Below are 143601 nucleotides of genomic sequence, written 5' to 3' on the forward strand. Positions count from 1 at the left end.
AAAGTGAGAAGAGCAGAAATGTAGAGACAAGCAAAAAAAAAAAAAAAAAAAAAAAAACCCAACAAAAAAACCCCAGACAAATAAAAACATGAATGATGGAGTAAGTGACGAGGAAAAGGCAGGAAGTCCTTTTATGGGCGTCCTGCAGATGTGGAGTGTTTTAACGTTTTCGTTTCCTATGCCTACTTTGGTGTTGTGCTACTGTTGTTTGTCTGGCCGCCATGATGCCAGGTACGGGACAGCAAACCAGCTCGTGGAGGGGTCAGTTAAGGATTACAATCCGACCGCGCCCACTTGAGGTCAAAGGTCAACGCCTCCCTCTTGGGTTCACTGATGAATGAAGCGCTGTATTGAGTAAAACAGCGGTTGAGAATAACCCTGTTTGAAATCTCATTTCTCCTCCTCTTCCAAAGCTAAGGAACCTTGGAGCACAGCCCTGCCAGCCTGGGGGTGGGGATTTTAAGGTGACACACCACCCCCTGCCAAGGGGGGGGAAGGATCTGAGGGATGGTCCAACAGCCACAACGGGGGCGACTATAAGGGGGGCACAGGCAGAGAGACACTCTCTGGCCAAAAAAGGAAGCGAGCCAGCTCTTTCTTCTTTTTTTTTTTTTTTCCTGGTCGGTAACGACTCCAGCGAGAGACAAACTCACCATGTCCGTCACCTTGATCTGGCTCCGCCTCCTCCACCACCACTTTTCCTCGTTTGGCCACACCGACTTGCTGCCCCAAACAGGAAACGGGAGGAGCACTTTCAGCCCCCTTTTTTTCTGCCTCGTACCTCACCGTTCCTCACTCCTTCCTCTGTCCTTCCTCCCTCCTCTTTGGTTAGTTCGTCCCTCTATCCTTCCATCGCTGGGTTTTAGTTTTTTTTATTACCTTTTTCAGCCCTCGGGGAGGCGTGAGTTTTGTTTTGTTTTGTTTCGACAGAGAAGGCGGGGTGGAGGAGACGACGACGTGAGTGACCGATTGAAACGAAAAACAGACTCCAGGCATGGATCCACGTGGGATCTGCCATCAATCAACCTCACTTCCTTCTCCGAGACACTCCTCTTCCTCTCAGAGTGGAATCCTATTGGATTTGCTGCCACACACTCTTTCTACAGACCACACCCACTATGTATTTAACAGTTTAATATCGTGCAAAACTGGCTAGCCATGACTATTTTTGTTTTATATTCATGGTGTTATTGGTTTAATTTATCCTTGATTTGTTTGCACAATCGGGGTGCTGGTCTTCTAAATGTATTTTTGCTCGGTTTTATTTTAGGAGAATTTTAAGACGTTTTAAGTATCGCAGCAGGGCGTAATGTTTGCGTGTGAGCGTAAAACTATATTTGTGCGTACGGACGTGTGTGTGTGTGTGTGTGTGTGTCTGCAATTTAGTACCGGATGTGTGCGTGTCTGCGCGTGTGTGTGTGTGAGTGTGCGAGATAGTGTGTGTATCTAAAAAGAGGGGGTCTTTCTCTCTTATCAGTATGCACCTTTTACAGATTGTATCTATTTATTTATTTATTTTTCCCAGAAGAGAAAAAAAAAAAAAAAGTGTGAGCGAGCGTGTGCGTTCGAGTGGTTACTTACGTATTCTAAAAAGCTGATTTTAAGCCTAGACAGTAAATTAAGGTAGCATTACAAGTATGGTGTCGAGCGTGTGTGTGTGAGTGTGTGTGTGTGTGCTAATGGGCCTCCTTTACACAGGGTTACCATGGACAGGCATGCTTCCAAAGCTTTGTGTTTTCTTTAGCTCCGTTTTTTTTTTGTTTTTACTTTTTAGCCGAGCTGCGGAGTCAGGAGCCACTCAGTCTTTGAAAACTCGTCATTGCATAACTTTCCTTTCCCATTTTTAGACGTGGTTAGGCCTACGGTCTCCGGTGAGGCCAAGAGTGAAGGGTGCAGTTAACAGTGACGGGGAGTACTTCTTTGCCGGGCCAGAAGGCGCGAAGCCTGATGGCCAGCGCCGCTCTCCTTTTATCCCCCGCGGTGGATCGTGAACCGGTAGAAGCACTTAAAACTCATACTGCCACAGCGACGCCTCGTGACTGAACGGAGGTGACCGCCGGGCTGCAACACACTCATACCGCGTCATGTCATCCTCTGATCGACTCCAAATAAACTATTAGGGCTGGTGTACAGATGCTGCAGGACCTCTGAATCACGTCTCACTGTCTGAGGTTCACATCACAGAACATCTTGATTTATTAGCACTGTTAGAGATGAACTCATTTCCTGGCTGTGATATGATTTACTGGTTGGATTTGTTGCTGGTAAAATTATAATGCAAGCATGACGTTTACTGGTCGTTGATAAGATCTGATGTGTGTTTTGATTTTATTTGATATGACTTGCAAATCTGTTCGCTTGGAGGGAATTGCATCCTTGATGATCTCCTGTACGTTTCATTTTTCTTTTTCTTCTAACGGCTTATAGGTAGCAGCATGACTTTGATTGATTGATCTATTTTTAGTTGTTTTTAATTTCCGTGGTTTTAATTTGAGTTCACTTGAGATAAGGTACTGCCATAGTCAGGTATAGTGTTGAAGCCTCGGTACGTTACACGGGGCACAGGTCTCACTTTGTTTTACGTCTTTAAAAACATTCCTCACCCGTCATTATTCATGCCAACGTCCACATTTATTGATATATGATTATGTCCACAACTTACGTTTTTTTTCAGTTCAGCTCTCTTAGTATGTTCACACTTTGTCAGATCTTGTCGGACTAAAATAAGCTAATAACCGAGCTGGTTTAAAAGCAGGTCAAATAAACTTTGGATTGAAATCTGGATGCAGAGAAAGTGATCCGAACACGACAGGCTTCGGAATTTGCAGTCATTTTCACTCCTTTATATTTGCCACAATATTTAATGGATATAACATATTATTCTTGTTGAACATCATCAGTCCAACGTCTGGTCCCATTTTACAGGATTCCTGTGTGAACGCAAAGGAAAACCAAATCTAAAATGCGACCAACTTTTTCGTTCCGAAGCTCTGACTTCTGGACCAGAACTGCAAAAGTGAAAAGTTGCGCAATCACACTTTTTCTATGTCGTCAAAAGAGCAGAAAAACATCATGAAACAAGATTAGTCGTATTAATAAGATTGGGCAATAGTTGACAAACGTGTGAAACGCCATTAAAAGTTTTCCTTAAGTCATCCAGTCTCAGAAGTTTCCACATCAGTCCATGGCCATCAGTTTTCTTTTTCCATTTCCTATCAAAGACCAACTGCTGAGCTCTTATTCCTCCATGTGAAGCAGAGCAGGTTGATGGCAGAGAAGAGTTTGCATGAACACACTGCCAGACGCCGCATCCCGTGCCAGTAACAGACTGCTGTCGTTATTATGCAAATCTAAATGTGAACGTTGAAATATGTTTTAGTGGCAGTGCTATTGTTGTTTCGTAGTTTTGCTCATACCGAAGGCTCTGGAGGAGACCGCGTTAAGCAAAGTAATGCAACACAAGGACCCGGATGGTTACGTAACCATTTATTTAACTTTTCAAACAGAGACTGTTCCTAATTGAAACCATTTGGTGGCGTTCGCTCGACCGATTGCTTTGGGGCTGGTGGCTCACGTCATTTTCTGCTTCTTTTTTTTTTTTTTTGTGGAAAAAGATTTGGGCGGAGTTAGAGGTGTTAAAGTCCATCAAATGTTCGAATCTCAAAGTTGGCACAGTTTCCCTTTGTTGGATCATCTGAAGTTTTTATTTATGCTGGCTTACATAATAGACCTGGCATCAATGTAACCTGTAAACAGGTGTGAAAAGTTTAGTTCTTAATCTCTAAAGTGGAGCATTTCTGCACTTTATCCACCAATTAATCAGCAGCTATGAGCATTAAAGGACTGAAAAAAAAACACCCAATTCATTTTCAATCCTTTATATTTACACCTATAATGAATTATTATTTACTATAGATGAACTTCAGAGTACTACAGAGTAATCCTGCACATCGGAAGGCAGCACAATTTGACTTATGAAGCCCATTTCATTACATGTGACCTCTTCACATTAAATTATGTGTAGAATACACTTTGGTTTTCACATGTTGAGAGGTTGAGAGATTCAGAGACCTGTGGTGCCCTCGTGTGGACTGGAGCAGCCTTGCAGTTTGTTTGTTTTTTAATTTCATTTTAATTTTAAGTCAAACATTGGTTAGCATGAGCTATAAAGTGTTGTCTCACAGTCGAGCGGTATGAGTGGGTGTAAATTCTGCAACCCACAAGATATGCAAAAACAATGCAATAATTCTGACTGTATACAAGGATCCTGAAGTAAATATGCTTGTGAAAAGTACGCAAATCTATGGATCATGAAGATGTATTATTTTCTGTTTGTTTCTTTTTTTTTCTTTCTTTTTTTGTAAACTCAGTGATTTTCATGCCAGAAAAACCTAACATACTTGAAATCAGGTACATTTCAGTGCAGTATAATACAGATGTGTTTATTTATCTTCGTCGTGCCAGGATTGTCGATCAGAACATTGAGTCAGTGACTTGAAAATGTAAAAAAAAAAAAAAACGGGGGGGTGGGGGTGGGACTCATTTGTTTTTGACGATTCTGCAGAAAATCCTCCAGGCTTCATCTCCCCGGCTCAATACTTTCTGACTGCCTCCCGCCATCTTGTTTATCTCCGGTTCTTTACTATTCAAATGGGTCGAGCTGTGTCGGTGCATGAGGTTCACATGTTGACATTTGAGTGTTCCTCTTGTTTCAAGCTAAATATCATATCACATTACAGCAGAGTAGCTTTTTTCTATTTAGTGTACATACAACGGTTAAAGTATTTCTCTAGATTGACCTCTAGGCTATTGGATAGCAGTCGAACGGTACCAGGAAGATGATTTTGCATATCTTGTGTCTTTGGGGCTCTTAGTTTGACTTCCTGGTTCTGACGAGAACAGGAATGGGATTTTCGAAGTGTTTTAGTGAAATATGCATTTTCGTTGCCATAGTTACTCGTCACTTTGCCTTTGGCTCCTCCGTCTGCGGAGGTGATTGACCAGTGGGAATGAACGTGACGGTGAAAAGGACCAAAACACAGCTGGACTGAAACATCCCGACACAAGCAGGAGTAACACAGCACACAACTATTAGTTCTTTTTGTTTTTAATGAGGCAGGAACATTTTAATCTGTCTCAAATGACTTATTAGCCATTTTAAACAAACCATGTGTTTGTGTTCAATCTGTGGGGTGGCCCGTTAAAACAAACACAAACAATTGAATTGTTATTTTTAATTAATGCAGAATGAAAGGGATGAGAGTGACATTTTACTGACTGCAGGACTGATTTCAGTCTTTAATGATACGATCTTATACTGAAATGACACTTATTGAATGAACCACATGTGAATTTTTGACCTTTTGAGCTCAAACTTTGGGCACGTTTGCGTCTGAGCGATCCATTATATTCATAAAGGGGCAAAAGTGATAAATAAGGTGTCGCGTAAAAGTAAGAAATGATTTTTGAATCTGTGAATTCTGCAAATAGAAACCGAAGCGAGGAAATGGTGAAATCACATATTTGTTTTTGTCGTAAAACAACAAAATATGTCTGATTAGATTCACTGATTCTTCACAACTCGCCTCTAATAATTAAAAATGATCAACAAATGAAAAACTTGAGCATTGTAATAACATAAAATAAAGAGTATTAGACTATGAATTAGGCTATTTTGTACTGATAATTTAAGAATATAAAAGATATAAGTTGACGTAAGTTTTGGTGCCCGGTGGATCGAAAATAGACAATAGTGAGAGCAGTGCTAAGAAAACAAAGGGATTTGCAGTTTATTGCACTTATAGTTTATATTCTAATATCACTATTTGACCTGAAACGTCACTTCCAGGACTCTGGTTCTCGGTTTCGGCTCCTCTACTGTTACATCAACCGTCTTCATGTCCTCCATCAATACATCCCCCAGATCTCCTCCACCTCCAGCAAACTTTGTACAAAACTATTCTCCCTCGTGACAAACCATGCCACTTGATCTTCCACCTCTTCTGTCCATCCTGCTCACTTCCAAAGAAAATCCTCATGAATGTAAACGTTCACTCTCGCGGCCGACGTGGTAAAAATGCTCCCGGTATTACTTCTCCTGTGTGGTTGAAGTTGCTGTTAATTTGTGCCACCGGGGTGATTCCTACAATTAGCAGGTTAAGCACAGGTGTGACTACACAGTTATTTTGAGTTTCAGCGTGCTTGATGAACCAGCATGCATCTAAACCACAGTTATGAGTGCAACTTGCAGCTCCGTTATAATCACTGTATTACTGATTTCAAGGTATAAATGATCAAACGCAACCATGTTGAATTAAATTAGAGGCTTCCAATTAGTTGTTTTTTTTTTACATTAAATTAGCTGCTTCCGGCCCAGTCACACCTGCATTTTCCCCATCACCTCGTCACCCTTTTGTGTTTGTTCACTGCCACTTTATCAGGCTGCAGCTGTGTGTGTGTGTGTGTGTGTGTGTGTGTGTGTGTGTGTGTGTGTGTGTGTGTGTGTGTGTGTGTGTGTGTGTGTGTGTGTGTGTGTGTGTGTGTGTCCCCATCCCTGTATCTCCACCCCACAGCAAGTCAAACAAAAACCACACCCTCCGCCACAAAGAGCTCCAGCGACAGCAGAGATTTAGAGAACGAAGGCTTTTATTTATTTATTTCATCCCCCCCCCCCCCCCCCCCCCCCCCCCCCCCAATAGACGGATGACAATCTATTCAGCTGATGACAATAGAAAGACTCGGCTGTTTGGCAGCGAGTAAGAATGTTAGTCGAAGAAGGTTTTTATTCCACCATGTTTGGACTTCAGAGCCGCCTGAGTTCACACACGGTGAATTATATATCCAAGTAATGTTTCATGTGCATGGGCTTTCTCTCTCTAGGGACATAAAGTATTGGTCCTATGTGAATGATGGTATCTTTGTCTCACCACTAGCCAATGATTGTATACTTTTATATACCATATATAGTAAGTTATATATGAATATATAATATTTAATCAGCAGAATGTTAGAGAAATTAACGGGCAGGATTAAGGAACAGGACTCTGACTATATCGGCCTACTGACTGGAGGTCAGTATGAATTTATTGAACAGATTCGCCACTTTATTGACTATTTTTTTTAACCAGAATCAACAGACAGGGAATAATGCAATTACTGAAGCAGAAAGATATATATATATATATGATATGTTGAGTTATAGAGTGTTTTCCAGGACTTTGCAGGCATGATTTAAACGTCTCTGCACCGTTTGGTGACAAACGAGTGATTAAAATCACAAATGTGCAAAGAAATATGGCCACAAAATCAGGACCAGGTGGAAAAATCGACTATTTAGAAGTGACTTTGGAGCTAAAATGAGAAGAGCTACTTCACCGTTTCCGTGTATCTCAAGTCCAGCGGAGACTAGTGCAAATCGAGGCATCACCAGTGCTGCAGCTTTAAACGAAATACGTCGCTTCGGATGATTTCTACACTTTGATCCCCGCGTGTCAGCAGTCTTTTGTCGTTTTTTTGTTTTTTTTAGGGTTTGTGTCTGAAACTTTTCAAGCAGCCCGCCAGAGTCTGCTTCTCCTCCTACTGTAGCACTGAGAGACGCTTCTCTCTCCAACAAGTAGTCCGACATCAGCAGAACACACACAGTATGCTAAAGACAGAACCAAAAACTCCACCGATCAAGGACTAAAGCTCTCTGCTTCGAGCCATGGGAATCGTGTAGCTTATATTTCTTTTCTCTTCTGAGCAAGATCTTTGGAAGACTTGAACCACATCTTTTGCAGAAAAGTTTCATCCATCGGCGTTGTTTAGAAAGAACAAAAGGGCGTAAAGGGAATGACAATTTCAGCCGCTTTTACTCTGAAAGCTCCAGATTGACATGCAGCATGACCCTCCGAGGATTCCTTGTTTATGCAGCAACAGCATTTTTCTTTTTAATTTAGCTCAAAAATAAGTTGTTTTTTTTAAAGACAAGTACAACCTCCATAATTTCCATGATGTATTTAAAGCGAGGAGCCGCAAAGGCAGATCTGATTATTAAAGAGAAGTGAGTGAGATTTAAGCTGCTCGGTGTTAAAAGAAAATAGTCTTTTACACTCACATGCCTCATTTGAAAAGTGTTTCTATCCCAAACTAAACACAGATGTGTGTCGCCACTCTGGAGAGGGCAAAGGCCTCCGGGAGTGCGTTATATTTTCTTGTAAAAGTGATCCTGACACACACACACACACACACACACACACACACACACACACACACACACACACACACACACACACACACACACACACACACACACACAAATATTTTAAGATGACTATTTTGAATATAGATTTTAATTTATTTTCTAGCTCAAATGATCCTGTTGTTGTAGAGTTCTAATTAAATCCTAATGAACACGTCGCCTCGCTTTTACTGGAGAAACGAGGATTGTTCTTTCAAGATCGAAAACTGATGAAAGCGGACAGAAAGGTGGGAATATATGAATAAATACACAGTTTATATTGCGAGTATCTTCTATTTTAGATATTAAATAATATAACTATTTATGGATTATAGCATATGGAGGGATGCTTTGGAGAAAGATGGAAGAGTTTTGAGAGTTTTCGTTCCCTTTATTGGTTTTTACCATCAACTAGAGGTTTTCATTAGGTTTTCCAAATAATCCCTGATAAGCATCCTTTGTGTAAAGATTAATGCTTTTCTGGCTTTTACAACGATTGTGACTTTAAGGAGGACTTCCAAAGTGCACCTTTGAGGGGAAAAGTGATGCATTTCATTCAGATTCTTGTAGAAAACGAGGAGTTTGAGGGATTTACGTTGCCCACCGACTTTAGACGGATAAGATTTCCCATTTGATCAAATTAACTATATAACGTGCGATTAATCTGACCGGAGGTGTTTGAAAGCGAGACACGGAAAAAAGCAAATTATTTTTTCATAATTTTGAATGCAAATTCACCCCAGTGGCTTGAAAACTAGTTTAGCTCCATGCAAAGACACGATCACGCGTCTGATTTTATTTGCGAGTCCCCACCGTGATGCATGCAAAACCGTCACCGATCAGTCTTGTTAAGAGTTTGATTGGTTCGAGACATCGGTGATGAGAATTGTTGGGAGGGGGGGGGGAGAGTGACCCCTGATAGATAAGATTTGCTTGCCCTGTAGGTTTATAGAGAACATAGAATACTTATATTTAACTCAATCATTGTGTAGCAGCACCTTCATGTGAATATTTGGGACGACTGTTTTGCTCCGGAAGCGTTTTCTGGAGGGCGAGTGCGAAGAGTCTCTGCTTCTCCTACCCTCATTTCACACATTAGAGCTGTTCATCGCTGGATACGATCGTCTCCTGAATGTCAGATAAAGTGATGCTCCTGCTTTATGTCTGAACCCCCCCCCCCCCTCCGAGAGTTAGTATTTGCCGTTACCTGGTAAAAAATTCCAGGTCGTCTTCAGTCACAACCCACGCACAGCGTTTAAAGGGCCTCGGACAGGACTGAGCTGTTTGTTTTTCTTTGGGAGAGGGGTGTTTACTCAGAGACCAATTTGTTGTGATATTAGTAGTGATGCTACGGTGACATGTAGTATTTTAATAACGGCACTATTTATGGTTAAAAAACAAAACAAATCAAGGAACTAGAGTGTGATCTTGTGCTTGCGGTAGCTTCGGAGGCAGGCGGCCACTTCTTAACTGAGTTCTTCAACATAAGCCCCTCCCCCCTTCACCACCTGTAGGAGGGATCGCATTGGTCCTGAGGTTGCTAGGTAACACTGGCCCAACATCATTTGTCTCCTTTTCGAGAAGACCGCGAGTTCTCACAGTCGACGCATCCTTTTCTTCTTCTCCTGCTTCTTTTTTCTAAAGGAGAGTTCTTGACGTTTGTTTTTTTTGTTTTCTTCTTCTTCTCCTTTTGATTTGTTTTGTTTCATTCATTTCATTTTAGATTTTAGAAAGGGAAAGAATACAAATGAAATAAATCAGAATATTAATTCAATCACTTTTTCTACTCCTATTTTCAATAAAAAGTGAAATGAAAAACCAAACAAAAAGTTGATTTGTATATAAGTAATGTACAGTTTGTATCTGTAACTTGTCAGTCTGTCATTGGTGACAGAGTCTGTCTTGCTTATAACGCACGCTACCAGTAAATAAAAAAGGAAAAAGTATATTTAGACTGTATGGTCCCTTGAAAGCAAGTTTTAAATTAATATCTGATGTATATTCCTGTAACATTGCATTTTTATCTGAGGAATGATGTTATTAAAAAATTGCAAATAAATTGCATTTCCTAAATTTCTGTTTCCCCACAAGTCTTTGTTCTTCACACACAGAAGCTGCGATTAAAAACTAGTAAAAGTAACTGATTTTATATCCTGAAGGCCATTTGGTGACTTTAAAATGTATGAAGTGGTACAGAAGATGGTTTCCTCACTCGGGTTCTGTGTAAAGATGATAAACGCCGCTCGTGTGCAGATGAGATATTTAAAAAAAAAATTGATACTCAGGACATCAAATTTGTGTTTTAAAACTCTTTTACATGTTTTTAAACTTCCATATCCACTCCATATGTAATTGACTCGATACCAACTTCACATCTCCAAGGGTTTTATTAATTTATTAATACAACTGTAGTAACTGCAGGTTTTTAAGGATCAGTACGCAGTATCGAGGGTGATCTGCAGGCAGAACTGGAATCTTTGCATTTGTGTGTGATCACAATAATTAACTCAACACTGCCTCTTTTTAGGGCGTTTTGCGGCCACCATAGGTTCTCACCATATGCAGTTGAATCCGAAATAATAATAACAAAAAAAAAAGAGTTTGGTTTTATGTTCATAAGGTGAAATAAGCCTTTCCAGATTCCATCATTTGGACACTTCCATGGCCACCTTAGGTTCTCTCCTCCCACCACATACTGGTCCTCTTAAAACAAACGCAGAGATATATAACAGCTAAAAACACATTAAACAATGTCACGTTCAAGCCTTGTAGTTCTTTTCAAATCATCTTGCTCCTCCCTGGGTGTGTAACTTAAACCTACCATTTGAAAACTAATACCAAGTCTATACTTCCAGAATTGAATTCTGAATACCTGATGCATTTTGCCTGTTCGGCTGGTGAAGTAGCTCCAATCGCTGTGAGAAGGAAAGAGATTTTATTCCTGCCTGTCCCCGACTGAGATTGATATTCCTAAACCATAATGTTTCAGCTTGGTCCCAAGTCGTCACACCAAGAGTTCTCCTTACACAACAAAAACGGTCGAGGTAACACCTCCGACGCCATCATGCAGTGTCCGGTTTGTGGGTCACCATGTGTCTTTTGAGGTTCCCTTGCTGGGAGAATTCCCGGTCGCAGTGCGGACACTTGAAGGGCTTCACCCCGTTGTGGCTCAGCGTGTGCCTCTTCAGACAGTTCAGCGTGAGGAAGCGCTTCGGGCACTCCGTGCAGAGGTACGGCCGCTCGCCCGTGTGCGAGCGCGTGTGCACGTTGAGGTGGCTCTTGCTGGAGAAGCCCTTCCCGCAGTGGATGCAAGTGTACGGCATCTCGCCGGTGTGAGTCCGCGTGTGCAGCACCAGCTCGCCCGAGGACAGGAAGGACTTCCCGCAGGTGGTGCACAGGTAGTTCCTCTCGCCTCTGTGCATCTGCATGTGTCGGGTGATGCCCGCCTTGCTGAAGTTCTTCCCGCAGATGTTGCACAGGTTGCTGGGGCCCTCGTGCAGCCGCTCGTGCTGCTTGAGGGAGTAGCTGCACAGGAAGCCCTTGTTGCACTGGCGGCAGATGAATATCCGGCCTTTCTTGTGGAGCCTCTGGTGCTGGTAGTACCCCGACTGGCTCGTGAAGCCCTTCTCGCACTGGCTGCAGCGGTACCGGAAGGTGTGGAGCTTCATGTGCGTCTTCAGCTGATTCGGATGTTCAAAGATTTTTTCGCACATGGTGCACTTGGTTTCCTCCTCCGTGAAGTTTTTGCTCACCGGCCGTGTGCTCAGGAAGCGTTTGTCCTCCGCGCTGGGCTCTTTCCGCCGCCGCCGCCTCTTGTTTTCCAGGTTGTCCTTCAGCTTGGCGTCCCACTTTTTTTCGGCGGCATCCTTCAGTTTGCGTTTTCTCTGCTTCTCCATGTCGCTCTCCGCTTTCTTTTCCGCGTCCATGTCCTGCCTGCCCTCCTGAGTCTTTCTCCTGGCCTGCTTGACAGATTTCTTCTTGTGGATGGGAGCAGCGATGCGGTGCTCCGCCTGGATGTGCTCCTGGACTTTCCTCTTGGTGCGGTGCGTGAATGAACACTGAGGGCAGAGGAACAATCGAGACAGTGGACCTGAAAGCAACACAGCGAATCAGCAAGATCTAAACTCAAGCTTTACAAATGTTTTACCTCTGATGCTGTGACCGACCTGATTTCTTTTGTGGCAGCCAGTCTTCTTCGGTGGCCTCCAAGCTTTGCCTGGAGTCTTCCTCTGAATCCTCCAGTACCAGTGACTCCTCCTCATTGCCGTAATCATCGTCGTCGTCGCTGTAGTGCTCGGCAAATCTCTCCACTGCTGTCTGAGTTGGCAGAGCCAGTGTGGACAGAATGATGTCCTCCTTACTGCTGGACCACGCTGCAAGAGACAGAAGAGAAGATCTTGAATATTTCAGATTTAGAGACACTTATTGGCACATCTGGAAAACCATTTCTCTCTCTGAAAGTCGTCACCTGAGCTGAGCGTCCCCAACTGTCTGTGGTGAATCAGCAGAGACTTCATGGCGAACGGTTCAGACAGGTGGTGTTTGAACTCCTCCGATTCCGACGATTCATTGAGCCAAGCTGTGGTCTGAGACAGACGCCCACCACAGAGCAGGTCAGCGAGTGAGAATGCCCCCCCCCCAAAAAAAAATAAAAAGCAAACCAACTTCCAATTTAAAAGCAAAACAAAATGATACAGTTTGACTGAACGTTTCTGCAGAATATCAGTATATTAGTTCATTGCTGTCTAATACATCAGAGCACAGACGTGACACCTGTTGCAGGTTGGGAATCGGCAGCAGCTGCTCCAGTCTGGAGATGAACAAGGACACGAGCTGCTCGATCCTTTTGTTATAGGCCGTGCCGTAGTTTGCCGGGAAAATCTCCTGGAGACAGAACAACAGTATCAGGTGTTAAATATCATTTTAAAATCACTCTGACTAAACCATTCATTCAATCTTACAAATGTTGACCTGAAGTTTCATTCATTTACAGTTTGATAGGCAGACTCACTTGGAAGAAGAACTCTTTTTCAAAGGGAACGTTCAGGATGTTCTGAACCAGGCTGGCAAAGTTGCTGTAAGAAGTCTTTAAAATATCAGCGCCGACCTGTCAAAAAAGGAGAACGCGTTATGTTAAAAATGGTTGCCTTAAGCTTTATATAAAATCATAGTCAAATCCTGTAATATTATAAATGTCTGAGCGGACCCACCATCTGCTCACTGGAGCTCAGTTCAGCACTGAACGTGTGGATTTTATCGAGGTGGCACTGAATGATCGGCAGGTTAGCGACGGCGTCACCGCGACAGAGCTCCAGGACCAACTGTGACCGGGAAAAAGGAGGCAAGTTAAAACATTTAAAAAAAAAAAAAGAGACTTCAACATGTGAGTAATGACAGCAAACACTCCGTACAGCTTAAACTCAGGGCAAAGTTCAAACACTTAGGTCAGATTCTCTGATATCAAAGTATGATCCTCTTGCAATTTTATTGATTTTCTTCTCATAAACATGAAATGATAAAAATTCCAAAACCACAAACCAATTTTCAAACAAAAAGCACTTACACAAACAAAGTGTTGTCTGGAAACATTTTAAACTGCAATACGAGTATTATCTAACTTCTTGCAATTTCTATGTGATAATATAATATGAAAGTGAACCAAATAAGATTCAACAACCAAAGTGTAAAATTTATTTAAAAGTGAGAAACTGCCTTCAAAGAGAGTCTTTTTTTGTATTTATACTGCTGAATGTATTGAACTGGGGCCACAAGCTGGTGTAGTTGTGAGTGATCTCGCCTCACATGAATGTCGTGGGTTCAAATACTGTCTTTCTGGATGGATGGATGGATGGATGGATGGATGGATGGATGGATGGATGGATGGCTTCACCTGTACATTTGAACACAGGCATCTATAGTCTCACCCAAGTGAAGTGTGTGTGTATTCTCCAGACATTTCTTGAAAAACAGAGGGAGACCATCATGATTTGATAAACAGAGGGGGGGTCCTCACCCTGGCTCTCAGGCCCAGCACCAGCTGAGCCTTCTGGCTGGGACTCAGCAGCTCCGGGACCATCTCAGTAGCCAGGCTAATGAAGTCCAGCAGCTTGTCGTACTGCATCACGCTGCGCTGCTGCACCACCCGCCACATGAAGGCGGACATCAGCCGCACCGGAGGCACCAGGAGGTGCAGGGAGGCCGGAGGCAGAGAGGAGCCTGCGAACCAGACATTGACTCCATCACACAACCCGAGAGGAGTAGTCCTCCTCCTCCATAACTCCTGCTACTAGCGTTAGCTTCGTGTTTTAGACTGTTTATGGAGCTTTAAAGCGGGTAGAAACGATGCCTGCCATAATTATTAAACCACCAGAAGAATAACGCCACAAACCTTTGCTCTTCCAAGCCATTTTTGTTTTAAAATGTCCAGAAATTGAAGAAAGTTCCACTTGTGTGTTTCCTCCTGGACCCGGGAATCAAAGCACTTCCGGTTGACCCGGATGTTGTTAAAAGCAAAACTGTCAGTTTTCATCCTCCTGGTTCATTAATCTCTCTTTTACTGATGCCCCACGTTGAAAATATTTTGACCCAACTACAATCAGATCATGACAAATCGTCGAGAATTGTCGAATTAATTAATTATATAGAGAGCAAACTCATTATTTCATATCCCAAACTCCAAAATTGTGATAAAAATGGTGATAAAACACCCTGTGGTTATCTTTCAAGTATCCTTTGCAACATTTTTCTAATAGATAGATAGATAGATACCCCACACATTTGTGAGCAAAGATTCTCTTTCCATCACCATTAGATTTATATTGAAAGATTTTCATAATCAATTATTGCCATTTATTGACATAATTTGTTAATTCACTAAAACAAATTGTTGACTAACGTTGTATTTTCTGTGTCACACAATTATTATAATCTAATATTACAAACACTGTTTTAGCCTAATAAAGAAACATGAGTCTGATATGACTGTACTGTTTGGATTAGAAAATGAAAATAAAACTATGGAATACTCAATAAATTTTACATTCTAAATCTCTCAGATTGGTTCAAAATATTTATGCAGTCAAACTATGTTCGATATTTGAACATTTTAACTTCACGTGATAATGTCCAAGTTTATGTTATTTAATTTTATTATTTTTTACTTTAATTTCTTTATCTGTATACATGGAGTATTCTGTTGTGATGTATGACAGTCCTATTGGGATTGAAATATTAAAGTTGTGGTATTTTTCCATTCATTTATTTATTTGAAGTATTTTGGCTTGTTCTGAACAGAAGTCTTTTTCCATGCTCAATCTGAGTCAGCTGGGTTGAATTGAATGTTGATCTACTGTATGTAGAAAGTGTCCTATGTTTGTTGTGTATTTTGTACATTTTCAAATTAAAAAGAAAAAGAAAAAGAAATAAATAAACTGGCAGGACATTAAATACACCAAATCATGTGGTTAAAACTTGGATTGCCCGAGTAAAAGTATATGGAATGTTTAGTAACGAGGAAAAAGACCAGAACCTATTGTTTGCGTTGTACCATTATACAATTTTTAAAAACACCAAAACACACAAATGTGCATGTTTTGAAGTGGCCCTCAATGCCAGCTTGACTTTGAGACCCCTGATCGAGGAAAAATACACAGTCCTTTCAGCGCATCGTGCAATAAAATGCACCAACAGGGGTCCAGAGTGGCTGATGGTCCTGCGCTCCAGGTCGGATCATATGACCACCGGTTCCACCCAGTTTGCTCTCCGCACGCAGGTGGCAGCAGCCCCGGCGGATCTCCCTCCACATTTCCACGGCATGTCTCAGCCCTCAAACACCGTCACCGTCCTCAGTCCGTCATCATGCTGACGAGTTTCACATCCGACAGGAGGAAAGACGTTTTGGAGTCTCGCTGCTCGTTCGTGCGCAAACTTGGATAAGGCGCCGTCGCACTTGTCGCCATGGGAAGAAGACGCAGTGGCGCACCTGGATCTGACTACTCGTTTGTCAGTCCAGTTGTGAAATACCTGCTCTTTTTGTTTAACTTCATGTTCTGGGTGAGTGATCGTGCACATCTAAAGCTAATCAACCATTTATAAGAATTCTTTATTTTAATTCTCCTGTGCGCAAATGGGTTGTTTTTCCTATTTTACACCAAATGGTCAATTTCCCTTCACTTCGCTCGAGCATGCGAGTTACACTATTACTATGTCTGTTTATTTGCTCTGCAGGCCCTGCTTTGTTTGGTTTAGTTTCTCTTTAACTTTACAGAAACCGTTTCCTGTAAAAGAAAGAGGAAGTTCAGAGGCATACAGCCTGTAAATCTCAGTTACTAAAAAGTGCTCACACTAAAGTTGTATTTCACTTAACAATCCAGGAATCTTATTGCTTTGAAATGTTGTGAAATGCATAAATGTGTACAAATAAAATGGAAAAGAAAGTTTTCAAATTTCTAAACTTGCCAAGGAACACAAACTTTCTTTGACTTGTGATGATAAACATGCACAAAAGATTTCTCCCTTATTTCTACCATTTCTTTCTTTTTTCTTTTTCTGTGTGTGTACACCAACAGGCACACTGTGGTGATATTTGATTCCCCCCCCCCCCAAAAAAAAGGTTAATAATTGGCCAGCTTCAGCTTTTAAGTAACAAATTCACTTTGAAGTAACAGAAAAAAAGCTCAGCAGCAGTTGGTAAATCAAAGTTCATATCAGTGGGTTACGTGGTCAGGTGACCGCGGGTTGAAACATAAGTGGATTTCTTACAATTCTTACAGCATATTTCTCAAGCTGATCTGTTGTCGCAGATTAACTGTACTGAGAGCTGAAAGCCACACGAGGATACTTCCTGTGTCTTATTTTTTTGTGGCGGCTGAAAGCAAATACCACAGAGTTTCAGGTGTGCTTCTTTGCACAGTGGTGTTTTCATTCAGCATGTACGTGTGCATTTTCCGCCTTTCAGACAAACCTGATATGTGGGCCGAGCTGAAGCCTGACATGTCGCCATGTCTGGACAGGACATGGCTGCGTAAAAACTTGAAGCTGCTCATTGAGGAATGTGTTGTTGTCTTTTTCTGTTGCCTCTGGGTATGATGTGCTCTGTGCAAAGATCACTACAAGTCTGTGATTTGCTTCTTGTAAATACCTACAATGACGGAATCGGCGACACGTCGCCCCCGCAAGAATGTCACGTTTTTATTCGTTGACTTGCAGACTCGTGCTCACGCACAGTTTGCTTCAGGTGTCACGTCTGATTTTAGTCTTTTTTGCTCCTGAAGAGAGGGAGACAAATCAAGCCGTGCCCTCCCATCCCATAAAGGTGCAGTGTCTGTGTTGTAACTGGATCCACTTCACTGTGGGTGGGGAAAGGATCTCAGGCCTCTCTATTATCCTATTGAGACCAGGAGAGGAGTGCTGAGTGAAAGGGTCTTTTTTTTGTGCTTTCCTTTAGAGAAGGGTACAGATTGCTGTCAAATCTGCTCATCTACCTTGAAGCTGAATGGTGCAACTCTGCACTTTTGATGCACGACACACTCACACATTGCATTTTTTTGGGGGTGTGGGGTTCTGGCATAGCACCCTTATCTATGACTCATGTATACATCCTGCACATCTTTCTCATCAACCTGACTAAGTGTTTGGTAAATGGTGCCACTCCCCGGGACAAGTACGAACATAGTGGGGAAGGTGCTTCTCCCACTCTGGTGTGCATGACTCGCGCATCATGTCCAGTTTTTTAAAAATATTCAGCAGTATATTCTCTGCAGGTAATCTCACTGGTGATGGTGGCCATTGGTGTGTATGCCCGAATGATGAAACATGCAGGTAAATAATCCTTCATTCATAAATCCAGTCTCTCTTATGAACTGTTTTTGTTTGATACAAGTAAAAAATTATAATTTGAATGAACTAGTCATGTCACCTCAAAGATAATCTTGAGATGAGTCGCTGTTTGTGAGTTAGGGTTAGACTTGCCTAGCCGATTTAGTCTTGCAATACCAATTTGCACCACAAGACGGTACTTTGGGACGCAGACGGAAGAATAATGAACACAGCGGTTGAAGGTTACTACACTGAGGTTTAGCCTACGTTAGAAACAGAAAAAACTAAAAAAAACAATTCCATTATTCTTTAATTATTCTCTGTTTCCATCGGCCTTTGAATCTCATCTCACCTCCTCTCTGCTTCAGAAGCAGCACTGGCGTGTCTGTCAGTGGATCCCGCCATCATGCTGCTGGTTGTCGGGGTCCTCATGTTCATCATCACCTTCTGTGGCTGTGTGGGCTCCCTCCGGGAAAACATCTGTCTCCTGCAGACCGTAAGTGAGCGCTGCTCTCACACGGCATCACACATTGGATTTAAATAATCAGTAGAAAATAAAAGTGTTTTTTGGGTTTTTTTTTAAAAAAAGCAAGCGCTTTGAAAATTGTCACGAGAGTGCTTGAGGCTACTCTTTTGTCGGAACAGACTAATTGAAGACAATATTTCTTCCTTCAGTTCTGCGTCTGCCTCACAGTCATTTTCTTGCTGCAGCTGGTTGCTGGCATCCTCGGCTTTGTCTTTTCCGATAAGGTAACCTGACATTTTGGTCAATATTCAGAATGAATGTGTTCATCAGTCTAATTTAAAAGGCAGTAGTACCAATGAGTATGAATTATTATTTTTTTTAATTCTGTTTGTTATATGTTGTCATCTATGAAAGCGATAAGCAGCATAATATCAAATTTACCATGATGTTCATAAGATTAGTTTCTCCATTGTTTGGGTAAATTTAGCTGTGTTCTTATACTATTGACACGCCATGAACATCCCTCCCTGCGGTGCTTCTTCTGTAACTGGATCCATACCGAATTCGCTTTGATTTTAAAATGAAACTCGAGATGTTTCTCCTTTTTTATGGATTGTGTCTTAACTACTCCTTCAAGGCGCGTGATAAAGTGACTGAGATCATCAATGATGCCATCATTCACTACCGGGACGACCTCGATCTGCAAAACCTGATTGACTTTGGCCAGAGAGAGGTGAGGATGACCTGTCTGTGTCATATATCTACTGCCGTTACTCTTCCGGTTTCAACACTTTTGCAGCTCCCCGATGTCTTTCTAATATTTGCTTTTCGTCTAGTTCGGCTGCTGTGGCGGCGTGACGTACACGGACTGGTCCCAGAATATGTACTTCAACTGCGTCGATGACAATCCCAGCAACGAGCGCTGCTCCGTCCCCTTTTCCTGTTGCATCATATCCAAAGAAAAGGTCGACTTATGTCCAGATTCCGCCGATTACATCTTATTTTATGCTTCTGTTGTTTATTTACATTCACGTGCGCAATTACTACAGGAGGTGATCAACACCATGTGTGGCCAAGGGATGCAGGTAATGGGGTTCAATGAAGCTGGAACCTTCATACACACCAACGGCTGCATCGACAAACTGGTCAACTGGATCCACAGCAACCTGTTCTTACTGGGAGGGATCGCTCTGGGTCTGGCCATACCACAGGTGGGACACAAAAACGTACTTCAGTTGATGAATTCAAACGACTGTCACCCACACGGAGGCCTTCTGTTCTCCTCTCCTGTGCAGCTGGTGGGTATCCTTCTGTCCCAGATCCTCATAAACCAGATCAAGGACCAGATCGAGCTGCAGAACTACAACGAGAGGCACCACTCCGACCCGTGGAGCTGATGGAGGCGAGGAGAGGAGAAACGACCACAGGGTGGAGATAAATCAATGACACGGCGCTCGGCACATCACTGGATCCGTGACCCTTTGGTGACTTAAAGCAGAACGTAAATGTTTGAACTGGACGTGAACAGAGAAGATGTATTTTTATATCCTGGAACTGGAGAAAAACATAAATTCTACACAGAAAACAGAGCGAGGACTCTGCTGCCACCTACAGGATATACACTATTGGTGCATTTACCTTTTCATTTTTCAACACATTCATTTTGAAGGATCTTTTTTAGGCTCAAGCTCATTTTGTCTTTTAATGAATAAATGCAGAGATTATTAAATTAGATATTTGTTTATCGAAGACACCGAAAGGGGAAAATGGTGCTTTTTTTTCCCCTTTCTGTACAAAAAGCATGCACAGAAAAGGGATCGCAATACTGAACACAAGTTTATATGCCGGCACTTTGAAATCACATTTTTTCTTACATCTTTACAATTTTTATTTTTTTTTGTACATCTTACCCTCAGAAATTCCTTCGTCTGTTACATAGTTCAATAAACTTTTAAAAAAAAATTATATTTTTTTAAATGAAGTGTGATTAATTTGAGTTAAAGTTACAAATAAATGTTTACACTGCTGGCCGTGTTGGACCACTTGGGTGTTCGGCCAAGACCTCACACTGTCCGTGATGTCATGAGCTACGGGACTCTGCGCGGTGTACGTCGCAATGCGCTGCCATTACCAATAAATGTTTGCCAGACCACAGCCGGCTGTGCACACAGTTCACGTTTTCTACATGCGGCGGTGGCTGACAGAATTTAAATGCCTCCGTGCGTCGTTTGAGCGCATCCTGCTCGCACTTTGAATGTCTTGTTTTTCCCGTCTGCGACAGCTCTTTTCAAATTGAATTTCGTGAATTGACACTGGGCAGACGGAGGCCAACCTTCTCTGTGGCGAATAGAAGAGGCGATTAATGCAACGTGGAAAATGTAAATTAGACGGGATGCAATTTGAAAACCTGCAAAGGCAAGTTTTATGTGGTTAGAAGTGGCAGTGATTCAAACCATATATCTTTTACATTTCTTCATGCAGGACAGTGGAATCAGTACCAGCTGACTATGGTCACACTCACATTTGCACCGAGAAGCAAGTTTACAGTCACAGATTCACCTCAAAAGCATGTTTTTGAGCTGTGGGATTAACCAGATTACTCACGGGAAACCAATGCGTGCACAGGCCCAACCCGGACTTGAACCGGGGACCTTCTTGCCATGAGTTGACTGCTAACCACTACACCGCTGTGTGGCCTTGGCAGTGATGGTTTTTGCTAAAATATGAATTTATCATATTCGCATATTATTTAATGTGTTTTTTTTTTTTTTTTTTATGTTTTACACACAATCCCAACCTTTGTGGATTATGAGATTGCGTTGTTCATCTTTCTTTTTCTTTTATTATTGATGTATATTCACGCAGGACCATTTCAACTTTTATCTCTTGGCAGAAAATCAAACTTTTCCTTGGGATTTGGCTTCAGGATAAACACATTTGTGAGTTCTTAAATTCAACTGACATGATTTTCACATTACCCGAAGGACCTTCCGTGGCTCAGAGTCGACAGTAACTATGAAGCAGCTCCTCATCTCCACCCACAAATGAGAGCCCGAGTTATTGGGACATCCTCGGCCTGAAACCTGATGCCTGTATAATCTTCAGGAGTAGAAACAGACCTGCATGTGCAACGGGGCCTTTTGACGCAAGTCCCCAATCTAAACATGATATTTCTGTTAGTTTTACAGCTGCAGTAGCAGAATCAACTCTTTTATCACAGTCTTGATTGCATGAAGGAGTGAAAGCACTTTGTGGCAGGGTTTTATATGTCCATTATGAAAACAAAACAAAACAAAACCAAAAAAATAAGGCGTTTAAGCGGCTGTGCCTGGCTCTGCAGGAGTCTCCTGTTGTGATTGGATGTGTGTGTACATGAGTGCGTTTGAGTGAGTGTGTGTTGGCCCGGTGCTCCAGCACTCTGTGTGTGGTCCAGGGTTTTTCAGCCTCTGACTCACTCGGGCAGCCATGTTGCTGTGGGTTTTAAGGAGGCCCAGACCCCCCCCCCCCCCCCCCCCCCCCCACACACACACACACACACACACACACACACACACGGAGGACAAAGCTGAGTTAACCCAGATTCACTCCCAGAAACAAAGCATCATCGTCCGCATAAATACCACAAGTGCACTTTTCAATTACTCCACTACCAACAACCCCGGCGGAGTTTTCAACATGTTTCTAACCAAAGTATTGACAATTTCTGCGTTTTAAAGTAATGACAGTTGGACGAGCAGCGCCAGTCGTGACTATAATATCTTTCCTGTACGTCGATGCTTTTCTTTTTTCTTTTAGCAGCCACCTTAAACAGAACAGAGGAAGCTGCAGCCATTCTCAGCTTCCCAAAGGAAAGTAATCTAATGCAGTATTGAGGTACATGCACATGATATACATCTTTTAATGCCAAAATGATGTGTAAAAACCATTATTGTGACTCTTCACAAAAAACTGCATTAGCAAGTATCAGTACACATGTGGAGGGTCTGGATGTAATACAAATACTTCCCAAAAAGCGACTGGCAATGTTTCCCTGCATTTCGGGAAGGCTAAAAACACAATAAAACAACATTTTAAATCCGTTTGTGGTTTATAAGAATGTTTTCATGGACTCAGAGGGAAAAAAACAGCTATTGAATGTCTCTTTCACTAATCAGGACTACAATAACAAGAGTATGTAAATGTACATGGCGATTGTTTTTAAACAATCAGAACGTGTTCGTATGTGCTTCTCAACTTTTAAGTGGATGGATCATCAGTTGAAAGAGATTTTAAAGTGTGATTACATTAAATATGTGGAGACGTGTCAAATAGTGATGTTCTAAACATTAACTGATTTATTTGCACTTTGAAGCACCACATTTATGAGTAAATATGTGTAAAAAAAAAAATGAAGAAAGCATCTAAAACTACAGTAATTCAACAATGTTTGATCAGATAAAAACTGCTTAAAGTATTTTTAACTATCAAATTTAATAGTAATTCATGGTTTTACTTCTACATGTGGCAGATTTGATGGTACATTCACTATCTTTTGGTTTGTACTTTGGTCACCGTGTGCATTTGAATAAAAATAAAAAAAAGTGTGAATCTGTAGGAATATCAGTTGTATTTTGGTTGTTGTCAGGGGGTATTTCATTGTGACGTTAACTACGTTAACAAAATTATGCATCATGTATTTGTTATTTACCCACACCTCGTGTATATTTTGATCAGAACAGATTTCTACTCATCTTTTATTATATATCATATTTATTCGCGTATGTTAATTCTGCACTTAATTACAGATGATAAAACAACTAAAAGTAGTTTCAGTGCATACATATAATCTATATATAGATATATAAGGATGCAAACATTTAATCTGTGCTCATGTTAAATTGTAGTGTTTGACCATCGAGGTGGATGATTCAGCACAAACCATAAAACAAACCCCCTCAAATGAAAGTGAACGTGTCAGATGGTGAGCTGTGTTATTTTTATTTATTTTATTTATTTATTTAATGAGGGGGGGGGGGTCTTTCCTTGAGATGGGGAAACTTGGAGAAGGCCAGCCATAAGGCACATTCTTCCACTTGCAGATGGGGGATGGGTCGGGAGGTTTTTGTTGCCTTGGCTCTCCTCCACCATGTGCATACCAGAGACAAAACAACAGAACCACGGAGCTGCAAATCACAAACAACCCAACGAAAAAGACGCACAAAGCAGCGATCGCAGCCTCCGGTCGCTCCATAACGCAGAGATACAGTCATCTTATTTTTCTGCCAGCTTAAAAAAAAAAAAAAAGAGAGAAAAAAAGAGGGGGGCTTGCAGGGAAGAAGGGGTGGTGCATGTGAGCTGGAGATCCTATTACAGAGCTCCAGACTTTTTTCATGGCAAGTTTTTTTGTTTTTTTTTTGGAAGTGGGGGGAGGGCGAATCCATCTGCAACGTTTCTCTCGCTTTTGCGCTTTTCGCACCGGAGCGACGCGCATGAAAACTTTATATGTTGTTGTTTTTTTTTTCTTTTCTTCTCCACTCGAACGAGTCGTTTCTTTGTGTGTGTGTGTGTGTGTGTGTGTGTGTGAGTGTGTTCGGATGATGAAGGAGTCCGGGGCGATCCGGCAGGGATCGGACGAGGAGAAGGAGAAGAAGAAGAAGAGCGAAAAGTTTCGGACTGAGAGGAAACTTTAAAGCGCCTCGCAACTTTGTATTTTTTATTTATTTTTTTATTCCCCTTCATCATGAAAACTTATTTAAAAGAGGAAAACTTCCCCTGCTGCTTTCAGATGAAGCTGCTCTACTAAAGCACAAGGATTACAGGCAGATCCCTGGAGTTTTTTCTTTTTTTTCGGGAGTTGAATCTCTCCCCCCCCCCCCCCCCCCCCCCCCCCCCCTCAAAATGTCTTCCCAGGGTCGCAGGAGCCCCATTGTTGGACTGTACAGGATGCTGTGCGTCTGGGCTGCCTGGCTCCGCGGCTCCGAGGCAGTGCTGCTCCCAAACGGGACTATATTCGAGGATCACTGCAAGAAAACCTCGACTTGCGAGGCTCTGAAGTACAACACATGCCTGGGGTCGCCTCTGCCGTACACACACACTTCCCTGATCCTGGCCGAGGACTCGAGCACCCAGGAGGAGGCTTTCGAGAAGCTGACCATGTGGTCTGGTAAGATTTCATGAAGAAAACAAATAAATAAATATATATTTTAGATATAAATATATATATATATATGATGATCAGAAAAAAAGATGGAGGTCACTGGGGGCCCCGACAAGACATGAAAACAAACCCCTCATTTTTATTTTATTTTATATATAAATACAGTTTTATCTCACTCACCTCAAAGATAAAGTTTAAAGCCACTACACAGATTTTTTTTTTTTTTTTAGGTTTTAGTGTGTTTAACCTTTTAATTGAATTGAATAACTCCACAGGAAGTGAAAGGCCAAAAGTCATTAAATTGTAAAATAAAGGGGGATAATTCAGGAAACAATCGAAGACCTGCTGATAAAAAGGGTTTTTAGATCTCCTACAAGAGGATTCTCACACTCAACTAATAATGACTTTCAAGACACTGCTTTCTGCATCACTCGTGCTTTTTCTGGGATGTTTTGAATATTTACATGAATCCTGTGCAACATACAGAACAAGGCAATTAATTACTTTGAGAGAAAGAAATAACTATATTGTTGTTCTCAAATAACAGATGAAAAATTGTTGTGAAATCAAAGTTAATTAAAAGATTGTTTAAAACTACAATCATACATGTCCACCGATCCCCTATTATATCTGTGCTCTCTATTTTACTTCTTTAACTAATCAGATCATTTGGTGCCTACGCTGCCAATTGTTTGGCACTTGCCAGAAGTTAGAATCTTATGTTAAGACATGAAAGATGATTGGGCTCATTTTAAAAGTCATTTATTATTCTTAGTCCTTGACTTTACAGTCTATTCCTAAGTCTAGATATAAAAATATTATTTCACATTTTCTTATCAAGTGCAATTTACTTACTAATTTTCATAATAGTCTTATATTAGGGCTACCATTTCTTTTTTTTTGCAGTGTATGCCGGATCCATTTGTGAATAGTTCATGAATATTGATAATACTCCGGGTATGTTTGTCCCCACAGTGGTTATTATCATGGACTGGCAGTCTGTCCACTGTGTCCCGGGTCTGCTGGGATCAATTCCAGTGAGCCTGAGTTGGATGGATAGATAATGTCAAGATATTTTATTCAACCATCAGACAAAATCTAATTTTGGTAATATGCTCTGGAATCACCTGGGCAGGTTCGCCAATATTACCAATTACTGTAGTTGTCTGTCCTCGATGTGACATCCAGTCCGGCGGGTGCCAGTCTTTCATGGACAGGGACTCTGGATGTGTTTGATCTCCGTGTTGTTCTGCCCCAGGTTTGAGAAATGCCCCCCGCTGTTGGTCGGTCATCCAGCCTCTGCTCTGCGCCGTCTACATGCCCAAATGTGAGAACGGGCGAGTGGAGCTGCCGAGCCAGAGCTTGTGTCTGGCGACGCGGCAGCCGTGCAGCATCGTGGATCGGGAGCGCGGGTGGCCCAACTTCCTCAAATGTGACCAGTTCCCCGTCGGCTGCTCGGTATGCTTTGCCTCTACGTAATGTTGCAATGCATTCCTGAACAGGAAAGCATCTTTTTCTCACGCCTGATACCAAAAATGAAATGCTTTCTGGTCCTGCTTGAGGAAGCGTTCACTTTTCATCCCCGTGCGTCTCCTGCGTGCAGAATGAAGTCCAGAAGCTGAAGTTCAACACTTCAGGGCAATGTGAAGCTCCGCTGGTGAAGACGGACATCCAGTCCAGCTGGTACAAGGACGTGGAGGGCTGCGGCATTCAGTGTGACAACCCGCTGTTCACTGAGGAGGAGCACGACGACATGCACACCTACATCGCTTACTTTGGCACCATCACCCTCCTCTGCACCTTCTTCACCCTGGTGAGACCTTATAGCCTGGTTTTCAGCAGCAATATAAAAATCCACAACAGCATAAAATAGATTTAACTATTGTCTTTATTTTAAAAAAAAAATTTTTTTAGGCCACATTTCTTGCAGACTGGAAAAACTCCAACCGCTACCCGGCCGTCATCCTCTTCTACATCAACGCCTGCTTCTTCGTGGGCAGCATTGGCTGGCTGGCCCAGTTCCTGGACGGGGCGCGCGAAGAGATCGTATGCAAGAGCGACAACACCATGAGACTCGGCGAGCCCTCGTAAGTCGTAACGAGTCACAGTGAATCACATTCAGTTTGATTCTGATCAAGCAGGAGTTGAATTTTCGCTTATTGCCAAATATTTGGTATTGAAACGAAGCAGGAAATAGATGCGGTGAATTGAATTCACTTATAGTGTATTTTCACAGCTTTGGCAGGCTTTAAGCACTTTACACTGGCGGTCACACCCACCGTCATCCACTAATGAAGACGGAGTTGACACGCATGGTGCCGATGCTCCTTTGGGAGCAGTTTGAGGTTTATGGTTTTGGCTTATGGTGCTTCAGCACCTGGGAAAGCAGTCAACTTGAGTTCTGGTGGGACGACCGCTTTAAACCATGACGGCCTCTTCTGTTGCCTCCGTCCCCTGCAGGTCTTCGGAAACCCTCTCCTGTGTCACCATCTTCATCATCGTCTACTACTCCCTCATGTCGGGAGTGATCTGGTTCGTCATGCTCACCTACGCGTGGCACACGTCCTTCAAAGCGCTGGGCACCACCCACCAGCCGCTGTCTGGTCGGACCTCCTACTTCCACATGGTCACCTGGTCCATCCCATTCGTCCTCACTGTGGCCATCCTGGCCATCGCCGAGGTGCGCACAAGGCCGTTTTCTCCTAAGCTTGAAAATAGTATTTGCACTCATTTTCGTCCGCTGCTCCGCAGGTGGACGGAGACTCGGTGAGCGGGATCTGTTTTGTGGGCTATAAGAACTACAGGTATCGAGCCGGCTTTGTGCTGGCGCCGATTGGAGTCGTGCTCGTTGTTGGAGGCTACTTTCTAATCCGGGGTGAGTTGACATCGGATGTCAGTTTATGGTACAACGTTTTACGCAACGTTTTTGAGTGAAAACGGGAAACTTGCGTTGCGTTTTTGAAAACAGTGGATGTTTTTGAAAACGCCCTGACTCCGTCTCTGTAAACAGGGAAAAACGCAGCTTTCTGAGAACACTGTTACTCCGCATGCGCACCATGGCTGTAGTAGATGGTTCTTCTTAACATGTGAGAGTAGAGGGACAATAACAACCATGGCTGCCTCCAGCGTGTCCATATTCTCCTGACACTTGTTGTAGTTTTACAGTTGAGACTCACCCGAAATAGCAGTGCAACTTGGTCGTCTGTCCATTCGAATGTCCGTGTACTCATTGTTAATGTTTTTAGATTATTCTCCACACACAAGTATGTGTGGTTTTAATACAAAAACAAACAGCGGCACCTACTAGTGGCCAATCATGAAAACTAGATAGTTTTTTCTTGCGAACGGACACTGTTTTCAAAACATCGTGTGAGTGCGTTCCTCTTCCTTTTCCAGGTGTCATGACGTTGTTTTCCATCAAGAGCAACCATCCTGGGCTGTTAAGTGAAAAAGCAGCCAGTAAAATCAATGAGACGATGCTGAGACTCGGTAAGTTATTCATCAGTTTTAATAAATAATCAAATTAATTAACTGTCACAGATGACACATTCATTCACATGGTATTGCCTATATATAATTTACGGTATTTCTATTGTCGCTATTGAAAAAGTCCTGTGGGTATTTAAATACAGTTTAGATTTAATTTAAATGTAAAAACAAAAAGTATAATAAAATCCACTTTCACAAGTTAAGGCAATAAAAACAATCATTATACAGTTACCTATAGGACAGTTAAAGTGTACATGCAATGTGCGGCAGGTTTTAATTACTTCTCGTACGAAAACCTGAAGTATAAATAGTTGAAGAAGTTTCTTAAGTACTGTAATGAAGTAAATGTCCTTGACTTGAAAACATGGATTTAGGAATGTAAACACTTCTGATGGTACTATATGATACGCCCACTCGAGGGAAATTCCTGTTTACAGTGTAATGCCTGCGGCGTTCATAATCCCGGATTCATATGCATTCTTTTTGATAGTTCCAGTTCTGAACACTGTACATGTCTGATATCTCACATATATACTGTTACTCTTGTTGTCAGGTATTTTTGGATTCCTCGCCTTCGGCTTCGTTTTAATCACCTTTGGCTGCCATTTTTATGACTTCTTCAACCAGGCGGAATGGGAGAGGAGCTTCAGAGAATATGTGCTGTGAGTCTCACATTCTAATCATATCACACACACACACACACACACACACACACACACACACACACACACACACACACACACACACACTTTCTTATTTACACCTGCTCCCGCCGTAACACTCGAGTCACAGCCACCTCCTCAGGTCTGCGTGCGATCACACTGAGAAATCCACAAACTGATGCTGCCGAGAAGCCAAACCGCCGTTTTGACCGCTCAGCGCAGCAGTGAATGCAGCCCTATTTCCCCCCGTGGTGTTGACACACGGGCCGCACTGGAATTAATTCGCCCTCAAAAATGTAAACCGCCCTCTCCCACCCCGACGTGTAAAAGACCCTCTTATTTCCAGCTCTGGAATGTACTTCACTCACACGGCTGGAAGGTGTAGGAGACGCGTACGGCTCTGGGCAGGCGACCGCCCGGTCTTCTCATTCGTCCCAACATGTTGTTTTTTTTTTCCCACAGGTGCGAAGCCAACGTGACGATTGCCTCCCAGACCAACAAGCCGATCCCCGAATGCAACATTAAGAACCGCCCCAGCCTGATGGTGGAGAAGATCAACTTGTTCTCCATGTTCGGGACGGGCATCGCCATGAGCACCTGGGTGTGGACCAAAGCCACCATCCTCATCTGGAAACGAACCTGGTGCAAGTAAGTGAAGAGCGCGGCGTGAAGTGTGCAACTTTGGTTTTCTGCGACTGCACCCTGGATTATTTGGATGATTAGTCCGTTGAATTTTAAGAAAATAAAGGTCCTTTTCATTCTCTGAACTTTTAATATATACAAATGATGTTTTATTCTGTTAAAGTAGTTAAAGAAATAATGTTAAAATTGTAAAACAGACTGAAATTGCATTCATTTCAGAATATATGGTATTTTTGTGTGATGGTGTACCTTTTTCAAGTCCAACAGTTTATTCTGATATTTATAAAAACTTGCACTATAATGACTTGGGAGAGTTTTGTAGTTTGACAGCGCATATGATGAAAGATTTTGTTATATATTAAAAGATTTATCCACATTCTGAAGCAAGTAACGAGATAAGTGGTTAAAGTTAAGTCGTGAAAATAACAACACTGTTTGTGTGTTTGTCAGACTTTTACAGTAAAAGTTGTCATGGATTCTCAAATCTTCAGGAAGTTACAAACCGACAATAAAAACATTCAATCATGTATTCAGTGGAAGTTATTCACTAGTTTGGAGCAAATATTGGTACTTGCCTGATAAAGGGTTAAATGATATGACTCTGAAGGACAAATCTCTTTTCTGTTCATGCTGACGTCCATTAAAAAAACAAAAAGCTGAACGTCTTTAAAGGCCCCATGAAATAAAAAATACCTTTCACAAGTTTTTAACTGTTTTTAACTTTATCTGGTTGGTTCTTTTTTTGTTGATTTGTTGAGTTAATCTTTGGTTTTTGTGAGTATAAACAAGGGCTTACTCGCTCGAACAGAAAAAAAACACCCTGATTATTCTTTTGAAAATTGTTGTTTGCAGTTTAGCCTTTAGGATTTTCCATACTGACACAAAGAACACATTAACTGTGATCCCACCGGGAGCAGGGTGTGTCTGTCCAACCACCAGTATCTCTCACTTTCGACGCTCATGCTCAGTTGAATTTCTACATTTATGTCACAAAAGTACATCTACCTGCAGCGAGCCTCCGGCTTTTGTTGCCATATGAAGTGTGTTTCCCTCGGTTTCCAGGATTATTGGCCGCAGTGACAATGAGCCCAAGAGGATAAAGAAGAGCAAGATGATTGCGAAGGCGTTCGCAATGAGGAAGGAGCTCCACAAGGACCCGGAGAAGGAGCTGTCCTTCAGCATGCACACTGTCTCCCACGATGGACCCGTGGGTGAGTGATTCAGTAAAGTTAATAAACATCGGTGAGGTCATTACTTCTCAAAACTCGTGTTTCTGTGAGGGTTTCTTTTTTCATACCAGCCACGAAAAAGGTATGACGGATGTATGTTACCTCCATCTAGTGGTAAACAGCTAAAATTACAAGGAAATTGAAAATATGTCAAATAAAATTAAATCTAGTATCTCAAAATAGCCACAATTCATTTGTGAAATAATAATAATCATACATAAATATTGTACAATACAGAGAAGTCTGAACTCAATACTCTGTCATGCACATTTCAAAGACCCTTTGTCTCGTGCAATTTGGGAGCTTGTAATCAGGGCCTTACAGCCTCCTTTAATCGAATCAGTTTAGTTTTTTTTACACGGCAGAGACTACATGTTTAGAAATAACAGTGTCTCTGGTCTGTGTTTATGAACTGAATGACTTGTGTAAACTGTGAGGCTTCTGTGGCTGCCCTGCTTTTCCAGGGTGGAGCCATCCGGGGCACTCTGGAGTAACCATTAAAAGTATGCCAGATTTGAAGTTGTCCTTAGCTGCCTCTAAACAGAGAGCGTTGTGGTTTGTCTTTTATAGCCGGAATAAATTTTGACCTGAATGAGCCATCCAACGACATGTCGTCGGCTTGGGCGCAGCACGTGACCAAGATGGTTGCCAGACGTGGAGCCATCCTGCCTCAGGACATTTCTGTCACCCCGACTGGGACACCAGGTGAGATTCTGGACGTCAAGACGTTGGATTTGCTGCGACACGTCATGTGATTTATAGAACAGGTGAATTCAAACCCAATGTTTGTAATGGTCTCTTGTCACAGTGCCACCTCCGGAGGAGCGGAACAGGATGTGGATGGTGGAGGCCGAGATTTCACCAGAGATGATAAAAAGGAAAAAGAAGAAGAAGAAGAGGAAGAAGGAGGCACGTCCAGCTGAGGAGGTGGTGCTGGACCACCAGGCTTATCGCCAGCGTGAGTTTGGCCGCAGCTCGGTGCCCCGGCTCCCCAAGCTGCCCTGCCACCCGAGCCTGGTGGCCAACCTGCGGGAGCAGCAGCAGAAGATGGAGGAGGACGTTCTCCCGGGGTCTTACCCCGACCTCGAGGCCTCACGGCGACTGTCCTATGAGGAGAGGTGTCCCTATCTGCAGTGCCAGAGCGGCAGGAACGGCTACGGCCGCGGCCTGCTGTCCAACCCCCTGACCTTCAGCGACTGTCCAGAGGATCTGGGCCTCGGGCCGCGCTGCCCCCCGCCATCCTCCACCTGGCAGTCCAGGAGATACCCCGGAGAGACGGATCTGGCTGATGGGCTGTCAGACAGGATGGCCCACGTGGCTCGAGTGCCGGCGGGCCGCAGGGCCGGCTACGGACCCATCCACTCTCGGACCAACTTAATGGAGGCGGAGCTTATGGATGCCGACTCCGACTTTTAACGTGGAAGCTTAGAGTAGTAAATCAATGCTTGGTGGTACACAAAGTAAGCTCGAGAAAAAAGAAAAAAAAAGTGCTGGAAACTTTCACAGATTCTTACTAAAGAGCACCGATTGATGGTTTGAGATTGAGCCAGCTGGTCAGTTCGATTTTTTGATTTTTTTATTTTTTTTTTTTAAAGTTAAACAGGAAGAAAAAAAAAAAAAGTGTTGTGAATAAGTTCAGAAGAAGATATTTTTTTATACTTTATTTGTGTCCAGTGAAATTCTAAAGGCAACTCCAGGATGGTTCAAGGAATAAGGCAGCTAAACTGGACATGGCTTGAAACAACACGCGGATTATTTTGAAAACCCATCCTGCATGAAGCTGCTAGTTTCAGTCCTATTAATGCCGTTTAAAGAGGAGCTGGTGTTTCTAACTCGTTATCAGAAAGATTGCAAATTCAGGCTGTTCTAATAAAAGCTATTTTGATCTAATATCGAAATCCCCACAAATCCTCTCCAAGGCCTCAAACGTAAACTCACAGGCTGCAGATTACTGTACAGGTGTACTTTTGTTTTTTTTGTTGTTGTTTTTTTAAAGCTACTGGCTTCTTGCAAATACTTTTTAACCCAAATCTTTATTTGTTTTATATTTTATATTGCTTTCTCTTTCTACTATTATATAGTCACTCAATACTTGTGTTAATATACAGCTAACTGTAGGCACTAAACATTACCTCCCTCACTTTAATAATACTAACGTCACAGAAATGACCTCTCAACGAAATGCACTGAGGTTTAAGAGACAATAGATAATATCTGTCACGTGGGGTTTTTACGTTGAATTTATTATTTGAACTTATTATTTTCGTTGCCTTGAATTGACTTTTTTCACTCGTAAACTAAACTCACTGAAGTTATTTAGTTGTGCTCATTTCCATCCTCAATAACATAGTTTTAATAATAAATTTAACACTTATTGCAGTTATGCTGCATGGGACTGCAAAGGATATGCCAGCTTTCCCCCGGTGACTTGTAAATATCAACTTTTTCCATGTATATTCTTTTTAAATTGTTTTTTTTTTTTACAGCTATATTTGTACTTTTAGTTAATCTGTTGTATATAGTCAGTCTGAACTGAGCTTAATATGTGTGTGCTTCCACACATTTTTCAGCTTTTGTCTGGGGAAAAAAAAAAACATTATTTCTAGAGTCTGTCTAAATGTATACTCTGTACATAGGCTGTTCATAGATTTGTGCAAATTTGTAAATCGCTTAGTTGTTTTTTTTTCTGCTGAGATGCTGAATAAAAAAGGGAAGAGTTCATTTTGTTAAGATCTGCCACCGTAGACACAATTTCACCTTGTGTCTGGTTAGTTTACCCTCAGTTTGGATAAATCATCTTCATGTATACGGATCCTTTGAATCACACTGCTGTGAAATCAACAATGTGGAGAATTTGGCCACAGAAACACAACATATGGGATGTCCTATATAAAGTCTGGATCTTTCGAGATTGTGAAGACATGAAATGAAGATTACATTTTAAACTTTTTATGACTTGAAAACTAACCATTTTCTCTTTCGTAAGTCAAAAGACTTAAAAGATTTACTGTCTCATAAAAATGTAAATATATATAAATATATATTTACTGCCACTTTTATTGCCATTTTCTGTGCAGCTGTACCTCCTTTGTTTTTATATGTAAATAAAAAAATAATCCCACAGCTCCGTGTGAGTGTTGTATTCCAATAAATTGCCTTTAGAGATATTAATACAGGCTGCATGGTGGAACAGCCGTGAGTGTGCTTTCCTCACAATGTGTACCTGAACAGGCCAACAGTCTATTATGCTCACTCACATTCAAGCCTACAGTCACCAAATACCCACAGAGAAAACCTACAAACTCCAGATTTATCATTTTAGATATATAAAAAAAAGCAATTTCGTGTTAATCTATTTACAATTTTATGGGATTTTGCACAAGACCATAATACATGTTCCTTATCTATATGAACATGATCAGACGATAAGTATATATAAAACCTTAAAAACTTGATAACATGTGGAAAACGTTTGCTCCATAGCAGAAATTATCCAAAATAAGATTAGTATGTTTCCACTCACAAAAATTTGATTTCCAATGCCAAAATCCAAGATCTGTAAGCTGAATAAATTCTAACTTGTGTGATTGCGTAACAACATATTTGGATTGAAAATCAGACAAAAAGTCATTAAAATGACTTTTTTCCTGCAGTGACACTGTTAACCCGATAGGGGCGCTATAACTTATCCTTTAAGATTTTAAGAAAGATTTTAAATGCATTTAAGATCTAATGAAACAACAAAAGAGGAAACAATTCAACTTGAGATAAAGGGAGGGTTAAATGAGTGACGTGTCCAGCTTTGCCCTCCCTCCTGCATGGTGCCTTCCTCTTCATCCTCCTCCTCCTCCTCCTCCTCCTCCTCCTCTGCAGCAGCCACTCAGTGCAGAGCGCAATATGTTAAAAGAGACAGCCACAAGTCGTCAGACGGCTGTAAGAGCAACACTTTGGAGGGGAAATGTCTCACTGGAGGACCACCACGACGCCAGGGGGTGCGGAGAACTTGAGGAGAAGATCTGCAGGTGATTCACCAGGTGAGTTTGACCTGTTTTACCCTCTAATGACGCTTCACGTGCCTTTTTAAAAAAACTCCGTGAAACGTGCATTTAAATTTCTACTCGTTTGTTTGCCCATGCTCATTAAAGTCACCTGTGCTGTTAAGAGGTTTGTCACATGAAAGCAGGTTGAGGGATCTTTAGTTTTTTTGTTTTTTTTCTCCAATTTAAGACCAATTAAACCAGAAACATAATTCCAAACCTTATCTCATGGTTTATCCATCATTCCAGCACTTTTTTTTTTCATTTTCCCCACTACATAGTTTTTTCTTTCTACTTAATCACATTGTCTATGGGAGATTATTTACACGGTTTTGCAGGAAAAAATAATTCATTGTGGCTTTGCAATGTGAGCTCACGCCAATCCTCGTAACTTCTGAGGGGTGTTTCCCACATTAACATTCATAATTTTCTGTCCTGCTCAAACATATTTTTGAGTGAATAATGTCATTCCACTTGCTTCCACAATCCACTAAATGAACCCTTGAAGAATCATTTTTTATTGGTCCTTCAAATCCAACAAAAACATGCATTTAAGGTTAATTTATTGACTCTTGACTCCCAAAAGGCCTGTTAGTGAGTGTAGTTGTCTCTTTAATTAACAGATAAAAAAAAAAAACTTACCTGCTGGAAGATTTCCGAGAAGCCATCATGTTTTTATTTTCCTTGATGTACATCTATATCAAAGCACCGTACAGTTGGCACAGTTTTCTGATCTATATGTCGCAATGCGTTGATAATGTGATCGGTCGTGGCAGTTAGCAGCATGGGGGTGAGCGGGTCACGCTGCATGACTCTCATGAGGTTTCTGTTAGTCACACGCATTTCCACGGCGGGGTCTTTGTCATGGGTGTCACCTTTTCAGTTGTGTTCCGGGCCTATAATCATTGCTCTCGCTCTCGCTCGCTCATCTTTTCTCATCCAGACGTCTTGGTCGATCCTGAGCAGCACCACTGCTTCCAGCATCGGCCCTCGCACGCCGACAGGCTCTGTGTTGGACCCCACCATCCCGAGCTGGGCGGCGTGGAGACGTCCTCCGTCGAGGCTTCGTCGAACCACTTCTGGCACTACTCGCCCAAATGTTTCCTCACTGTACACAAAGGTGCTTGAGACACTTGGACCATCGCTGATGAGTGTTTTGGTAAAGAGTCTGTGGACACTGGGAGACGTTGAGGAGACGTTCTCACTGGGTTTGACTTTCACAGGCCATGCAGCCTCGGGGAATCAGCTGCGTTACGGAGACGAGGGCTGGCATGACGGCACGTCGAAGACGACGATCAGAGCTGATAATGAGGTGGAGGCACACAGGGAAGCCAACAACTATAAGGTACGCCATGACGGAAACCCTCGAACATCAGCGAAATGACTTAAATTACACTGCAGATATTTGGTTCTCTATTGGTGGCTTTGTTGAGTAGTGTACTTTTTACTTTTTTTTTTTTAATTGTCACATTTTATTCATTTATTTTGCAGTTTGGTTTCAGGAAATGGAAGGGGAATGTGACGGAGAAGCCCATTGAAGACCGATCAGACATCGTCAAAGAGCTTTACTCTGATCTTGACGTGGTTAAACCTCTAGAAGGTTATTTTTATGATTGTTGCCACACACACACACACACACACACACACACACACACACACACACACACACACACACACACACACACACACACGTAACCTATATGTCTGATTTTGTCTTTTTTTTTTTTTTTTTTTTTCCAGGCTCAGTGTTCACTGTTGGAAACTTAACCTATTTGATTTTATTTGGATGGTGGATATCGTTATTCTACATCCTTGTTTGCCCTCTAATGTTTCTAACGATCCTCGGCGCCCCTTATGGTATGTACACGGTAAAACAAAACAAAAAAAGACTTGTCATGGTCTATTCATGCTTTGTTGAGTTGATCATTTATTTGTTTCTTTCAGGTAAAGTTTGTTTTTGGTTGGCATGGTACTTTATTTGGCCTTTCGGAAAGTCAATAAAGAAGGTAATATGATCACTCTTTCATGGAAGTCATATATTCTGTTTACCATTTTAATATTTATGAGAAGTAATCAGTGAAACGCCCTATTTTTATTTTTTTAATATAAAGAATATCGGCAAATCTAAACACTTAACCAGCATACAATTTGTCATCTCTTGCATAGCAGGCAGCATAATTTAAATGTAATCTAAAAGAGAGGGATTAACTTCTCGTCCGAGCTCACCAAAAATACAGTTGGCATTCCCCAAGGGTCCGTCCTGGGCCCACTTCTATTTAACGTTTACCTGCTTCCACTGGCTCGGATTCTGATTTAAATACAAAAAAAATCATTATCGGAGCTCTGCAGATGATGCAGAAATGTTCCGTTTTTAAAACCGGACAGAAAATATTATAATCCAATGTTCATGGATATGACGCATTAAGACAATAACAGACTTTTTTATATTACCTGAAGAACATGGCAAGAATTAAAGGGATTCAAACAGGATTTAGACAAACCTTAGTGAGCTACAAGTAAACCAACTTTGCCAGAGTCTTGAAGAATAAACTGCATGTTTGCTACCCCAGTTCCCAGGTCTTTGCACAGGCTTAAAAAGTTCTGCATGATATGGTTGACAACAGTCAAGACCTTTTAAGGTTGTCTGGATCAAACTTCTTTTCCCAGAGTCAAAAACCAAATGTGCAGAAACTGCTTTTTATTAAACATTTATGCACAAAATATCTAAGTGCTACGAGAAACCTACAGAATTAGTTCTTCATTCAGCATTATTGATTTATTGGATAGTACCACTTTGAATCCCTCGTCAGTGAACTGTGTTTTACAAATTAAAAAAAAAAAACTAACTCAATGCTGTTTATTTTCAGGCAAGTGATCTTGATACTAGATCCACACTGAAGCATCCGAGGTGTGAGGTCATTCAAGAAGAGGGCAGCAATGAGGACCTAATGAGGGACAAAGACTCTGCTCCCCTTATGGTCTCTTCCCCGTTACCGGTAGAGATCCCCGTCCCTGACCTGCAGACCGGAAAAACCTCGGATTACTGGGTAGGAGAGACCTGACGCAGCTTCCGCATCGGTTTGGAAAGTTCCGTGGTGCATTTGGCTTTTCTAATTCCTCTTCCGTCTCTGCAGTGTCGCGTCAGTACGTACGTTTGGTTGCTGCTGGGCTACCCTCTTCTGGCTGTGGCCCACTGTCTGGCCTGTCTGCTGTCCTTCCTGCTGGTCTTCACTATCCCAGTGTCCAAGATGAACGCTCGCATGCTGACGACGGTCCTCCTCATGGCGCCGGAGGAGGTTCAGATCAACAGGCTGGAAAAGGTACGCGCTCATTTTCTGTGGCGCTTTGCAATTGGGAGCGCTCAACAGATTTAATCACAGAAACCAGATGCTAATTGTCACGTCACATTATTTTGTTTGTATCTTCCGATGCCATTTATAGATATCGACTTGTTATATTGTGGATTGTAAGCTTCCCTCACGTGACTTTCATATTAAAACGTACATATATAGGTTTTGTTTTTTTTACCTTGTATGTCCTCTTTTGCAGAATGTTGGATGTGAGAGCAAAGTCATCTTGTGCTGTTATCGCGCTTTCAATGTGTATTACTACAAATACACTGTCCAGGGAATCAACATTTTTGCTCTCAGTATCCTTGTTGTGCTTGTTGCAGGTGAAGTAAGGTTTTCATAATAAATGCTCAATGGCGCTTCGATGTCGTCCAGACACAATTGCAGGAATTCTCCTTAAGTCTTTGCTCTCCGCAGACCTGCTTCCTCTAGTTGTGATCACTTTGATCATTGGCTACATGGACCATGAGCACATTTACTGTAGTGCAGAGACCAAGTTTGCCACCGCCATCACTTCCATCATCCCCCTGTCCTACTATATTGGCATGGGAATAGCAAGGTAAGGCTCTTTTTGAACTCCAGGAGCACATTTTGTTGTTTTCAAGGTTACTTGACTGTTTGGTTTGTTTTTTTTTCCTCCCTGCAGCATTTCTGCACAGAGTAACTTTGCAGTGGGAGCGGTGGTGAATGCGACTTTTGGCTCAATCACAGAGATGACCTTCTATATCACAGCTCTGCTGCGGGGGCACCGCGCCGCCACTAAGTGTTATGAAGAGATTGTCAAAGCTGCTCTCACCGGGACTTTGCTTGGCTGTATTCTCTTCATACCTGTGAGTGACTTTAAGTTCTCCAAAAGGATTTTTTTTTTTTGTATATTTCAGATTTTTTTTTTGTTTTGTTTTTATATGTAAATGTCTGTGACCAAACTCGTGCTCTGGCCACACAGGGCATCTGTATGATCATCGGAGGCATCAAGCACAGGGAGCAGCGATTCAACAGCCGCTCGGCAGGAGTGAGCTCAGCTTTGCTCTTCATCTCCATCGGAGGTCAGCATGCAGTCGGAGGGACAGTTTTTAAGCAAAATGTCCACCACAAGTAAAACAACTTCTAAACCTCTCCCGCTTGCTTCATTTTTGACCCCAGGTGTGTTTGCACCAACACTCTTCTCGAAAACCTTCGGCAATCTAGTTTGTGAGAGCTGCACAAATATTCCAGGCAATGGGAGTGTACCGTTCGTCTGCAAGGACTGTCACTATGACACGGTGGGCAACTTGTTACCTTCCCTATAGCGACCAGCGTCTCGAGACAAAGTTTTAACAAATCACATTACTTTGTCATTTTGGGTGGATTCAATAATCATTCTTTCTATTCTCAACAGAGTCAAACTGACCCACATTTGATTCTGACTCATACCGAGTAAGTGTGCCTTTTTTATTTTATTAAATTCTTTTTTAAATGATGTAGTCTCAGAGGATCTCGGTAGTGGTTTTCACTAAATATTTATCACGAAAACTGCTTTCCAGGCCACTTGTGTACACCATTTCTGTCTTGCTGCCCGCTGCCTACCTGATCGGCCTGATCTTCACACTGAAGACTCACTCCCACATCTATGATATCCATATCAGCGATGGCCATGGCGGCCATGCACATGGTCAGTATGCACAGGAGGGTACCGGCAGCTACAACAGCACTGGTGAGGCCTCCACTGGCTGCCTACGGGCCAACACCTGTATTAATGCCAGCATTATTGCTACCAGCCATGTCGCAGCAGGTGTGTGGTGTGCACGCTCTTTAATCTTTTTTTTTTTTTTTTTTTGTGTGTGTGTTTGTTACTGCATGCGCATGTCACTCAGACCGGTGTTTTCTGTGCAGAGAGGTCAAGTTATGTGTGCATGCCTAAACTCTTGTGCGAGCGAAGAAGAAAGTTTGACCTACATGGTTTGCAAGTAGATCGGATATGCTTTGGCACGTCAGGAATGTGTTGTAACGCTGTACAAGGAGAATAAAATGCCATTATAGGCTTTCCTGCAAAAGACGATGGATTTTTAAAAATCTTCAAATATTTATGCATTGTTGCATTATGTTAAATGAATGTGCTTTGTCGCAACAAGGTTAAACGGCATTGGCCATGATGTCACTATGCAGAAGAAGAAATGAGTTTCCATCAATCCTGAACGTTATTATAATGTAAATACCAATGTAACAATGTACAAAGTTTAAGTTATACCCCAAAAACCTCTATTGACATTTAAGGTTTCTCAGCAGAAGAGTGTAATTTGCATAAAATATTTATTCTTTAGGTTTTAATTTAAATTTCAGCAGCAGTGCTTCAGATGTAGTATGCTGCTATTCAGACTTGACGCTATCTGGTATTCCAAAATGTGCTCAAACTGCGAAATCGGTTTTGAATCTTCAACTCGGACGTTATTCCTGAGCTCATGGGCTTATCTGTCGTGAGCAGGTCACCATGTTGTCCACTGGTCCCGGTGGCGGGCTCTTGGCGTGCTGATCATAGCCACGGTGCTGATGGCGTGCTGTGCTGATCTCAGCACCGAGAATATCGAGCCCTTTCTGACCCACTCCTTCATCTCCCAGGTATTTAGAATAAATGAATGCCTTTTTTTTTTTTTTTTTTTTTGAGGACTTTATAAACAAAACATTTGATTTAATGACTTGCTGTCACCACTCTTGCAGCCAAATTTGTGCATTTATCTGGAGTTTGTTTGTCTGCCTCTTTGTGCTTTGTTGTTCAGATCAGTGTCCTCTTGTTTTTGCAGTACTTCATCGGTGTGACAGTGTTGGCCATGGTGCCAGAAATTCCCGAGATTGTCAATGGGATCCAGTTTGCCCTGCAAAACAACATCAGTCTGAGGTTCGTGTGTGCTAATGTAATATTGAGTTACAGTGAAAGTAGTTATTTGGAAAATGGCACGTTATATTACGACCATTTATAAATGATCAATTCTGATACAAGTCTGATTAAATAATCGTGTCTTTAACAATTTAACATCTGTTTGCAGCCTTGAAGTGGGCAGCTGCATCGCTGTGCAGGTCTGCATGATTCAGATTCCACTGCTGAATCTCTTCAATGCTTTTTATGTAAGTAAATGAAATATTTTGTGTCATTTCAGGCAATTTTGAAGTACAAGTTTTTAAAAAAAATATTTAAAATTCTTGCAGGATGTTGGATTTGTGTTGGTATTCAGTGACATTCACCTTTGGGCCAGCATCTTTAGTGTCATTCTGGTCAACTATATTTTCATGGATGGAAAATGTGACTACTTTCAGGGTAGGTTTTATTTTTTTCTTCCTCCATGTAATCCCTTTCCCAACATCAGAAATAATTTTAAAATGTTTTGCGTGATAATTAATACTCTTGCTTTTGTGCAGGGACGGCTCTGGTGGTGGTCTACCTCATCCTTTTGGCCCTTTACTTCTTTGCTCCTTCGCCACGCTCTTGTTAATCTGCAGGCTGAAAATGCAACGAACACACACTAATCCTTCATCTTTAAAAATATGGGCCAGAAAAAAAAAAGAAGAAGAAAATACTGAATGTTTTGTCATAAATGTGTAACTTTGAGATTTGTTGTAATATTTATTGTTTTTGTAACTTTGTAAAATGTTTATCAGGTCTAATAAATGAAATAATTCTAATACCCCAGCCATCTTCTATACTGCTTTATCCAACCTTTGGTCACAAGGCCTGGAGCTGATTTGGTTCACTATGAACAGGTTACACACTGATGTGTAATGGTGTTTTCACACACATGCAGGAAACCCGAGTCACCAATTGACCAGGAATGCACGTCAATGGACCGTACAAGGAAATTTGAGTAACAGGGGAACATGCAAACTTTCAAGAAAGATCCAAAGACTTGCAACTTGTTTCAGTGAAAACATGATTTAACTGCGAGACTAACATTGCGGCATGTTAAACAAGTTTTTATGTTTTTTTTTTTTTCATCTGCTGCTTCCATCAGTTTGTGTTCATAAACAAGTGTGCTTCAGTGAATGAGCTCTTCTGCACTATTAGTTTGGCTCATTTTGACCGACTTGGCAAAATGAGTGGAAATCTTTGTAATGTTGTAAAAATACAAAACTGGTAATGGGGCAAGGTAAATATCTTAATCTGATTCGCATTGACTGGAGCAATGAAAGCAATTCATGCAAAGGGGTGTGAAAGTCAACTTAGGATTTTAGTTCTGCGTTAAAGTTTAGTCGAGCGAAGAAAGTGGGGGAAGGTAAAATAATTTGAGTTTTATTGACAGAAAACAAGACATACAAGCTTTCAGTAGTACATTTGCAAGGTGAAAAGATTCAAAGTAAAAGATTTATTAAACAGATGGTGTCATCATGCACTGGGAGTTTGGATGCAGATACTGTAAATAATTGTAAACTGTTAATATTCATGCGCCACCGTGCATCATCTCATTCGCACTGGAAATCTTACAAGTCATGCTCACATTTTGAACATGCAACATTTGGCATCAAGTAAAGAAATGTTATCATCCTGCAAGTGAATGGAGATTGAATGCAGTGTTGCGGTTGTATGTAAAGATCTTAGTCGCGTGTTGGTGAAATGTCAGACGCATTCGCTAAAAAGGCACTGCAGTATTGGATGTTTGCAAAAAGCCTGCGGTCGTGGTGATGCAACGCCATGGTTACTTCAATAAAGAGGGAGTAAGAGCCTAAATAGAGTTAAGTCTTTATTTAAATAACAGCATTTTAAATAAAATTTAAACAGCACCCAGTTCACAGTGATGTGTAGCATGGATTGTTTTACAAATGAACGCAACAGGCAAACACTGAAAATAAATGATCTTGTAGATACCCATCTTTACTCTACCATTTCAGTAGATGTTCAGAACGTACGAGGGGGGAAATACAATAGTCCGGACACCAGCAAAACCAGCACTTAGCCTTTCATTACATGCAAATTAAGAGCACACAGTGTTTCTTTATGTTTGATCACAAATAGTATTTAAATGTTTACCATGTTCGGGTTTTCCGTTCCTAAGCAGCTAGCATTAATTATTAAATATAAAAATAATTTGCAAAGATTAATAAACCATATACAATGAACATATCTGCTTTTACTCGTGTCAAACTAATGTAAGCTCACAGCTTGACAGTAAAAGCAGGCATGAAAATCAGTGGTATCTTAGTCCATGCAACTTTCAAAATGTGTTGGGTTTTTTTTGATTGAAAAATTAAAATACATCTGATAAACATTTAAAATTGTGAAATACAAGTGAGAATGAAAATTATACATGACTATTAAATTGGCTATAATGCACAAAAACCACTGTCTGCATCCATCTGGGACTGAAACCAATAATGTGCTCACTTCTGCTTGTAGAATTAAATGTTTTTTTTAAAAAGTAAATGCCTCAAATTATGCAAGACAAAATGTGCAAATGGCAATATCAGTTTAGAAGAGTCCTTTAGCTTGACACAAAGGCATCATGTAAGGAACAATGGCGGCATGGGGGGGGGGGGGGGGTTCGAGTAAAATCCTTGCAACATATTTTCTTTCATCACTGTAACTACAAAAAAATTAGAACAAAACCAACGCAGAAAGGCATCCCATAGTTTTTGGTTTTAAGGCGGGGCTACTTTATGCAGGGGAAAGTGTGTGTATGTTTGGGAAGGTGGGGCAGGGGGGGGGGTATTATCCCCAGACTTGCTGCAAATCAAATCCTGTGCTCTGTCAGACTTCATCTCCCTGCCGTTCAAGCCTGGAAACTTCCATTGTTGCTATTTCAAGCGTTCAATCAGTTCCTGCGTGAGCCCCAGGTTGAGCAGCTGCATGGTGGGGAGTGAAGTCAGGTGTGGAAAGGCCTTGAGGAGCTTTTCCCAGCATAGCTCCAACAGGCTGGGCACAGCCAGCCAGACCTTGAACAGAGAGCCAGTTCTCTTGTTCTCGTGGATGTTCACCACACCGCCGTGAATGTACATGCAGCCAGCCTGCGGGCGAAGTGAAACCAGGAGTAAAGGCTTTGTACACAGTCTAGATACATGAACTTCCGTCATGTGGTGGTATATAATTATTGTGAAATCAAAAAGCTCGTCGCCACAGAAGTTATGGTAATCTAGTCTATACGTCGGCATCAGAGCCGAGAGAAAATATCTGGAAATAGAGTACAAACCGGGGTGACGGCAGCGCAATGAAAGTAGGCTGGCTCGGGCATCTGTGCTGGTAGTCTACTCCACTGGAAAGTGTGCAGGTTTATCTTCCAAAGATCCGCTAATATTACTTCCCCATTGTAGCCTCCGCAGATAAATACATCTGCAACAGATGAAAAAGAACATTACGTTAGTAGCGTGAGCTTTCAAAGAGAGCGTCAACTTTAGGGTGGCTGCAGCAGGGACAATGCATGGGACAGTGGGATGCCTTTTCCTAGTATAATTTGTTTGAAATGAAATCATTCTTATATATATGGGCTCATATTATGGATTTAATTCATTAAAATAAAAAGACAAAATAATGACAGTTTTAGACTATATATTAAGACTTACCAGGTACAATATATAAAATCTAAAGCATAATGAGTTATTGTTTTGATTTTATATGCATCCCAATGGCAGAAGACTGTTATATCTTATGATGAAAACTACCTTGGGAAGTGCAGCAATAAACCCAAAATTATGGAGGGGGGAGGGTTCATTCTCCCACACTTTCAACAACTACTACAGATGTTATTAGGAGAGTTTATGACTGCAATGTTCATCTAATTGCTGGGCGAAACTAAGCTAAAAAAAAAAAACACTTTCATGCAGCTGTAACAGTTCTCACCATTGCGTATTTGTACACAGCTATGGCATCTTCTAGGAGCAGGATACCCTGTAAAAATACATTTTAAAATATCAATATTGAGAATGACACTGGCTTCTAGTAGATCATGAGAGGCAGTATACTGACCAATTTTATCATGAGGTTTGGTTGAAATCTCCTCCCAGGAGTTGGTCTCCAGATTGTAAGCGTGTATCTACAACAGAAGCATGATAGAAAAGGTTTTCGGGATTATAAAAGTACACAAATAGAAATCTTCAATGTACAGCTATTGACATATAGAGATTAGACACAGAATTGTACTTTAAATGTGACTATGGGCTTAACTACGGTGACTACTTTAGTGAAAATTAAAAATTTTCCTTCATCAAAATGTGGTGATAGATTATATGTTAACTGTTCAGATAATCTGCTCTTCAGGCTGTAGTACCTTATCAAGAGGATATGACGTCCAGGAAGTTCCTCCTCCCAGAATATAGATTCTCTGTCCATCGTGCGCTATTTCATGTCTGTATCTGTGCCAAACACATGAAAGTAAGCCACGTCAAGCAGACTCAAAACAGTAGAAATGATGAACTGCATCTTCAAGGCATGGATGAGGGACGCAGTACCGTTCCTCAGGCAGATCATCAGGAGGGTTGTTGGGTTTAAGGTGGATCCACTCCCTGGTCGTCAGGTCCAGCCTGTGCAGGTCTGTGCTGTAGATGTACCCCGTCGTCCCTCCAAACACGTACAGAAAGCCATTTATAATGACCATAGCCTGCAGTAGGGAAGAGTGGAAGGCTCCATTTACACTGAAGTGGTTCAATAAAGTAGCTACCTTTTCAGAATCCCAAAAAGAATGCAGGGATTTATTTCTTTGGATACCTGTCCGTAGATTCTGTTGGGCTTCTTTCCTCGACAGTTGAGCAGCGACCACCGCTTGTACTTCACGTTACATACGTGAACATCGTTACCGTTGTTTTCGCCAAAAGGGATCCCAGTGCCGCCAAACACCAGGAGGTTGTTCCCATGTAAAACAGCTGAAGCGAGGGTAAATTTAAGTACAATTTCTGCGGAAAATACAAATACTGCGGAGAATCAAAAGCAGCATGTCACCTGACATAGACGCCAGCTCTGTGGGCATGAAACCCTCCGTTCGAATCTGCTGCCAGCAGCCTGTAGCAAAGTGGTACCTCCAAAGCTCCCTGAACAGTGGGTAGTCTTCATTCTCCGACCCACCCGACTCGTCGTAGTCAGGGTTATACCCTCCGAACACATAGAGGTTAGTGTTGTCAGCGACACAACGATGTCCACTGCGGGCGGGGGGATTGCGATGACCTTGGAAGAAAGGAAAATCACACTTACTCGAGGTTTCTTAAAAGAATACCCTCTAAAGCAGACCGGGGGATCGTGACCCGAGGGCCGCTTTCCTTCTTTGGGTGTAAATGAAGACCCTGTGAGGGGTCAATGAGAAATCATGAATGGAATTAATATTAGTGGACATGACACATTAACTGCTATATATTCTATATATACTGTTATTGAGCAGAGTGGGATATATCTATTCTACAGCAGCCGTAGTGTTTTTAATGTGGTACCCTGGGGACACTTATTTTCCCACTTCTCTTCAAGAGATGTAACTTCTCTATGGAAACATTCCAACATCTTTCCACGTGCAATCTCTTTTCCTAGTATTCTTCCAAATGCACTGTGCGAGGAAAAACTGGGACGACAGCATGCAAACACAAAGACAAACGAATGCCATTCTTGCTATAATGTAATTGCACCGTGGATTTTAACCCCTTTAGTTGGTGACTCATTCGATTTACTCTGATTTTATGGGCTGTAGAATTTATTTTAAAACTGTGCAATGACTGAGGAGTCTTGCCTATTTTCCAAAGATTACGTCAACATTCAATACGACAAATTATTCAAATGTGTGAAATTATGAGGAATCTTGTCTGTGATTGCAGAAATCCTGAAGACCACTGTTCATAGGTGCAACGCTCTTCTCTTCAGCTTTAAGTAGTTGTTGAATTTTCTCTGGATCATAAACAGCGAAGGAATTATGATTATGAGAACTATGCACGACAAATCATGTTAGCTGTAACACGACAGGACTAAAAGGGTTAAGAAGAATTACACCGTTTTCTTGGAGATTTCAGTACTTTTAACACATCTTCATTGTCTATTCACTCAGTGACAAGCATGACTTAGACGTAAATATCCACAAAACATCTAGTATTTTAATTGCTCGGTTCTGGAGGAATTGGACCACAGCACATCTAAATAATAATACGGTCTGCTATGATGATCTTAAGTTATATTGGTCATATTTCTTTTTAGTTGCATGTCAACATTAGCCAGGGTGACTGGACAAACCAGTTCATCTCCGACCGACAAAAAAAACACAAAAAAACAAACATGGATGTGACCAGATTATTTCACACATACATATTATTTCAGACAGTAAAGAGCTTACAAAACCCTGAACCCTATTAATAGAAATGATCTTGTAATGTAATAAATATGACAACTGTTCGTGCTCAATCATAGTATTTATTTTGATGCGTCCCAAATTTTAGCTCACATGAAAACATGCTATTTTCAGCTCAGGGATATCTTAAAAACAGTGCGATGCCAGACACAGATTAGAAGACGGGCTAAAAAAGCATAATGATCATGTACTGTAGTGTTTTGTAACGAGTGGCATCGGAAATAGTAACGAAATGAAACATCAGAGCGTCTAAATGGAAAATCGCTCGCCTGAAAGTGATGCCAGCACATAATGCGACATTTCAGTCACTGGAATATACAGCCGACTTTGTGTGTGTGGAGCAGCTGAGGTATGTAAATAAATATCCAGAAAAGAGCGACGACGTTAAAACACACATCCTGGTTTAGCACGTCTTGCTAATGTTGTGGACCGACCTGCTAACGTCAGCGCGTGCGGCGGGCGGCCTGTCAGTCTCTCGAATCTGTTCAGCTGGTCGGGACTGCGAGCCGCCACGGCGTCTGACATCGTCTCCCCTTAACAATCCGGTGCCGGAGAACGTCACATCAGATTAAAAACAGACATTTGCTAAAGTGCAGATTAGTCATTTCACGTTTCAGTCACTTTTTTTTTTTAACTCCCCCCCACCACCAACCGAGAGACACTTAACCAATCAGCGGGCGTGTTATTAGGGTGCGGTGACGTCATGTTGGGCGGGGCTACGCGGGTCGATTGATCTCCACAACAACGTGGACGACGCGGCCCCACGCGGCGGGGTCATTGACCTGTTACTAGCTAACTTTAATCTGTCAAAATCAGTAAGTATATACTTCAAATTATTTAGTAAACAAATAAGCACAAATATTGAGGTTTTTTTGGGAAGTCAGAAATGTTCAATATACAATCTGTAGAAAAACACAAATCAAACTCTACTGTGTCACTAGATAATCAAAATAAATGCCATCTGCTTTAAAAAAGTACCAGGTTTATTTATAATAGAATTAAATATCGTATTTTACACGTATTTAATCAAACTCGTTGGTATGAAGTAATCAATGTAGAGGCATAGTGTTAACTTAGAATTAGTCCACATAAATGGCACAAGTTTTGTTCTTTATAGAATAGAGTAGAATACAGAGCCCTTATTTATCATTATACAATGTACAATGAAATTGGAGAGCTGCTCCTCTTACAGAGGAGCAAAATGTGATAAACCATTATAACACAGTACAACAAACTATTGTGTGCAATATAACAAAAAAGTTCATTATAGCAATAGGTTCACAAATATTTCACAGTAGATGTTTGATTATTTTTTTGTTGGTGATTTGCAGAATGTTTGTGAATCACCGAATGTGTGAATTTAGGGCCACCAGGGCTGCCATGAGGTAGCTACCTATGGTGGTAGTCTCTGACGCTGCCTCAGTCTTTCCCATCTTTGTTATATCGAGACACAGCTCCTGCCACTCTCAAACAGGAAACCTCATGTGACTACCATATTTTAAGGACAGTATAACATCACGCCCCGTGTTTAATGATTAACAAAATAGCTCTTGGTGACTTCAATTTTAATGCATGCATTGTCAAAGAGAGAAACAAAGAGACAAAGCCACAATGAATACTATTATGTTTGACATATTACGTTTCAGTGATTTAATTGACCTCTGTAACACAATTGTTTTTCATTAACTAATAAAAGGGGGAATTCTGTCAGCACACATCAAAACTAAATTTATCTACAATACTGTATGTTGTTCAACATATATTTCAAAACACTAGTATTCATTAAAAACGTATCATGATTACGTTCTTAAATGAAGCAATGAAATAAATTAGTAATTATAATATTGCTATCAGTAGTGCCGATCATTTCTTTTTTTTTTTGATAAACTATTTGATAAAGAATGGTTGCCTGCAGTGGTTTCATAAAACGGAACTATAGTTTCGGGTTTTATTTTCCGGTTGCACCTCAGAGCCGATCATGGCGACTCTCGGCGGCAGTCGTGGGGATCGTCTCGGCAACTCCAATCTGCACAAATCTCTCGCGTCTCCGGAGAAAGTCCGCGAGCTTCTCAATGAAGGGGTGTCTTCGAAAGACGCTGCTTCTAACAGGTGCAAATTCCGAGCGATTGCGCTCTATTTGTGTGATTTAGCGGACAGAAACACAAGTTGACGGGAGCTAGTTTGCGTTAGCCGCTTAGCCTCGCAGCTCCACTGAAGAGGCGCACATTGCATATTTCACTTCTCGAGCTACACAGACATGATCTGCACATACTCACCATTTTAATTCAACTGCGCTGATTAGTGATCCCCTTCACTGCAGTTTTTACTGTCGCTGGTGTGTTTCTATTGTAGACATTTGCAGATAAGGGGGGTGGGGACTGAAACTTTGACGATAACGTCCCTTTCTTCAAGTTTGCTGCTCAGTTTATTAATATTCTGAAAAGCCGGGCTAAATAGTATTCCAGTGTTTTGATGGTATAAACGGATATTTGTAAAAGCTCCATATTGAAATAAATATCTGTTTGCTATACATGGACATTGGAAAAAGCATCTCAGTGGTGTGCTGTAAAATCTGCATGGCTGTTTATACATTCCTTTACTGGCTTATGCAACGAAGGTTTGGTAAGCAGCATACGAAAAACATTGGGACCTTTCCGGTTCAACTCCAACTTGTTTCATTTTCTTTGTTGTAACATGAAGTGGCCTGATAATGCACCATTGAATTAAATATGTTATTACTGATGTTATTATTGTTTATGACTTATCTAATCTCGATGTATTCAAAAAGTTTGTGAATCTACAAAAACCTCAGCAGCCTCACACATATACTAATACTGTAGTGTCCTTACTGTTTTTTACTGGAGCGGCCCCCAAAGTGCATTTCACTGTTAGAAACATTCACCTATTCACACACCGAAGGAGCGCTCGGTCCATCCATTGGGAAGGGTTTTGGGTTCAGTGTTTTGGTCAAGAGCACTTTGACATGTGAACAGGGGAGATGGGGAATTGAACCTGCAACCTTCTAATTGAGAGATGACCACTCTATCTACCGAGCCCGTTGATTTTGTCAGTATTTGTTATTTGTTCATTCACAAGTCTACAAGTCTCTATCTTGTGATAATAGCATTGTGTGTGTTTATTATTAGTGTGTTGTCATTTGACTGATGACTTGGTTTGAAATCACATTGGAGAAGGTAAGTGTTGGATTGTAAGGAAGTAGTCCTAGTATGCTGAGATACTGTTCAATCCTCGCTCTCCAGAGGTGTGGCGAGCCTACTTTGACCAAACGCCAGTGACAAAAAGTCAGCTTGTAAAAATCCGAACCTAGGAATTATAAGTAATTACATCCTTGATTATACATGAGGCAATTGTTGTGTCTTGATATGTTTAGGTTTTATAAGGAAATCAGCTGAGGACTCGGGAGTAAATATCAACAGCAGAAAATAATTTAGACATACACAATTCTATTTTAGCCATACAATTTTCAGTCAGATTATTTGCATCTAGTTTGCCTGCATCACGTTTTCATGTGCCGTTTTGTCAGTTTCTGAAAATAATTTATGGCAATTGGCTGCAAAACAAAGAAGTGACGTACGAGCGACAAGTTGCATCTTTTTGTCTGTCAACTATGCTAGTTTCTGATTTATTTTTCCTTTAATGTGATTTCAGTGCACACGGTGCTTCGACAGATCCGCTAACACCTTCAGAGGCGACGAACAAAGAAGCTTTTTTCTCAAGAGTGGAGTCATACTCGATATCCTTTTTTTTACATTTTGATACAGTATGAACTGTGTAGGATTTTTATGAAATTATAGAAAACTGTTTAATTAGTAAATATGCTTGACATGCACAAAACTGTACCTCCATTGTGTCAACTGTGTCTTCCTTAGCGTAGCACTGTTTGAAATGGGCAGGCAAGCCACGTGTCTTGTCCCCTCTGATATGTGCCAGATATGGCTGGATCAACGTCGGCTCCGACATGCTGAAGTGCTCCAGCTGCCAGGCCTTCCTCTGTGCGTCACTTCAACCCACGTTAGACTTTGAAAAATGTAAGCAAAACTTGAAGCAACTCGAGAAGACAGTGTCAGAGTCAGGGCACACGCCGTTTCTAGCAAGGTTTGGCTGACGTCGCCAGCCTGCCAAAAAGCAAAGGTCAAACGATTCTCTTCTTTTAAATAGATGAAACCCGCATTGCAGAGATATCGAGGCAGCTTCAGACACAGCATGAGAAGTTTTGCCCTTGGCCTGACTTCCCGTGTCCAGGTAGGAGCAGCATTTTGCTTTGCATTTTGCCATGTCATTTCTGGTAACCAGCCGGTCATCATTGTGAATGGTCTCTTTATTTCAGAGAGGTTCTGGCTGGTTCCAGCAAGTGAACCATCAACACTACTTGCTGCCTTTTTGGAACGCTTCCAGAGCGCCTGTCTCCTTGCACAGCAGCTGCCGGCCATGAAACCAGAGCAGCTGAAATCTATGGTGAAATAGCAAATTAGTTTTTGTCTTTAAGCCAGTCTTGAAGTCCAAACAATCATGAATGAGATAGATGGATTTGTTGTAAAGTGATGTAAACATCTTGCCTTTGTTGTTCTTGTTTACCCGCAGACTTTGACAGAGGATGTTATCAGTGTTGTACTACAGCTGATTGAGGAAGAACAAAAAAGAAAGGGAGGTTCTCCGTCTTCAGAACCTTTGGATGTCCAGGTGGCTGCCTGTATTGTTTCTCTCTGTGGCTGGGCAGCGAGGTGAGACAAAAAATTTAAACCCCTGAATCACACAAATATGTTTATGTTAATATGATTTGAATGCTTTAAGATAAATCAAAAGACTTGGCAGTTTTAGCTGGTTTAAAAATAATAATAGTGGCACATTTCACAAGGACAGAATACCATTTAGAAAGGTGAACTATAGAGGCAAAACACACATTCCTGGGACCACAGGGGAGTGACGGTGTGCTAAAAGTCCATCAAAACTCACGACCAAATTATTAATATTAGTATTTTTTTAATATTGTTTTACATGCAGAGTGCGGGGATATGTGTCCATTGTTCCACTGCTCTGAAAAGATCTGTGACCCAGGCTGAGAGGAGAGGCGATCTAAAATCGTTAAACAAAAATGATGTCCTCTTTTCTTCTTGTTTCTTCTTTTCTTTTTTCCTTTAGCCCGGCACTGCATGCAATGCACCTCCCCATCCTTACCTGCTCTTTCTGCATGCGCAAAGTGGGCTTGTGGAATTTCCACCAGATGGAGGGTATGTGTGGCGATGGCGACGCCTCACCAAACCCTGTTGGCGCTCCTGTTCAGCCGACAGGTCCCACCACGGCAGCCAACCACGAGGGTCAGGCAGACCACTCCACATCTCCCTCGCCCACTCCTGCTCCGACTACTCCATGTCGCATGAAGCTCCGGAGCCAGGACTCCACACGCTCCGACCAGGCAAGCGTTCAGGAGGTCCATCTGCTGAATAAGCACATTTTGCTTTCATATGCTGCTTTACTTCATGGCTTTTGTTTTATGTTGCAGGGTGAGGGCACCTCCTCCCCGGTGGCCTTGCGGGCCCGAAGCAGAGATTCACCCAGCCCCAGTGAGGACCTGCCAAGCCCTTTGGCCCGAGGAAAGAGACCTGCTACTCGCAGCAGAGGACAGGGGGACGGTGATGGTGCTGTGAGCACTCCGAAACGCATGTGCCTCTCATCTCTTGGTGGGCCTGTAAGAACAAATATTCTGGATTATAAATACCTGTTAGTGTAATAGTGGCTCAGGACTCCATTGCGTCACGTTTCTTAAAAAAATCACACTGCCTCATTCAGATGAAGTTTTTATAATGGCACGCCAAACCACTGTTTTTAACGTACATCTCTTCTGTTATTCCAGGATGGACCCATTCACAAGAATGCTTTTGACCCTCTTGCCCAGCACAGGGACTGGTGCCCTTGGGTCTCAGTAGGGAAGGAGAATGTTGATCCAGGGGTTGTAGTCCCCTTTTTGGATGGAGGCGCCGCTTTGGATCAGCAGGGCTGGAAAGCAGCACTCGACCTCCTCATGCCCGCTAAGAAGAACTCCACTACAAGCAGTCCAGCACAGGCAAGTCCAAATAGCAGATCGCCCTAAACTTCAGAGATGTGAACTAGAAACCCATTTCAACTCTAGTTTTCAATTAAAATAAACAATACTTCTCCTTTTCTTCCCCCTGCAGAGCCCTCGTGACAAGTCTAAAAGGGTGTTTGCCATTTTCCGCCAGTGGCAGATTTCCTCGTCTCCATCCCAGTAGACTGTTGGCGACATTTATTTGGCGGACTGACATGCCTCTCTTTTTCTTGTGGTACAGAATCCATCTTACCAGTAATGGGAGTGTCATATCATTTCAATGTATGCCATCCCTGTTAAAGGCGTGTTTACGGTCAACGTGTTTCTAAGGGGAAATGAAGTTCATTGTGTCTGTCGGCCGATGAATGAGTGTCTTCTCTGTGAACAATGAAAAATGTGAAGGATGCCTGTGGCTTTGTAAACTGTCTGAGGGCCTACAGTTTCCCCTCTGTCACATGTAACCATGAGTAGCTATCGAAAGATATCATGCATCTCAGTATATAAACAAGGCATGAACTCTGGACCTCACAAGTCGTCTGCATTGGTCGACACTAAAACCAGCGCAATGATCTGGATTGCTGATGAGATAAGATGAGGAATCGTGAGACGGGGCCAACTGGCTCTACACTGGAAAGACTATGTTTACCTTCACTGTATGATGAGTCACATGCAGGACTGGTAAATATTAACCTCAAGATTAGCAACAAAAAAAACCCTAAAAACTGAGGAAGCTCTTTTGTGTGTTCGTTCCATTTTGCTTATAAAACAAGGTGGAAGATTTTGTTTTTATTGCTGAAGTACTGAGTGTTAACAAGGAGGTGGAATTTTGTGCCACAAATTTCAAAGCAGTTTTCAATTCGTTTCAGGATGCCTGAACATCTTTTGCCTTCTTGTGACATCTCGTTACTAATGCAGTCTTTTATTACCCTGCATGTGCTTCTATTTTCAGTCAATCTTCCTGAAACGCTGAATAAAATACTCTTAGAAATGTTTGTCACTTTTGCATGTATTTCATGGGATTCTCATAAAAAATAATACTTTCAAATTGTAAGATCGTGCGCACAAAGACACCGCTTTTTTATGTGGTTATGACCCTTGCAGATACAGAAAATGTACTCATGGAGTTTTTTGAAGGCTGTCCAGGCATTGACGGCTTTTTATGAATACTTGGTTGATTCCTACTCTGCCATCTGTAAAGGTTTTGACTCCTCAGTAGCATAGATTCAAAAAGTATGGAAGCAGTCCTCAGAGTTCAGTTCATTAAAACATTTTTATCCAAATTAGGGTTGCGGTAGTCTGAAGCTACTATTGTCTAGTTTAAGCAATACACCCTAGACAAGTCATCTATCACAGGTCAAACACTTATTAATACCTTTGGGCAATTTTAAAATCACAAATTAACATGACATTTTTAGGAAGCCAGATAACCAGGAGTTAACCCATACAGACACAAAAAAAAAACTGCAAACTACATAGAAAGGTAGCCCAGACTCAAACCAAGAATATTCTCGCTGTGAGGCAAGAGTGTTTTCATTTCAATATCATCAAATGTTACACTGTTAATATACTTCTGATATGGAAAAGCTGGGTTTGATTAAAGGACACGTGGACAGCCCCTGTGAAGTGTAAGCACACCAGTTTTATACAGCTGGATATGAATCAGGAGAAAACGAGGTTGCAATACATAACATTAATTATTTGATATAAATACATAACATTTACAATGTAGCAGATGTGATTTCTTCAATTACTTCTTAATAAACAGATTATACATACATACATTCATACAAGCAAAACTGAAATTTTTCTTTTTTTCCCCATTTTCTTGTCAAAAATTATTCCATTAATAATACAAAATGTGTAATGTGAACAGTTTTTTCTGTTTTGGAAGTATAATAAAGCAGCGATGTCAAACATAAGGCCCGTTGGCCAAAACTGCCCCTTAAGAGGCTCCAATTCGGCCCACCAAGCAAATGTAACCCGAGCTAAGATATCGGCGATGCTGCCATGAAAGATCAATCAAATTAGCCTCATAGCCACGCTGTCTGGGTGAGTTTGTAAAAACCTGCATAATGCAACAGTTTCAATAGAAGTTATTTTGAACATCTCACTGTATTTTACACCAGAAGGTTTTAATAAAATTAAATCAAATTTAAATAAAAAAAATTCTTCCCCACACCACAACAAAGACAAACTCTAAATTTAAAGGTTAACATGGCACTAATGGCCACATGGTGAAGTGGCCATTAGTGCTCTTGCTTCACAGCAAGAAGATCATGGGTTCAATTATACAAACTCGTGGATGGAATTTGCATGTTCTCGTGTGTGTGTGTGTGTGTGTGTGTGTGTGTGTGTGTGTGTGTGTGTGTGTGTGTGTGTGTGTGTGTGTGTGTGTGTGTGTGTGTGTGTGTGTGTGTGTGTTTTACCTGTCATGGACTGGAAACCTGGCCACGTGTATCCAGCACCCCAGAACATGGATGAATGTATTATGGCAATATTTTACTGGTCGAGCCCACTCAGTATGTTATTTGGTTGTTTGTGACCCTGAATAAAAATGAGTTTGACACCCCTGATATAAAGAAACTCATGTTCTTTTCTTTTTTTTGATTTTCTGACTTGAGAATGTGGACAAAGTTAAGAAAATAAAGATGTTAGTGATAAAACTAGAAAATTCCACAGGAAATTATGTAACTGATATTTTTTTTGCAATTTATTTTTTTTTTGCAATTTATTTTATCGTTGACCAAAGTCAAGGCAGGCACAAGATTTTACTTTTTTTTTTAGAACTTTATTGCACAAATACGGAAAATCCAAATAGGGCAAACATCAAACACAACAAAATCAAACAACTTTAACAGACAGTGTTCACAAATAATACATTCAATTAATCTTACGCTATATGACAGGTACTTGTAACGTTTGTAACTATAACAAATACAAATGGAAATGACATATTAACGGAATTGTATATAATGAAAGAATATATATACAAAGGGGACCAGGGAAGCAGAGGTTCTCATTATTCTTTTCTGAATAGTTCTTTAAACATGTCGAGAGTTTCATAGCTTTTTTTGTGTTTATGTTACTGAGTATTTGAATGTGTTTTTTTAATTAAATATAGAATTTAACAAAAATTTGGTTTATCTGCATTTGTGAATGTGAAGTTTTATCGTAGTAGTTTTATATAATTCTCAATTTTAGTCCATAGGGTACAAGGCAGGCCCAAGAGAACTACAGAAACGTGCCGCTCGGTGACGTCGGACGCACGCATGTGACGTCACCCGCGGAGGGATCGTTGTCAGCAGCGAGCAAGCAGCAGACCTAACGTTAGCTCAGACACTCCGGAGGACAGAGGCACATCCAACTGGGAAGACGTTTCTGCACGCCAATGTTAACTTTCGGATAGTACCGCTTTTTCCCCCCCACCCGCTAGACTGTCTAGCGTTTCTGGGACTGGCTTTCGGCGTTCCTACTGGTGTTCTGCAGGTGGACAAATAGCCAAAAAAAAAAAAAAAAAATGTCGTCTCCAAGTCCGGGTAAAAGGCGAATGGATACCGATGTGGTGAAACTGTATCCTTTTCTGAACATAAACAACAGTCTCAGTCGCTGTCTCGTCAGCTATGTCCTGATCTGTTGGGAAGGGGAGGCTTGTGGGGCGATCTGACCCGAGCAAACTCGACTGCCTGGGTTTGTGTTGGTGACCTAAAGCAGGGAGAGCGACGCAGCTTTCGCCGTGAATGACTGCTGTTTTGTGTAAACAACATTTTGCTAGCAAAGCCAAGTGTTAGCTATTTCTGTCCTGCGAGCCTCCTTCCTTCCAGTCGCTTATCGGGACAGCTGTATTAGCTAATCAGATCGGCCACGGCTCCTTTCTGCGTTTTTCACGACACTATATTGTTTAACGTTAGCTGTCATACTTGTTATTGATATATATTTTTAAGGGGAGGAAAAAAAAAAGAAAGAAAAAAAAAAAAAAAGCACCGAGCAGACGCTATTCTCCTTTACCAGGACTGTCTCTCATCTTGTTGCACCACCAACAGACCGAGCAGCCGTGTTTGAAATAGGAAAGAAAGGAAAACACCTTTGTGACTGTTTTCTTTCTTTGTCCAGCTCGGTTTTTTTTTTTTTGTTTTTGTTTTTTTCGTTCATGGGAGTCGAATGAAACTCGCTCGCCACACGTTGACACGGGAGGCTTGTTTACATAACGTTTAAAAATGCTGCTGTCTTTTGTTCTGCTCATAAAACGTTGGCGTTGCTGCTGCGTGTGTAGAAATCTGCTCAGCTTCGCCTCGTAGCGACACTTAAATGGTTTATTTAAATGTGTGTGTGTGTGTGTGTGTTTGTGGTGTTGTTGTGTTCTGCATCTGCCAGTTGAAATGTTGCCTTCCAACGTCTCTGAGCTGGGCAAGCTAGTCTTGGTTAATTTCAACATCAAAATGGCCACCTGATCAGTGTGTCTCACTGTACTTCACTGTGTGCAGACAAATGTACATGTTTGGCCAGCTTGTGCCATTTTTGACTTGTTTTGTAAAATGTTAGGGCTTTTTGTTGTTGTTGTTGAGGTTGTCAGCAGCTGTCATGTGCTTGTTTTCGCAGTGGAAAAGCTTGAACTTTTCAGCACCATCCAGTGTGTTCTGTTGTCCAAGTAGTAGTCACCATGTTTACTTTTGTAATGCTGATTCATTTGTTGAGTTAAGCTCAGGCTGTAACACAGAGAGCTGTTTAAAAAAAAAAAAAAAAAGAAAGACCAAAAGTGAGGCATAACAACACATTTCCACTTGTTAAATGTTCTGGAAAAACTGTATGAGCGTTTTTTGTTGTGTACCTTGTGTTTTTGTCCCAGCACAGTGCAAGCCAGCTTAATGATTGGGTGGCCTGTTACTAGCCGGAAACCACAAGAGGGAGGGACTTAAAACAGCTGATGGGATGGCAGTAAAGCTTAGTCAAATATGGGTTTAGTGGTGGGCCGGTCAAAATTAAACTAAAAACAAGGAGAAGTCGTTCCGACAGGTTTGACATAGATGAGAACAAAGTAGAAGTTTGAAAGTGTAGGCTTTGTTGCTTGATTCTTCCTCTTACACAGCTGACTCACCCAGCTACGTAACATCACACACAGAGGTGAATATTACCAGTCTCTTTGTCTGTAGCTGTGACTCCAAAAGTTATTTTTCTAGCCACATTTTATAGTTCTTTGGCGGAATGCCAATGGCATTTTTTTTCTCCACATTTGACAGATGAATACGGTGCTTGTTTAAGCAGGTTTGTGCTTCCCCTTCTTGACTTCTCACATGTATGGGCTGCGGCAGCTGTGTCAGAGTGGCGAAATAGATGGAACAAGAGTTTGTGAGGATTGCAGTGCACACACACACCCTGACAGCCCCCCCCCCCCCCCCTCATTCTCGAGCGACTTGACTGACAAGCAAGAGCAGGTTTGTTGTGTGCCACCTGCTCGGTCCTTCACAATGATCTGTATGTGTGTGTTAGGCCATACCAAGCAAAATCAATGGTCATCAACTTAAGAAACAGTCCTGTGTGTTGAAATACAGTTGGGTTACATAGATCATGGGTCTACTACTGACCGGGCACTTTTGTGCATGTGTGTGTCAAGAGGTCACACAGCCAGTAGCGGAAATCTTATTCTATGCTCCCGGTCCATTCCTTTTTTTTTTTTTTTTAAACCACTGTAAGCAAAACCTGAAACTCACACCGGCCGTCACGCAGGAGCAGCTCCTGAGTGGCCTCATGCATTAGTTTACTGCGGCTGCCTGAGAGCTGAGAATCTGGAGCGGAGGCCGTGGGGGAATTTGTGAAAATGAATGTCATAATGACCTCAACATGTAGTGTAGTATCATTGGATTTAAGCTTTTTCTTAAGCCAGATACATGGTAGACTCTGCTTCACACTGACATGTCGGTAACAACAATTCTTTGGAGTTCAGTGACGTGTTTGGTTTTACTAACTTTGAGCCGTATTTTCTGCCTTGTGTGGTTTCATGTTTATTGACCTGGCCTGTCCAGAACACGCAACCACTTTATTACAAAGTTGTAGCCTCAAGTGGCAACAGACACTATTTATTGTCCTTGTCTTGACAGTCTGAATTCCTTCACCATAACAGAGCCTCAATTCCTGTGACCTGCCTAACTTTTGGTAATTTGGTCTTCTGCGCCGCTGTTGGGACATGTTGTTTTCATATTGGTACATGGTGTTCTTGGAAAGGGATCTTTACACAGCGTGTCATTTCAAAGGGCTTTACATCCAGTTTGTTGTGTCGGGTTGACTGCGCATACTGTGTAGGAAGCCGTGCGATTATTTGCGTGTATTCATCTTCGCTCTACTCGCCTTACATATGCTTTTCAACCAGTATCCTGCTGAAATTTGAGCGTAGGTAAATTACAAAGCGCTGAGCCTTTTGTGAGTGCCTACACAAGCTGTTGTGTCTGGCTTGTGAATGTAATGGAATTGCAGCAGAAAAGAAAATCTCTATTTTTGTTTGAAATGTCTAAAAGTTTATTTACGAATGAGTTCAAGAAGAATCTAAATATTAAGAGTTGAAATATGAACAGGGATTAAAAAAACATTCAGGATTGAAATGAGATATAGATTTGTTAAGTGCGAGGCATGACATTCACCTTAAGGCATTTAGTTAGTGCAACACAAGCTTGAGCTAGTTAGGGGTTCCAGTTTAGCAGGATGTTGCTGGTGGTGTTTTCTCCCTTAGATAATTTAGTTTAGATGTGTTAAATACGGAGGTATTAGTTTGGTCTTTAACCTTTTTCCACCCATTGAGATAAAACCATGTTTTCATTCGAGGGTGTTATAACCCTTTTTGTGAAGCTTCTCCTTCGTCCATATTAATGTTTTTGTTTATCACGGCATGATCCTGAGGACGTGAGCTGTACATTTGTCCCCATTTGAATCTCATTTATCAGAGGGGACTTCAGGACATGATGACAATTTAAATCTCTGCTGTAATTTTCGTTTGCTTCTTGAAAGTCGGACGGTGAGTCAATAATCCTATATTTTATTATCGACACTATTGTCAGTTGTTGGGAGTGGTTTGAGGAGTGGTTACTCTGTACCTGTATGTGTCACGATACCTAACATCAACGTATTTTGAGCTTTACCCTCAAATGACCTCAGTAAGTAGGTAGATGTATCTTATGTATAGCATTTTGGCTTTAGTGTTTCCTCTTCAGGAGTCCTCTAGCATCTTAAACTTGGTCTTTTTGTAATCCTGATTTATTAACCCGCCACAGTCGCAGGCTCGTTAGGGCAAGGTTCACCTCCTCTTTTCTTTTTTGAACTGTCGTCCCCACCACATCCATCTGGAATACCAAATCCTGAGCTTTAGCTGCTCCTCGCTTAGCGTTTTGCCCCCATTGTGCCCTTTTGACATGACATCCGGACAGCATCAGCAGTGGGGTCTTTTGTGTCCCCGTTTACAGGAGCCCCTGTGACCTCCACCTCCCCGCTGCTGTGTCAGACCATGTCACGGGCAGCTAATCTGCACTCGGCGCTATTATGGGAGGGATGAACAAACTAGACCATTACTGTAGGGAAGGAACCAGCAATTTTCTGCCCTTTCCTGACCAAACGACTGATTCGATGAACATTGGATAATGACTCCATGACGAGAGCTAGGGGACGTCTGCTTTGCTGACGTAATTGCATAAATTGATAACATGCTTTGTCAATTTTGAACCAAAGAAGGTTACAAATAAATCAATGTAAATAAACTAAAAAACAAAAAGCACATTTTTCAGATTTATTAATTTGTTTGACAGAATCAGAGGTAAATCCCCATTCTGTGTCAATCACAGTTGTATCTTCCTTTGTGTGTTTGGGTATTTACCTGACTGTTCAGTGCTACTGTTTAATTATCAATGTTAATTGTTATAAGGACCTCACTTGTCCTCTTAAGGGAAGAACAATGCATGGACAGGCTGAAAATATTGCACGACAATTGAATTCCTATTCTTCTGTGGAGGTTCATGTGTTGAACTGTGACTGGACATATCTTGGACCATCTTCCTGCTGATTCTGACAAGACTACATGTTCCAAAAGTAGGGAACATTTTTTGGCACCGGGACTCTTAGATCTTTTGTCCTTCTGACTGAGAGTCGTCTGTTCACTCCCAATCTCAAGGATCTCTTGTTGTCTGGTCTGAAAGCACGGCTGTGTGACGGGTTCGACTTCCCTTTGTCTGCATTCGGTGTGCGTTTGCCTGTGTCTGTGGCAGGTATGTTAAGAAATAAATCTTCATTGAATTACCTTTGAGCCAGCACAGAGCTGCTTGGTCAATTGTGGACAAGGCTCCTTCTTGTCCCCCCCCCCCCCCCCATCCTGATTGACAGTCCTGTTTTTGGGGTCCGGGAGCAAGGCATCCTTGACAGTAGGAGATTTGAGGCCCTCACTGTTAATCCCACAGTGCAAACATTGAAGCTTCCTGCACGCATGGCTGAGCTCCCTTAGAAAAACAGATGGACTGAAGTTCCTTTCTTTGTTTTGCATGAATTTTTTTTTTTTCTTTCTGGCACCAGGGAGCTCAGCCTGCCTCTGCCACTCACGTGCACAAGTGCTTTAATGTGGAAAATCGAAGGAATGACCATGAGGTGGAGAGGCGTTTGGTCATATGGGACAGTGACACTGAGTCTGTTTGCCAAACAACCTGATGCTTTGTTTGCATTGAAACTGTCCATGTGTAAAGTAAAAAAAAAAAAAAAAAAAAAAGGGGACTTATCAAAAAAAGTGCAACCCTTCCTATCCACACCCTTAGCTCGGTTTTTATCAGCTAATCTGCTGCTGTGCATTTCTTGTCTGTGAATAGTTGATAAAAGTAGATGTGCTTTTCCTCCATCTCCCCCCATGTCAGGTTAGTGGCCTCCCCAACAAGTCTGTTGACATTTTGGTTTGTGGGTTGGTTTGTTTGTTAGTTTTTTTGTTGTTGTTTTTTGGTCTCTACAAATGACAGCAAATCTAGTCATCTGTCAGATTTGCTCATTAGACGGTTGTTTCAGATTCAGGCCGCTGTCTCTCCTGCGCTGGCACAGTTTTCTGTTCATTAATGATCTTATCGTTTGTACGTACACGCACGCGGACCCAGTCGCATGCGCATACACATCGGGACCTCTGTGCTTCTGCTGTAAATAGACTGTTGATTTAGTGAAAAGGCTGAGAGGAGGAGCAGCTGAAGGATTCGCATTTGATTGCAGTGGGTGGGCTCTCATCCCTCACCAGCGAAGACAAAGAACTTAGCTCGTTCAGTTCTGCGCCCTGTCAGCTCTCACGCTGGGAGGTAGCCATCAATATATCGAGGCGCACATGGAAAAGAGACCAAATCTGCATCACAAAACGATTAATATTTTGAGTTCTAAGCAGGAGTTTTCATCTCATGCATTTTTATGGTATATTTTATAAAAGAAGACATTTTTATTATTATTCCTTAGCTTTAGAAAAGATCATCCATCGAGTAGAAATGCTATACAGCTGATAAAAATGTGCACAGATTATGCATTTTACACTGTTTAAAAAATAAAAAGAAAAAAGATTGATATTCATCTTTTTAATTAACTCCCACAGTTAGTGACAATCAGGAGCCTTTTCTAACATGTTAAACGTGAACAAAGCAGAAACGAAAACCAAGTTATTCAGGTCATTTACTTCCTATCCACCTTCCATTGAGTGCAGCACTTCAGAGCTACCAGACGTTTACACGTGGATTCCAGTGAGTTGGGCCTGTGGGGCCATATGTCTATTGATATGTAAAACCCCGCTGCAAGATTTCTTTTTTGCACAGACCGCACACGCTGGCCCTGCATCAGTATGCAGACGCCTAACGTGTCAGAAGGAGCTGGGTGCTTCAAGAACAGACGGTTTAAACCCGGCCGGCTTCCACAACGCTGCACTCGAGATGATAGTCAACATTTTAATCATCTCGTGGTTTTGCACTCTTGTAACGGGAACTACTTCTCACAAGACCCACAACATGTCGGCATTAAACACTTATTGCTTTGTTGCGCAATGAAAAGTGGGAAAATAAGAAGATATGACTTATGCAGGAGTTTCATCTGCTTAAGTTGTATTCACTAGTTCAGTTTGTAAGTAAATGCAACAACAAAAACATGCTGTAACCTGTAATGTGGTTTCACCAAAGCTTACCACTCGTAAACCTACAATAATCTCTGTAATCAGTGTCTTATGATGGAACTTGCATCAGGATGTGATCCAGTCTAGTTTATTTTAATCTTGGAGATAAAATACTAAAATCAACGATACTTGCTGTCATATCACTGTGACTAAAAATATATTGCGCTAACTGTATTCAGAGGATATTGCAGTTGCTTGCTTATCTTGGGGTTCATTCTCATTTTCATTCCCATTTAGCTCACCAGATTATCTGACCACGGTGGCATGGTTTGAAGATGGTTTCAAGGGGGTTTTGATGAGAGAAATGGTTTAGCCAGGCTCTAAATTGACATTAAAATTAGCTGAGTCTTTCTTAAGGGGCAATAAAGGAAAGGGGACTTCGTGAGAGTGTGAGAATCATCGATTGAAGGAGTGGGTCAGCGAGGTTGTGCTGGTGATGACTGCAGGGAAGAGCGATGTTTGTTTGGTGTGGAGCTGATTAAATCACACTTGCCGCAGCAACACTCTGCCTATCACTGGCCGTGCCTGCTGTGGCAGGATGGTTGCTGTGCTACACTAGCTGCCTCTGTTTTCAGGCAGCAGAGCAGAGTGGAGTGGAGGTCACACAGTAATCCCGCTTGGCTCGGTGCAGCGCACTAATACATACAAAGTTGAATGCACAAACAGCCACGTTTAAGCACAGGATTGGACTTTAGAAGGAGCATTGCACATGTATAGATAAAGGTGGAGGCTCCAAGAGATTTCACCCAGGCTAACCTTCTTAAACTCAGATTCTCCCTTAAACATGGGTAATTGTTTTCGTATTCCAACTTCTGAAAGTAATGAATCTGATCATTTTTCATTTCTGCTGGCGGGTTATATTTGCATACGTTGGAGGAAGTCGTACACCCAGAGGATAACTGCTGCTATATTTCCTGCCTTTCATCTGCAAGGCCTTTGATTGTACATTGTCGTTATGATTTGCGTGCAAGAGAGACGGAAAGCGAGAATGAAGTTGCTCGGTACAACACAAATATGTGCTCGTCAATATGTTGCTCTCCGTTTAAGTTATGGTCTTGCATGTTCACCTTATCTGAGCTTGTGTGAATCGTGTCTAGCAGGAGTGTCACACTCATTTTTAGTTCAGGGGCGCGTCCAGTTTGATCTGGAGTGAGATCGAAAAAGATGGATTAATAAATCCTGATGTTAATCATTATTACAGTCATGAGTAACATTGAACCTAAACAAGTTGAATTTTTAAGAAAAATACCTTCAATTTGGTCATCAGGCCATTTTTGAAAATATCTCGGTTTCAATTTTCATTTGGATTTATTTTACAGTCAACATAGATGGCTGTTAAATCCCTCTCTATATCTGAGCTCTTATAGTATCCGCCACAGCGTTTATTTTCAGACTCATGTTGACAAAAACCTCTCAACTCTCAGGGCATCACTCGCAGTACAACAGTTTGGCGTCACTGATCTCTTGGATTTTGTCTTTTTTTTAGTCTACATTTTGACAGAACCATAAACATTCAGAACTCGTTGAAAGAAAGTAAGAACGTTCACATTAAGCAAATTTCAGTGATGCTTGAAAATACAGGCACGTGTCCAAATCGATGTTTGTTTTTACAAATTCACCGTCGCAACACGGCTTTGATGCCAATGCTACTTTGTTTGCAGCAAGTTTGAAAACTTTGAAATCTGCTTTCTTAGCTTGGTTTTATATGTAATGTCTACCACTCTCTCTCGTTCTTCCTAAAAAGTTAGTTTTCGTCTCTGAATGAACCCTCTGGCAGGTTGTATGTGTGACACCCCTGCTTTAACGCAACATTAGCCTGAGATTTCCTGGGAAGTCTCACTTTATGGCCATTTGAAAATGAAAAACCTCCTGCAAAGGTTGATATGTTCAATTAACTTTATATCTAGATTGACTATCATCTACTCTGACATAAACTCTCGCGGAGTCGTCGGATTCAGAAACTCAGATCAGCCTTCAGTGTTGATCAGCTCTCCCCGGGTTGAGCTTTCTTTGCATCACCTTTCCACACTGCCTTCCTTTCGGCGTCAGGCTTTCATGTCTTCTCAGCCACTCTCATGCTGTTTTGTTCCCTTTTTAAACCTTTTGCAACGTTGGCTGTCCTTATCCCCTCTTTTTTTATGTTTGACTTTCCTGCTGGCTTTTGGGGCGGGGGGGGGGGGGGGGGGGGGGGGGGGGGGGCTTACAGGATATTGCTGCCTTTTTCTCCGACTTCTCGGTCCTCCTTTCTAAAAGCACTTTTTCGACAGTCTCTTTCACTAGAAACTTCCTGTTATTCACGATCCCCGTGCTCCTCCAGCGCCTTAAAAGGATTACTTGAAGCTGGAGGTGTCAGCAGGTGGTCAGATGTAAAAGGTCTAAACTATTATAGTTCATAGTACCGGTCGTAAAAATGTCCAATATTTCTAGTTATGTTTAGGACTTTCGTTATGATTACTTGAAAGGGAAAATAAAGAAAATAGGTCGTATTGTTGGATTTTGAAGTGTGTATCACTACCACGAGTTAAAGTGGGCTTTTCCTGTCTCCTTTGCATCATGAAAGGAAAAGTGCTTTGAAACTACACGTTGTTGGTTCTGGCAAAAGACCCAGAGAGAACAGTTTGATTTGATGCCACGGTGTTTGTGATTCTCCATCGGACTTGTTTTCATACTTTGGAAAAGGTGGGCCCTGAACGTGATATATTTGTTTCTGGGTCAGACGGGGACGAGTGCGCCAGAAGGAAAACAAGAAATGTCTGGACCACGAGTGTAAATGCTATTTACTTTGCATATTTATACACTGAAGCGCCAAAATGTACTCCACGAAGTAGAAAAGGCGGGTCAAAGTCACGTTGACCTTCGTCCAGGAGCATGCTTTAACAGGATAATTGGCAGTGTGAGGAGAGCTCTTCGAGGACCTTTTCTTCCTCTGCAGTGTGAGTGAGTCAAGTCACTCTGTTCTCGTAGGGGAGAATCTGGCACAGGAGATGGTTTTTGCTTTTCCAGTTCAGGCCTTTCTCTGGCTTGTCTGAAGATGCACGTGTTTTTTCTTCTGAATTGATTGGGTTCTCTTTATCAGATTATATGTGTGGAAAAGGATATTGACCGGGTGCTGTCCACAGATTATGACTTATCTATACTAATCCAAGGTGGGGGGATGGACAGATACATTGCACCAGGAATACAGAGCCTTGATTAAAACTGTTGATTTTAATTAGTTTTATTTTCTTTCTTTTTTTATTGATTTACCTACTGTAGCTAATTTTTTTTTAAACTACTCGTTCTCCATCCTGCATCTATATTATATAGTAGCCTTGTGTGGTGATACTCCAGATACAAGAACTGTTGTGGGAAGGCTCCCTTTTGAGTGTGATTCTTTGTTGACAGTGACGCGTAGTTAATTATTGGGTGGAAGGATTGAGCTTTTGGAACTAATCATGAAACAAAGGGCCGGTGATTTAAGAGCTGTGTCATGATGACGTGGGCCAGGGCTCGAGCCGCATCAAAGACTTCAGAGTTTTAGGATCGGCCTTTTCTTGTGACACAACTTAAGGTACGACGAGCAATTATTTAAATTGAGGTCACAGTTGTTGTTCCCTCCAGTACCCAAGGGTGTGAGCTTGGCTTTTTGCCTGGTTTGCTATGAGATAATTTTTAAAATCCATAATTTCAAGTCGGTGTGAGAGAATCTATCAGGCTGCTACTTTCTACTGGGTTCCCAGTGAATCATTACAACTTGCATTGTGGACTTAATTCATTTTTATGGCTGTTGACCTTTGTGCTGATTCGAACCGGGGCTCTCCACACTCGAGGTCAACACTTTCAAGCACAATCATATATTTAATGCAAATACAACCAAACGAATGATAATAATTATGGATAAAAATATTAAAAGAATGTAGTCAATATAGTTGTAATATTCTTTAAAAAAAAAAAAAATTATAAGATTATTTCTGGAACATGTTTACCAAAACAATGAGAATTTCAGTGATTGTATTTCTAATATGTATCTCTCCCTGTGCTGGTTTGGAGTAGTAACTGGAGTCCACATAAATTTACTCGCGTGATTGTTCTTGTATGTCTGTAACTTGTTCCCATCATTATCATAAATTGTGTCCCAGTGTGTCAGAAGTCACTCAGTGCAACACGAGCTGCTCGCTCTCCTCCTCTCACATGATCTCAGGGAGCTTCTGTGAACAGTTATCCATCATTAAGGCCCGGGCCGTTTCCTTTTTAACTTGTCATGTCAACGCAGTGTAAAATGAATTGACAGTGCTGTCGCCCGATCTAGATCTTCACAGATGTGTCGACGTCATTTGTGAAGGTTTTAGTGTAAAATTCTTTCTTTGAGGACAATTTCACTCAATACAAGTGGGTGAGGCCAGTTTCAATTAGTACGCCGCATAATCTCTGATGATTTAACCCCATTAGTAGGTTTTCTCCCTTTATGCCTCACCGCTGTCTTCCATAACGAAACGCACACAATCCATACCATCCCCCTCCGCGGCATACCCTCTCTCGTGTAGTCGTACACACATTTACTCACACACCAGTGGTTTTGCTGTTGGTTACGTGCATAGATGTCCTTACACAAAGGGCAGGACTCGGTGAGCAGCAGAATGCGTGTGGCCTGTAGTGGGAGGAGGATCTGTTGGTGGGTGAGTGCGCGCCACATGAGCGTCGTCCTCCTGATGTCAGCGGTTATTCGCTTAGCGTTGGACTTTGCTTGAAACGAGTCACACAACGGGTCCTCGAGTCCCGACGCGAGCGAGAACAGAGAGGTTCCTCTTCTGTCTGACAATGACACATTTCCTTGCTGAAGCCAGGGATTCAGTCTGCTCTTAGCAGACTCAACCAGAGCCTAAAATAACCACCAGTTTGATTTAACCCTTTAGGGTCAGTGCCACTCGCTAATGGGATACACACTCAATCAGGATTGACAAGCCAGCTGCTACTGTGAAGCGTGGAAAAGTGATTTTTGTCCACTCTGCTGCAGCCTCGGTCTCTCCTGCATTCCCCTGTTTTACCTTTTAACACATATTTACTTGATTATTTAGTCTCTCTTCTGTTTTCAGTTTTATTTCCTCTACCGCTTCACTGTGCGTCGACAAAGAGGAAATCCTTTCTCTGATGTAGGCGTTAAGCAAGCAAGTTTGTAACCAGAAGTTTGTTGGTTCAAATCTTACTGCTCACCTCTGTGGGTCCCTGAGCAAGGCTTAGAGTAACCACTAACTACTCACATTGCATCAGGATGTCTCAATTATATTATTTATTTCAATGAATACTCAGTAGGGTTGAATATTTATCAAATCTTCATACGCCATGCTTATTTACCTGGATGTGGTTAGATTCAATTGCAGCACACAGTCATAAATAAAACAGAAATGTTGCTCCCGCATTGGAATTTGTCTGCAGTATTGGCGACAACATAGTCTTGAAGAATCAGAGGGAGATCTTCGGTGTTGGCTGAACGCTCCTCATCCCGTGTGGGTGTTCATTATGTAGAAGGACAGTGTCACACAAATCTATCAGACTAGGGGTCAGAGCCGAATCTGAGCGTAATTCTCCTGCATTGATTTGTTTCCATTATGTGTCAGAAACTATAATCCCTCTCTTTAGTCTTCTTAAACGTGGTGATTCAAAAAAAAAAATAATCAAATTTATGTGTAGCAGGAAGGGAGACGGTCAAGACTCTTTATTGTGTCCTAGTCTTTCTTACAGCATGTGATGACGATGTGTTGTACAGGAAACAACAACTGTCGATGTCGATTTGGAAAGTCAGATTTTAATTGACCCTGAATTTAGAAAAGTGAGTCCCTCAAGCCTGCATTTGTTTGTTTGTTTGTGTGTGTGTGGGAAGCTATCCTCCTTAACAGCCTCGCAGCATCGAGAGCAAGCATGAAGTCACCATCCTCAGTGGACTCAATGAATTTGTAGTGAAGTTTTTCGGCCCACAAGGAAGTAAGTGTCTCACTTTTCCTCGATATTTAAGATGATAAAATGAATGTGTGTTTAGACTTGAAACTCATTCTGTTTCCAACATTTGTTGTATTTTTTATTTTTTTGCTACTCCACTGCTGTCCTGTTACGTTTACCTTCTCTGGCCAAACACTCAGTACATCTTGAGCTGAATGTGTAATCACAGTTGCTGTTAAAAACTCCAAACAGAGCATGAGGCAGACAGTGTGACGTCGTCTCAAGGAACATCAGTCATTCTCTTGTTAGGAGCATAAAGAGTGGTTCACCACTGCGGGCCAGGAAAGTAAAACGGATTGAAACCAGACCTGAGGTCACTAAGTGTGGAAGAGAGAGGAGCGGGGCTTTAGGGGAATGAGGAGGAGGAGGAGGAGGAGGAAGAAGAGGAGGAGAGTGGCCTCATAAGCAGGAAATACTTCTTTCGTACGCTGCTCGCATCTGTCAAACTAAAACCGCTGCATCAGTTGAGAGGGGAAGTGTGTGTGTTTGACCCCGTTTGTGATGTCATGAACCTAAAACTAATAACGTGTGTGTGCGCGTGCGGGCGGGCGCCGTTCATCCAGTCATCTCTGTGCTGTTCAGATTCAGATCAGCACATGAGGGTCCTGTTACACACAGCTATTCTGGGAGAGCACCCGCACACTCGCAGAAACTCAGCCTCTTCCTCTTTGATGTCGGTGTATTATCTGGGCTTATTTGGAGGCGAAGAATCTTCCTGGGCTGAAACACATTAGTGCATAACACGGCGCAGAGAGGAGAAGTTTGCGGCTTGGTAAAGTTTTTTTGGGGGGGGTGGAATGTGATGAAAAACTCTGGTGATCCACGGCGTTCCCCTCACTGTGTGTTTTGTCCTCTTCCCGTGTACAGCGCCATACGAGGGAGGCGTGTGGAAAGTGCGAGTAGATCTTCCTGATAAATACCCTTTCAAATCGCCATCAATAGGTAGGACGTCTCTTCACACGCACAATCAAAAGTCGGTGTTTCAGTGTTTTACTTTCTTTCACTCTTCCCCCGTTTCTACGTCACTTTTCCAGGATTCATGAACAAGATTTTTCATCCGAACATTGATGAAGCGTAAGTGCAGCATAATTACTATCTTTGTTGTTTGATAACAGTCATATGAAGAATTGTTTATTGAAGCTCATAGTGCATTGATTTAAAAAAAGATATATATATATATCAATTTTCCTTTTGTTCTATTATGTATACTCTATATACTCTTTGCTTCTTTGAGTCCATTAAGAAGATTTTCAACCTAAAACAATATTAGAATAAGTCTTTTTCCATTGAATGCAGTATGTCCACTTTATCAATTTTCTCTGTAAAAACTCTTTTTAGGCAACGATAACATGCTCCATAGATTGACGCAGTTAGAATATTTCACCTTGGCTTGCAAAGTAATCGATACGCCAATTTCTAGATATATGTCTTCACCCTAAGTGCGACAATCCAGTGTCTGTACAGCCATAAGAGCCATTTGGTCAGAAAGTCGTACATTACGAGGGGAAAATGACTCAGTGTGAAGTTTTGTGTTAACTATGGGCAGGTCTGTTCATACGGAAACATTTCAAGAAAAAATGAAGAACAAATAAATCATGTGTAAGGATCATTATGAATAAATCTATTGTTAAATCATATACATAACAATCTATGCTCCCGCACAATTCCTCGTCATATTTAACAAATTAAAGGTTTAGTAAGTCTAATTGGAATGATGCCACTTTGGTACATGAGCAGGATGTAGTGAGTCTTCCAGTTTTTCAGACTTTCTTTTAAAGTTTGTTTCTCGGTTGATTCTCCAGTTTCTGTCGCCTTTATTATTTAATCTACCTTTTTCGTTCATGCTGGGCTGTAGACTAACCCTTTACACCGCTGGACTCGAACTAGCAGCCTTCAGACCTTCAGCAAATCGAATGACATTTTGACAGTTTGTCCTTCTGTTAGATTTTATTCTTGAAAGTGTCACATGACAATATTAGCGTACCTCTAAAGTCTCATGCTGATGAGATTATTTGGAGAGTGACAACCGCACCTGTTGTTGAACCTTTTAAATCTCCTCATTTTGGTCTTTTCTTTCCTTCTTGGTTTCGCAGGTCAGGGACGGTGTGCTTAGATGTCATCAACCAGACATGGACAGCCCTTTATGGTGAGTGGATACACATTAGTCTAAATTACGCCCCCCCCCCCCCCCCTCTCAGTGGTTGTGTGATTATGTGTGAAGAGCTTGACGAAGTGCCATCAGCAGCAGGAGAGAGAAAGAAAAAGAAAAAAAAAGAGCGGCTGGCTGCTTGTTAGTGTGGGCACACCAGACAGTGGGGCGCTGTTGGCGCTTAATCTACTCACTGAGGGGAAAAAGTGAACACTAACGAGGTGATAACCTCACCCAGCAAGGTCGGACAACGTTCACCTTCGACGGGAAGGATTTGCCGTCTGGCAGCTGTGAGAAACATGCATGCATACCGAGCATGGCGGCGTTTGTGCTTTCTCACCGCGTCTCCGCTTCTCCCCGCGTCCCCGTGTCCTTCTGCCGGTTTACTTTCCCTATTAGTTCCTCATTAGAGGGCTAAAATAGTTCTGTAAATGACTATACAGTGATATACCCAGCAGATGTTTCATCCGCATGCTATTTATTTTGACTGGCTGTCCCACTGAGAATGTCAAAGCTGTAAATGACAACAAAAAACAAAAACAACTAGGATTTTAAAAGTCTGGATGTGTTTTGTTCAATCATACCGGCTTTCTCTGGGAATCCCACGCTGTGTTATTTTGCTCGCGTCTGTGTGCAATCCCGCTTGTTTTTGGGTTCCACTGTGTTTTGATAGTGACAGTCGGTAAACATGGAATAGAACAAACCAATTCCCCCTTCATTGTGCGGAGATGATGCAAAAGCAACTGATTTAATCTCCTGATCATCATAATCCTGCACAATAGAAGGAAGTGACTAGATTAGTGGAAGCAACAGCGACACCCAGGAGGAGTGAACGGTACTGCAGGCTGATGAGCAGTCTCGGCTTGTGAGCAGGAAGAGCTGAATAGATGAGTGAAGCAATGAAGAGTTTACATTTCAGCACCTCCATAAACTAAAGTCACTTCTCAGGCCGAGACGGCTCTTGATGCTGCTGGCCGCTCTGGTAAAATATCATACGCTCATGTTGTTTTTAACCCCACATCCAGTGTGACGGAGTTTAATTTCCCCTAAATGAACAGAAAAGTGTTTAAAATCCAAATCTTTCATTATTGCTTCAATTCTGTCTTTGACCAGGTTTAGGAGAGTGATGATTGGTAGTGTGTTAACTAGTATACACACCCTGTAGGTGGTCATATGTGATGGTGACACATCAGGTTTATATCAGAGGAGTTGGAGCCTCACATGAATCTTTTGGGATAATGATTGTGTTTGTGTTCGAGCAACTCTTGAAAAATATTTCCCCTTCCTGGAATCAGATTAATTTTTGACTTTGAGAAGAACTTTGAGGTTTAAAACACAGGGTGTTTACTTACCTTCGACTGGGGGAACGACCAGCTGTATGACCGAAGGTTACTCAGCCCGCTCTTTATTATTCTCCTACTTTGAGTACTGAACCCACAAGCCAACTGTACTTTTTCCACGTCACCTAATTATCCGAGCTGTCAAGTGATGATGGCTTGTTTTCCCTTCCTCCTCCTCAGACCTGACCAACATCTTTGAGTCGTTCCTGCCCCAACTGCTGGCCTACCCAAACCCCATCGACCCCCTGAATGGAGACGCAGCAGCCATGTACCTCCACCGGCCAGAGGAGTACAAGCAGAAAATAAAAGGTGCGGCGTTCTTGGAGAGCATGCTGGGATTCGATCGGGCCGCCGCCGCCGGGAGAAGATGTTTCTCGTGGCTGTTTTCCCCTCGCCTCTTTCTTACAGTCTCTCGTTTTGTCTTTCCGTCCCTTCCAGAGTACATCCAGAAATATGCAACAGAGGAGGCTCTGAAGGAGCAGGAGGAGGGAGCCGGCGACTCTTCGTCCGAAAGCTCCATGTCCGACTTCTCAGAAGACGAGGCCCAAGACATGGAGTTGTAGTAATAGGAGGAGCTCCCCCCGCCCCACACCCTCCTTTAACCCCCACAGAGACTATATTTGATTTCCTAACCATGAGAAAGCAGACTTATAATATTCATATTTAAACAAGTTGATTTTTTTATTATTATTATTATTATTACTACTAAACAAGGATTTTTATGGATATCTAGCCTTTGGTGTGTTTGACAGACACCCCTCCCCTCCCCCGCCCCCCCCGTTCTGTAGCCGTTCCTCCCCACACAGGTTGCGTTCGCAATCCCCCGGCTGTCGTCCGCGCATTTGTTCAGTGCGTCATTTGAAAAGAAAATTCTCCTCTGTGCACACCTTGACTCCTCTGCTCCGCTCTCACTTCATAAACCACAACCTTTTCCTCGTGACCCCAATGACCTTTCTTTTCTTTCTCCCGTCGGTCGCACCCACTGTGGAGCCGCTCGCCACGCCGCCACGCTCGTCACAGCAGTCTCTTTAACACACACACACACACACACACACACACACACACACACACACACACACACACACACACACACACACACACACACACACACACACACACACACACACACACGCAGACACACACACACACAGATGTCAACCTGGGATTTTGTCCAGAAACACATATTATTAAGTTTGGATACTGTGTTTGGCTGTTACGTTACGTTTTGTTACTCTTGTTGATCTTTGTGTGCATTGCCCAAAACAAACAAACAAAAACAGACTTCAGTGCATCCCGGTACGGGAGGACTGCAACAAGGTGTTTGACTTTGGGATTTCTGCACAAGCCGAACGCACACAGGCAGCGAATAGAGAAGCGTCTCCGGCGTTTTTTTTTTTTTTTTTTAAATAAATTTAAAGGAGTCGTCGTGGTCGGACTCACTTGTCATTGTGGGAACTGAAAATAGACCCTGTAACCATCCGACCGTGTGAATTTCGCAATTCAAAGTCTGGAGCAGGAGACGTTCTCATGCCTCCGTGTTACAATCTCATTCTGCTGGTTAAAAGCAACTTTTACAGAAACTAATATCTAATCTCAGTCCGCTGGGGTCTGTGGAGGGTAATCTGGGAGGTGGTCGTCGTATCAGTGCTCCTCACATTCCACTGTTACTCGGATGTTTCACCAGTGCATGACGCCCCCCCCCCCCCCCCCCCCACCCCCCGACTGTATCGTCTGAACTCCCACCGTTTTCAATCTTCTCTCCCTGGGTCGTTTAGTTTGAATATTATTAAGAGAACACTCGGCATACAGTATACAGGCGGGTGAAGATGTACGTCCATGTTGTGTGGGAAGCTTTTGAGTTCTGATTATTTTTTCTCGACCCCCCCGCAACACACACACACACACCTGTCACAGTTTTTATTATTTTCTGTGTACAGCATCTACCTTGTACAGTGATGAGACGCCTCTCTTACAGCCTCGCCCGGAGCGCCGGCCCGTCGTACTACCTAGAAAACGTTGAAATGTATTCCCTTTGTAGAGCGCAGTAAAGAGAGTTGCTGGGTCGCTCGGTGGCAGATTGCGGAGGGCCCCAGGGCGGGAGGTTCGATTCTGAATCGCACTCGGGAGGTCACCCCTGGCCTGCACTCCCTCCTCTGTGCCTCATTAAACAAACGAGAATTCCACCAAAACCACATTACCAAAAAAATAGTAATAATAATAATAACTCAGTGCTCTTCCTCTCAACTTCCTGCAGGGTTGAGGAGGCGACAGTAAGATTTGGCCTCGACAATGTTACCTTGGAGCTGTCGGTCATTTCTGGCTCAGGTTTAAGAGATTTTTATTATTTTTTTGACCCAGAAGCCGAGGCAGGTTTTTTTTTTTTTTTATTTGTTTCTGACATATCAAGCAGAGTTAGTTTTTACTGGGTGGCTGCTTCGATAAAACATAATGTTAAATGGCTGTATTACACATAGATTTATGTAGTTTGGTACCTGGTAACACATTCAGTGCTCATCTGATTTTTCAAATTTTTTATTTTTTATTTAAGTCCGTTATTTGGTTCCATGTGAGAAACGCCTGCTTTGTCCTCTTCCTTCACATTCAGAGTTGTACAGACGAGTGCGAGTGATGTGGAGCGAGGCTGATGTTTGACCTGTAGTGACCCTGCCAGTTCCAACTGTACAGAAGTGGAAAAGTGTGATTCAGACATTTTCTTTTTCAAGAGATTGGATTTTCTCTCTCTCTCGAGCATGATTAGTGACAGTTCTGTGCACATGAATATCGCCACGATTCATTGATTTGTTTTTACTTCTTCCTGGTATTTACAGACTCTCTTTTTTTTTTTTTTTTTAAGCGACGGGGACGATGGTGTCTCACTCGCAGTCGGGGTTTGAATGTTCGAGCGGGAGAGCTTTCAGCACGATGCAGAGCTGACCTCTGCCACGGTCTAAATGTTGGAGACACAATAAGGGTGTGAATGTCTTACATGTAACAGGACAACGTTTCCCCGTTCTCACAATTGGCTCTTATTTTACCCCCCCCCCCATATCTTGTTATGGCTCAGCTGAGTCGTCACACTGATGGCAACTTGATCTTAAGTTTTCCCTTTCTGCTATTTTTTATTTTTTTTTTCCTGCTTTACATTTGTGCAGTATTGCACCCGAGTGCCGAGAATAAACCGAAATCGCACATTCAGATGCAGTCGTGCAACAGGGGACTAATTCTAATGTTCTGTCTTCTTTCCCCTCCTCCGAACAGACTGAATCTTGTTTTGGGTTTTCTAACTTATTTGGATCTGCTGAGCAATAAATTGATGACATAATCAATTTGTGTTGGTCTGGTTAACCAGCTGATCTCCAGTAGCCCCGCCCCCCACTCCATTTTATTTTTTAACTCCCCATAATTGCTCCGCTCAGTGTTAAAGTACATGACGGCTGTCTTTTTTTTTTTTTTTTTTTTTTAAATAGTTTGGGTTGTTTTTAACTGAAGGACTAAAAATTGCCCTAAAAAACAGTGAAAGATCAAACTTCCCACGACAACTTGAATTCTAAATTATTTCTGATTGGAGGGAGAGAGAAAAAGATTTTTTTTATTATTTTTTTTTTTTTATTTCCTTTTGACTTTTTCCCCTCCACTGGTTCTGCATCAGCTCCTCTGAGTCGCACCATTTGATTAAAGAGGACTGATGGGAGCGTCACGGTAGAGAGCCCTACGAGTAGAAAACGCACACTTCCTCCGTCGCCTTGCCAGACTGAACAAGGATGAAGAGCCTGAGGCGACACAAGTCTATCATTAATCTGTAGACGAGGTGTCCGAGGCCCGTTCTCTGCATTCCCAGCACAGCTGCAGAGAGCCAGCACCGCGATCCTGTAAAATCAACCCCCCCCACCCACCCCCCCACCCCTCCATCCCGTGTGTCGACTGTGTCTCTTCGGGCAGTTTGCATGCTTCTGGTGTGGAGTCGAGGCTGGCTTGGCGCACACCTCCCATCCCGTCTTGTGCTTGTGTGGATTTGTGCCCCGCGCTGGTCGACTCACGGCCGTCGAGGGGATTTAGCAGCTGCACACGGCATAGAAACTTTGCATTAAAAATAAAATGGAAAAAAAAAAAAACCAACAAAAAAAAAAAAAAACTGTATTTGGTACCTAGTGTGTGAAAACTTGAGGGTTTAAAAAGTCAAAAAGGTTTTTTGTTTGTTTCTTTAAAAAAGAAAAAGAAAAAAAAAGTCCATTCTGGGTCTTATTTTTATCACCTTCGTTGCCCTCCTCTTGTTTTGTTTTATTTTTTGTTTTTTTTTTCTTTGCATTGTGAAGTGGGCATGCTTGTCAAAAGACAAATGCTCTCTATTAATAGGCTTATAACCTCATAAATAGTTGTGTATAAAATAAACTGTTATAACTTCTTTTTTTAATAAAACATTCAATGTGTATAGATTGGTTTTGTTTGAGACTGATTTTTGGCGATGTGTTATTACTTGCATGTTCTTCCACGCGCGTATTGATTCTTTGAGATGTTGCCTACAAATGACAGTATGAATAGATATTCATGTTTAGGTTTTCCTCAAACTGGGGGTACGCTCCAGTTTCTGTGGCTGCAACTTGAATAAAGTAGATGTACACTTTAACAGTAAAAATAATACAAAGAAACTTAACATAGAAATGAATATATACTCTCATAAACATAGAAAAGGCGTCTCAAAGCAATTCAGTTACTTTTATTCACCTCATGTACTCTTCAAGGTGCCAGCGTTTAACAGTGCCAGGGCACTTCAGCATCCAATCCACTAGGTGGCAGTGTAGCTCAACATTTCTCCATCTGAAATCTTCACTTCTCAGAACTCCTCAGAAGGCACGAGCCAGTATTCTTGCTCCATTTTAACGCCACAGTCTTTCATTCTGAAATTATAAAATCATATAAATAATCACAGCTTTCTCCTGAAACATGGAATAGGAATTTTTGAAAATGGTTATTTAGAGTAATTGTGTGTCTCATTTAATAGATTTAGAAGAATCTAAATGAACAAAATACATCCCAAGAATGTATGTGTGTAATGCAGTTAGTATAAAAGATGGATTTGCGTGAGTACATTTCTCAGTTTTTCATTAAAACCGCCGCCGTGCTCAAGGATGTCAGTCCTGCTTCTGGGAGCTTCAAGAAACTTCCCACTTTCTCCATTGGGAAACTCCCAGTTTGACAATGTCCTGTTGTATTTTTCCCAGTAGTAACTGGGACTTTCCAAGTTTCAAAGAATGGGCGTTACGCTGGGTATGCATTATACGCAGCTTTCATTATGAAAGGAGCACACAAAGTTATACACATTACATTTTTTGTTAAATTAAATGGTATAATAAAAATCTGTTTTGCATATTAGATGGAAGAATTTATTTAGCTATAGTCTTGATTTATGTCAGTTTTTATACTAAAACAATATCACCCTTGAGGTATTATGAAGTAAACATAGTGACTGTGATCGAATTCCATCGCTAATAATTCTGCATATACTTCCGTAAATTAGTAACCAGAGATTTAAACTTAACATATTTGTTGCATGTTGCTTGGATCAGAGGAAACCATGTCCAGAATCTGCGTCGTGAAATGGATTTCATTTTGGGGGCTTGACCTTGACCTGAGGGAAGCCGCCACATGCCAGGCTGCAGTTCCATCATACGACCAGATGAGGGAGCCCTCCCCCACCCACCACCCCCCCTTAAGGTTCCCTGTCCCGAGCTGAAATCCCACCCCCCCCCACCCCCCGAATAATCACAGCAGGAGAAAATAAATGCTGTGACATAAGGCTGTTTAATCCTCTCTCCTCTGAAAAATGTATTCTGTCACGCAGCAATCTGCTCCCTCTTCCTGTTTGTGCAGCGGCGGAGCAACAAACTACTCTCACTGTTTCACTTTATATTCAAAGTCATGATCACTATGTTCATGAGGTACCCCATATATATATATATATATATATATATATATATATGTATTTCAGTGTACAGTAATTCCAGTATTTTCATATTCAATTTGTATTGTTTGTATTTTATTCAGGGAGAAATGCACATTCTTTCAGCAATAAGACAATTCAAAGTGTTTTCCATCAACAAAAGCAGAATTATAACAAGAAGAATGAACAACGAGATCATTATTTAGGAAAATAAACATAAAAATAAATGAAATAGTAACTCTAGCGACCTGTTTTACTGCAAGTTCAAGTAATGTAAAAGATAAATGCGTGAAAAAAAGAAATATTAGAAGGTAAAAGCAATAAAACCAAGTTATCAGCATTGTTTTTAAGGAGTTATTGCAGGTTTTTCTTTTTTCTTTTAGCTTGTTCTTTACTTTGTTTGCTCTACTGTGTTGCAGAAATGTCGTCAAAACAAATTCCTCATTTTGTGTCAACTATACTTGGCAATAAACCCGATTCTATATACTTACTCTGTGAGAAAGCAGCTTCTTCTTTGGTTCTGACAGGAAATCGAAAGGCCCGATTCAGACGAACTGAGGAGTCTGGATTGGTTCAAATCCTTCTAAATGTTGTTGAATAGTAGTAATAATTCAACACAAGAACGTGCAGAGACCTGAGAAATGGACTGACGAGAGACTAAAGATTTAATTTGTGAATAGTTGAGCAACGTGACCTTTTACAAAGACGAGAAATGGGAGGATATAAACTTGGAAGGATTAGCTATACTCTTCTTTGAGTAAAGTCAACATCTGAAACAAAAGATCCTTCGATTTCAACTCAACTGTGTGTTACGTTCGACTTTCCACTCATATGTCTCCCCTTCTACTTTTTCCGAAGAAGAGCCAAGATGACTGCGAGCGAATTCGGAATCTGTGGAGGGAAACCAGAGGAAAGTTCACGAAACCACGAGGAGAACATGCAAACTCTGCACAGGAAGTGAGAAAGGCAGATTCTCACGGTGAGACTAATCACCATTTGACCTCTGAAGGATCCACATTGTACTGCAGACTTTATGTGAGAGATTAAAACGAAAGGAAATGCAGATGAATCCAATTTAAAGTGTAAATATTGGGCGGTTTTCCTCCTCCTTCCACTTCTCCAGCATCAAATGCAGAGGAAAGAAGGGAGGGAGGAGGGCGGAGGGCGGAGAGCGGAGGGCGGAGGGAGGAGGGAGGAGGGCGGAGGGCGGAGGGCGGAGGGAGGAGGGAGGAGGGCGGAGGGCGAGGCTATCCGTCTCTCCAGTCCTGACCTCCAGGAGTTCAGCAACCCGAGATCCTCAATGAAATATTTAAAGCTTCAGTTTTATCCGCAGTGCGTTGGTCAAGACAAACTGCGGGCCTCCATGACGTAATGCTGGAGCCACGCTGCTGCTCTCCGATTGGCTGCTTCCTGGACGGGGGTGGTCAGGTGTCCTGGGCCTCTGTGGCCTTTTAAGGCATTACGATGCCCCGAGGCTCCACATCAGCCTGCCGGGCTGTCTGCGGCGAGTTCTGATCAATCACTGTTGGCTGCTTGTGCTTTCTATAGGAAGGCTCCCAGCAGAGAGTCTGCCCGGCGTGGTTATTCTTTAACGGTTCTATTTATCCGAGTTTATTGTGAAAAGATTTGCAGATTGAACAGTTTCTCTTTTGAAAAAGCAGATTTGTAGGGGTTTTTTTTTTGGAAACCTGTCGTCCTTTCTCTTATTCTCCTCTCTTTATGTCAAATAATGAGCCGTCAACTTGACATGTATATCCAGGGTGAACCACCACCACTATCATCATCATCTTCATCATCATCATCAGCAGCCTGGGTGTTGGGTTTCTCGGGCCTGACTCGGGTGGCAGGCGGTGATCTCTCGGGTTTCAGGCTCCGTTTCAGTGGCACAGTGGGGTGGGTGGGAGGTGGTGGTGGGGGTGGGGGTGCATGAAGGGATGGTGGCAACAGAGCAACTCGTGAGCAGTACTATGATCCCCGTCTCTTCACTGATTCGCCCCCACCTCAACCCACCGAATGCCACTTTTCACCAACTATGACAAAGGAAAACTATAGAGAGTTCAGTTTTTCTTCACCTAGAATAATTGTTTCAAACACAAAGCAACCCAATAAAAACAAGAACATCAAGTTGGTTTATTATTGGCCCCATTTCAGTATTTTAGTTGGTGATGATGATGATGGAGTAAGGAATTGATCATTTTCCCGTCCTGCTTGAGTTCAATGATATCAAAATGTTTTTTTTTTCTAATAAGAAAACCACATTTGTCCAAGCAGGCAGCTCAGTTATCTTTAGTTACTTCAACCTAATGTGACGTCTCTTGATTATGTTTAAATACTCGTATTTCTCCTTTTCCAGATTTATTTTTTACTGCGTATTTAACAATTTAATGGATTTTAGAATCAAGACGTTCAAATTCAGAGCAGATTTTCTACTAAAGCACCTGCTCTTTCTGTTCATGCCTTTGAGGGACCTTTTTTCTAATTAATAATATTTTTTTAAAATCTAAAATATCACAAATTTGTAATCTTGACCGAGGTGTAGAAGATAGAAAATATATTTTTGAGGGTAGATTGCATAGAGCATATTCAAGCCTAGATATTTACACTTATCAATTTCATTGTCAGTGGAAAAAAAAAAGATAATATACCATGTGATAAAATGTGAATGCTTTGCTTTTCTTTATTGAAAAATTCAGCAAATAGCATCTGTACATTTTGAAATACAAATACCAGATGTGGTTTTTTTTAATGTAGCCTAACGCCTATATTATATATGTTATTAAAAAAAATATCATCGTTAGTTTGCACATTCATAGTGTCGCACATGTTAGGAATACTAGAGAAAAACAAATCCTGTGTCAACATTTTGCTCGTTGCCAGGTTGAAGGTTATAAAGGCTGTGCAGTCACATTCAGATATCAAGGGGCAAATAGTTTCCAACATTACATCATCATCATCATCATCATCATCATCATCATCCTCATCATCATCGATTTTGTGAACGTGAAATCGCAACATGATTATATTAACGCCAGAATAATGAAAAGCCACGTCTCCAGTGTGAAATATGCGTAAAAATGTATTGAAAAGGTGGAATGCAAATAAGATAATATGTGTGACTTTATTTCTTAATTAAGAAAAAATAATATGTGATGGGTTGATTTTTACTTAGAACACCGGTCCTTCAAAATGTCTGTCCGCTGCCATGACGGTGATCCATGTCGTTATTTGACTGAATCCAGCCGCATTATTATTTCATTCAGCGTCTGCACTGGATCCCTGCGCGGCGCAGACGCACGGCATCCATCTGATCCCTGCGCTGGCACCTGCTTCAGCCGGCTCCTCCGAGCCACCGGCACACACACACACACACACACACACACACACACACACACACACACACACACACACACACACACACACACACACACACACACACACACACACACACACACACACACACACACACAGAAAATAAAAGCCAAATGACCATTTTAAAAATTCATCGGCTGATACTCATCTCCTATGCACGCTCGCCTCTCCTCACGCAGATGATCCGCGGCTCCCGTTTCAGCATTTCCAGGTGGAAACCACGTCAAGGCTTTTGGAGGCTGCGACTCTCCAAACACTGAGCGGCAACAAGGACTCACCGAGGATCGATTTCACTGTCGCTATTCACCCTGAAAGGGCTGAAACCGAACCCAGCAGCATCATCTCTAAATATTAGACGAGTTTGGTGCACCTTAGTTATCTGCCTAATTATCAACAGCAGGTAAATGGACTCTGGCTGGCCATTGGAGAGGAGTGTGGGTCGCGCTCACCCTCATATATTAGGCATCCATAAGTGACCTGGGACAGAGCTCGGCCTCTTACGCACCAGGCCTCCTTCTGGCGGTGCGTAGAAAGCTGGGAGGAGGACGAGGAGCAACACCGAGGCCCGTTGGAGGCCCAGAGCAGCAGGGACACCAGGCCTCCACCAGGTTGTATGTTTTTGACTTAAAGGGTTTGTTTCGAGAAAAGTAAATGTGACCACTCTGATGTTCCACTACGGGCATTCTCTCTCTCTCTCTCTCTCTCTCTCTCTCTCTCTCTCTCTCTCTCTCTCTCTCTCTCTCTCTCTCTCTCTCTCTCTCTCTCTCTCTCTCTCTCTCTCTCTCTCTCTCTCTCTCCTGCAGACTGGAAATGTTACGCAATCTGCGCGCATGCAGCAGCCAGTGCAGGCTTTAAAATGCAGTGTTTGATAATCATTAGCCATCTGGACTCGGTCATTTGATCTTGCAGAGCATCTCGGCCCAAGAACTGCAGCATCAGCCGACTAAAACTAATCCCACGATGGGGGGCTGGGAAGATGGGCCATACCCTCTTATATGGGCTGCATGTCCGGATTAATATCGGCAAAATACATCGCAAGCCATGTTGCACTGGCCATTAATGAGCCATCTAATCTAGTGTTTACCCCAGCAGTTGTAAAACAATAGTTGGTTTAATAAAAACCCTCAAAAACAAAGGGGTAGATTAGAAAGAAAAAGACAAAACACGGTGTTTTTTTTGGTCTTCTTGTGTGTTCAAATAGGCATTGTGGCCTACAGGCCTTTTGCTTTCAAACTTGTATGGTCAGTTTTTTATAGTCATATAATTTAAAATTATTAAGAAATAAATTCTGTATTCCCCATGAATACAACAAAATGTGAGACAATAAATTGCAGAATTAGATTTTAAAAATCCACTAAACTTGATTTAAAAAAAATATATTATATAGAAATAGTCTAAAAATCTAAAAACCCACGAAATATTGTCTTTAATAGATAGATAATAGATAAAATAGCAAATGATGTCTTTAACCAAATAATCTGCAGACTGTAAAAAGTTGTATTTTATGCTCCATAAGGAGGGGAAGGTTTTCTCGGGTTGGGTCAGTCAGAAGAGGGGGTTGGTCCAAATTATTTGTCAGAAAATCGTTTAATCCTGAGAGACAAAACCAATCCTCATCCGCTCAGACTGCTGCAGACTCCGCGTTAAAACGCACCACTTTAAAGGTCCGTTCGCCTCCAGAGACGTCCATCTTTTAAAGAGACTGTAGAGTCTGTTACCTAAGAGGGAAAAAAAACAACCCCAAACAGGACAGGAGAAACACTGGAGGATCGGATTATTGGTCTGAGAAGCTTGAAATGTTTTTTTTTTTTTATCTCCTTCTTCTTCGACGCGCAGTGTGAACCAGGTGGATGGACTGGAAGCTGCTTCTCCCCTACAAAAAAAACAAAAAACAAAAAACCTGCACTGTTATAAATCCAGGTAGGCGACTTATGGGTACGGTTTGTACCCTTTTTGGTTTTAAAGTTTAGGCTCTAGTTTTCTCACCGGGACCGTACCACCTGGAAGGTGGGAGCAGCAGCAGACCCACAGGTCTCAGGTTTCTCTCACTGCTCTAAATCCGTGCGTAAAAATCACAAGTCACTCACTGCCGCTTGGTTTAGAAGATTATAGATTAAAAAAAAAAAAAAAAAAAAAAGACAAACAAACTGTGATAGTGTATTTTAAGTGGGTTTTTTTTACATTGTAAAGAGTGTTTTTTTTTTTTTTTTACACACATCATAGTTGGAGTTTGGTGTGCCTGCGCCTTTAAAAAGGTGCACAGAGCAGCTCTTTTGTGTCAGTGTGCAGTCTGGACGCGCAGGTAAAAGGGAGGAGGTTGAGTTTTGGAGAGAGAGAGAGAGAGGGAGAGAGAGGGAGAGGGGGGTGGGGGAGAAGAAGAGAGAAGCGCAGGGCTGAAATTGACATTTGATACTCAGGAAGTTCAGGACTGCGCTTGGATTTCTTTTGTTTCATTGTAATTCTGCAGTCCTGCTGCGGGCCACACGGACCAGAGGCTTGTGTCACTTCCACGCAGCGGCTCTCATAGCGGAAAATCTTCAAATGATTTAAAAAAAAAAAAAAAAAAAGATAAGTTGAGGAACTGAATGTGTGTGTGAGTGGGTCCCACTTCTAAGCAGTTTTGTGGCCGCAGATGTGACGCACAACGGTGGACTCCCAGATAAGGTATGATCCAAATTCCATATTTTCCCCTTTTGCAAACATGTTGGATGCGCCTTGAAATGAGAAAACCCGGGCGATTAAATGGCATGAAAAGAGGCCTTGTTAACCCTGAAAATGAACTGACTTTTGAGTGAATAAATCCCGATAAAAATCATTGCAACTGATGCGTCGTTCTGGTTTATTGAAAAATTTAAAGATTTGCGTTTAAATCCGTTCATCTACAAAGTGGAACGATATAAAGCCACCGAGGTCGAAATATATCAAATTGAATCGACATTAAAACTTTAAAATGTATATATTTAATTGATTAGTGCTGAGATTTGAATGAACTAAATAGTATTGGGACGTTTTGAACTTTCTTCTCCGCAATGCGCAAAATGAGGCGAGTCGTCTTCATCATGTTGCACCTGCTGTTATTTGCTCACTCCTATGTGGAATGTGTGTATATATATATATATATATATATATATATATATATATATATATATATATATATATATATATATATATATACTTTTTATAATGGGGAAAAAAAACGCAGACTGCGATTTGCGGACAAAAGCAGATTTAATTAGAGTTTTCTTATCTGCTTTAATCTGGTTTGAAGGCCTCTTCTCTCTACTAACTCGGACTCCCAGTTAATGTTCGGGCTTGCATGACTGCTGGTGAATTGAGATCTCGCTGCAGGACTTAGAGGAGTGACAAATCCTCCTGAAATAACCGTGAAGTTGAGGACTTGTAGACTCCCCATTCAGACAAATGCGATTAACTTGAAGGGGCTTTGGTTTGTAGCTCGAAGGTTAAATTAACGATGGCAGAGACGAAAGGAGGCCCGGGCCACTCCAGGTTAACGTTTCAACCCTAAAAATAATTCACACGCTGCCTCAGGATGAGATTAAACTTTATATCCATCCCTTTACACTTCATTTCTTTTCAGTTGTTGAAATCTTAAGCAAAATGTGAAACGTTTTATATACAATATTAGTCATGACAAGCATTAATTTGTATGCCCCCTTTTTTTTGATTTGGCAGCTGGCTTTGACACACAGATTTGCCTGCCTTTGTGTGGCAGCTACTAAACAAATAATCTTCCAAATGCAGTTGGTATTTACACAAGGCCTAAACTTATCATTCATTTTGCTCTTAATTCAACAACAAAATCAAATGCTTGCACTTGATTTTCTCTGCTTCTGATCTCCACGAATCCTCCTTATGTAATAACCTTCTTTTTTTTTTTTTTTTTTTTAACCAACATCTCCCTCCACTCTTAACTAATCAAGGTATGGAGAAGTGAGTCATAGGCGAACCTTTAAAGGATAGGAGTTTTCGCCGTCTTCATCTTTCGACTCTGCTTTTTAGTGGTATTGATTTCCCCAGGAAATGGCAATGGGAGTCTTGCTCGGGGAGCCATTTGGGCGTCTGAGGAATCACTTAGTACATGGTTTGATCGCTGGGATCAATGAAGGCGCCGTGCACTGCAGGGTCCGGGGTGAGGGAGCTAATGGCTGAAACAAGGGTGGGGCGTCTGGGAGCTGGCAGGACGGAGCCCAGGATGGTTGGCCTGCCTCTCCGATTCGGATTATCCGCAGTGCAAAGATGCTTTTGACAAACACGCCCAAGGTCAGGAGATGGACTGAAGGTCATGGCTCAGCTGCTGAATAATCTTAACGTATTTCATAGGCACTTAATAGAAAAGTAGCAGGAATTACTTATTTCTTTTAACTTTTTGGTGTAAATTTAGCTCGTTTGTTAGATTTATGGCGTCGTCATCCATATAGCTGACGCTGCAGCCATTTTCTTAGACTTGTAGTTGATACTCCACCTCAGAGACGTCATGCCATATTTTAGTTGATTTTTGAAGAAGCTTCGTATTTTTAGACCCGTACGACATCATTAATCAAGCTGGCCATCATTTGTACTTGTGATTTTACATCTAGAGAAAAATCCAAATGAGGCTTATCTTTTCTTTGTACCGAAAATCTCGTAATTCCAATTATCATTGTTGGCCCGATGTCACATCATGAAGGTTAAATGACAAGGTAGGAAGAGAGCAAAGCCAGCATATAAAGAGAATACAACCAATCCTGAGTTTTATAAGTAAAATAATGATGCTTGTTGGTTTGATTCAGTACTAATTGTATTTACCTGCTGGTTGTGAACTGGAGTTACGTGGCTTTACAAACGCATTTGTTTTCATGTCTTACGACACGACATACGATGCAAAAGGCATCAGGACTGTGTGTGTGTGTGTGTGTGTGCGTGTGTGTGTGTGTGTGTCGCGTTAAAACCTGATTAAAATTTCCCATGAAGGTGTTACAAGCTCCATTGACCTATAGTCGCCTCGTCTGCTTATTTAAGTCAAACGTTTAAATGTCGTCTGTGTGAAGGGTCCGTCTGCAGTCGACGTGCTGTTCTCCTTTCCTTGAAATCTAAAGACGGCAATGCAGGTGATTAGACGGGGATGTTTGCTCGCTCCTGGGATTGCCTGGACTTATATTTAGTTGTCCACATTGAGACAAGGTAGCCTTTGACCTGTTACTCAATGCTTGGATCGATCCACTGCAGTGCGGCGCTTCTCCACTTGGCCGCTGTCTGACGTTTTTGTCCCTCCATCTCTCTCCCCACTTCCTTCTCAGCAGGCCGTTGTTTCTGCTCTGCCCGGTTTGCGGTCTCACGTTTTGCCTCGCCGACCGACTGGCCGAGGTGCCGGGGGCGATAAAACGACTCCTGTTCTGTGTATGGCACTGGTAGAATTCACTGTGAGAGCTCACTATCAGTGAATTACCATAGGGCCATAAACAGAGCAGAGAAAGAACCACTTGACGGTGCCCACCCGTAGCGGCTTACCCCCCCCCCCCCCCCCCGCCCCCCCCACCCCCCCTGCGCTTGTGGGTGGGGTGACTGTGATGTAATGATTGCGCCGCTGTTACGCACATATTGTTCGGTACGTTGACATCTTGCCGTCTCGGTTGTGTCTCTAACGTAGCAGCCGCTTGCATCTGGACGTCCAAGCCACTCCCTCTTCTTGGCCTGTTTTGGCACTAGCACATTTTTGCTTCTGTATATATACTTTGAGCAATTATGTGTAGTGCCAATATAGGATGAGACAGACTTCCATCGCTTTCACACAGTCGTGGATTGCAATCGTTTTTGTTTTTTTTTGTACAGTCTTGTTATCTATCTCTTGAAAATGATCATGATCGAAGCCTAAATTGTCATTGCTGGTCAACTCACACATTTTTGTATTGAGTTTCATCCGTGTGTGTGACGGAAGAAGCCCAGCAGCTCTCTGGTGGTGTTTGGCAATGGTAGAACTCACACTGGTGAGGTAGATGGATCCGGTGGTTCTAGACTTGCCAACTACTGCCTGAGAGCGTCCACCGCCTGGAAAGTCGTGCGGAGACGCGGCGGCGGCAGCCACAGGGAACATCTGAAGAACATTTTAAAGTCAGCGAGTGAGTGAGTGGCTGACGGTGATGAAGGGTGGGGTGAGACTTTGTTCCTCCCCTGCACACCCTGGCCTCAAAGCTCTAGTGACTCTTTGAAGTACAAGTCTGCACCATGCAATCCAATATAGCTTCTTCTTTTTTTTTGTTAACACCTTCAGGATAATATTCTGGAATGACCAATATGAGAAGACTTGAGATGGATGGAATTTTGATGTGAGCGACCACAAAATGTAGAAATGGGCTGGAGACGGTGGGCGCCTCCAAAGACGATGTAACAGGACGTCGATGTCGGTGGTTCTTGAAACGAGAGTCCAGTGAAATCAATCCAAGATGCATCAGCGTATTCAAAACATTAGATTATACTCTTCTTCAGGCCAGACAGACACTTCCAGCCCAACTCAGGACATCATAATGCATCTCATGCTGGATTATATATATTGAACTGTTGCTTATTTACCATTCAGAAATAGAACCATTTAATGGCTCCATGTCTTTAGACAGCAGGAAATGGGGAAGACTGACTCGGTGTCTTTTAACACAGGTGAACATTTCTGGAGTAATTACTTCTCTGATTATGTATCAGGTGAATCTCCAATAAAAAATAATGATCAATTTGATCCCTGCTTCCACTTAATGGAAGGATCTGATGACTTGTAGTTCGCCTCGTGCCGATATTGTCCCTGCAATAATGGATCCCACTGTTCATTAGCCGGCCCTGTGTTCAGGTTTGATGAGCAGAATTAGAGGGTGCCGGTTCAGATCGGCCGACTTCATGTATAGAGATTCAACTGTTTCGCCTTCAGCTAACCATCGGGGGTGGTGGTGGGGGGGTCCTCTCTTAGCTCCATGGCATAATTGGCAAACCGTATGGTGTCATCTTACCCTTCTGTCAATGCAGCCTTTTTCACCCCCCCCCCCCTCTTCCTTTCCCCAAATGAAACAGGGTGGAGAGCGAGGGAGTTTTCCTCTGATGGTGGTTTGTTCCAAACAGTCCATTGACAGTTTGGCTGAAAAAAGAAAAAAAAAAAAGGCTGCTGCACGCTGAGCTTCATATATCTGGGTCAGGGTCTGCTAATGTAGGTGACAGGGGGATCTGGGGATTAAAACCTCTCTATCTGCCTTTGCATAAATCCTGCTTTATAGCCTACACTTCAGCTTTAGCTAATATGATTTGTATTGTCACCAGTTTGCCTGCAGGATGGCTCCAGTTGATCTATGTAGATTTCATCATTGGACCTTTTTGCACACTTTTCTCTTTTTATGCGTGTTGTCCATTAAAACAGTGCGCTGACATAGTAAAGGTCTCCGTTACTCACTGGTCAGGTTGTCTCAACTACACGACATGTACAACAAGTCCATATGAAGCCGCAGTTTGCTCTGGGATTTGCAAGTAAACGTCGGAACCTGTTCATCTTGTTTTTGTCCACATCAGAACCAAATGTATTGGTTTTTTTTTAACTCTGACATACAAATTCTGGTATTTGTGATGCAAATAAATACTTTCAAAAGACCGATCCACCGTGTCAGACTCCCTCTAACGATCTTCTCTGCAGCAAAGTGCATTGTGGGATAACCCCCTGTCAATGCGAGGCCTTCTCCAGATGGACCGAGCAGCTCAGGTTACACCGCATTTTTCAGCGCCGCCACCGCCCCCCCCCCCCCCCCCCCCCCCCCCCCCCCCCCCCAACCCCTCTATCCCTCGGCCCCTTTCTCCATCTCTCTCACACACGGTTTCCTGGGTGGGGAGAGCCGGGCTGAGACAGTGCTTCGCCTGTGTTCTAATGCAGGCTCCAGAGCATTAGTGAAATGAGATTATCGTCCTTCTTACGCAGTGTCTGGGTTGGAGGTGGACAGAGGTGTGAGTTGGGAAGGTGAGGAGGCCATTATTAGACTATTAGGCTACATCAATGTGTTGAGACGCCTCATCAGCAATACGTCTGCATCAAGCCCCCAAACGTGATCCTTTTTTATTTTTTTTAAGAACATGTCGGTTTCACCCTTCATGATATTTTAAATGTGCGTCTAAAGCAGAATTTAGATTTGCTTGAAAACTGCCATAAATTTTCAGGTCATCGAGTTCATCTTCCACCATGAGAGCGATGCTTCCTCAAGTTGTGACCCAACCCCAATGCTCGGGATGAATGGCGGGAGATTATGTTTTGTCAGAGTGAGTGGGAGGGTTGGGGGTTGGGGGGGGGGTTGGACTGCAAGCAGTTTACCCATATGTGTGCGTCCCCGCAGTGCGTACGTGTGTGCATGCGTGCAGGAGTGTAGGGCCCGGGATGCACGTATTAAGAAACGATTAGTGGAGATTAAAGCTCTGCCCTCGAGTCTGCCTGCACGACTCCAGGCAACAAGAATGACCATCGCCTCCCAGCTCGCCCCGCTGTGCCCCCAGCCCCACCCCCCCTGTGAAGCCACTCAAGTCCTGGCCCGAGCCTCGTCCGCCAACTGGGAAGGATCAATAACACATTTTGCCTTCAGGGCTGCATCGTGGCACTTCAACTGAAAATCCTAACGGTGCAGCATGGATTGTTTTTTTTCTTTCCATATGAAAGCGTTCCTCTGAGATTTCACCTAATTCTAATTTATAATAGAGGAAAAAAAGAGGAAACTTTTTAAGTGACAAACAAACGGTACACAAGCTGATTGGTCGAACTGCCAATAAGACGGTTCAGCTGCGATCCGTCTTGTTTTGAAGCTGTGCCGTTTCACAGTTCATTTAGGTTCAGCTTTAATCACACAGTTGAAAGGTTTCAGGGCACTTTGCTTAAGTGTAGCTGAGTGGACGGACGGAGGAGGGACTTAGTACCATGAGTTGTGGGGCCATTTTCCAAGAAAGCCCGCTAATAAGGCCTTTAATCTGACGGTGTGCACGTATGTCGCCATGAATTAAACGCTACATGTTGTGTCACCTCGTACACAGGAGACGGTGCGAGGCGAAGAAGAAGAAGGAGGAAAATGGGATCTTTTCATCTGCGCGACTGCAACCTGGTTGGGCTTTAATCTGGAGGAAGGGCGGGATATACGCCGTTGCCTGATAGATTAAGGCCCGAATGCTTCTCTCTCTGTTCTACTCTGCAACAGAAGGGCCCTGCGAGCAAATCCCAGGCTTTAAAGCGGAGGAGGTTTGGGCAGCTTATGACATAATCAAGGCCCTGTCTGTCATGGCGGTGACGGTGGGGGAGCTGCAGCGGAGAGTGTGGAGGTTATTGCGTTTTGTATGAAGTGTACCATTAAGAGTGCACAGGAGGGGATTTCTGAAACACAAGATTGAGGAAAAAGGTTGCAAAGATGCACCGTATGTGACATAATATTAAAATCCCATTTCAAGAACTGCCGTGGTAACGGTTTCTCTCTAACTGCGAGTGGTGGCAACATGCTTATTTCCTTGCTTTGTGAAACAAATGTAAAGCTTGTATGTCTTCATAATAAAGTGCTCTGTACAGTATTTCCAGGCTCGTCTGTCTTCAGCCTATCAAATCATTTTAAAGCCTTTTAAGTCTGTGTCTTTAAGACTTGTATGGAATCTGGGTCAAACTGAACATTTCAAATAAAGAAGAAAAATGGTACAAATGTTAAGGGACTTGAGGCATGAGGAGTTATTATTAACACGTCTTAGAAGAGCGCAATCATATCTGTGAAACAAGACCAGATGGATGGAGGTGTAAGGTTTGTATTGAAAATTGTAAATGCCATCATAAACATGTTTTCTCCACCAAATAAACATGATCCATGACTCACAACTTGAGTATTGTGGATTTTTTTTAGTTTTTCGATATTGATTAAGATATATAAAAAAAACTTCTATTAATTGTATTCTAGTACCTACTAACTGCAACTATTAAACATCTATTTAATCTTAAGTGAATTGTTTCCTCGCTTTTAAATTCATGAGCAGATCCACTTAAAAAAATAAATTAAAGTTTGTTGCCAGTATTATGTCTTATCCTTATACATCTCGCTATGTTTCTTCTAAAACAAAATGTTGAACTAGTAAAACTACATTCGTGGCGAGTTTTTTCATGAATCTTTCCACGCAACAAATATTTTTTTTCTGTTGCAGGATGAACCGGAAGTAGAACCGGAAGTAGAATGAACCGTTTAAAAAAAACCGTGCACTTAAAGATTTCGGTCCACGTTTATCAACTATTAATCTAAAGTTTAAAGATTAATTAGTCTTACACATGCTTATTTTTAAGCTCTTGTTTATCTAAAACGTGTTTTGAACGAACATATGAGGAGACCTCGGTTTGTTTACGTTTTGACTGGATCCACGTGGGAAACGCCAAAGTTTCCGGGATCGCGTCCAGCAGGGAAAGGTGAGTCACTTCAGGTTAATTCTGCTGGTTTTATCGGGTTTTGACACCTGGAAAGAGGTTTTTATTCTTTCTAATATCTCATATCACTCAAAGCAACTTGTGTATTTTTCACTTGAGTTCCTTTATGAGCAGCTTCTTTAACGGAAACACAAACTTCCAGTGCGGCGATATGAAAATGCTCGATTGCATGTGAGATGTGATACTGCAGAAAGTAATAGTTTAATCATATAGAATAAACATATACAATGATGAACCTGTCTTGATTTAGAAAAAAAGGAAGAACTTATAAGTTTCAAAGCATGGTTCCTTGTGGGTATAAATTCAAGTCATAGAACAAACTGGTTTTATTATTATGCTTAAAATAATCTCTTTTTCACCATCAGTGCCACTAAAATAACTTTTATTCTGTAATAATTTTAGAAACATCTGTGTTGGAAATCTGATTACAAGTAAATTTTTGCCTTTTAAGTCTTACTGGACAAGTAAATAAAATAAGAAAAAACTGTTTTCTGTTGAGAAAAATACGGCTTGCTGTGATTTTATGTTTGATTTTGTAGGTAATTTGAATAATGACCTCCCTGTCTGAGAGCATAAACCAAAACCATGCTACAGCATGCTGTTTTGACAATAATTGCTTAAAAACATGTTGCATTGTACTTATTGATGTTGTGATAACGATGAATCTGTGATTTATTGTGTCGCCCCAGTAACAATGAGAAGTTACGAGTTATATAAACACAGGGAAAAATAAAAGTTAAAAGTCACTTTTTAAGTCTCCTCTCCTCAGGAGGCTCATTTCCAAGTTGAGGGGCCTTAATGGGAAAAGCTCAATCTTTAGATTTAAGGCTCTACATAAATAAAGTTTAAATTCAAAATTGTATTTAATTTGAGATTAGTTCCTTGCAATAGTAATCTTTTTTTGTGTGTGTGTGAAAATTTCAAAAGTTTAAATTTAAAAGTTCTGGGACAATTTTACCAGTCAAGAAGAAATCGGTCTGATCCAAGTCAGTAAACTGGCTCATGTGGGGGTTTGTTTCATATCCAAGCACAAACCCGCTGATTTACAGCCAATAATATGAATAATTCTAATGCAGTTGATGTTCTGGTTGTTTCCTTTGTGCCTGCGAGCCAACGACCGGTTTGCTTTAATGGATGATGTGAAGACGCGATGAGTTTCTCTGCGTGAGCCTTGTAATGATTGTCCGGGAATATAAACAGACTTCCAGTAACTCAGAAGCGATGGGCGAGTGACTCCGGAGATAAAACACGCTCATGCTTTCCTGTGTTCATCCTATAAAAACATGCCATGTCATAATCCAATCAAATATTTGCTGTTGGCACTTTTGGTTCCCTAACAGACACTTTCTTATCTTTTTACATTCAGTATGTCACTTTTTTTATTGTGCCTGGTGGTAAACATCAACATATCTATTTAAATCATACACAAAAGGGACATTTCTTTATTTTTTGCATAAAAACAATAATGAACAGTGTGAAAGTAACACTGTACAAAGAGTGAACAGCAGCCATTGTCGAAGTTTTTATTTAGTCAAATACACAAGATCGGTGAGAGTTAAACCACGTGTTACAGATTCATGGCAAGCACTCGTGTTTTTTTTTTTTTTTTTTGCGGGTCTTGTTTGTGTCTGACATCCAGTCCAAGCGTGACCGACCTCCGGTGTCGTATGTTAAAAAATACCACATTGTGCCCCTCCATTCCATGCACTGGAAAAGCAAACACATTCGGTAGACAAACGGGGAGACGGCTCGGCGATCCAGCGATTTCAGACAAAAAAAAAAAAATCATGTGTGTCCTGAGCCTTTGCAGATTTCGGCATGTGGGGGGGGGGGGATAGAAGCGTGTATGTGTGTGTGTGGGGGGGGTCACACGACAACACAATGTGGGCGTGTGCGGGAGTGTCTACAGCTCAGACGCTGCTCTGTACAGTGAGTGCTTCAAGGTGGGACGAGTGAAGATCCCGGAGCTGTGATTGCGAGACGTGGAAGGAAAAACGAGGGAGGAGTGATTTTTCTCGATATGGCACTGAAGTCCCCCCCCCCACCCACCCACCCCCACCCAAAAAAAAAACATGGAACTGTCATAACAGTTAACACTATGAGTGAGTGACGCAGTGGCGGCTTTCCTCCCGGGCTTTTTGGTTCATCTCTGTTCGAAGTTTAAGGTTAATCATGAAGAAATAAATACTAAATACTCAACATCACATCCCTAACAAAACAAAACAAAAACCAAAACCATGACGTGGGAAAGGTGAAAATTACATCAACAAAGGCAAAATCTTTACATAGTAAACACAATGCGTTGGTAGCTCACTCTTGCCTCCCCTGCAGGTGTACTTCAAAATATATTCTGACATTGTACGCAGCGTGATTCGCCGGAGGAACAAGGAAGGTGGCCGTTCAGTGGCTTCTACTCCTTCTGAGGTCTGAAATGTCACTGCTCCAGGGTCACCACCTCCACCGCCTGGCCGTCCAGTGTCACTGTGTTGTCTATGCGCGTGGCCACGGGCGCCATGGCAACCTGGACGGGCCGGTTGCCCTGGGCGAGGCTGGTGACCACCGTCTGGTACATGCTGACCGGGATCTGGACCAGGCCTGAGGAGAGGGAGCGGGAGACGTTTTAGAAAGTTTCATTAAAACAGGTTTGAAGTTGAACTTTTAGTCATTCTCTACAGTAACTGTTAGATTCTGTGGAGGTATCGCCATTTTTCATCACGTACACTCTGCGCCAAAGAAAAACACTAAAATCTAAAGGTTATTATGGCACTATTTTACTGCTCCGGCACACTCAAGATGCATCTGGACTAAAATGAGTTTAACAACTTGAATTATTATTATTATTATTTGCACTTTTAGTGACAGTCCAATCTTTAGCATGTTGTCGGACTGGAGGCGGCCATGTTGCAAAGGAAAGGAGGAAATTATTCAACGATGGTCCAACTGCGTGTCCTCAGCCCCCCGCTGTGTGTGTGTGTGTGTGTGTGTGTGTGTGTGTGTGTGTGTGTGTGTGTGTGTGTGTGTGGGATTATCGCTGCAGTCACGTGGGCCCGGGGCCCCGCCCTACAGGCTGTCACAGTGTCACGGGCCGGCGAGAAGGTCAGAGTAGAGGATGGTCGTGGCTCATGCCAGCTCCCATTACCGTGAGCTTAGACGCCGAACGCAACAAGTTCCCGGCGCACGGGAATCCGTTTAGAGGCCAGAAATCTTTTGGTTCACGCAAAAGAAAAAACAGATATAATTTTAAAAAAGTGTATTGGAGGAGTGGCGTTAGATTGTAACCGTGGGTCGTCTTAATAAGCCCCCTTGCCTGTGATTTGTGACGGCGTCTAGTTTTGCTGATGCAGGCAGTAATTATGGGGGAGGGGTTGGGGGGCTTTGGCACGGTGACGTACAGCCACTAACTCAAGTGCCTCACTTGAACCCTCAAAACGCTGCTCTTCAGACGCCAAGGGCCGAGCCCCCGGCGCGCTCACACTAGTGAGTGAAGGGTCACTACACGGGCCAATCAGCAGCGCGTCTGGGGCCAGCGCACTTCAAACGGCGCCCTTCACTCTCGTGCGGCACTCCGGTGATTAGCCGAGGTCAATCGCCGAGAACGAGGACGAGGACTGGCTCTGGCAGCTCTATTAGCCGCTCAAGTGAGCTATTGCGGGCAAATGACTCCTTCTGGGTTTTAAGGAAGCAAAAGAAAGTCAAACAAACAAACAAAAGACGTGAAGAAGAAGAAGAAGAAGTGGCCGTGATTCAGGTTTACTGTGCACGTTTTATAGCAAGTCGCCCGGGGTCAAGTGACGCAAAGTGGCAGTGAAATGTGAAACTAATATTTTTGTACACAGTAATTTTCTAGTGAAGCTCTGGGAACAATTTGAACGACTGCAGGAGTAATGAGACTCTGACATACAGTTCACCTTAAAACTGACACGATGTATGGACAAACTGCTGGGGGGGGGGGGGGGGGCTGACAGCTGGTCCTGTGATTAGACCATGCACTGATAATGGAGTGGATCAAAGCTCTTTAGGAGGGTAGGAGGGCCCCTGAGGGACCCCTTCATGCCCCCTGGACAAGAGGACTCTGTGTGTGTGTGTGTGTGTGTGTGTGTGTGTGTGTGTGTGTGTGTGTGTGTGTGTGTGTGTGTGTGTGTGTGTGTGTGTGTGTGTGTGTGTGTGTGTGTGTGTGTGTGTGTGTGTGTGTGTGTGTGTGTGTGTGTGTGTGTGTGTGTGTGTGTGTGTGTGTGTGGCACTGATTAGACGACACGGTGAGTCGGGAGGAGATTGACAGCTGGTGAGATGTTTGAGTTTAACGTTTAAGTTTCCTCTTGGACTTGAAGCGACAAACTCTGACCTGTAAATTAGTGTGGATGTGAGTTTGGCTCATTCAGAGTCGTGTGTACTCTAGAGTACTCTAAAGTACTGTAAAGTACAGTATGGTATAAATCCTGATAATTCAATGCGTTTGTTTCACGTTTTTTCCTGCACCACATGATGACATGCGTGTGCAACTGGGTGTTTCACTCTGATTTTGAAGGATTAAAGTATCATCAGGAAACACTGATATTTCACTAAATGAAATAAGAACATCAGGTCTCCTGAGCGTAGCTTTATATTACAGTGTTCTGATCCTTAGAAAGTGTCATTCAGAGTAGTTTCGTTGAGGGTATCTGATGAACGTCCCGCCGCAGCAGCAGAGCAGTTCAGTGGGAACCACCTTCAACACCACATCAGTAGAAGAAGAGCTGCGTTACTACAGGAGGCGTTGAGGCGCCATCTGTCACATCAGCACCGCTCAGATTAGAAAGGGGCTCAGAGGCCTCGCTGCACTGAGACCAATTCAAAACGCCATGGAGGGAAAATGTGACCGCAAACATTTGTACGTTTATATTAATTTGCTTTGTCACGCTAAGAAAATATGAATCTAACTGAATTTTTTTCTAGTTTATGGCCTTTTTAGCTCCTGCAATGCCAGAATGATTAAATAGAAAATAAAAGAGTGTTTATTATTGGGTTGTTTTTAGAGTAATGTGTGGCTTCCTGTGTCTCGGTATTTTACCCTATTTAGTTTAATGAAAAGCTGTAGATTAATCAGCTTCTACCTCTGTGGCCTTTCGGAGCTGCTGACGTTAAAAAACTTGTGTTTTCTTTGTGCGTTCCGCATCAGTGCGATTGTGCCGCCGCTCACACGGGGGATGAGTATGTACCTGTGGCATCTTGAACCCCTGCCAGCGCCCCCACGGCGGCCGCCGTCTCCGCCAGGACAATCTGCCCTCCTCCTTGTAGAGTCGCCTCTGCCAGCGTCGCTACGGCGTGAGCTGCCGCCTCACTGCAACACACACATTTGCAATTTTAGTTTTTAAACTTCACGCACACATTGCTAGCAGAACCAGCTGGGTGGCGACATTCGGAATCCGCCGTCTTTTCTCTCGCTCACACACACACACACACACACACACACACACACACACACACACACACACACACACACACACACACACACACACACACACACACACACACACACACACACACACACACACACACACACACACACACACACACACACACACACACACACACACACACACACACAATCTGCCCACGGACGTAAAGGGTTATTAGTGAGATGTGGGGTGAAGAGGTAGGAGTGTAGGAGCTGTAAGAGGCTTTTCTCGTCTGGACTTAGAGGGAATCTGTCACATCTCCCCCGAGGCCAGGTGCTGTGGGCCTAACAAAGCAGTTTTTATTAACCAGATCAAACCCGTGGAATTACCACGAGCTTATTACCACGCCGGCTTCGTTATGAATTAATGGAAGCGATCGCAGCTTGGCCCGGTGATGCAAGAATACGGATGGACAGAGAGGAGGGTGTGTTTGAGAAAATGAGATTTTACATTTTCAGCTCGACTTTATAGACGGCACTTTGCAGTTAAGCATGACTTTTGTCACATGTTGAAGGTGCTGATTTTCGCTGTCAACGCAGCAGAAACGGTGGGAAAGAGGCTCTGCAGAGACAAAATGTTCCACAGCGTCTGCACCGAAGAGTAGCTCAGCGGAGGTAAACAGCAAGAGAGCTGGAGGGGGGGAGGGGGGGGAGCAGGGCTCAGGTGGGTGCAGGTAACAAGCCCCGCTGGGAAATACCCACACACACCTGGAATGGCAACCCAAAGCGTCTCGTGGGTTAAATTTACGTTACATTGTAGAATAGCGGGACCTGGATCAAGTTGCAAATCACTTTTTTTTTTTAAAGTGCAAATGTTTGTAAAATTGGTCAATTTCTGAAGTCTCAAAAGCAAAAAAAAAAAGAAGAAGCCAGAATTCCCTTTAAAAGGTCAAACTTTCCTCCTGCGTCGTCATCAAATCCTCCCAACGCTGTAATACACTTTGCGATCCGGCCGCCGGTCCCTCTTGAATACGAGCGAGTGCAGCTGATTTCCCTCCAGAACAACAACACACCAACAACAAATCTCCGACCTACTCACTTCTTCATTCACCTAATAAGTTTCTGACAGCGACTGTAAACCTTTTCGTACCTCGGCAGGAGGCCTATCACCTGAGGTCCACTTCATCCCGAGACCCCAGTACATTTTAATTGCAGGTTATGGGCCATGAGGCCATGAGTGCTAATAATCATGTATTTATCACCTTCGCTGGTGTTCTCTAATAAACAAAATGTTACTGGGCTGTTGGCAGGTAAATCTGAATTTCACAACCAATTTAATGGCTGACCACGTTGCTTGCTGCTGCGATAAAAAGCCACAGGCTAATTAATTAGATGCTGATCCAGGGTGAGAAGTGGTTGGCTCTCATCTCCAGGGGACGGCAGTCACCTGCCCTGACATTTGCCCCATTTTTTTTTTTGTGCACTTCTATATTTCCCTCCCAGCCTGCAGTATGACCTGGATGCAACCGTTCATTGTCTTATTAACGTTTTCTAAACTTAAAGGGTTAGCATTTATACTGGAAATTGTTTGTACATGATTACTGTACTTTTATCAGATTTCGGTACGTTTATTTTTCTGATTACTTTTTATTTCTACTTCTTTCTCCTACTGACATTCTTCAAAGTGGCTCCTTCCTTCTTTTAACCTCTACGAGGAAAGCTTCAGAGCGACAGTGAAAAATCAAATGTGTAACTGTGCGTACATGTACGTGCCCTCCAATGACTAACTCCAGAAATAATACCAGATTCCTTAAAGGGCCCGTTTTATAAAAAAGATAAAAAATTAAAAAATCACATCATAATGGTTTTTTAAGAGTAATATGTGCCAATGAAGAAAATGCCACATCCCTCACTTTGCTTGTTTCACTTTTTATCAAATGTGTGCTCATACAGGCACACATTTCCCTTTATGACATCATACAGGGAAATAACTGCTCCCTCTGGTAGTGGATACTCATTTTGACCCTCCCACAGGTCCATAAAAGCTTAAAAATATTACTGATATAGTGAATAAATTCAGTATAATATGAAACTCAGTTACCTGCAGTGAGCAGGAGCTAATGTTAGCTGCAGGATTAACACAAAGGACCAAACTGAATAACACATAAAGACTCTTATTTTTACCGGCAAGAGTCTGAACTTCTTCAGGAGCCTTTTGTTCCGGGTCAGATTCTGGTTTGAACTGTTATAGTTGAAAAACAGCGTTTCTACGAGCCATAGCGATAAATCCACCGTAAACATTAGCCCGTGGTACAGAATAGCTGTGTCTTCTCCAGGGTTGCCAGATCTGACTTACTCTTTCCAGCCCAAACACAACGTGAAACTCGTCCACCCCAACAAAAACCAGCACAAATCTCAACCACTGTGGAATCTCATGTTGAAACCATAAATCGATCATATGTGTAATAAAGAACAAATCATAAACTCACAACTACCCAAGCACATGTGAATCCTGCCCACAATGCTGCAGGACCTCTGACACCTACGTATGTGAAACCGTTTAGGATTAAGGATGTCATTGTGTATCCAGGTCGGCTTGTCTGCATGAAATGATGAAGCCACTTGGATAACGAGCGAAATGTTTCCAAAGACACATGAGCAAGTCCAGTTCACTTGATTCAATTTACTTTGAGAAGCCTCTTACATGAAGGAATGAGAATACGCAGAATTGAGTGAGAAAGCAGTTCAGTTATCACTTTATAAGCTCTGATCCTCCACAAAAAAACGTGTAGGAAGAGACTTGACTTCTAAGATAATCACCTGTTGAGAGCCATTGTGACCGTGGTGCCGGGCTGGATCTCCTGACTGGCAGCGACGGCAGCTTCTGCCAGGGACGCCACCGCCTGCGTGGCCTCTGATGCTTGAGTGGTTTGGATTGTCATCTCTCCGCCCTGGAGGGTAGCCCAGTTCTGTTCTACCTGGATATGAAAAAAAAATAAATAGAGAGAGAAAATGACTGAGTGTCCCATGTTGCTGTGTGGCCTGTGTTGTGACTGTGTGGTGCTGAATGGACAGCTCCTGTCATACACACAGAACGAGTGCTGCTGAAATAGCGACAAACGAGTGTCCATGTGTGAGTGTGTGTAGAGATTTCTGACGCGTGCGTGTGGTTCTTACTTCTCCATCAGTCACGGTTGAGTAGTTAACCTGGGCCACTGTCACGCCGGGCAGCTCCGAGGCGTCGGCCAGAGTGGCGACTGTGTGTCCTGTGCCGACCTGAGAGCGATGCGGAGTGAGTCGGGGTGAAAAGGCAAAACAAAAGCCCGACTCAAGAGCGCATTGATCCAAACCGACCTGGATGAGCGAGACTGTTCCGTCAGGGTTGTTGATGGTCTGTACCACCGTCTGTGAGGGCACAAGGTGAGCTATACTCTGTGCGGCGGTCAGGTGGTGCTGGGTGGTGGTTGCCGTGGTGACCTGCTGGTCTTCAAAAGCGTATAACAGATCCTCACGGCCGTGCTGCTTGTAGCAGTTCTTTACGATGGTGCGCAGCGCCTGCGTCCACGACACCTGCAGCAGCACACGTGGAGGTTAATGGAGGGGATTTATTACACACAGTGATGGATTTGCTCCCCTGTTGTTAAGAGGCTATTGTTTCCCTACTTTTCCAAAAAAAAACTTTACTATGTTTTGAGCCTGTGTTGTAAATGGAACAGCACAAAAATGATCATTTTACACCAAATGTAGTCTGAGGCAAGCCGATTTAGATTTTAGATTTTTAGCCACTTGCTCAGAATAAACAAGTGAAAAATGTCAGTTATTAATTATAAAATATTTTGGAAAGTGCAAAACTGATCAAAGTAGCGCAATATTTCATAACCACCTTTTTACTTCTTAAAGAAACAAGAAAAAGGTGGAAAGAAACCTGTAAAATCCAACAGCACTAACATGATGGATGATTTTAACCTTGATGTATTTTCCTGATGAATATCACTGCATTAAGCTGGTGTTTCTCTCACTCTTTGCTTCTGCTCCTCCGTGCGGACATCGCTGCGGACGTTGGCCCATGGGATGTCCTCGGGCCACCACACTGGCTTGCAGCTCTCTTTGCCCCAGCCAGGCTTCCCCCTGCCCGTGGAGTACTTCAGCATCTCGGGGATGAACGCTCTGAGCTGCGCCTGAGGACACAAAAGTCACGCGTCAAGGTAAGGAATGGTATTGCATTACACCAAAACAAAGATCGCTGCAGCGCCTCTCCCACACACACACACACACACACACACACACACACACACACATTTGAGTACGCGCGCCCTTGAACGGGCAGCAGGAGACGCTTATTGATCCGGTACCTGCTGAGGTGGTCCAGGCCTGAAAATAGAAAGCAGCTTTCCAAAAGGAGAACACTGCGCTCATGTTTATCAACAGGCCGATCTATGGCTGTGGCTCCAGTCTGACGTGTCAGACAGACACCGTGAGGCCGCCACAGGGCGAGCCCACCAGCCATCTTGTCCCAGCTGAGACTCCAGCACACTCAGTGTACGTATTAATTAAGGACAAGCAGGTCAATGTGGCAACAAAGGAAATCAATGTCAAACTAAAACATTAGATTAAATTTGATCATTCGGGAGAGGCGCTTTGGTGTAGACTCATGCAAGTAATTATTTCATTATTGTTGAGTGACTGTTTAAATGAATGCTCATCGTAACCAAGAACCAGAGGAGTTGCAGATGACATTCCTTGTTAGCGCAGAAGGCGTTAAAGTACGTCTTTGTGCTGAACGTGTGGGTATGTTTTGAGAGGAATGGTGAAGAGTGAGGAGCTTGGCCCTCTGGGAAGCCCTTGGAGTTGAACTCCTGTCACGTTGGGTTGGGCATCATGAAAGTGAAAGCTCTGCGTTTCTGCCCCTGGCTGCTTAAAGCAGTATTTTAATCAACTACTGGTAAACCTGCATAGCCAATCTGACACAATCTGTTTCTCCACAAGTGTGGAGAACCGCTTCCATCAGTGCAAATCATAGACTGAAACATTATCTCAGTGCATGAAAGCCATGGCGTCCAAAAGCAGTTGAGAGGCCATTTTCAATCTAATCTGACTCATCGTCTGCATTAGACGCATCGTGCGGAGCGGCGAGTCGCACACATTCTCTCCCTCAGCATCACATTAAGACTTCCAGAACAGGCGTTGCACTCGCATCCACTAACATGCCGGGGTGGGGTTTAGTGCCAGTGTCCTCAGTGTCCTGGTAATATGCAAGCATCAACGAGGGATTATATTGCACAATGAGGCACTGCAGCGTCTGCCTGCCTTGACATCACAGGCTAAATTTGGTTCCGGGAGAAATAAATCCCTCCTTCCTCCCCCATCAGACCCCTCTTCTCACTCACAACCAGAGAAACATCTACAGAGCAACTCGGCACGTCACACATATAAGAAGAAATGGATCTTTGTGGAGATTGACGCTTTATTGAAACAGCTTTTTAGAAAATGTGAGACCTCAGTGAGTGTCAGCACAGAAAAAGGACTTCAGCAGCAGATTCTTGTGTTTCCACCTGTGGATGATTTGGATGTATAAGAAAGAATTGTGTAAGGCCAGATGGCCTAATTACAGTGGCTCCTAAGTTAAGTGGCATGTTGCCCTCACACCCCTACCCCCACCCCCACTACTAATCCTCCAAGAAGTGGTCCAATCAGACTTGAGGAAGACGGCCATGTTGTTGGGTCCCTGAACCGAACAAGGCTAGGGGGTAATTATAGGCTCAGACTCGGGCCGAGATCACCTGCTACAGACGCTCTATATATCCGACGTGCCAGCTAACCCTCGCTTGGCCGGACTACAGATGGTCCTGAACTCCCGGTATGGACCGGAGACACTCGCATTTTCATGTGTGCGACTTCCAAAGTTTCTCGATCTTCTCCAGAGGGCCAAGGCAGCACCCTGTTTCCAATACGAGGCAGTGAAAACACCCCCCCACCCCCCACCCAACACTTTTCAACCTGGCTTTGCTCAGCTGACTGAGGCAACAGGTTACTGACAATAATCTCATCCTACAACCTCCAGAAAAACAAGCGCAAACTAACACCTGCCCTCCGAGGGATCATCTGGCCCCGGGATTGGCTGCCGTGCTCCTGGGGCCACGGTCGGTCTCCGAGGGGCCGGTGTCATGCCGGCTACTCTGACGATGATCCAGAGAATGCGTCAGCAGCACAGGGACGGCGGCATAAACAAGCCGGGCTCCCCCGGGTTTAGCAGAGGTGTGCCAGTGGGGCTCATGCTGCAGTGAAAGGCCTGTCGGGGGCAGAGCGCTCTGCACTTTGTCCCTCTGCTTAGCACAGACCAGATCCAGGCGGTTTTTAAAGGCAGACGCCACCTCAGCATCAGGAATACATCTGAATGAAGCTGTTGATTTATCCAAATCCGTGGTGATCGTCAAAACATACGGCTAAAAGCTATGGTTTGACCTTGACATATACAGTAAGCTTAGCTATTGCTCATTATTGATGAAAGCCACATTTCCCATTAAGTTAGTTTGCTGGCAGGTGCTGCCCTCTGCTGGTCGTAAGTTTGTGCATTTCCACATCATTCTCTGTATCGCTGTAGTTTCTTCTGGAGTAAAGAGTGAGAGGAGATGAGGCTCACCTGAGTCATTTTATCCACAGACACAGGGATGCCATCAATAGTGAGAGGGGGCAGCTCCGAGGCCAGCTCTCCTCCGGCGGGGGCGTGCTCAGCCAGTGCGTTCTCCAGGTCCTCCAATATCATGTTCTTATATTTTCTCACCTATAAAAACAATGCATGTTGTATTTTAGACAGAATATTACATTTGAATACTGGTTACAACCTAAAAATTCTACTTTGGACAATTTTTGTGTTTTTTTTCCTTGAACATATCGGAGATAAATTGATCAGAATCATTTGAACCGTAACACTCACCACATTCTCCAGAGGAGCGGCACCAAACACCTTGAACACGGGGTTGGGTTTGGAGGGCGAGATGCACAGCACGATGGCCTGCTGGCCCACTCTGGTAGTATACTCATCTAGTGTGGCTCGTAGTTTCCTGAGAACACACAGCAGCCGTTATCTTTTTGCACAAAGTACAACAAAAGATCTTCCAGTAAAAATTGAGAGTGAGTGGAGCAGCTGATGGGAAAAGTTTGCTGACCTAAGCAGACGTGTCTGCTGCCTCTTGCGGATGGAAGGGTTGGACTCGAAGATGTGAGGTCTTTTTCTTTTCTTGCCCGTCGCCACAGCGGCTGCAGCTGCCATGCCCACTGGACCTGAGAGGAAGAGTCAGTTTGAATTTCGATCATAGCAATGAAAAAAAACTAAACAGAAATACATAATTCCAAAACAAAAAACTGCCATTTTTTCTTTCATTGAACCCATGACAAACTAAATACTCCACTGGCACCACCTGGTGGTCAATTGATAACATTACACTGAACTGGAGCAGTTACAGGAGTAAAAATTCATCCTAAATGAAAGAACATCAGTCATGAGCAGAAAATGAACCAGACGGTCTGATTTTTCAAGTATTCCTAGTTTACCTGCAGCAGCCAGGTGAGCCGTGACCTCGTCAGTACCAGCTGAGTTGAGGATATCCGTGTCGTCATACGGATCGTCGTCGGGCGACGACGTGGAGTCTTCCTCAGCGCTCATCATAGAGGATTCATTATATGTGTCCACGTGTACCTGCACAACATAGATTAAGCATCTTTAAATGCGAATAATTCAGGGAAATTATGTCAAGGAGGACGACATTCTGCTCGATCTATACTTATGAGAGTGTTTTGCCAGACCTGTTGGCTGACGGCGCTGGCTTCAATGGTAGTCATGTGTTCTGTTTGGTGTACGGCGTGCTCCTCCATTACGAGCCACCTGGTCAATCCAGCTAGATCCACAGTTGAAATACTGAGGGGAGAAGGGCAAATGGTCTGAGGCCGTGATCTTAATGCAAAAACTCTTAACAGTGATACAAATGCATTGACATCCAGCCCTACAGATGCTTTACACAAGTGCTGGAAATGGTTACACTCACAATACAGCATAGCTGTGTGTTATTTATTGATCATAAACAAAGGCAGGCTGATGATTTATTAAAGAACCACCTGACAAATTAAGAGTTCAGGCCGAAATTATTCGAATACAATGCTGGGTATCATATCATTTGTTTGTTCAACTTTATGTGAACTGAAACAAAAAACCCTAAATAATTCAAAAACTAAAATCCTGCACAGTTGCAGGCTGTAGTGTTGCTGATTGGCCACTAGGGGGCTTCCTTTCATAACATCAGGAGGGTTCAGTGAGGACAGAGTTTCTGATGCTTTATTTCTCCCATGTGTTTCATCTTGTCGAAGTGAATTGGTTGCACCTCTGCAGGACAACACTTCATTATGCAGGTAATGACCTAAAAGCCTGCGCATTTGCTGTAAAGGCACTGGAATAACCTGAAGAACTGGTTTTAATTCAGTCTTGTAAAACACTTTCTGTTGTACTTTTAGAATGCAGATCATGTGTGATCCTATCACCAATTCTAAGAAGGTGCTGCACAATACTTGCTTTAGAAACTTCCCAAGTTTTGTTTCAGGGGAACCCCCTTGCTTCCCACAACCTGAGTCTGAAATACATTACAATGAATGAAGCCAACTGCTGTGTGCTCCCTTTATTTCTGAACTCCGAGCCATCTTTCTTCAGTTTAAACCCTGTCAATCATTCCAGTGAAGATCCCAGCACAGAATAGAAATACTTTATTAATCCAGGAGATAAACTCTTGATCTTTTAAGACGGTGCCACTGTCTCCAAATCATGTTAACACGTGTACATCTAACTCTAATTACAGAGTTAGCAGACATTGCATTGCACCGTTTGAAGTCCAAATCAGGGATTATTTTAAGTAACTAAAGCATTAATGCTCAACAGACACATTTACCGCCTATATAGTCACAGATAAACCGAGTGTGATAGTGTGTGGGCGGAATATGACTCATAAAATGTGACAATTGAATGGAGACATTCATGCAAAGTAGACAAATTTAACTTATTTGATTGAGCACGTGCATAATGAGCATAACATTTGCAGTTGTCTCCTTGCAGGACACAACGACGCTCTGCACAACAAAACGACGAGAGATGTAAATAACGCCTGTGTTTATGTGTAGAACATGTAGTCTGGACGCTGCACGACTAGCGCATAAGACGTATAATACGTATTTTTATTACATTAGGTGTAAGTAAGTAGTGATAATTGCACGTGCGGCACGGTAAACGTTATCTCTCCCTCGTTACAGTGTTGTAATGTTAACATCAGACTACACCGGAGCTAGGCTATGCTAACGTCCTACATTCGGCTAATTAGCTCCGCGCTAACCATTTAGCTCCGTTTCGCTCGAGAATCTAAATTAACTTTAAACTCCGATCCAATGGCACCGCGGAGGTACAAGCTGTGCCCATAAGCGAGGGCGGCTGGTGGGTGTGAGCGAAGGTAAAGTGCGGCAAGGCGAAGCGGCTAGCAGGAAACCCGCGCAATATGAAAGAAAAGTGCTCCAAACAAACAGGCCCCGGCGGCCTGCGACTCCTCCACAGCTCTTTACTGTTCCGCCCGCTAAATGTCGACACGGAGATACCGCACAAAACAAAATAGCCAGCGAGAGCGATGAAGCTGCTGCAGTCGCCATCTAAACAACCCGCATCTTTCACCCCGACGCTGCCGGGTTCGATGATGCGGCTGCGCCGGGGCTGAAATAGATGGAGATTGCGCGGTAGGGCACTAACCTCAGAGCGGCTGCGCTACTTCGGGCCTGCGCCGTACAGCGGGGATGGAGCCGAGCTTTAATGGAGGACAGGACAGCGCGAGCAGCACAGGGAAGAGAGCGCGCAGTGACGCGTTCACGGCCGCTCCGGACTTTAGCTACTCTGAGACACACGTTTATTTTTTCATAATAGTTGGTTTAAATAGAACAAGATTAAAAAAAATGTTTATTATCAGGTAATTTAGATTATGTAGACCAAAAACACGCCACAAGCTTACTTTAAAACGCACAAACTCCTCCCTATAGATAGGGTTTGCTTTATTTTCTGTCAATTTAATCCTTTCTGCATTTATATTAGTATAAGTCTGTACATATTGATATATATTATTCTTTATTAATTTTGTATCCTTTGTTATTCAGTATATAGATTTTTTCTTTATTTTAAACTTTTATTTATTTATTCATTATTATTATTTATTTTATTTTCTTATTTTTAAATTTTTTTATTTATTTATCACATCACCGCAACCATGAACAGGAGAAGCTGTATAGATTTTCCATCTGTTTACTATGTAAACTATTACCTTTCTATTCTTTTTTCAATTCTATCTCTGTATTATTCTATTTCATTCTTTACTATTGTTTTTGGCTTCGACCGGGACTCAGGAAGAGAGATTCGTACCAGGACATGTCAAAACATGCAATGGTATGGCAATAATTAAAATCTTGTGATGTCAGTATTTAACTGATTTTACAGCACCACTGATATTCAATTACATCCTTAAGAGTTTCTCACATACAAAATAAAAAAATAAAAAATATTCAGAGCGGTGCTGTGTGGACAGTAAATAAAGAATAGCAAAAGAATAGAAACAATAAAAATAAGTATAAAAAACAATAACAGTAATAATATTATAAAAACATGTATTACTTTAAAGCATAAAATGGCTTTTTAGAATACATTTCTTCAAATTCTCATTTAATCAATCAATACAATTAGTGAACTTTGTTTTATTAGTTAACTATAGATGGATAGGCAGGCACATGTGTTTACAGTATATAATATCATTCGGACACAAGGCTTTGCAAGGAAATAAATGAAATACATTAAAACTAAATGGTTAAGAATCTTATTAAGAGATTTAACATTATGAAACACATAAAAGCAGAGCGATTGAGAAAGGCTTAATAAATGAAATGTTATTCAAATAAAGCTAATAAGATAAGTAAAATCTATTGTTTAATAGAAAGCCTGAGCAAATGATAACGTTTTAAGTCCCGATTTAACGAGAGACTAGAATTTCTCAGAGACACAACAAGTTCAATACTCTACACAATATATACATTTTAAACAGAATAAAGAAGCATGACACTATAGAAGAATGGTTAAACTTACAACTTACTGAAGCGTGCACATCTCTATATCCTATGATGGAATGTAGAAGTATAATGTGGTATGGACAACACAGATAATACAAATGTATCCTGTGAAAAAAATTAGGACGCCCCATTAAATGTTCAGGTCTTTATCAAGAAATGTTCACATATTGATATCTAGTCTGGTTTTTAGCCATCTCTTGAAAAGAAAGTAATTTAATAGCAGGTAAACAACAATACAATAACATTTTAGGCTTTTGGAAACTTCTTTGACCATCTTGCGTTCTGGGTGAACGGGGTCAACTTGCTTGGACAGCCAGAACTGGGCATGTTTTGAATGCCCTCCAACTGTTGACTGTATTCCGGACAGTGGAATGGATTATTTCAAATTGTTTTTGAGGTCTTTTTTTTAAATGACTTAGCAGATTCATAAGTTGCTTCAATCTTCTATCTGATGACCTCAGGAAGCTCTTTGGATAGCACTCTCCGCTCAACAGTCAGGAGCACACCAAGCTACGTTTCTGGGGTTTAAAGAAGGCAAACCTCCTTCAAGATGTTCAGTTCTTTACCAGGTCATTACCATGTTATAATCATGTTCACCTGATGCGATACAACTGTGTGTCATTTTAGACATTTCTTTTTTTAAATTTCGGGATAAATGTGGGGGTGTCCTAATTTAGTCCTCACCAGAAAATGCATTTTTTATTATTTATATTTTACAGAAGTTTTTAAAAGCATTTTCTTCCGTTTTAATTGTTTATTTTTATTTAAATTTTGTTATTATTATATTTTTTGGTATTGTTAAAATTGATATTAAATATCCTTATGTGTAAATATGATTAAAAAACATGTTTTTGTAGGGTGTTGTAATTTTTTCACATGATTTTAGTTAAAATATATGAATGTTTTTATACAGAATATACAGTGTGTATTTATTTATCTTTGGCATTGTTTGATTTAATTAATCGCAGCTTTTTCTGTGATTATTTAATTGATGCAGCTGAAGGCAGATGTTGACCATCAGAATATGTCTCACAAAATAAAGCATAGCAATACTAAAGGTGGAGCCAATTTTTACTCTATGTTAATCCAAATATCTCTCTAAATTGCCATTTTATTCAGTCTTTCAGAGAATTTTGTTGTCTGAGCTTTTAGTTGAGCATAAGATTTCCTGCAGTCGGCGAACGCCTCACAAGACCTGCCAAGCCACGCCCCCTCACTGTTTGAACTCAGCCGCTGAAATGACTGAAATTTACACCACAACAGTAAGTTGCTTTCCACAGGAAAGTGATTCTTCCCTCCTTTAAAAGAGGTTCATACTTTCTTTTGACTTTTAAATCTCCCTGATGCACCATTGGTTCAGTGTCCCAAACACTTTATAGGAACTGTGTTGTAGTTTGAACAAACTCTTAAGTATTAGTATTAGATTGGATTTAATTCTAAACCCATCTAATTCGGAGGCCTGCGAATCCATGCAGTGTCACAAACAAAGAAAGGGGAGTGTTGATGTTTACTAAAATCCACTTACACTCCTAAATAAAGACAATATCTCTCCGGCTCACGCAATTTGATTGATTTCTTTAATCCCAGTTTATAATTTTCTGGATTATTGGCTCCACTTTTAGAATGTGCGACTTATCACATGCTGGAAACTTGTTAGAATTTATTATTAAATTGCTTTCATGCTCTCACTATTGTAATTTTAGATGATCATTATTATTATTGTTATTATTATTATTAGGGACCGAGGACGAAGGGCCAGGCCCCCGCAGGGCTATTATTATTATTATTATTATTATTATTATTATTATTATTATTATTATTAATAGTAATCTATTTTTATTTTTATTATGTGAACTGCTGGACAACTTGAGTTTCTTGAATCTATCTATCTATCTATCTATCTATCTATCTATCTATCTATCTATCTATCTATCTATCTATCTATCTATCTATCTATCTATCTATCTATCTATCTATCTATCTATCTATCTATCTATCTATCTATCTTTATGATATGGGATGCCACCTCCAGTCATCTTACTAACGTGTGCATCCTTAAAAAGATTGAACTAAAGACACGACTAGTTAAGTAGGTAATGAAGTAATATATTTTAAAGGGAGGGGATAATACATAGACTATTTCTTCCACTTTACAAGCTGCACAATCAGTCCTAAAGAGGGCAGCGTTGTCTTGTAGAGCTCCGCCTCAGTTTGTTGTAACAGGAGAATGGAGCAGGGCATCGTTGATGTGACTCCCTGCAGGTGCCCCGGCGTGTCTTCAGGATGATGGATGTTTTACATTACCCCGTGATGACAGCAGCTTATGTTTGTGCCTCACTAAATGTCAGCAAGTATCATATAAAAAAAACAACAACATACACACACACACAAAAAAAAAAACCCTGGCAAGACAGCTGTGGTGCGATTGCACGTCTTACGGATCCATACTGTGGCTGACCTTCACTCCGCCGTGTCGCACCGTCCGTCCTCTGCCTGTCTCCTCTTTGTTTTCACTCTGTGCACACAGGACGCCGTGTTGACAGTGTTTCTTAATGCTATTTGCTGGGCAAACTGTTGACAGAACTATATGGAGGTTTATTGTACAGCGGTGGTCCCAGACTTTTTCTTTTTTCTTTCTTACCCGCGGATGCCCCAGCAGCACTTTACAACATTTCACAGTGAAGCCAAACATGCAAACATACAAAAACAAACAATATAAGAGCCGTACTCGGTTTCCCAAGTCCACCACAGTTGTTTTTAGTTCAGGGGCAACATAGAGCCTGTTTGCTGCTTGTAATTTCTCTTTGAATTTGCATTTCTCTTCAGGGAAATGTGGGTAAAAATGTGATTTCTTGTCAGAGCGTTTCTGTGCTTTCTCTAAACTTCAACGTGCATGTTTCCATGAGTTCTCCCATCATTTTGTATTTAATGCAGAAGTTCAGATAGCAGATCAACATCAGGAGGACCAATAAGACTATTTTAAATGATCACTTTCATATAAAACAACTACAATACCTCTGGTACACAAGTATGTATAGATTGTCGATGCATTAGTTTGTTTCCGTCTTTTATTCAACTTTATGTCTGGAGTCCATTAATTAATTACACTACCGGAAACAAGTCTCACTTATAGATAATATCTGCATTCCAACAACTTTTTTTTTTTAGAGCATATTGTTTATTTCATTTAATTTGATTCTCCATGTGGCAGGTGAAGCTGTGAAAAGCAGGCGAGTGTTAATGAACCGCGTCGCTATTATTTCTGCCTATTCTGCTTTTCTCTCCTGTGGGCTACGCTTCGGTATAGATAAGGCTCCCAGCCCTGGGGGGGGGGGGTCTGGAATCAATAATGGATGTAATTGGTGAGCTGGAAGTGAGGGTAATTGAAGATACATGTGTGGACTGTCACACTCGCCTCGGAGAGAGAGAGAGAGGTCGAGATGACGAAGAGTAGTCGATGATGACTCGCACTGTACTTGTGTATTCTTCCTCCGACTGTTGTATTGTAGGAACCTGTTCAAATTTCAGTTTTAAGTCATAAAAATAGAGGTCCATTCTGTGTTTAGTTCAATGAAAAGCATGTGTGATTACCCGTCCCTCTTGTTCGTTTGAGTTGTGAAACTGCTGCACTGGTGAATACAAGCCCGCTGAGTTTAACTCCTCGCACGGCATGCCGCATTGAACGATACCGGAATATTAAAGCTTTAGCTTTACAGATGAGTTGATACCAATTTGGGGCTGCAGATGTTTTCTTCTGCTACATTAATTCCAGAACAGGCCCGAACTCTCCAGTTCCTTTAGTTTAAAATGATTCTGGCTGTTGGTTAATGTTCAGCCCAACACCTGTGCCTTAAAAATCACCATCAGTCAGCCAGTTTTTAAATATTTCCAAATGAACTGTTTACTACTATGAAGTTGCTTCTTTTTTTTTTTTTTCTGCTGTAGACAGCCTCTCGAGTGATATGTGGAGGTGGACGACACACACACATACTCCAACACTCATGGGGGCAAAGGTCAGATATCTGCTGGACAGATCACCAGTCCTACAGTTACACACACGCATACATGAAATTCAGTCATTAATTGACATGAAAATAAACAAATACGATAGGCAGTCCATTGTTTTTGATTCATCATGCATTTTAAACTACATTATAATTCAAGTGGAGTAAATTCTACTCATGAAACTGCAGTTGTAGAACTTTTTAGTGTTTTGGGGAGGGTGAAGTGTTTTGTTCAGACAGCAGGGGGCACTAGAGTACCGCGCATTTCTGTAAAACCTCGCCCTCTGCAGCAGCTTCTCTGCTGCTCTGCAGAGTCATGGCCACTGAATGATATGACACATTCATTCATAATTCACCCTGAGAAAATTCAGAGATTACCTCTATCTCTTATTCTTGGACTTAAATTAATCCGAGATCTGTGCTGTGTTATCGTGGCGGAGATTACATCTAATTTAGCGGCGGATTTTGCAGTTCAATTAGGCTTCCGTTGCAGAAAATAATTATATTTGGAGTTAGTGTTTCCAATAGATAAACGAACAAATGTGAGTAGTGTAACCTTGAAAGTACAAAAATACATTTTCGTTTTGAGCAGCATTGTGAAAACCTGCACAGTATTCCCAGAATGTGCTGGGTACAGACTTATTCTAAAATGTATTTTTTGACTGCCTCACATGGAATTGGGACAAATGTGATGCTGATTACATTAGGGCTTTTTGTGAATTGGCGATGGGTTTTTAGGGCTCCAATCAAAAAACTGAAAGAAAAGATCCCTTCAGTTATTTGCTGAGATTTACTGCTGAACGTGTACTAGACATCAAATATTTTATTGTTGTGCAATAAATTTAGCGTTTGCTAGACTATTTTACAAACTGCGTAAACAAAGGTTCTGCTGTTCAAACTGAAACACTGCTGCTTAATTACCTCAAGTACTCCAATTAGCATCACTAGATCAATGTAATTACTTGTTTTTATAAAGTTCGGCATATGGAACAGTAGACAGACGCTGATATCTTTAGTTTTTTTTTTTTTTTTTTAACTTTGAGTTGTACTGTATGTCGTCCACTCCGTTGTTGCAGTCGGAGGTTCTCTTCGGGCGATCACACGACTCCACGGCTCTGCTGTCATTGGCCGGCGCCTTGCAGATCCCGCTCCCCCCGAGGATCCGCTGAGGGATGTTGTCAGTGATGAATACTCTTTGTAATCTAATGGGATAGTAGATTGGAAGTGGTCCCATCCCCCATCCCCCCCCCCCAGTAACTCACCTTTCGGCTGGCGTGGAGGGGAATGTGAACCGAGGGCAGAGCGGTTAGAGTTTCCCACATACATTCCACATTGACATCACTTGCTTCAGTATTGATTCCATATCTTTGCTCTAGTTTTCTGTGCTTTCAATCTTACTTCACCCACCTGTTTCCCTGCTTTACTTCCCCTTCTCTCGCCCCTCCCCTGTAGTAATATTTGTCCTTTTCTTATCAGAGGTATTTTCTGAGTAACAACACGCTGAATACAGTGGAAGAAAACTGTGTTATTAGAGGAATGGAAGAGAACAAGAGCAGCTGAGGACTACTCTATATAATTTTGTTGGGGGCGGAATTGTGTTTTCACAAACAAACATGTTGGGATTTTGTCCGTGTTCTGGAAGCACGGCCTGTTGTTAGGAGAGACCGGGGGGGGGGGGTTGGCCGGGGGTCGTGATTGCAAGGAAGGAAAGGAAATGGCCTCAAATGTGGAGGTAAGAAGGTGGCGCAGCTATCGGCGAGCTGCCTCTCAATTGTCTCCCTCTGTCTTCCTTCACGATGTGTTCCCGTGGCTAATTGGAAATGTAGCGTAGGTAATGAACCTGTTTATAGACTCATTACAATATTCTGCATTCGCAGAAGGTATTGTGCTGACATCCAGGACATGAGCTGTGGAGAGGATAGATTAGAAATGGGGGACGGCTCATAGATGGAAAAAAAAACGAACTAAAAAAGACTTTAATTGGCATAAAAGGCAGGAAAGGTTGGAACGCTCAGCTCAGGGGGTCTGTGGTTGGATTCTGTGCAGAGTTTGCATGTTCTCCCTGTGTTTTCTATTAGTATTTCAGTTTCTTCCCAATGTCTGAAAACTTGAGGTGAAATTGTGACTTAAAATTGCACGCAGGCTCAATCGTGTGTGCGTTTTTTTTTCTTCTTGTGACCGGGATTATTGGGAACTTTTCTTTCCTCTAAGCGCTGACCAGCAAGGCAGATCAGTCGGGGTATTTTACATTTTGCAAGTTCAGCTTTAATTGTAAACAGTGTGAGGAAAGTGAACATTTAGGGGGTCGTGTAACTTGATCGCTCGCGGAGCCTCTCTTCATTAAAGTTCCAGTAATAAGAACAGGTGCGAACTGTGTGAGATTAAAAGAAAAAAAGAAAACCATGGGTTTATCTCTGCGCTCTATTTATCTGCTGTGCTGAGCTCACACTCCTGTTGTGGGGAGTCACAAGGCCAGATTATCATCATTGGGATGTTTTATCATCATTTTTGTAATTTTATCACTCGTAATGTGTTTTGAACCTCGTCTGGTCAGAAATGCATGTTGTGAGGGAGGGAAAAAAAAAAAAAAGGATAAAATATGAGTTTTCCAGACAGTTATCTTCTATCCGCCACAATCAGTGTGGCTTGCCTCTATCCCTCCATGGCCAGAGCTTCAGCTACACCTCACAAGTACCGTGGCGTAGATCCAGTCCAGACGCTCTGCAGAGGTTCTGATCTATATTCACGTCACAGTAACACACAGTTGCTGCAGATTTGTTCGCCGCTCAGCAATCTACGGTTTTGCCACACGCCAAATGTGTTTTCTATTGGATTGAGATCTGGTTGATATGGGAGGCTTTAGGAATACAGAGAACTTACCAGAATGGACAGGATTAAGAAATGAGTACATTAGCTTTTTTTTTTTTTTTGGTGGGAAACTGAGTGATAATGCTCAGGGCGGTTTGGTCACTTAGGAAATGCCACTATTTTATTAGATTTTCTGTTTCTATCAAAACTTGGCAAGTAGTTTTCCTAATCTGTGTGGTGTTTTCCTGCTGTCGCCTGTCAAAGTTCATCTTTTTTTTTTTTTTTTTTGTTTTTTGGATGGACTGTTGGATTCCTTTCTATACTGACCTCCGACATCAACGCAGCGTCTTCGCCCACTCTTGTCTGCCTCCTCCCCAGGCCGTGCAGTTAAATCACAGTAGCTCATCAAGGTTGCGTGTCCAACATCTCACAAGTCTATGCTGTTATCCACGTCTCATAATCTTCAGTCTGATATTTCTGCTCGTGAAACTTAATGCTCTACCAGTCTGGTAGGTCTGGTTTGAAATCCCATTGACATGATACCAGCCTGAAAATTCTTCATTAGTTGCGAGTTGTGCACTAACACCGTGACCTTAATCCTTGTCAAGTTGCATTAGAAAACACAGTAATAGATTCACCTACTTTTCCCTGCTTTCACTCCAGTAGGTTAAATACTTGGGGAAAAAGTGCATATTTGGATGCCAGTGACTCACTCTGCCATCCGTAATGGCAGTGTTTTCTCTTTGACTTAATGAGCTTTGTCAAGTGCTGACTCACTCAACTTTTGAGCTTTTTGTTTTAGCACATTTGCTAAATTATCAAGCGGGGACTGCTGCTGTTACACTCTGCGCTTAGAGAGTAAAATATTCTGAATGTACCGTGTCTCGTCCACGGTAAAGTCCGGCTGGCTTCCCATTAATAATACTTTAATTTATGAAGTGTATTCAGGGAAAGCGGTGCACAAACCTGCTTAAAAAAATCTGCTGGCCGACTATCTTATTTCTGACCTGAACAGCACAACATATCACATAAAGGTTCATAAGATCAGCCATGCAATGCAATTTGATATTTTCAATATTTGCATGTCAAATGTAGGTGAGCTGAAGCACCTCAAAATCTGCTTTCACTTCAATGTGTAAAAGCTTGAATACTTTATTTTGTAAAACCTGACAAGAGGATATTACAGTTGTCAATGCTGGATGTACAAAATGTGATAAAAACACCAAGGAACCCATTTATCTTGCCATAAAAAGATGATAATTGGGAATAATCACATGATTGCAATAATGTCACGCATGTAATACATACTAATTGAAAATTCTCTGGTTTATATGTTTCAGTCTATTACATTTATTTCAGAAAACTCCGATTTAAAACAGATTTTTGCATTCACTTGAATCATTATTATGTTTTTAAGATGAATTTAAAGCTTTTATTATTTGATTTCAACTATTATTTGATGTTGTAGAAAGCAATAATGTAATAATGGCCAGTAACGTAATACTTGCCAATAATGTAATATTTTTTGGGGCTTTTTTAATGTTATAAAGCCTATGATGTAATAACTTACTAATAATGTAATAATAATCTTAATGTAATTGCACGACTGGGGTAGCATTAAGAAAAATCCTTTCAAAATATAATAGTACATAAATAGGGCTGCATTTTTATGGAAATAAAAATATATTTTTTAGCAGGTTTGGTGCTGTTTGCGTGTCAAAAATAGGTAAAGCAGATGTGACAGTTGTAATATTCATTCATTAGGAAAACAAACTGCAAACATAATCTCATTCATGGTTGTAAAAAAAAAAAAATCTATTACAATTTCATCACATTGGCAAGTTATTATACAACTGGCTTTATGACACTCAGAAATGGACAAAACTATTACGTTATTGGGTGTTACGGATGTAAAGACTGAAAGAATTCGACTCCTTACTGCCACATTCATATCAACTTCGGCCATCAAAGGGTCGTTTCTTCAACAGCATTTTCTCAGCCAAGCTTCCCTCATGCTAATTTCAATGGAAGCAGGTGAGGAAGAGCTGACGAGGGGAAAAAGTAACTTTTAGAGGACAGCTACTTTGACTGTATGTATATGTGTGTATATATATATATATATATATGTGTTTGTGTGTGTGTGTTTGTGCTGTCCTTGCTCTAATTGACCAGCCGTGGCTACGTGTTCTGACTCCCCGAAAACCTCCATTGATCCTATGGCCAAGTCACAACCGGCCTTATTGCTTAGCTTGTACCCTCAGTTCTCGCTGTCTCCAACACCTCTGGGGGAGAGAGAAGGAAAACGTTAGGACTATCATTGCAGAGCACGGAGAAGTGGGAGCATTGCAGTGATGGATTGGAGCGGAGGAAAGGCGTGGACGGAGGGGAAAGTGGCGACGCTTCCGAGGAAGCGGAAAACAAACGAACGACTGAGAGGATGGGTGTGTTTTGTCCCTTTATGAATTCAGAATCTTCTTCATTGAGGCAATGAAAGCAATTTATAATATAGATTAAACGTGGCGTTATATGGAGCAAAGCCCGCTTCGGGAAACCTCCATGATACAGTGAGCCGCAATCAATAAATCGATGGCAGCACAAATGAATTACTAAAGATTTCCAATGATGAAGGCGGCATGCGAAAAAAAAAAATGTCCCTCAGTTAGCGGTTATTAAATGTAAATCTTCCCACATATCCTGAATGTCAAATACAGTGACAGTAATTTAGGCCTGGCAAAGTACATTAATGTGTTCTCATTAATTGTAGTGCTAAATGGCTGTTGAGTATTCTGAAATGTATGCCCGCACAACCTCAAGGTCTGGGTTCGGCCTGGCTAGGAATCATTTGTCGCCCTCGCTGCTCTCATCTCCTGTGTGCCGTATAAAAGCAGGAACCTTTAAAACAAATAGAAATGTAATTGCTGCGGGCTAAGGTCACTGATTGTGGCACTTTCAAACTTGGTAAGCTGTGAATGCGAGCTCAAGCATATTTTCAAGGAGAGAAACTTGGGAAAGTCTTGGTTGACAGTATTTTGTCTATTTTTTTTTTTTTGGTTGAAGCAGTGATGGAGCTGTGCCAAACACTGCACACCTCTGAGTTCCTCTCGCTCTATAATGTCATTCGAACCCTGACCTTTCTCCCTCTAGGACTGTTCTTTGGGGTTGTGGGCCGGGGTCAAGGCCATTAAACCAGGTTTAATAAGCTCCTGAGCCCCCCCCCACCACCACCACACACACACACACACACACACACACACACACACACACACACACACACACACACACACACACACACACACACACACACACACAAGCCCAAACGAGGCCTCAAGGATCAGAGTCAGCAAAGTCAGAATCTGGTTTCGTCAGCAACCTTCAGATCGTCTGAGCAGTGCGTCTCTGTGGTGCTTTTATCCTCATCATGAATGATACTGGCCATCTTTCCTAACGTCATACTGTAGAAACCACTTTAAAAATAAATAAAAATAAAAATATATATAGATATATTTTGGCTTATCCATGTGAATCCCTCACATTTGTAATGATTATTTAAATCTTATTAGATCTGGCCCCGTTACTGGAAATGCGGTTGATCCGTTTCGGCTGCAGAAGAAGTTGAGTGTCATGTGTATCACTAATGCTAAAAAGAGGAATGCATTACCATCGACGAACTGCTAATGGAAACATGACGGACACCCCTTAAAGGCATATCAGCGCACACACACACACACACACACTGACCCGTAATTTCACGTTGTGTATTTCTCATTGTTCAGGAGCTTATCTCATCTGACAAGAGAAAAGAGTTGGAAAAAAAATATAATATGCAGGTTTTCCTCAAAAGGTCTTTAACGTTTAAACATGTAAGATTCATGTTTTACCGTTTCATTGCTGTCGACAATCTCTGTTACGTTAGTTTTTTCCTTTCTCTTTATTGGAGTCACATCACTTTAGGCTTTTCAAACTGTGGGCTTAGTGGGTGAATTATGTAAACCAGCCAACAGTATCAAATACAAACCCCTTGACTGTGTCGTTATTATTTCCCAGCCAAAGATTTTTATTGTGATGTTTAGAGCTTGTTTTAAATCCCAGCTCTACCTGTAGCGGAGATATGAGCATGGAGGGATTGAAAATAAATGAAAATGCTTTGGCTCGGGATTTGCTGTTTATTCGGGTGATATATATATATATATATGTTTTTTTTTTGTGTGTGTGTGACAAATTGCAAGTTAAATTTTATTCTTTTTGAAAATGTTGAAACTATTCTCTTCATGTTTCGTGCTGCAGTATGGCGCGCTCACCTCAGCAAGACTTCCTGTTTGACTCTATGCACATAGGAATGTCCGTATGGAGTTTGCATGTTTTCCTCAGGTTCACATCCACAGTCCAGACAAAAGCATTGATGGATTGATGGATGGGTGAGCATAGAATATTCTAGATGCTGTACGTACATATGAAGTGACTGTATGGGAATGTGCCACACTGTTCTCTCCTCTGTGTACCTTCCTGCACATACAGAATAATGGACTATTGTGTGCTTCAGTCGTTCTTTGCAAGTATGTCAGATGGGCAGGAATTGAGTACCGTGAATATTAATGTCACCTGCATTCTCATGCACAGGATCCAAATTAGCAATGCAAATGACACACACACACACCTCAGATGCATTGATCTCCTTCCTACATGTTTAGTACTTCAGTTTGTTCTACAGTATCTTACTCCTGTGAGTCGATGCATTTTTAATGTGGACTTATTTTCAACTGAATAATTTAGTGCATGGTCAGCAGCAGGGGTGATCCAGAATCCATCTGATGGGAAGAAAGAGCACAGGGGGTACATCCAGCTCAGGAAGTTTGAACGAGCATGGAATGAACATTGTGTGTGTGTGTGTGTGTGTGTGTGTGTGTGTGTGTGTGTGTGTGTGTGAGATTGGTCGGGTCTATAGGAAGTGATGTTTGTATAATGTGGAAAGTATTTTCATATTATCATATGTAGTTCTGTGTAGTAATGGGCTGTGCAATGGTAAATGCTCTTGCCTCACAGCGAATATATCTTTGAGGCTTCCAGGCCTTTCTGTGTGCAGTTTATGTGTTCCTCCTGTGCATTTGTGCAACTGTGATGTGTGTGGTTGTCTGTCCGTAGGTCAACAGTGTCAAACGCCAAAAAATCTAAACGTTTCCCCAACACGAAGCACAATCTCAAGAAAAGCTTTCCTTGGACTAAAAATGCAACAAGATGACTTGACTTTGTAATTTATTGGCTGTCTTAAACAGCAGCAAGATCTGAATTCCTGTCAACAACAGTTTTCCTTCTGAAACTTGATTTATGACTCTGGTCTGACATGCTAACTACATCCTTATTAGCGTTTTTGACCTTGTTTTCCAAAAGTTGCTGTGTCAAAGTGAAACTTTTCTCGAATTAAGTCCTCAAAAACAGTGCGTTTTCACTTGAAATGTTACTACTCTATTCTTCCTCTGCTACTTGTAAGAACAACCCCAGTAAATACGGCTTGTGAAGGGTGTCGCCTGCTTGCATCCTAAGTTTGATAAAGTGGTATAGAAGTTGCAAGAAGAGGTAAAACTACAATTATTTATTGCTTCCTCACAGATACAAGAGTTCTGGTAGGTATCCCAAGGGATTCATGAACATCAAATGCGGCGTTCCCCAAGGCTCAATTTTAGGCCCAATTCGTTTTAACTTGTACTTGCTTCCACTAGGGGATGCCATGGCTGGCATCGATTTTCACAGCTATGCTGATGACACACAGCTGTACATTGCCGTGTCTGCTGGAGACATGTGGCCAATTGATGACATTTTTAATAATATTTGATTTGATGTAACCTGTATTCAAATGAAGTGAAAATTAGATCATATGGATGTTTCTAAAATTTAAAAGCCGATGCTGAAAACTGCGAGCTGAAAAAAATGCTTTGTCGTGTTCCATTTTTATTTATTTTGTCTTGTAATAGCTGCTTTGCTTTAACAGTGCAGTTAGTGTGATTCATTTAAAAGGGTTGAAGGGAAAGAAATGTAATGCAATTATTAAAAGCTGTTTCTAAGTAAACTATTTTCTAATGAATAAACACGTCATCCCATGTAATGATACGGCTCAGTTATGTATTTTAAATGTTTTTTTTCTAATAGCAAAACTCTGTGATACCAAGGATTCAGTTAATACCCTTCAGAGTGCTTGTTAGTGGGTTTAATTCACTATTGGTTTGGGTATTTTCACGGGGTGTGTTTACTGCGGGTGAAATATTTCAAACTAATAATGTGTGCGTAATGCAGTCTCAAGGCGAGCACTGACAATGCAGCTGCAGCGAGTGCTGATTTATTTCTCTGACCCAGCCTCCCTCTCAGCACACAGGCAGGACAGTGTTCATTTGTTTTATTGCGTTTGAGCATTATGTAAATATGTGTATTGCCGGTCTCTGGAGGGAGAGTTTGCCGACGGAGCTGAATAGAGCAACCGAAGAGGGCAATTTAACAGCCAGTGATGAATGCCCGGTAACATATGTCGGCTTGTCACACACACAAGTGGACATCAGCATCATCATGCATGAGAGCGGGTAGACCCATCTGCAGCTAAGGGTAGACCCGGTCATCCGGAGGGGTGGATGGGGGGCTCCGTCTCTTTTATTTACCACGCCTCGGAGCCACGTATGAACGTGAGATTTGTGAATGGCCCGTTGTTAATGAGGCCTCATTTGGTGCAAGCAGACACCCAGGGCTGCTGCTTAGTGGCGTGCCCCTCGCCGACGTGAATAACAAAAGGCAGAGTGGGATCATTAGGCCCCTGGACGCCCGAGGGGTCCGCCACTTTAATCACGTTTGCGTAATGAATGCAGCTGCTGTGACTCACTGCTTATTCATAATGTCGCCAAAATGCAGTTGTAATGTGGAATTAATGCTGCTGCTGTTCTGCCAGAGGTGCCGTGTCTCTGTGTGTGCGCGTGTGTGTGTGTGTGTGTGTGTGTGTGTGTGTGTGTGTGTGTGTGTGTGTGTGTGTGTGTGTGTGTGTGTGTGTGTGTGTGTGTGTGTGTGTGTGTGTGTGTGTGTGTGTGTGTGTGTGTGTGTGTGTGTGTGTGTGTGTGTAATTGAAGAAACTGAGATGGTGTCAGTTAATATTACTCATAGACAGTGGTCCCTGTGTTGGTTGGATACTGTGACAATGTTATGACAAGGCCTGGGGTCATGTTAGAGTGATCGCCAACCTGGGACTTTCTCTTTCTGCCCTTATTTGTATAGATGATGAAGATTCACAAGCTCCTGCACATCAGTGAAGTTGAAGTTTAGGACTAGGTGTGGCCATCTTGGTATATAGACTGTTGTCTTGCAGAACAAGATGTAATAATTGGATGACTCGCAGTTATTTTGATATTGGAGAGAGATAACATGACGTTGAACCTGGTGTCATGATCAACTTGCTTGTTCTGAGTCATTTCTCTTTACTGACATATTGTTAAAGTGCTGAGAGGGCAAAGTCTCTTTGAATGAATTCTGCCCCACGGAAGTGTGATGAATTGTCCAGGAATCCTATAGATTAATGATTTGACAGCTGATTTTGCTTAGGTGCTCTAAAAAAAGTGATTGATCCTCCAGGAAGTCCCACCACTTTTCTATTCAACCAAACTCACACTGTTGAGGTGCACCGACGCAGCAATGCGTCACGACGGATTATTTGTGGCTTGATGTGCCGAATTGATCACAGGGTTTATTTGCTGCCGTCTGACCTCCCCTGAGCATGTGCGATCAGGTCCTAAATGAGTGACCTTTTCATATTTGTCCTTCTCAGAGGGGATGTTTTTCCAGCTCCAGGCATGTTTCCATGCTGCTGGGCTTCAAAAAGTGCCAGAAGCAAACAGCATATCGCACTCATCTTTCTGATGTTCTCGCCACACCCTGTGCTCGTCAAAGGAGCGTCTCCACATGCCAGCTCATCTCGAAATTGAAAATTTAGACGGATAATCTTGGTGTTTAGTCCATTCATGGACCACATGCACTTCGGTGCGTCGCTCTTTTAGCTTCTTCTTTACTTTGTTTTATCAGTGCGGCAAAAATTGGGCCAAAGGGATTTGGAGCAATTGTGTGCAGTCCTTCAACAATGTCCGTTAGATTTTGGAGTATAGTGCTGCTCACTTTCTCCTTTGAGGCCATTGTAAGTCTGCATTCTGTTCGTGCCAAGGCATCTGCCTCCTCACTATTGTAAGTTAGAATTAATCCCCTGAAGGGAGCTCGGTCCTAAATAAATCTTCAGTTTTATTTGGTTTGGTTCCTAAAGTACATCTGGCCCATCTAAAGGAAAGACAGTGAGAGCTGCTGTCTGAAATACCGCCCTTTACAAACTCCAGGTCCGTGCCACGAAGACACAGTACACAAGCATCGAGATGCCTCCTGCATTTTTATCTAGATTTCTGTCTATTTGCATATGCATAGGGTGAATCATTGTTGTCATTTTAATGAAGAGGGAAAACTCCCTCACAGGCAAATACCACAAAAAAGAGACCATTTTGATGGCAGACATGCCTTCATGATCAGCTTTAATGGGCTATTTTACTGAGGAGCCGCATCAGAGTGGAGCACATTAAGAAACAGCTTAAAGTGGCTCATAAACCGCTTGAATTCTCCAACTTTCACTGTCATCATCACCCCAGACAGACAAAAAGCATGCCATTTAGAGTATTTTCTGCTCTCGTCGGCACCCCCCCATCACTCCCGCCGTTTCAGATTTTTAAAGTGAACATCTGAGTGATGCTTGTGTGTTTAGTGTGTTAACTAATCTAAGTGCTTTTTGCCTTATTTTGCTTCACAAGAATGACATTCAGAAGACTGCAGCAATAGAAACACACAAGAGTTTGTCAAATTTACATTACGTGTTCTTTAAGTATTCAAATACTGTAAATATATAGAAAATTGTCATAATAACGAGGATGCAACATGATTCTTTGAACGAGCTACTGAGGGCTTGAGCCAAAACAGCTAATCTATTTTGATTATGCTGTAACAGTGCAAAACGTCAAGGTCTGGGCTATATTAAGAGGGTGAAATTGAATTGGCTGTATCAGTGTGATTGGACTGAGCATCTTTGAATTAGTAAATCATATGGGCTGCCAGTCAGCAGCTGTAAGTCGCTGTCTACACTGATCTCAGGTAACACAAGCCTCAAACTGGCAACCATATGTTGGGAGAAGTGCTCAAACACATTTGAGCTCCTGTAGCGTAGACGTAAAACCTGGATTACAGAATGCCTTTTGCTGTTTGGGAGGCAGAATTCATTTTGTGCTTCAGCCAAACCAAGTTTGTCGACACAGCGTAGGGAATTTATGTTTTATTGCAGCGTTTGCATTGAAAATCAGCATCCCCGCGTGTCGGTTTTTCTCGTAAATGTATGTGTTTATAGATCTGAACGAATTGCACTGATTGAGTTGTATTATTACGAGGGAGAGTCATGAACACATGAATGTCAAGAGAATATTGCTCTGTCCTTTGATGTTCATCAGATTTAATCCTTTGTGTATGCACGCAGGTGTCTGTATATCAGACAGCTGATTTGAGAGTTATTAAAGTCAAACGCCTTCATATAGGCTACCTGCATTAAAGGTTAGGCCGGCCAGTAAATCCCCCATGATGGTATCTTCATCTCTTAAATCCACATTTCACTGAAGTAGACACATGAGAGAAATTCTGTGTTGTGTATCTCTCATTATTTTCACGTCTTGTATTTTCTATAATCTAGTTTCACTTCTTCATCAGTCTGCACAAATGACCATATATATATACCAATACCAATATTGCCACTGAATAGACATACCATACCAAATCTGCCCTTTGTGTTTCATCAAATAAAATATAAATTTGTTACATATTTGTGTGTGAATATATGCTCATAAATTCAGCCTTGTCAGTATGAGTATCCACATAACAGGATAACATTAGTATATAAGGTAAATATTGTACTTTAGTATGCCATTCATAATTAACCAACCATAACAAACTCACCTTGGCTAGCCGTGGTCAGACCCTACAATGCTGTTTGCACATTTTCACAAGTGTGCAAAACCCCTCAGATGCCTTGCAATGGGCTTGAACATTGGACAAAAGTTAGTTTGCTCAAAAAAACACAGAGTAACCCTGGTCCAGTCACAATAGTCAGTGTTACCGAGTGCCTCAAACGGATCTGTAAGACTTTCAAAAGCAACGACAGTCACAGAAACGAGCAGAATCAATGGAAGAGAGATGCAGTGGCGAGCTGCTTGTATGAAAACCGCAGCGACTCTGAACCACAGCTCGGGGAGGTTAAAATAGAGCGAGGTGTCAAAAGCAGGTGATTGGCGACTCAAATAGGACAGCTCTGATATAGTGGCTGCTGCTGGGAACCAATTTGGCGAGTCACACTGCTGGAGAATGCAGGGCAGGAGAAGACAGGTCAAAAATGTTTTCTTACCACTCCTACAAGGGAAACAATGATATGACTTCTTGAGTATGTAAAGTTAGTCGGTAGGTTTTTGATCTGGACTTGTTTTCTAGATCTTTTAAGTAGGCAATTTCCTGCCTTGAATAGGCGCTTAAAATATTTGTGGTGACATGTTGACACGATGTTGTATCGCAAGCATCATTTAAGAGTATATACAAACTGAGATGATCAATCATTGTGATATCCAGCAATCTATTCATCCATCTTATTTTACCCGCTTTATTCAATTTAGGGTCGGAGCAGCTGGAGCCAATCAGAGCAGACGCCCAGTAAAAGGAAGGTCCATTTTTTTTTTTTTTAATGTGGAAGCAGATATGCAGCTTGTGCAAAGAAAATGATGAACACACAGAGAAAATTACATATCATGTAGTTCTTTCTTTTTTTTTCTTCTTCTAAAAATAGGCATTGCCATCTGTTGTCCCCTTGGATTGATTCCCCATGTAAAGTATTTTGTAGCTACGACTCGCCAGCCGGGAGAAGGTGCTTTGTTCATTGTTGGTGACGAGCAACAGAACTAAATGAAAGTCCTGATCTGTGCTTAGTCACAGTGCAGCTACTTTGTCCGGGAGCCGCACGCAAGTGTTGGGAAGAGACATGAAAACTAATCATGTTACAGTATCTCGAGAGGGGCGGCGACGAGGAGGAAAAAGAGGCACAGGAGCAACTTTCCGCTTGGCCCACATCCAGGCCTACATATCAGCTGTCTGTTGAGCTTTTTCAAAGGCAATTTATTTTTAGATATTTCAAAAACTCATTTGAAGGCGATTTTCACTCTGTGGCTGCAGCCCCTGCCTTCACTCTCCTCCCTATGCGCCAGCCTTACCCCCCCCCCCTCGTGTGGCACGCGATGTGTCGCAGAGCCCATTCCTTGGCAAGCCAGCACAGTTTTGATTTAATTCTGAGGGCCATCTGTAATCTCCTGCAGCCCCGTAGCCCCGTGCACCGCACCGCACCTCAATATCTCTATTTCTATCTGCCTTTTCTCTTCTGCAGCTCTCTCGGGACCCTTCCTTTCAGTCTTCTTTACTATCCGCGGCTTCACAACCACACAAGCAATCCACCTACCTGCCCCCATCAGCCCTTCCGGCCTTGTGTGGGACTGTCGACACGCCTCACATACATGCAGAGATATTACAAATGTCGAGCGATAGAAGTCAACTCCGGGTATTCATCCAAAGCATTTCATGATTTCAGGATTGTTCTATTGACTCTAAAAAAAAAAAAAAAAAAAAAAAAAAGTTTGGATGCGGTGCGTTAATGAAACTTTGAGCGGACTCAAAAGTTAAGATGTGCTCCATGCATCTGCGATGCTGCAGGCTTAGCTCGAGGGAAGGAGCACAACCAAGGCTCTCAAGTTAAAAAAGAAGGTTGAACTCGTAACATAAAATGTTTTTTTTAAGAATTTGAAAGTCCTTGTAATGAAAACTTTATGTTGTACCTGACAGTATGTCCCCCCCCGCCTCCATCGGAATAAAGCATTTTTCAAACACCTGAAAAAAAACTACAGCCTGCAATGTACCTGCCACATGAACTTGTCTTGTCCAATGAAGATAGACGTCCCAAAATGCTGTCCCATTTCCTCGGCTGTACCTGGAGCCCTCGTAACCTCTTGTACCTGCAGTGATCACACAATTTGAGCTTAAGCGGTTCAGTGCTCTGAGTGGACAACCGGACTGGACCACTGCCTGTTTTCTTTTCCTCTGCTGCTACAAAAGATTGCAGCACTGGTGATAAAAATGTAGACGCCGTGGCTTCCAAAGACTCTCCAATCTATTTACCTGTGATGTTTGACGACCACTGAGCGCCGTAGCCGTCTTTTAGAAATGGTTGAAACAGAAGCCCAAATGTCAGGTTTTTTTTTTTTTTTTTTTTAAACCTCCTAGTGAAACTCTCATCGAAGTTTAGAAAACAGATATTTACGAAAAAAAAAAGAAGTTAGATGAAATATCTTTCCCGGGCACTGCTCTTCACAGGCCGATTGGAACTTGCTCCGAGTGTCTGCCTGTCAGGGTAAAGCAGTTTGGCGGTCGGTTGACTCTGTAAGCCCTGGTCAGAGATAAGCACCTGGCTGGAGAGCTTTTCCATTTCCTCCAAAGCACCCAATCAAGTAGTGGCTGCAACTCAGCACTAAAGAGACCTAAATACTCCTCGCTCTTCCTGTCCGTCCCTCCGCTGTGAAAGTCTTACGGACTCGCCCTGTGTCCGTCGTTTCACTTCTCTCCACTTGCTCTTTTCAACTCTCACCCCCAACAGCTCTTGCCCAAAGAGCTTCAGTTCGCCTAAATCCTTCCGCTGCTTTTTTGAGGTCAGGTTGGTATCGCCTCTTTTATCACTTCACCAGTTCTCAACTTTCGGGCTCAAAATGTTGAGTTCATGACAGAGGAGGGCAGATTTACTTCAACCTGTAGAGTCTGGATGAGCTTTGGTCAAGTGTTGCGATTAAGTAGAAATATATGTACAATTCTTAGAATTAATATTTAGTTGCTGTAAATGCAAAGTCAGGTTCGTCACATGGAAGTTACCCAACAATGAAACAATAGGCCCGAGAGTTACTTATTGTAACCGCTGCAGAAGAAAATCAGACGAGTTCGAGGGGCTTTTGAGGCTCTGAGATAATTGAGATATGGATTATGCAGAAGCTGCTCCAGCTCAATATCAGTCTGATGGTCTTTGTTTGTAAATTGGGTGTGAAATGTCATTTGATTGTTTTTGAGTTCTGTTTGGCCTTTACTGGTAATTGCACTGAATAAACTGATGGATGGCAAAGAGTCCTTGGGGGAGAGTTGCTCTAAATCTTGGGTTTTCATTTTTGATTATTCATTCGCCGCTGAGGCTACGCTACTAAACCAAAAACTGTCATTGGTTTTGATCGGGTCGTTTCACGATTGATACCATGTCAGGTTTCTGTTTTTTTTTTTTTTTCTTCTTCCCCTCACCGATGTTGGCAGCATAATTTAGGATGTTAAGATTAGAAGCCACAGATTTACTGTGTAAAAAAACACAACTTTGACCATCAAGTTACACTAGACACACAAAAAAGCCCTGTTCTTATCTGTCTATCAGACCATTTAGATTTAGCTTTATGTCCTTTTACCTGCATGCTCCTTTGTCTTGTCATCACTGTCTTGGACTTTTTCTTTGTTGCTCTTTTCCCCTCCATCAGCAGGTGTTGCCTTTAAAAGTGCTGACTCAGTACTGACTGAGATGGGCTGGCTGATACATCGTCTTGCTCATGACCTTTGCTGTTACTCTGATGTCCATAACAAATTGCCCCAGGGTATCAGCATGATCATGCGGTGGCAACACAGTGCAGGAATAACAATAAGTCTGCCCATATACCGCAGGCTTCTGTGTGTGTGTGTGTGTGTGTGTGTGGTTACTGCTACTGGACACTTTCCAATTACAGTCCTGAGTGTCTTTCCTTTCTTTCCATTCTGGAAAATCATCATTGTGTAGCATGTTCAAATTTATGCCTCTGAGACCCAATTGAATGATTCAGAACACTATCCACACGTGTAAACATTTCAGTATCATATAACAGTTATTAATTGCTGTACAACCTTTTTCTTTTAAATTGTTTTTATGTCCCACAGCCACAAAATTACAGTTGTGTGTACATTCATGATTTGCTGTGTGCTCGCCTCATATTGCTCCCTCCATGCACGGCAGTCTCAGTTATTAATGCGTGTGAATTTGTGATTCATAGTGTCCAAATGGCCTGTTGGTCAAGCCGTAAGTAGCCGGTGTCACCCACTTGTGCAACAGCGGTGGTGAAGTTGTCCGTTTTAATGCACACTCTCACACTCTCAGGCCTTGATGAACAAGCTGGTCTGACCTGCTTGTTGCAGAAGCAGCAAATTTTCACAGCGTGTGTGTGTGTGTGTGTGTGTGTGTGTGTGTGTGTGTGATTGCCTACACGCTTTAGAAGTTAGTATTGATCGTGAGAACAGTTGCATATATCATGAAAGACATATTCACCCGTCTCCTGGTCCATGTTTTGAATCATTAATCCATAATTTAAAATAGTTTACACATGCAGTAGTTCTTCTATCCATGACTTGATAGGCTGTTTCAGAGTCAGGGTTAGTCCCGTGGGACCTATGAGCCCCATCACACTCGGAGCTCAGCATGATAGATGAGGTCTCTTACAGTTGAGCCAAGTTAGCTAACACCCCCCCCCCCCAAAAAAAAAAATCTGAGCCACACATCCACTTTGCTGCTGTCGCAGCATTGCATTGGCACACACTCTCATAAAGTTCCAAGGGCATCGATTCAACTCAGCTTCATTAATATGTATTGGAAATTATTTTTCACTTTGTTAAGGCAAGTCTTGTTCCCCTGAAGGTTAGGTCCAGTGGGTGCGTGCGCATGCACACGTGGGCACAGTGTGAGCTGTTACACATACAGTTGATCTGCCGTAATCACTGTACTATAACTAAGATTTAGTTTTTGGTTTTTCCCTTAGTTGCATTGTTGTTTAGATTGGGGTATTTTAAGATAGGACCCCAGTGATTACATAAATAATTGACTACATCAGAATACCTTCAGGTGTGGGACGGCCTAATAGCTGAGTGGTTGAGGTCTTTACCTCATGGGCTCACATGGCCTCAGGTGTGACTCCCTGGTTTAATTCCTGTCTGTTCAGGGCCTCTATGCATGCCACATTTCCATATTTCCTGAATTAATCTCCTCTGCTGTTATTATTTGAAAGTAAGGCAGAGGTAGGCTAGAGATTAGAGAAGTGAGCTCATGTTCAGAGATTTACAAGTTCGAATGCAACTGTCAACAGGTTGAAACCATGGGTCCATGAGCAAGGCACTTGACCTCCAGCAGCTGGTTAACAATGAATAGGATGAGTAAAATGCAGAGAAGTAACTAAACCAGTGGGAACATTAAATTATCTACATCTAAAAAAATGCTCCTCGAAACACAATATGAAATTTTACAATAACATTACCGAGCCTGAACATATTTTCAGCTCCTTGTTGTGACCTCAGTGCTTCATGTCTTTAATGTGTGGACGTTTTCTTTGGAGCCCCGACTCATCACAGCTTCCTATGAGCCATGCAGATCAGTTGGTCACATTGCTGTGTGCTATAAGACCTTCCAGTGTTTTAACAGAGCTCAAAGGGGCATTTTTTGACAGCTGGTGTACTCTGAGCTAATAAACAAAAGACTAGAAAATGAACCAGGCGTTATGTGGCCAATATTGGGACATCAAACAATCTGCGGATTGGCCAAGGTCTCCGTCTTTTGGGTTGGCTTGGAACGTCTCCAGTTCAATACCCATCCTGAAGGACTACAAATTATTTCGAGAAAAAGAGTTTTTGAAATGATTTATGGTTGCAAATACTGCACTACTAGTGCTTCAGCACAGCTGCAGCAAATTCATTAAGTTTGTTATTTTGGTCCTTAATATTTGAATTGGTTTTTTTTTCAACAAAACGCCTTTAAACCCAGTGGATGGTGTTTTAGTATAACTTGTTTAATGTGACATATTGTACGTCTAGTGATATCAATCATTTTGTGCTGTTTTGTAATATTACTCCTGTGAAGCAGACCCAAGGCTCCCCCACACTTTAAATGTTTTCTCTGATTAGCGCCAATCAGTGTGTGTGTGTGTGTGTGTGTGTGCGCGTGTGTGTGTGTATGTGTGTGGTGGTGGTGGTTGGGTTAGCCATTGTTTCTTAATGGGGCATAATATTGGCAGACCGGGCACAAAGCTGCCCTCGCTGGGAGCTCGCGACACCCGGGGCTGATTTGATTAAAGTCAGCAGATCCCTTTTTCTAAGGCTGCTCATTACACCGGGCGGCGAGGGACCCGCTGACAAAACCACTTGGCATATATAATAGCCAGGTAGAGGGAGCTTTAGGTAAAGATTAATGAGCGGTAGAGGGGGTGGGGAGATATCAAACTTTCTTTAAAAAACTCTCCATAAGAAGATGGACCTTGTGTTTGAGACATTTGCAGCCGCTCATGTAATTTTTCTTCTTTACGTGTAGTTTGCCCTGAAGGTATGAGAGACCTCTTGTTGATGAAATGTCAAGTGCAATTTCAACGTGGCCCATGTTTAAAATATGGCCATTGAGTAGATTAATAGAGACCCACCCCCAAATCACAGTCTTCACTCCCCGGAGCAAATGAAAACACTGCAAACCTGCATTAGCATTATAAATATACTACAAGCTGTCTAAAATTAATCCTCGGAAAATGCCACTTAATTTTTCAGAAGAGCAGGAAATGTTGGCTTCTTTTTAAATTGAAAATATCACGATGAAAGATTTTTTACTGCAGAAGGCATTTACACACCCCTCCCAATGTGCGGGCTCATACACAGAGAAAGACGACTCCCACTCTACATCCTTTTAAAAATAAGAGATTTAAATGGAGGTGTCAGCACCGGGAAGATGGATAGGTCTCAGTTAATGTGTTTTTTCTCACTTGGTAGGAATTAACTCCTCTTCTCAACTCTGGCTCACCCGGGATCGGCAGAGTAATGAACCCTAAAAGGAAAGCACTGAGCATGTTTATCTTTTTTTTTTCTTTTTTTTCCAGCGTCTCTGCTGCCACAAACCCAAATTCCTCGACTCGACCCGTGACTTATTGAGGGGCTCAAAGCTCAAAGCCAATTTCACAAACATGTCCTCCATCTCCTATTGACTCATAGGTGTGTGCATTGAAGGGAGAAAAAGAGCTTTAGTGTATATGGGGTAAGATTTGTGTGTATAGCGTGCGTAATTGTTCACCAGTGCTGTGCGTGTGAGTGGGAGACAAATGTCTGTCTTAAGTATTGGATCTTATGTCTCTCTCTTCACTAGGTAACCTGTCTGAAATGCATTCTTTTCGAATATGCACCACCCACATTTTCAATAAATTGCTCACATAAATGCTGACGTTTGAAGCTTGATTATTGTGCAGAGCCGTTCGCAGGAATCTCAGCTCTCTCTCGTGTATGGATTGTCATAAACAGATGTGTCACCAAAGAGTAAACACGTCGTGTTTTCCTCGTCCGATTTGGCACCGACTAAAGCACTTTTATAGCCGACTATAGTTGTCACCTTGCATGAATAGACTGAAACAAATCTGTGCATCGTTTCGTTCACCTTTCATAACTGCAGAAAACATCTGTGATTCAAAATACATGCAAATGCATGCTGGTATATATATTTATACTTGTTGAAAGATAGATAGATATTTAGCTCTTAAGACACAAGTCTTATAATCGCCTTTAATTATTGTTATTGTAACAGAGAAAAGTTCATCTATTAGCTAAGGAAGCACGATATTGGATTTTTCAATGATATTTGATATGGTAATTCTCAAATCTTTCAACCAAAGGTACTAAAACTTTATACCACATAAGTAGGAATGAATGAGAAACTGTATATATGACTGTGGCTGCTATAATCAGAAGCAGCATGGCTGTATTGGTTGGTTTCATGTGACGTGACACAGTATTTATTGCACAAGCTGTCAGAGAAAAGTGATGAAAATGATGCAAATCAGTGTGTAACAAACAGCACATGGAAAATTTGCCCGATACCGATATTCATGTTGCTGGTATGGCCGATAACTGATATTTACTGATATAAATATATCATATTTAAATAAGCATCTCCCATAATCACCTTTTGTAGATACTGAGTTATAGACATAAGCAGTGAATTGTGAATGTTTTTTTTATTTCCATGAAATATGTACATTTGTGCTATTTCCTGCCTAATCCATACGCCGCACTCATCCATTTCCTTCTGCGTATTGCATGTGTTATGGTTAAAGAAAGTGCAGAGACAAATGTGCCCCACGCTGATTGTTCATATTGGCTCACTGTTTTCTTTATTGGACAGATACAGATTTAAAAAAAGAAAAAAAGAAAAGACAATTCCAAAATAATAACTGGTATCTAGTGCATTCCAAACAATAAAATAGGATACAATAACAACATCAGCATCAATCAAGTAGTAGGAATAAACAAGCTAATATTCCTGATCTCAACAGAGAGTGACATAAAAGTATTTTGTGCTGGGGTTTATACACGCCCAATAGTGATTTCAAAGCAAACACTGATTCTGTCTCATTTCCTGAATCTGAAAAATGTTCATCATCTTTAGTGCTCAGTCTCAACTTTCCAACAGCCAAAGGTGGGGCCACACGCCAGCGAGCTTTAAAAGTAATCAAAAAGACTGAGCAGTCTGAAATAGAACTGACTTTGCCGCTATGGTTCAATGGAACCTGCAGAACACTGCAGAATGTGCAGTGAGAACTTTATTGTGAGCAAGTACACATTGTTAAGGACGTGTACTGATAATTTAACCATCAATAACGTTAAGCCAATGTAAAGCTAAACACTTATTTTGCTTTTAAGTGCGATATACATTCTGTGATAAGCGTTATTAACATAACGTCTTCACACACAACACCAACATAAAACTTTGGATTTCATCACTTTATCGCAGTTATATTTCAGCGTTGATAGTGTTAATTTCTTTCTCCTTCCATATACATGCAGTACCATTTCTGGATGGAACCCAGGAGCCCATGAGACCTGCCCTCTGAAAACTAGTGGAGAAGGGTCCTGTTATAAGTGACACAATCCCACGAGGCAGAGCCTGACTGGACTTTTGTCCTCTGTGTCCTGCTCGGATATGGTTGCTGCTTCCCTGCATTTTTTTCCCTCTTAACTTGACATCCGTGACAATTACTTCAGGCCTCAGGGAGAGGACGCAAAAGGACACACACAAGGGCACAAAATGAAGTTCCGAATATACACACAGCGGCAAGCAGGCTACTTGCACACGGTAATGATGCGGCTATACAGTATGTGGTCGAAAAGTATAAAAGTAGAACTTTGTTGAGGTCGTAATTTGACGAACGTCAAGTAGCAAGAAAAAAAAAAACACTACCTCACTGTGCAGGAAACTTATATAATGTGTTAGTTTACATGTATTTTTATTCTTTTAAAGTGTTTTAGATAAATAATGATGGGGAAAACCCCGTCTCACTGAGATTTGAGATGGAACAACTGACAGCCCTGCACTAACCAAACCAGACTCCCCTTCCTTGCACACAATCCCACACCTTTCGCCTGCTTGCAGACACACCAGATGGATATTGATGTTAATTAGCGAGCTTCTAGCTTACAAGTCAAGTGCTCAGCATTATCCAACCATCCATTAAAATGGTGTAATGTGCCCATTGAATAAATTTTTCCTCTAACAAGATAACTATCCATCAATCGGTGTCAGCTATTGAAAGGTGCTTAATGAATGGCCTCTACTGATAACCATAAATAATGCAACGCACCTTATCAAGGGGTTGAACTCAAACTGCCCGCTGTGTAACCATATTGACTGATCCACTGCTGAGGTTCCCTGTATGTCTGTCCCATGTTTGGGCAGCAGCGTTCTGCTGAACTCTCAACTTCCTCATGATTGCTAGACAATGCTTTGATTTATTACAGTGAGCTGATGCATTGATTGGGAGCAGACGTGTTACAGGCAGTGAAGTGGTGAACACAGCTTCAAAACCACAGTTAGATACATACACACTCCCTTATACCTGTGAGGCCTGAACCCTTTATTGACTGGGACATGTTTAGATTTTATACCTGCAGTATTGTTGAAAAATATGCAAATACTGAATGCTTCTCTTCCCTCTTCCTCATCCTGTACTAACTGTTATATCAGTGCAAAACTCTACTTCTTCAGGTAGGTTTTGAATTGTTTTGGACATTATAAACAGTTTTGGAGTTATTCCTATGAGAATGGGCATCGGTACAAATGGGTTATGTACTGAAGGGGATGCCAAAATATAAAAAAAAAAAAAAAAAAAAAAAAAACTTTATTTGGTCGACTTCATATTACTGCATTGAGATTTACGTCCATATTAACATGATGCTGCTGATATCCCGAAGGAGTTCTACTGGATGGATATCTGGATGGATATATGTGGAATCCATTGGAGTAGTTGACTCATCATCATGAAACCAGGTTGAATGATTGGAGCATTATTCAGCTTGAAGCAGCCATTGATCGCTGCGGTCATGGTCATGTACACTGTGGCGTTAAAACAGTTCTTATTTGATACTGAGGGCCCAAAAGTTTGCCAAGAAAATGTCCCCACAATGTTAAAACACCACTTGCAGCCTGAAGTGTTGATACAAGGCAGGATGGATCCAAGCCTTCATGTTGTTTCCACTAAATTCTGACCCGACATCTGAATGTGGCAGCAGACGTAGAATGAGCCAACATTTTTTCAGGCTGATGTTGTCCAATTTTGGTGAACTGTATCCTCGGGTTCCAGTTCTCAGCTGACAGGAGATCCACTTGCAGTGTTCCCCTGCTGCTGCTTTCGACCATCAGCTTCAAGGTTTGATGTGTTTTGGTCAGAGATGCATACCTTTGGTTATTGAAGCTCCTGTTGCCCTTCAGTGATGTCCAACCAGTCTGGACATTTTCCTCCGACCTCTGGCACAACCAGACATTTTTACCCAGTGAAATCCTCCTCACTGGATAGTTTCTCTTTTTCAGACTGGTCTCTGTTAGCCCTAGAGTTGGTTGTGTATGAAAATCACAGTAGATCAGCAGCACAGCCTCCCTAATCATACTACTATAACTCCCATTCCCCATTCTCATGCTCTGCTTGACTTTAGCAGCTCATCTTGACCATCTCTACATGTCTGACATCCAGGCAAAATAAGACAATCAGTTACAGATTTCATATAATCGCAGTTATACTGATAGTTATTAAGTTGCTGATGTTATGATTTTGTTTGCTTGTGGTATCGCAGTGTCTGACAAGTCTGGTAGTAGTACAAACACAGTCTAGAAAACATCCGGATCTATCTGAGTGCTTCCCAAAGCAGAACATCTGTGCATATTTCAGCAGTAGCTTTTTTTACTGATAGGTCAATGTAAATAAAGAACAGCTTTTAAACTTATTAAACCACATTGAGTTTGCATTTTCTCACTATTGCATGGGTTAGGTTTTATCTGGGTATTCCAGTTTTCCTCCCACAGTCCAAAGACATGTATTTGTTGTGTATGTTAGTGTGTGTGATTCTCTGTGTTTTCCCTGTGATGGACTGGCCGCCGGTCGATGGTGTACTCCTCCTGAGTAAGCAAAGATCAGCTTCAGTCCAACAGGACGGTAAGATGGATGAAGTGGCAAAGAAGATGGATAAGATGGAATTGGAAAAAAAAAAGATTCAGCAAAAAAACTAATATCCTATAATGATAGATTGAACTTGGGACTTGGTTTACTTATCTGGTGCTCATCGGAGTTGGGATTCCAGTGTACAGTTACACAGAGTGGTAACACTAATGGACCAATCAGACCAGGATATATTTAATTGGAACCAACTTGAGTCTGGACACATCGTTGGAAACTAAAATAATTGTCATACTGCAGCATTAAGACGGAGCCGTCATTCTGTTGTGGCTTTCAATTCACTGTAATTAAAATACATGTAAAAGATGCCAGTGAGATTATTGTATGACCATTGTACGTCTGAGATGTAAGTTATACTAGTAGATAATCACAGATTCTAAATTTGAGAAGTTTCCGATTTTTGTTGGATTGCTATATATTAATTTACAATCCAGAAAATAGTAAACTCCCATCAACTTGCATTACTCAAACTTGAAATGTGCTCCCTTTTGTATTTATTCCGATCACACAGAATCAGTTGTAAAAAAGTGAAACATCTATCCATAAAACCCCTTTTCAATTTTTGTGATATTGTTCTTTAATTACACTGCTGTGGTCTGTGGATGTGCCACAGTCGATTCCGCCGGATGATAGCCAGACTCCCAGTTTCTATTTGATTATAATCCATCTCCCTCATCGAAGATCAGCCCTTCTGATTGCTTTGCGCTGTGTTTGACAAGATTAAGCCTCCTTTTTTCCCCCTTTGTTACACATGGAGATTGTGTTCGATATGATGATGCTTCCTCGCGAAGGCTTATTTGTACTACTGCACCACGAGATAGTCTGATTTGTACAAACAGACACGCCAGACCTAAGATATTGCTTCATAAGCTGTGCCTGCATTGAAAAGCAGCGGCTGTTTTCAAATTTAAACCAGTGTGTCCTGGCGACTTTACTTCATTTGAAGGGAAATTGCATGTGGGTTTGCTAGTAAAGTGCCTGGCGATGCTAGAAAGAGATTATGAAAGGGCATCGCTACAGCCCTTCTTGTAGAAGAAAGTTTACACCAAAACAACTGTGCTAGTCACTCCTGAGTCCATATGTTTACAGATGAATGAAGTTGCACAACTTGATTATAGACCCCTAACAGCTGCCACACGAGACACAGCCAAGTAATTAAGGCATTTCAATTTTAAACTCAATTATGACCAAACTGGCGATTCAGCTTATTTAGTTTGGACAGTCGCCGCAAGTTATTCGAGCCCAACCAGATATAAACCACAATATACAGCAAACTGTATGCACTGACTCATGTTTGCATAGTAAACAAACCCCTAAACTTCTTTGTTGGAGGATTTTCCTCATGGGAGTATATGAGTATTTGTTAGAAATTTGATTTTTATCAGCCAATTGTTTTTCTATTGCTTTACTACTCACAGCCCGTGATTGGTTCAGGTCTATGTTGATCGCTTAGTGTAACATCTGCAGATCCATTTATGGCCTTTGGCTGCTATTGAACCAATACTTAAACTATTCAGTTAAAAAACAAAACCCATCATACTGGATGTCATATCTCTTATTTGTAATCAAAGATTTGCAGCTTCTCTATAACAGTTGTTTTGTTTCTTTCTTTATGAATGAATAAAGACTCAATTAATATTGTTGGGAGAAATATGCAATTTAATTTAGATGTTTATCAAACGAATGTAAATGTATTTTCAAGTAATAAATCACCTCATAGAATGAGCACATTGTATTTTAGCCTTCGGAGGGAATTGCGTTGTTTCGCTTGTCACTCACTCTCGGCACAATCAGATTAATGGTTGAAGAAATAACACGCCGGTGAAAACATCGCTGTTTCTGAAGTTGTGCACTTGTTGTATTCGCAGTGCGCCACACATTAGAGCACCCGCGGGTGTAACGCATGAAAAGATGTCATTCCAAATCAGGTGCTGCTGTCGGGCACTGATGGGAATTGCCGTCCTTTTCATCACCCAGCCAACATACCTGTTGGCTTTTGTTTGCCCAGTTTCATTAAAAAAATAAAAACGCTTTCATGTGTCAGGCAGTGTCAAATTACATCGCACTCAATGCGCTGACAGCTTTTCCGGTGTTCATATCTGGAATTTTTCAAGTTTGCTGGAGCTGCAGACCCTTCTCCAGCTGCTACACCACCACACATGTGGATGGAAGTTTCCACTTTTTTTTTTTTCACGCTTTCATGTTTCTTTGTGTTTCAGGTCTGTTTGTGCTGGTCGTGTTTGTTGTCCTGGTTCAAGTTCATGGTAAGTTCGATTTCATTTTTAAGTTATTGTAATGAATCAGGGATCTTTATGCATTACATGTTATGATTGACGTCTAAATTCATGTTATGTCTGCCTTCATGTTAGATCTGTAGTTTGCAGAATCCAACTACACTGCCTATATGTAAATCTCAGTGCACGAACAGCTCATCCACAACAAATTTTTTCAGCATCTGTAAGGATTATTAAGTATATTTGACACAAAAACATAAGATATATATTTCATTATTGTCCCGACGAATTTTTTTTCAGTATTATTGATTTGAAGGATTGGATTTCCAAGTATAATTGACACATTTGGAAGGATTATTAAGTATAGCTGACACAAAAAACCCAGTACTCCTGAGGCTATATCGACTCTCTCAGTTCCAATAACTTCTGGATATAAGGTGGAAGATTATAATAATGCACCTTATACATTACAGAGAGTGTATAGAGGTTGACAATATCATGTATTTTTAACATCTTTGATATGGCAAACAGAGGATTTGTTGGAGAATAATAATCAGCTTGATTTATGAGTCGAATGGCCTTCTTCTGAAGTAAATAATTATTTCCACATATTTCCACACCATAACTCAGATATGGAAGAATGAGGGATTTATATAATAAGTTGAGTGAATTTTGATCTAATACTGATCAGATTTTACACATTATGCCAATATTTTGGGCTAATTTTAACTTAAGGATATTTATATGCAGCTTCCCACTGAGCTTTTCATCAAAAGTAATTCCTAAAAATGTCTTTACATGCACTTGTTCAATTTGTTTACAATTAAGAGAGTAGTAAACAAAGCCATATCATACTATACTAAATATATATGGTCATATACTAGATATATGAAAAATATATTTAGTATCAAATAGAAATAACAATATGTACAATGTACAGAATTCCTTTTCTCAAAAACATTCAGAAATCTCATCCGTGGACGAGTTGTCTGGGGTTGCAGTTTTGTGGACGAGTTGTCCTACAATCATATGTCTCCGCGGTCATCATTCTTGCCAGCAACCAGTTTGGTCTGTTCATGTTTTGTTCATTTTCATAAAGTTTCTGTGTAACTTTTCTCGAATGAAAATACAAAAAAACAACGCATTTTCTCTTGAAATGTTGTTGTGTAAACAGAACTTTATTGTGACCTTAACTGCTTTTTGCGTGATGGTATTTACCCATAACTTGTCTTGGACTCCAGTACCACATGTTGCCTTACCTGTGAATGAATTTATGGACTCAAGAGGAGGTATAATCTTTCTATGCAAAGTTCCAAGGTGACAGAAATCAAAATTACACTCACCATTGTGCTGGCACTTTAAAACTAGTTCAGGTTCTAACGGGGACACAGGGGTGGTAAAAGCACAATTCTACATTTTCTTATGATTTTAGTCAAGAATATACATTTTACACTATTTAAATACTATTTACACCATGCAAATACTTGATTAGTTTTAAAATCACAAGTTGCTACTGAGTACGCCCACAGTTTATTGCTTTAAATGTATTTCATACAGTTAAATTGGATAAAAACTGAATGCTTTAGGCATAAATGTGGTTAAAAAGTTACTGTACTTTTAATAAAGTATTATCAAAAAATTAAAATTGAGGCCATTTAACAATGATTGGACCTGAGTAAAAGTAGTAGTACTCTTCAGCCTCATCAGCCTTAAACAGACCAGAAATCCCATCTTATGTGATCATTCTGACTGAAATCATCAGATACTGAGACGTGTAATGTTGTCAGGAGTAATATATGCACTATTTCAGTGCTGTCTTTATTTTGGCTATCAAGGGGCAAGAATCTACGATTGGAGGGGTGATAATCGACACTCAACAGACAATTTATGGACGCAAATTGAGAATATGTAATCATCTATCATCACCATGTACACAAACTGTTATTCACATCATCCTCTTGATTGGCCGGAAAGCAAAAGAAAGATATACATTCATCGTGAGGACAACGGCTCGGGTTTTTCCACTCGGTTCAGTTGAATTGTACGCTCGTCTGTCAGAAATAAACACCCCTATTGACTAAGCAGTGATATTGAGCATGGCTTGCCAAGGCCCACATCAGGCTGTCACAGGAAAGCTTTCCTTTTAGTCATTTGCATACCGTGCGACCTCCCTAACATTTCTCTTCAGAGACTGGGAACATTTACACACACACACACACACACACACACACACACACACACACACACACACACACACACACACACACACACACACACACACACACACACACACACACACACACAAACTGTACACGAGAATTCACACTACCGCCATGCATGGATCTTTTCTTCTGATGATACTGTCGAGAGTCAAACATAGACTCCACTGCTTTCAGTGTCTGCAGTTTTTTTAACTTTTAACATGATTATGTAATTTAGTAAATTGCATTGGAATTGAGTTTGTTTTATTCAGTGTCTTTGGCCACTGAATGAAACAAGTTTTAGCTCCAGGTGGACAAAGGTAGACATCCTCCTCTTTTAATTTTAGCCTTTAAGCTGTTCCAGCCTACCCTTTATTTCACCCTCAGTTTCTGTCCTTTTCTCACATACCTGGTAAAAAAATAAAGTCTATCAAACAGCTTAAGCTGCAAAGGGACGAAAGCACATTAAGCAAACAACAGTAAATCTCCTCTGAAAACCTCCCCATACATCTGTGTACACTCTACAAACCAGATAGCCACAAAGTAAATGGTCTAAAACCATTTTTTTTTTTTTTTAATGCCACCACGGCTGATAATGTATTCCCAAATGTGAAGCGTCCTGAAATCAAATGATGCAAATGAAAAAGCATTGACGTTGTTGTGATATCATCAGTTGAACTTTCCAATAATGAAATTGAATAGAAACCATAGTTGTTGGGGGATTTACTGCATATTTGTAGCCACAGGCTACAGCTGCAGCCACCCGGTGACTCGCTCCTTGTACCACTCCTCTCATCTCTGACCTAGAAGGCCCAGCAGTGGCAGAAAAGGATTGTCTGAGATTACGGCGCTCTACTGCATCACAAACGACCTGCCCAGGGGCAAATTTGATTGGCTAAAACATGGCATCCATAGCGGTTTTCCACGTGGAGGAGTAAGAGCCAGTGCGCCGGCAGAGCAGATTTTTAATACATATTTATAACTGCAGTCCGCGGACCATTTATACCTCTACACTTCATTTATGTTTTGCTTCTTATCTGCTCACCTCCGGCTGTGTTCCTCATTTATGTGGGTGGATTTGCCTTTTGTGTATTTTCACTATTATCATATTTATTTGCCGCTCCTCGCCTTGTGGAGAAAAAGCTGGAGGGAACTGACGGTGGTACAAGCAGGTGGCGAAGAAAGTGAAAGTGATGGCTGTAATCGTAAACTTTTGAAAGACTTTCCTCAGCTTGTTTTGTCGTTATTGTTTGACAAAGACAGAAATAATGTTTGACCGAGTCCAGTGTTGCATATATTATTGACAAGGCATTCAAACAAAGATGTCACAGGGTGCTTGTATATCGGATTAGTGCAGTTCAAGTGATGTTTCACTGCACACGTTGTTCATTATTCATCCGTTCTCCTTACCACTCATAATGCTGGAGTCTTGGGGACA

General features: G+C 41.9%; 8 protein-coding genes across 10 annotated transcripts; 5 read left to right on the forward strand and 3 right to left on the reverse strand.

Annotated features, from left to right (window-relative positions):
• Positions 1-10522: 10522 nt before the first annotated feature.
• On the reverse strand, positions 10523-14723 carry LOC308127249 (uncharacterized protein). The gene is made up of 8 exons (XM_080492162.1): positions 14607-14723; positions 14232-14434; positions 13429-13539; positions 13230-13325; positions 12992-13102; positions 12687-12804; positions 12385-12591; positions 10523-12308 (listed from the first exon to the last, which is right to left on the reverse strand). The coding sequence occupies exons 1-8, from the start codon at positions 14623-14625 to the stop codon at positions 11281-11283; spliced, it is 1893 nt and encodes a 630-aa protein (XP_080348288.1). The 5' UTR covers positions 14626-14723; the 3' UTR covers positions 10523-11280.
• A 1236-nt stretch (positions 14724-15959) lies between these two features.
• tspan33a (tetraspanin 33a) lies at positions 15960-20653 on the forward strand. Its single transcript, XM_080491823.1, has 8 exons — positions 15960-16270; positions 17980-18037; positions 18403-18530; positions 18710-18784; positions 19138-19233; positions 19337-19465; positions 19550-19711; positions 19796-20653. The coding sequence occupies exons 1-8, from the start codon at positions 16175-16177 to the stop codon at positions 19895-19897; spliced, it is 846 nt and encodes a 281-aa protein (XP_080347949.1). The 5' UTR covers positions 15960-16174; the 3' UTR covers positions 19898-20653.
• A 3242-nt stretch (positions 20654-23895) lies between these two features.
• Positions 23896-32262, forward strand: smo (smoothened, frizzled class receptor). Its single transcript, XM_080492534.1, has 12 exons — positions 23896-24642; positions 25895-26094; positions 26240-26449; positions 26551-26723; positions 27097-27316; positions 27388-27511; positions 28033-28125; positions 28679-28787; positions 29250-29435; positions 30492-30640; positions 31229-31363; positions 31467-32262. Exons 1-12 carry the CDS (start codon positions 24378-24380, stop codon positions 32072-32074), a joined length of 2472 nt encoding a protein of 823 aa, XP_080348660.1. The 5' UTR covers positions 23896-24377; the 3' UTR covers positions 32075-32262.
• Positions 32263-34616: 2354 nt separating this feature from the next.
• Positions 34617-41509, forward strand: cax1 (cation/H+ exchanger protein 1; the record flags this gene model as incomplete). Its single annotated transcript, XM_080491590.1, has 20 exons — positions 34617-34692; positions 35639-35815; positions 35928-36040; positions 36187-36295; positions 36436-36552; positions 36640-36701; positions 37563-37742; positions 37830-38015; positions 38245-38344; positions 38463-38604; positions 38692-38875; positions 38992-39091; positions 39189-39307; positions 39424-39461; positions 39569-39816; positions 40507-40640; positions 40823-40917; positions 41066-41144; positions 41226-41334; positions 41436-41509. 20 exons carry the CDS (start codon positions 34617-34619, stop codon positions 41507-41509), a joined length of 2442 nt encoding a protein of 813 aa, XP_080347716.1.
• Positions 41510-42282: 773 nt separating this feature from the next.
• Positions 42283-47955, reverse strand: klhdc10 (kelch domain containing 10). Its single transcript, XM_080491662.1, has 9 exons — positions 47752-47955; positions 45937-46158; positions 45706-45860; positions 45450-45598; positions 45269-45353; positions 44968-45034; positions 44842-44889; positions 44195-44334; positions 42283-44012 (listed from the first exon to the last, which is right to left on the reverse strand). The coding sequence occupies exons 1-9, from the start codon at positions 47840-47842 to the stop codon at positions 43803-43805; spliced, it is 1167 nt and encodes a 388-aa protein (XP_080347788.1). The 5' UTR covers positions 47843-47955; the 3' UTR covers positions 42283-43802.
• Positions 47956-49295: 1340 nt separating this feature from the next.
• On the forward strand, positions 49296-54394 carry zc3hc1 (zinc finger, C3HC-type containing 1; the record flags this gene model as incomplete). The annotated part of the gene is made up of 10 exons (XM_080492306.1): positions 49296-49426; positions 50987-51071; positions 51216-51366; positions 51497-51580; positions 51666-51793; positions 51920-52059; positions 52478-52751; positions 52839-53024; positions 53190-53399; positions 53512-54394. The coding sequence occupies 10 exons, from the start codon at positions 49296-49298 to the stop codon at positions 53584-53586; spliced, it is 1464 nt and encodes a 487-aa protein (XP_080348432.1). The 3' UTR covers positions 53587-54394.
• Positions 54395-56685: 2291 nt separating this feature from the next.
• ube2h (ubiquitin-conjugating enzyme E2H) lies at positions 56686-73950 on the forward strand. 2 transcript variants are annotated; one of them, XM_080492128.1, is made up of 7 exons: positions 56686-56972; positions 69431-69507; positions 70390-70464; positions 70557-70596; positions 71616-71668; positions 73192-73320; positions 73450-73950. In XM_080492128.1, the coding sequence occupies exons 1-7, from the start codon at positions 56920-56922 to the stop codon at positions 73572-73574; spliced, it is 552 nt and encodes a 183-aa protein (XP_080348254.1). In that variant the 5' UTR covers positions 56686-56919; the 3' UTR covers positions 73575-73950. The 2 variants fall into 2 exon arrangements, with proteins under 2 accessions (XP_080348254.1, XP_080348255.1); XM_080492129.1 differs by lacking the exons at positions 56686-56972; positions 69431-69507 and adding an exon at positions 70286-70294 and having other exon boundaries at positions 73450-73721.
• A 20317-nt stretch (positions 73951-94267) lies between these two features.
• Positions 94268-107997, reverse strand: nrf1 (nuclear respiratory factor 1). Of its 2 annotated transcripts, XM_080491653.1 has the most exons (12): positions 107918-107997; positions 105946-106057; positions 105694-105838; positions 105309-105423; positions 105077-105203; positions 104783-104923; positions 102162-102320; positions 101497-101712; positions 101320-101418; positions 100963-101120; positions 97964-98085; positions 94268-95363 (listed from the first exon to the last, which is right to left on the reverse strand). In XM_080491653.1, exons 2-12 carry the CDS (start codon positions 106012-106014, stop codon positions 95203-95205), a joined length of 1512 nt encoding a protein of 503 aa, XP_080347779.1. In that variant the 5' UTR covers positions 106015-106057; positions 107918-107997; the 3' UTR covers positions 94268-95202. The 2 variants fall into 2 exon arrangements, with proteins under 2 accessions (XP_080347779.1, XP_080347780.1); XM_080491654.1 differs by having other exon boundaries at positions 94278-95363; positions 101320-101712; positions 107918-107952.
• Positions 107998-143601: the final 35604 nt, after the last annotated feature.

The sequence above is a fragment of the Lipophrys pholis genome (assembly GCF_963383615.2).
Source record: "Lipophrys pholis genome assembly, chromosome: 22".
Classification (NCBI taxonomy): Eukaryota; Metazoa; Chordata; class Actinopteri; order Blenniiformes; family Blenniidae; genus Lipophrys; species Lipophrys pholis.

Coding starts and splice junctions, on each gene's coding strand:
- ube2h (XM_080492128.1), top strand. CDS start 56,920: ATGTCGTCTCCAAGTCCGGGTAAAAGGCGAATGGATACCGATGTGGTG. Junction 70,597..71,615: donor CATCCGAACATTGATGAAGC/GTAAGTGCAGCA, acceptor TTGGTTTCGCAG/GTCAGGGACGGTGTGCTTAG. Junction 73,321..73,449: donor GTACAAGCAGAAAATAAAAG/GTGCGGCGTTCT, acceptor CGTCCCTTCCAG/AGTACATCCAGAAATATGCA.
- tspan33a (XM_080491823.1), top strand. CDS start 16,175: ATGGGAAGAAGACGCAGTGGCGCACCTGGATCTGACTACTCGTTTGTC. Junction 16,271..17,979: donor TGTTTAACTTCATGTTCTGG/GTGAGTGATCGT, acceptor TATTCTCTGCAG/GTAATCTCACTGGTGATGGT. Junction 19,466..19,549: donor GCATCATATCCAAAGAAAAG/GTCGACTTATGT, acceptor CAATTACTACAG/GAGGTGATCAACACCATGTG.
- nrf1 (XM_080491654.1), bottom strand. CDS start 106,014: ATGGAGGAGCACGCCGTACACCAAACAGAACACATGACTACCATTGAA. Junction 105,839..105,945: donor CCAGCGCCGTCAGCCAACAG/GTCTGGCAAAAC, acceptor TATGTTGTGCAG/GTACACGTGGACACATATAA. Junction 98,086..100,962: donor GTCACAATGGCTCTCAACAG/GTGATTATCTTA, acceptor TGTGTGTTGCAG/TGAGGCGGCAGCTCACGCCG.
- smo (XM_080492534.1), top strand. CDS start 24,378: ATGTCTTCCCAGGGTCGCAGGAGCCCCATTGTTGGACTGTACAGGATG. Junction 28,788..29,249: donor AGCTTCAGAGAATATGTGCT/GTGAGTCTCACA, acceptor TTTTTCCCACAG/GTGCGAAGCCAACGTGACGA. Junction 29,436..30,491: donor TGGAAACGAACCTGGTGCAA/GTAAGTGAAGAG, acceptor CTCGGTTTCCAG/GATTATTGGCCGCAGTGACA.
- klhdc10 (XM_080491662.1), bottom strand. CDS start 47,842: ATGTCAGACGCCGTGGCGGCTCGCAGTCCCGACCAGCTGAACAGATTC. Junction 45,861..45,936: donor AGAGCTGGCGTCTATGTCAG/GTGACATGCTGC, acceptor CCCTCGCTTCAG/CTGTTTTACATGGGAACAAC. Junction 44,013..44,194: donor ATTGCGCTGCCGTCACCCCG/GTTTGTACTCTA, acceptor CTTCGCCCGCAG/GCTGGCTGCATGTACATTCA.
- LOC308127249 (XM_080492162.1), bottom strand. Junction 13,103..13,229: donor AAAAAGAGTTCTTCTTCCAA/GTGAGTCTGCCT, acceptor TTCTGTCTCCAG/GAGATTTTCCCGGCAAACTA. Junction 12,309..12,384: donor GCTGCCACAAAAGAAATCAG/GTCGGTCACAGC, acceptor TGTTGCTTTCAG/GTCCACTGTCTCGATTGTTC.